Consider the following 109,218-nt stretch of genomic DNA (forward strand, 5'->3'; position numbering starts at 1 on the left):
AAATCCCAGAAAAACACAGACAGCAAACTCCCTCAGCTCTGCAGCACTAAGCACACTTTTTAAAGTTCTTTGAAATTTTATTATTCCAGGTGCACTGCTACCATAAGAGTTCTTTGCGAACCCATGCTATAAATGTCACCTGTTTCCATTAAGCAAATGTATTATACATGATTGTCTAAATTTATGTTGACTCTTCTCGAGTGTGTTCAATATAGTAATATATCAAAATATCTAGTCTCAAAATGTAGAAATCAACTTTTATTTTGCAACTTAAGGACTTTTTACCATTATCCAAATAATTCAAGCAAAATTCATAGCTGCCTCAGTTACTTGGGTATTATTAGCGAAACTATGGGAGCTGGGGTGTTGAGGAAATTAGGGAAAGGGATTCTTTTGGTTCTGATTGAGCAAGTAATTCAGTTTTCTTTGAAATCTATGGATGATTTTAAATAAGGCAGTTAATTTCAAATATTGTATTCCTTAGACATTTTTTTCTTTCTAAAGTGATATGCATCTTGCTATGTCACACTAGTGTCATCAAACTCCTGAGGTAAAGTGATGCTCCTGCCTCAGCCTCCTAAATGGCAAAGACTACAGGAGTGTACCACCATACTTTGGCTAGACCAATCTTCCTTTAAAAATTAAAACAGTTATAAAACCTGGGATATTAAATCATTAAAGAGGTATATTAACATAAATAGGCATAGTTTTATATTCTATCAAACTCTATTATTTATCATACTTCTACAAAGAAATCTTTAAAAAGCACATCTTTTTTGTCTTCTCAGGGAAAATACATACTTGTATATATTAGTTATGGAGTTTGGAAATTACTAATAACTTATTCAATCATTGCTTCTCATTTCTTTCATCCCTGTAAACCTCTTCAAGTAGCAAAGGTGCTCATATGTACAAAAAATAGGCCCAAATCATTACTCTCTAGAAAATATTTATTGACGGTTGTTTTAATTTTCTTTCCATAATCTGAAATAAACATAACATAATACACAAAATACAGTAAAATGCACTTTTCCCATTTCAAATAAATATATTTTGCCTTTGTAAAAAATTAATAATCTGTGTAATTCACCACAGTATATTAATCAGTGAAATAAAGCAAAGATAATCTCTTGTTAAATTGTCACTTATTTTAATGTTTCTTACAGGCATTTTTCTGGGGACAAAGAAAACTACTTTCTGTAAAATTATATTGACTTGAAGACTGTTACTTCTTTTTGGAAAAGGCAAATATAAGCTCTTTTAAAGCATGTTCATTGTCAAAAAGAATCTTTGCTTCAAAGAAAATGGCATCCAAGTCTTTACTAAATCAACTAAATTATGCGTGAATTTTCTTGTTAATACTTCCTAGAGACCAGATTGTATTCAGAATTAAAATGATTCCTATGTATCACACTGGTAATTTTCAAAATTAGTGGTTAAGTACTTAAATTAACAGTTATAATGTAGACTCAAGACAGAACTTTTTAAAAGCTCTATGAACAGGAAAGACTAAAAAATAATGGTGCTATACAAGACAAATTTATCCTTTTCACAATTGTTAATCTTAACATTATAAGAACTGAAATCTACTGAATTATACAAACTTAGAACAGACTTATATACACATATTTCCCTGATCAGTTAAAGACAACGTGTTTGCTCTTATAGATGTTAAGAACATTTCAATAACCAGCAAAAAAATCACAATTAGGTTGACACCAATTTGAAATGTTCATATGTATAATCCAGTCACCCTCAAAAGAATACATTACCAAGTAATACAAGTCATTAGTACTGTTTAACTTCCTATGTTAGCAGTTAATTGATACATTATATACTAGCCAGTGAAAGAAAATCAACCTTTATGTAGCTCTAATCTGAATATATGTGTCTCATTTACATGGATGCAGAAATGCCAACCAAACCATACTACCTCAGAACATAACTGTATTCAGTAAAAATCTTGTAAGAGCTATAAAGTGGCTACTAGATCTGTCCTTAGCATCATAAAGGGCATCAGTTATTGTCCAGGTGGTGACATAAGAAACTTTTTCTCTCAGTTTTAAAGAGTAGAAAATCATATACTTAGACATTTTTTACATCTGCAAATTTCTGAAACAGAAAACTATAATCAAAAATTCACAAGTCCCATAAAACAAGCTTGATTCCTTCTTTGACATTTTTTATAATTCTTCCATCTCAAAGTGTGTATTAAAGCTGTTTGCCATGGATGTGTGTTCAAAAATCCTTGAAAGACTTGGTTTCAACAGTTCTACTGAGTGACATGACAGGTGCTGAGAGTTGTCATTCTTTAGGGACATCATTTGGTCTGTCCCTGGCTCCCTTCTGTCATAATACAGAGCCCAGAGCAGAGTAATGGTGAGAATCATAGCCAGGATTTGTGTCACTCCAATAGAGATCCCTAGAAATCTTAGTACTTGCAGTTGTTTGGTTCCTCTCAGAAAAGAATACATTTTCTTCCCACAACCCTGTAAAAGAAATAACATGATCAATATTACTGTAGATATGTTACAGAGGGTCAAAAGTAATGAAAACAAAGAATGTGTCAGTTAACTAGAATCATAAAGTTAAAACAATAAGTCTCAACAGGAAAGGCTTCTGAGAAGATGGAGGAGAGAAGGAGGAATGCACCTTTTAAAAAGCCTGCTTAGCTGATTCTGATGAGCCTGTCCCTTCTTTCATTGTCTACACAACCAGAAATTAAGACTCACTGGTATGATGTCTTACGTCTAGTACAGAGATTGGCAATCATTTTTTTTAATTTAATTTTTTTTTTTTTTTTTTTGCAAAGGACTCAATAGTAAATATTTCAGGGTTTTTTTTTTTTTCCAGGCTGTACGACCTCTATTGCAACTACTTGTTTCATCCACTGTAATATGAATTCAGCCATGTGTAAATAAATGAAAGTGAGTATGTTCCCAAAAAACCTCATGTGCACCAGAAGGCACTGGGCCAGATTTGGCTGCTCATAGGCAATAGATTGTTGACCCTGGATTCAGACTGATCTAAATTTTTCTAAAACAATATTATTATTGTTGTTGTTTTTATTGTGTTCATTGTTGAATTATAGCTAATTTGAGCAGACTTTTCCCCAGTGATCAGAAGCATTTCCACAATTGGCTGCTGGAATGTGATGACAGATAGAAATCACCCTACACATCCCACCTCATCCTCTTTCCTGGCCTACGGCAGAAATACACATGAAATTATTATCATGAACCAACTTCTAGTTCTACCAGGCAAGGATCCAAAACACATCTTTAGCTCCTGTACAAGTCAGAAACACTTAAGAAAGAATGAGAAAGGTTTTTGTTTGCATTTTAAATATAAAAGCCTAAGAGTTCCCATGGCTGATATCAAAACCAATTCTGAAGGGAGAGGAGAGGAGGAAAAGTGTAGGAGAAGGAAAAATCATGACAAAAGAAAAATAGGTGAGGGGGAACAAAGGAGGTAAACTGTCACTCGCAACTGTTGTGTCCCTCTTGAGGGATCAAAGCATACTCGCCTTATCTCTAGTAACCAGTGTCTCAAGTGACCAAGCAGCAACGCCTTGTGTCTAGTATCCACAGTAAAGAAATAATTCACTCTCTTAAAGGGAAATTAATTGTAAATTAAAGTGAAAAGCTGAGAAAGCTCTTTATAACAAATTTTAAGAACCTTGAAAATTCTGAGATTTTACGATACTTGGAAGCTAACAAATTAGGCTGCCATTCAATGGCTGCTGGCAGAAGACAGAGACATTGGATTGTATTACTGTTAGCAATGGCAAACGCCCGAGAAAATGTCAGTTCCTCAAGTTCCAAGGACAACATGTAGAAGGTCAGATGATGTCTGCACACACAGAAGGCTGTGTTATGGAAGAAGAATCTAAATCTAAGCTAAGGGAACCCTCATCTTTGGTAATGGGCAATAAGCATATCTGCCTTTTACCTTAGAGAGGATTACCTTTACTGTACTAGACAGTATACAAACCTGCCATTTTCTAGGATGGGAGAAAATATATCTATTTTCTAGGCTGTTTTCTTTGTATACATCCCAGACAGTTCAGATCAATGGCATCCACAGTCTTTGTCACTAGAAATGCAGAAAGTGAGCAGTCTTAAAAAATTATCTCCTAGCAAGAACTTGACTTTGAAAGTTCTTATTTATTCGGTGTAGTAAGAATGACTCAGTGCTTATCCAATAGCAGTAGTTATTTGAATGAGAAGAAATTCATAATTATTTAAATTATTTTGTTCCAAAAGAACTCACTAAGCCAACTAAAGCAAGACTATTTAGTCAGTTGTTAATTTCTACATTATTTTGGTGGTGAGAAAGGAATAAATATAATTCTTCCATTTCAAAGATACTTATTGCTACCTTCCCCAATAAGGAATTACTCTAGAGAAATTAAAAAATCAAGTAAAATTAGTTATGGACACTTCTAAATAACTCCATTTCTCTGGTATGACCTGCAATAAAAATTAACAGCAAATGATAAGCAAATGTTTATCTATTTTACCAAAAGTGAAATTAAAATATTTATGATTTTATAGTACCTAAGTGGATATTATAATGTCACTTCTGACTATTATACATACAAGAAATATATTCACATAGACATACATATATTCTGAGTGAAATCAAAATATATGTCACAAAACAATTTAACAAATTTTAAGTACTTTTCAAACAGTTCCACTTGGGTATTCTATCAGAGCCCGTTCACTTTTATGTTTATGTATAATTTAACAAGCATTTTAATGTGAAACAATAGAGTATAACAGTTAAGATGTGAACTGCAGAGACAATGGTCTGAATTGAAATCCCTATTCTGTTACTTATAAGCCTTGTGACTTTGGGCAAGTTACTTAATCCCTCTGTGCTTCTGTTTTCTCATCAGAAAACCCGGATGGTAAGGGCACCTACCTGTTTGGGATATTGGGAGGATTAAATGAACAAATACTTAGAATGATGTCTTGTGCATGGCAAGAGGCCAGTGGGGTACCAGATATTACTTGGTGTGTCAGGTCACAGATTAGAACACTCAAATTAAAAACAGGTGAAAAATCTGTGACCAACAAATATCTATGGGAAAGTATGAGGCACAACAATTTGTAAGATGCTACAAAAACACCAAAAGCAGAGCATGTGTCACCAGTAAATACTGATGTCACATTCCCAGTGGCTGTCACTGTTTTTTGGAACAGTAAAGTCATTCATGCAAAATGATTATCTTCCACTGAGACATTAGATCACTAGCATCCTGATTAAGCAGAGAAATATCTAACAAAATCTGGAAACATACGCCCCCAAAATAGTTAAATTAAAAAAGGTTCACAGGAGACAAAAGGCCTAGGTTGTTGGCTCTGAACAAGTTTTAACTTCTGCTTGCTTATGTGTAAATTAGAATTATATCCAACATACCTGACAGATTGTCAAAAGTCTTCTATGAGCAGATAATTATGAAATAATTAAATTAATTAAATATTTAGAAAAAAAAGGTTTGATCTCAAAATGGAAAATTGAGATATGAATACTTCATATAACATTATTGACAAGCAATGTGGTACTATAGTCTCACACCTGATTTTCAAGGAATTAATAAAAAATGGCTTGGATCATGTGGCTGACCCCTACCTGTGTTCTCAGTATTTAATATAAAGATTGATGGTCAGAAAATTAGTATGGAAGATCAATATTTTGGGTTATGATAATTACAAGGAATATCAGAATTAAAAATAAGCCACTCAAGGATATAAAATTTAAGTTATATAAAAATAGTTCAAGAAATCTATTGTTAAACCTGATGATCATAATTAATAATTAATATGTTTAAAAAAGCAAATCATTCAAGAAATACATATGCTGATGATTCAAACCTATGAAATTCTATCAGTCAATTATCACTTAATTTTTACCTTGTTAATAATCTCTGGGCTTAAATTTTATCCATAAATTTCTCTCTCTCTCTCTCTTTCTTTTCTTTATTGGTAAAGTTCTCCTATCCCTTTGGACTAATTCATTTTAAGCTAAGAAATTACACAGAAGAGGTGATTTTTAAAGCTACGAGTAAAACAAAGTAGAAATTAGTAACTAAGTACAGTCTATTGTGCTTCCTATTTTCACATTGTGGAAATTTCATTTCAATATTTTTAGAGTAATCATATTTATTTTTTAAAAAGTCACAGTAGATCATATTTCAAAGGATGGTTTGGGAATTAGATGTATTAGTTAACAACTTTCCATTTTTAAAAATTTATTTATTGTTCTAATTTGTTATACATAAAAGCAGAATGAATGCATTTCAATTCATAGTACACATATAGAGCACAATTTTTCATTTCTCTGGTTGTACACAAAGTAGAGACACACCATTAGTCTCTTCATACATGTACTTAGGGTAATGATGTCCATCTCATTCCACCCTCTTTCCCATTCCCTCCCTCCTCCCTTCCCCTCCCTCCCCTTTGCCCTGTCCAATTTCCATTTTTTTTTTTAAGCACAGCTAAAAGCACTTCTGGATTGACATCAGCTAAATGCACACAGTTAGGACTTCTGAATAGTCTCTCTTCCATATAAGCAGTGAAAGCAGTAGCCAAAAATGGAGAATCAACTTTTTCAGAACTCTGGAAATGGGCCAAAGGCTTACAGCAATCTGAGCATAAATGCAAGTAAAGCATCTAAATTTCAGTAAGAATTATAAGCTTTGTGACATTTTTATTTGCCCTCTTCCTAGTCTTCCTCCTCAGCTCATTGGGAGTACTGAAAATCATGGTGAAAACTGGCAGACTCATGCCTACCAGAGGGGCAAAATGAGGTTGGAGCTTCTGTAAAAAGCCTCATTCTCAATGAGAACTGTCATTATTTATTAGGTCCGGTGATCCCCTAGAAGACCTCACTTACAAGGCTGTCTTTATTTGACCTGAGCTCAACTGGGGGAATAACCTTTTCTCCTGAGAAGGTTTACCAAAGACAATCAGAGGCTGCTGCTGATCACTGAGGCTGTAAAGCATTTCATAAAAGTTGCACACTGTGAAGCTGACCAAAAAGCTTAAAAGAAAAAGGTAGGCATTGGTAAGTCCATAGTGGGCTTGGCAAGGTTCAGACATGGGGATCTAGAAAGTTATATACATGTCCAGAGCTACACATATGCTCTGGAAAGAACCAAAAAGAGCCTAAGATCTCACCTCTGGGTAGCCTTGAGGTTCTGTGAGATTTTGGCAAAGCCTGTGAGAATTATTGGTTTCACATATCTAAAGAAATCTGTTCACTCATTTATTGACCACTCAGCTATCTGAGCAGTGACTTCAGTGACCACACATGACAAAGAATACAGGCTTTACAGAATTAGTTTAGAAAAGTCCTTAATTAACAAATAATAACAATAAACGTTGGAGGGAGTGGAGAGAATCTCATATCCAAAATTGTTGCATTAAATTATTTAAAATGTCTAGTTTTCTACTAAGGAAAAAAAATCATAAGACTTGAAAAGAAAGAAGAAAGCATGGCTCATACATAGTGGGGGAAAAGCAACCAATTAAATTATACTCATAATGGGAGGATCTCCTTGTCTCACTAGACAGTCCATTCACACTTGAACAATTCTTTTTTGTTGTTTGTTTGTTTGTTTGTTTGTTTGTTTTGGTGCTGGGGATTGATCCCAGGGTCTTGTGCATGTGAGGTAAGCACTCTTCCAACTGAGCTATATCTCCCGAACAACTTTAATTCTTAAGAGTCATTTCCTTCTTGGAGCCTGGATATACTGGTTCTAGTTCTACTCTTAGCCCACTCCCTTTTCATAAAATTGAGACATAACTGAAGATTTATCACTTTCCCTATAACCTATCTCTTCTCCAGGTTAAATATTTCTGGTTCCTTCAAGTTTTCCAAATATATATACTTCATTGTCTTGATGATCTTTTTCTGGATTATGCTGATTTTGTCAGTTATTTGACAATGACATCAATTTTTAACTTTATAAACATAAAAATAAGCAATAATTAAAAAAAAAAAAACAATCAAGGCTATTGTGAAAAAGTTTAGATCCAATGAAAAAATAAGCTTTGTCAGTTTCCCAAAGGAGTCAAAAGAGGATTGTATTGTTTAGCCACACAGTTGGGAGTTGGCTTTCTTCCTTATCACTAGAGCCTGAGATGTATCTCCATGTGGATGTGGGCAGATGTGGCTTATTCAAAGCAAAGGTCTTATGGTTCAAGTATGAAGTGTTCTCCAAAAGCTTATGTGTCAGGCAATGCAAGAAAGTTTAGAGGTAAAATTATTGGGTTTTGAGGACCTTAACCTAACTAACACATTAATCTACTGATAGGGATTAACTGGGTGGTAACTATAGGCAGGTAGGGTGTGGCTGGGGGAAGTGGGTCACTGGGGGCAAGCCTCTGAGGTATATTTTAGCCATGGTGAGGGGAGCCATCTCTCTCTCCCTCCCTCCCTCTCTCTCTCTCTCTCTCTCTGTCTGTCTCTCTGTCTCTCTTCCTTTCTCTCTCCTTCCTGGTGAAATGACCTGAACCACTCTCCTCCACCATACTCTTCTGCCATAATGTTTGCAACACCTTGGGCCCTGAGCAATGGAGTCAGATATCTACAGACTGAGACCTCTAAAACCATAAACCCCCAATTAAACTTTTCAACTTTTGCTCTTTTAATTGTTTTTATTAGATCTTTTGATCACAGAAGCAAAAAAAAGCTGACTAAAGCAGAAATTGGTACCAAGAAGTGAGGTTGCTGCTGTGACTAACCTGACAATGTGGTTTAGAAGCTTTTGGAATTTGTGAAAGTAATTTTGAAAATTTTCAAAATATAAGCTGGAAAAAGTTTTAGATTGTTGTAAGCAGAGTTTAATGGGCAATTCTGGTGGGAGCTCAGAAGACCAGAATGCAGATAGGACTGTGGACAGTAAGGAGTGGGCTCAGATTTTAGAGGAGAAAGACTGTATTGGAAATTGGACTAGAGGCCATTCATTCCGGCTAAGAAGTTGCCCACATTTTGCCTGAGTTCTGACACTTTCTGTGAGGCTGAATTTAAAGGTGATGAATTTCTTAATCTGGTGAAAGAAATTTCTAGGTGGCATAGCATTGAGACAGCTTTTAGCCAGGTTAATTGTGATAATTAGGAGCAGAAAGATTTGAAAAACTTGCAGTTTGATCAGAAAACTGTGAGTAAAACTGGGGCTTGCTAAGGAATGTGTGGTTGCTAAAGACATTACGGATACTAAAGAAATTCTAAAGACTGCCCAGAGACAATAAGAAAGATGGCTTGAGGGCATCTCAGGAATTGGCAAGACCACACCCTTTGAGAAGAGACCATGGGAGCACCTGGCTTGCATAAAGGGTCTGGAACTTTAACCATGTTTAGCCAGATAGGTCCCTGGAGGCTGCTACAGCCAAGGTTCCAGGAATCTTGGCTGATGTTCTAGATGGCAGCCAACCTTGGTGTCATCCACATGGAGTTTCTTCTGCAGGAATGCAGGATTCTGGAGTTAGGAAGTCATGGAGGTTTCTACCAAGATTCCAAAGGAAGGCTTAGGAAGCTGGACAAGTTGCAACAGGGTAAGAGTGCCTGTGAAAAGTCTCTGAAAAGGTGATGCATGGGGATGTGAGAAGAAAAACAAAACTGCAGTGGAGACCCCAAGATTAAGATGAGCTTGTACCATGAAACATCTGCAAAGGATAGTTATGGGAACTGAGCAGAGATAAACCAACAGAGAGGTCATATGGGCTGTAACCGGCAGAGCTACAGGGGTGGAGTTACATAAGGCCTTTGGAGAAAACATCATGAAATCATCTACCCCAGATTCTGGACATGAAGCTACATAATTTGTTTGCTCAGCTGGATTCCAGTTTTGCTTTGGTCCCATTCATTTTTTTTTCCTATGCACCTGTTTTCTCCATTTTGTTTGGAATGGAAATGTTTACTATGTACCTTTATACAGAGAATATATGTAACTTGCTTTTAATGTTTATAGGAGCTCACACTAAGAGTTTGTTTGGGTTTCAGAGGAGACTTTGGAATTGGACATTAGGACAATGCTAAAACTGTTGAGACTATGGGGATTCTTGGAAATGAACTAAATGTATTTTGTATTGTGAGATGGACATGAGCTTTTGGGGGCCAGGGGCAGAATATTATGGTTTAGATATGAGGTGTCCCTCAAAATCTCATGTGTGAGGAAATGCAATAAAGTTTAGAGATGAAATAATTGGATTATGAGAACTTTAACCAAATCAGTGCATTAATTCACAAGTAGGGATTAATTGGGTGGTAATTGTAGGCAGATAGGGTATGGCTGGAAGAGATGGGTCACTGGACGTATGCCTTTGGTACATATTTTGTTCATGGTGAGGAAAGCTGACTCCCTCTCTCTCTGCTTCCTAGTTCCATGAACTAAGCCACTTTCCTCATATATATATATATATATATATATATATATATATATATATATATATATATATTATATTTTAGTTGTTGATGGACCTTTATTTTATTTATTTGTATGTGGTGCTGAGAATTAAACCCAATGCTTCACACATGCTAAGCAAACGCTCTACCATTGAGCCCCTTCCACCATATTCTTCTGCCATGAATTTTGCCATGCCTGGGCTTAGAGCAATGGAGTTGGCCATCTATGGACTGACACCTCTGAAACTATGAGCCCCCAAATAAACTTTTCCTCCTCTAATTGTTCTTATCAGATCTTTTAGTCACAGAGATGAAAAAGAAACTAAGACACTATTAGACTTCATTTTTATAATAACATGTTAACCTTATCACTTTCTCATTTAGTTAATAAAGCACATGGATAATCCTTTAAACAAGACACAATTTTCATCCTTAAATTCATCATGAGAATTTAAGAACCTCTCAGAAAGAAGTATTATGTACAGATTATTTAAAACAACACTGTAAAAAAAAATAAAAATGGTCCAATATTGAAGATATTTTCCTAGATAATTTAAGAGTAGCAGATATAAAGCCCCAGTTGAAAAAAAAGTTAAAATTGTGCTCCCTTTGGAAAATTAGAATATTTTCTCTTCTAACATTAGAATATGCAGATAAGCGTGTCTCCTGTTCAGCTGAGCTGTCAGAAAGCTGAGACAAACAGGAAAGTCAACTTTTGTAACCCCATTTGCCTTCACAGTATACGTGTCTGCTTACTCTTTCTCTGAACTTTGATTTTCCAATTGTGTTTAGACCTTATTATTAAGTCATTATACTTTTGTTATGTGCTGAACTCAATCCCTTACAACTCAGTTGTAAATATAAATAGTAGCACAGTGTCTCTAAAATGCACACCATTTAGAAATTTTTGATGACTCAGAGAGCACTGCAAAAACTTGCAACAGAAGTACTGAGCTGAGTATCAGGGAATCATTTACACAAGTACTTTTCAAAGGATATTCATCTATACTTCCTTCTTCAGTCATTATCTAAATTCTTCATAGAAATAGCTCCAGGTTTTATTGTTCATCCTGCATCATTCTTATTGAAGTAATTCAGTCTAAACATAACCTTCAGCTTAGTTTGAGACAAATAATTATGTATGTGATTTACATTTTATCCCTGGAAACTTGGATGCTTTTGTTGAAAAGTGGAATACTAGTCTAGAGAAAAAAATATAAATGTTTCTACAGAATATGCTATACTGTTGAATTTAGTTGCAAAACACAAATTTCAGTTGAGTAAGTCAAAAAGGGAACAGAAATGTTAGAAACCCAAAACTGCATTCTATTTTGCAAATGCTATCTTATTCAGCTTGAGAAAGAACTGAATTGCACTTATTTGCTTTTCTCAAAGTAAAATATTCTGGTTGATTTTGCCTGAATGTGTTTTATTCCTAAATAGAGCTATATTAGTCCTACGTTAATAACTTCAGATAATTCAGAGGTATGAGTAAGACTTGGCTAACCTACTTTGCTGGCTGCAGTATTAAAATTCTAGTCAAGTATTAACTGTAAATAATAACACTACCTTTATCAGAGAAAAAGCATGAATCCCTACATTTTCTGGAATCTATTTGAAGGCATGTCAGGATGCCTCATTTCACTTGAGGAAATTATACACTTGAAATTATTCTCTGATCTATCTCTAAAATGAGTTTCTAAAATTGGAAGAACACCCACAGCTTTTCAGTACTCAATATTCACAGGCCACATCAAAAGTCAGGCAGCTTTTTAATGTTTATGAAGATAAAGTATAAATAAAATCTAGGTGCCAACACACGTCAGTATTGATATTTTTGTAATTGATTTTTGATAGCTCTCAAGTTTGAAATGACTGTGCTAATTATCACATACAAATATACAATATTTAACCTTATTTCTTCTAGACTTGAAGAACTGAATGACAATAGTTCATGACCTCATGAGCTCATGGGCATTAAAAGTTGGATCAAAAAGTCTGTATTGATACCATAAAGCTCTCATAACAAAAAAAAATTAAAAAGAAGAATACTGCACTGACATTCTTTAAGCTCTGAATGGAAACAGATACTTCCTTAAAGAAAAAATAAATAAATAAACAGCAATCAATAAAATTCATAAATGGGACTTTCCTCTAAAGAGTAAAGTTAACTGATGCATAGGAAATGCAGTAGAAAAAGTCTTATTCGTCTTTACTATATGACAGACCCTTATATCTCATTTAACCCTCACAATAGCCCCATCAGGTCAGCAGAACTATTAAATTGAAAAGATTGTATTTACTGAACAGTTTTCAGTTTTACCAAAAGATGGGGTTATAAAGAGACTAGAGTGAGAAAACCCAGTTAGGTCCCATTCTCACTAGTGAAGCTGGTTCCCGCAGCAAGAGGCTCCCCTTGCCTGGCTGAGCCCACAAGTTTATTCAGAGACTCCTCCTATGAACTGTCCACCCTAAGTATCCATCTGCAAGAAGTTAGAGTGAAAAGGGAAACCACCGAGTCCCAAACACCTTGGAAATCTACCTTTGGGACGCACAAACTTATAAAACCTGAAAATGTACACTCTCGTGTCATGACAGGCAAAACTAGGGTCAATTTAGCTAGGTTGAACTCTAATTGTAAACCAGTCATTTCTCTGTTTACTTCAATAAATCATGAGCCACTGGTATTGTTGTCATTAGCCACCCTTGTCAATTGAAAATGTGTGCTTACTGTGCGCCAAGTGGTGTGCTAAAGAGTTCTCATGCAGAACCTCAGTTCCTTTGCCATATTACAATGAAGTAAGTACCTTTTATATCGTATCTGATAAGGGCACTGAAGTTTAGAAGGGAAAAATTCTACAAACACTCTTGCTCTTGATCACTCAACATCTGAAAATGTTAGTACCTCTAAGCCTGGGCTTTGGAATCAGAAAGATCCAGACTTAGTCACTGACTTATTCTACAAGTAGGCTAAGTTGTTCAGCCTCTTTGTGCCTCACTTTTCTCATCTATAAAAAGGATATGATACTACTGTAGCTTCTTCAAAGAATTACTTTGTATCTTAATGAGGGAATGCACTTAAAATAGTTACTCATAGAACTATATAAATAAATATCCTATTTGAAAAGTCCAATGTGTAAGTCAGAGCTTGAACGCAACTCCCCAAAATATGGCATGCTGAGTATTTCTGAGCTGAAGGAGACAGGAAGGCTGCAGAGGCGAGAAGGTCTCTCTTGCCTTCCACCATTCTTCTCTTCCCCTATTTGTCCCCAAGGCACGTATAGAAACCAGAACTCCTTCCCCTGAAGAAAGCCATAAAACCTACGAAGGTCATTTTCTGACCTCTTCCCTTCTCCCCTGCAGATCCTCATTTGAGAAGGAAGAATCTGAAACAAGTAGAAGTCCCAATTTACTACCAAGAGTTCATAGCCCTTTTTGTCTGATCAAGTTTCTCCAAAACTATCCACTTCTTTCACGTCTCTAAATACAGGTTTCCCTGGGTCTCTGGGTCTTCATTTTTGAAGACTTTCTCGTTAAGTAAAACTTTCATTAGCTGTAAGTGCTCTGTTATAGGAAGTGTCAGCCATGAACTTTGGGAGAGGTGAGATAAAGATAGGATTTTTTTTTCTCCTATATATGTACTTTTTCAATCTTGTACTTACTTCAAGTCACCACTGTAAATGGTAGTACACACTGTAAACAGGCACTGTTCTAGGCTTTCAAAATGCTAATTTATTTAACTCTCAAAAACCAAACAACAACAATAAAAAATCCTAAGAGGTAAGTAATCTGGCCATCCCTACTTTTCAGATACAAAAAAAACTGAAGCATAGAGAGGTCAAAAATTTCCCCGAGGTCATATAGCTAGTTAAGAAGGAAAAAATCAAATATTTAACTCAAAGAGTCTGACTTCAGATCCTTGTCAAACCATGCTTCCTCACTAAGGAAAACTTATTCCTAAGAACCTCTCTTTCTTTCACTTCTTTCCTGCTTTTCCATCTGTCTCTATTTTGGGTATCTCCACTTTTACCCTTAAGTGTTGGCATTCTCAGAATTCTGTCCTTGGATGAGTACATTATACCACCTCCTTATGTGGTCTCCTCTCCTCCCATGTCTCTTATACACAGATGAGAACTGTGTACTGTTTGTGCCCCACCCCACCCCGACCCAGTCTGCTCACTTCTTCCACAGTAATTAATATCCCTTGGGAACACAGCCTTATCCCAGCCCATAGACCACAGTTCCCAGCCTCTCTTGAAGTTAAGCAAAGCCCTACGAGTCCCTGCCAGTGGGATGTGATTAGGGGTGATCAATATAGGCCTTTGGGCAATTGGATGTGCTCCTTCCCACTCACTGCCTCAGTTTGCCTCATGCCTGGAAATGGAGAAAATCAGAACAAACTCTGGAAGACAGGTATTTAAAAATGAAAAGTTGTCTCACCATCCTGGTCCCTGGATGAACAGGCAGCAGAGCTGACCAGCAGCATGGACAAACTGAAGGATCTTTCAGAGAAAAATAAACCTCCCCTTTATTTAAGATACTGTATTAGCCCTTTCCCTATTTAGCACACTGTTATAGTTTGGATGTGAGGTATCCCCCCAAAAGCTCATGTGTGAGACAATGCAAGAAGGTTTAAAGGAGAAATGTTTAGGTTATGAGAGACTTAACCCAATCAGTGAATTAATCCCCCAGGGGGATTAACTGAGTGGCCTCTGAAGCCCAGGTAGGGTGTGGCTGGAGGAGGTGGGTTATTGGAGGCATAGCTTTGGGGTAATATTTTGTATCTGGCAAGTGGACCTCTCACTGCTTTCTGATCATAATATGAGCTACTTCCCTCTGCCATACTCTTCTGCCATGATGTACTGCCTGACCTCAAGCTCCTAGAAATGGAGCCAGCCTTCTATGGACTGAGACATCTGAAACCATGAGCCAGAGCCTAACTGAACTTTTCCTTCCCTAAAGTTGTTCTTGTCAGATCTTTTAGTCTTAACAGCAAAAAAGCTGACTAAAACACACACACACACACACACACACACACACACACACAATCTACATGCCTCACTGAGTTTTGTCTCCAGAGCTCCACATTTCCTACTGAGTTTATGCATGCAGAGTACCTGACAAGAACTTTAAACAAAGCACTTCCAAAATGGAACTAAGAGACTCCAACCCTCCCCTTCAATAAGTGGCTTCTTCATCTATTCAGGGTCCACATCAAAGCCAGGTGTATTTGTAGGTTCCCTGTCACCCACTCCCCACAGCCAATTCATCACCTAATCCTATTCATTTTACTTTTTAAGTATCTTTCACATTCATTTGCTCCCCTCCATCCTCAAAGCCACTACCTGAATCCCAGCCCTCATAATCACATGAATTATTCACCACCGTCACCTACCTAATTTCCCTGCTTCAGGGACCCAATCCTCACTTCAACCCCACCTCACCTCATTCTCTACAATGCCAGCGTCGTGACTTTTAAGCACAAATCTAAGATTGTTATTATGTAAGATACTTTTTCAGGTCAAAACATTGTAAAGGCTTTCATATCCATGCAACCTGAGGGCAAAAATTGCAAGTCTCTACTAATAAAGTACAGGAGGAAAAGTTGATTGAACAGTGAACAAGGAACAGGAAACTCACAATTGAACTGTGTCAAGAAAAAGGCTGAAAGAAAAGAAGAATGCATTTGTATACCTGAGGCAAAACTGGAAGAATAGTTCCAGGCCTTATTAGGTCAAGTAAAGCCCGAAGATAAAAAGAACAGCCCCCAGCCCAAACCTATCCTGCAGGGCTTCGAATGATAAAACAGATACCACCCCAAGCCAGACCCTAACCTGATCCTGCTGGCAGTCTGGGAAGACATAATGAAGTCAGCCAAGAGACACGTGGGAACATCTTTGACTTTATATAAAAGAACCCTGAGAATGAAACTTCTTGGGAGTATTCTTTCCAAATAATCACTGAACCTGAGAAGCTGCCTACTGTTTACTCTCTGAGCAGGAGGATCTACGTGTGTTTATCTAAAAGAGTTTCATTATTAATAAACTAGAATCCCATGACTACTATTTCCTAAGCCTTTCTTTCCTAATAATGCCTCAAATTTGTGATCAGGCTTGTCTTTTCATTTGGCAGCTAAGCACACACTTCAGTATAAAGCTGATGTATGAGCAGATACACAAGGTTCTTCATCACCCAATCCCTGTCCCTTATATCACTGTGACCTAGCCCTTCTCATGCCCTGGGCTGAGCTCACCTGCTTTCAGCTCTAACTTTGCACCACTGCTTCTTGGCTTGTAGGTCCTTCTCAGCCTCATGCCTTTCAAATATTTTCCACATCTGAATGACACCTATTTATCCTTTACAATTGGAAGACCAAAGATATATTGCTACCTCTATGTGCTCTGGTTGAATATATCAATCATAAAAAAAAGCAATTCAGGATTGACTACTGTATGCCAGCTCCTTCATATGCCCCCCTTCAAGATTATCTAAGTCCCACCTTATATTCTAGCTACTGATGTGGCCTTCCATTCTATGCATATTTGACCAACATCATGTTAGTGTAACTAGCCAGGACCTGGCTGGAGGTCTAAGTTATTACCTGCCTTGAACTTCTCTTTTAATTCTTCTTCCTAACTTTGTTTTGCGTCAGATGTGGAATCGTATTGGGTGTGGAAGAATCCCAGCAACAAAGAGCAAGGTTGGCTGGGTGAAAAACCACTGAGCCCATAATTAGGTAGAGCTTGCTCCATACAGCCTTTTTTTATTTTTTCCCTGTACTCACAACACTTTGTCATATCTCAGACAAAGATGCACTGAGGAAGAGTTTATAATAATAAGATGTTGTGTGTGAAAATTTAAAGTAAAAATTGTTTCCATTAGTCAAATACACAAAGAGGATTGGCTAATCTTAAAAATTGGTCAAAAAAATGTTAACAGAAGGAATGTTAATGAGAAGTACTGAAGACTGACATGCTGTTGAGAAAAATGAATATATACTGAGTATAAAACAAATACCATTTCCCAAATACAAAGAACACAAAGGAGATGGGCAATAAAAAGAATGAGCATTGACCAAGTTTTTCTCTCTGACCAAACTCTACTCAGGTTCTCCTCAGCTCTTTGTCAACTAGGCCTTGATCTTTGGATCTTCATGTTCACATTTGGGTTGTTCAGTCTTAGTAAGAATGCTGCTAAGTTCACTTAGCTAGAATTCCCCATTCTTCTATTGATCACATTTGATGTCTAATCACCTTTCTCATGCCTCCCATCCACGTGATTGATGTCGATTCCCACTGGCCTGTCTTGGGAGTTAGGTTAGCCAGAATACATCCTTATGCCAAATACTTCCTCTTAGTAATTTTCTGTGCACTGACCCTCACCGTCCTCCTTGACTATAAATTCTTACCAGTCCATGCTGTATTCAGAGCTGATCCCAATCTACCCACCCCCAAAGCCCCATTGCAGTGGTCCTGTGTCTACTACAGTAGTTCTACCTCGAATAAAGTATCCTTTATTGTCTTTAACAAGTACTATTATAAGCTTTCCTCATCTTTAACCTGGAGGAGCACCCATCTGTGTTCTGTGAACACTAGAGATCTACAAGTACTCTTCTCCACTCAGATTCTTTGCCGTGGAAGCCAAGACTCAGAGAAGGTCATATTCCTTCACTTCCATTCATCTTGCCCTTTCCCATCTCCTTTATTTGTTTTCTTTTATTGGAAGAAGAAATAAATGACCAACCAAAGAGTCATAAGTAATTTGGGGTAAACTTATTTGTCAAAGACATACACACACAAAAAAATTACTAAAAGTCTTTGAAATTTGAACTTGAAACATAAAATGTACCAAGTTTAGAAGTCTAAAGGAAAAGTGTTTCAAAGCAACACAGCTGTGTGGAGAGTATCTCTCTGTTCAACCCTCCATGATCCTCTGTGAATACTCTTCTGAAGTAGCAGTGTATTAATAAGTTTTTTTTTTCTTTGTCACTGTGGCAAATATCTGAGAACAACAACTTAAAGGAAGAAAGATTTGTTTTGACTCCAGGTTTCAGTTCACAACTGGCTGACTCCAAGGTTGAGAAACAACATGCTGGAAGGGTATAGTGGAGGGAAGCTGCTCAACTCTTTGTAGTCAAGAAGAAGCAGAAAGAGGAAGAGAAAAAGAGAGAGGAAAGTGCAGGGCTGTACGTCTTCCCACACCTTCCAATAAAATCTAATTCCCAATAATCCAAATTATTAATCCATCAAATGGATTAATCCACCTATAAGGCTAGACTCCTCATGATCCAATCATATTGTAAAAGCCTAATCTTTGGAAATTGCTGCATTGGGGAACAAACCTTTTAGTCTGAGCCTGTGGGGAACATTCTAGATCTAAACCACAATAAGCAGTCAATATATTAGCAGCAGTCTTATTTCTAACTACAAAACAAAGAAATGTGTCTCTGGAGATGCATTTGCTTGACTGTCTGTTCCTCTTTGCCTTTTATTGTGAGTGGGTCCATTGGAAGCAGGGCTGTTTTGAGCCTGTTTACTTCCATTTATTTTTCTTGAAGTGACACAGAGAGGAGGAGAATGTCATTTCAGTCCTTTGAGGAGCTGTTTATGCTTCTTTTCCCATCTGAGATTAAAAACTGCAACTATTCCTAAAAGAAGTTGGTGAAAGTAATGGCTGTGACAAAACACATATAAAATATTAAAAACTAAAATGGGCTATATCACCTGTCCCTTGAAGTTCACCCAAGAATAGCTCATGGGCAAGAGTCTTGGAATTCCTGCCATACAAACACCTGTTTTCTGTCTGGCTCCTTTGTTTTCCTTTCTCTCTCTCCACTTTTCTTCTCCAGATCAAGGTGGATGCAATATTTAGTAATAGGTATGCTGGAAACTCATGTAGATCCCTTATTTACCAACTTAAACTCTGAGTCTGACATTGTTCTGAGGCCAAATCTGACACTTGGCATTTAGAGAGTATGGTTATACAGATAATTCCAAAGAACAGGGTTATAGATAGTCAATGCTCATGGGCCCTGAGGGTGAGCCTTTGTACCTGCAGTTCCCTAGGCCAAAAATACTCTTCCTCAAATCTCTTCATGGCTGGCTCCTTCTCACAAATTGGTCACAGGTCAAATACTATCTTCTAAGACAGTCTATTCCTGTCTATTCCAAATAGCTCCCTTGCCAACAAAGTCCTGCCCACTGCCCTGCTGAGAGTCTTCAATTTTGTACTACCACATGTAATTATTTTCTATTACATTTTTCCCATGTTAAATGTCTCTATGGCAAACTGGAACATAAATTATAACAAGAGATTTCTGTCAGCAATATTTTTCATGGTTTTCCCAGCATTTAGAAAGGCATGTGGAACTCAGGAGACAATCACAAGACATTTTGGATGAATGAACGACTGGGACCAAACTGAGGGTCAGCAATAGTTTCATCTGTGATTTTTAAGCTGATAGTTTTATACAAGTGTGTAGCGTATGATGGCTATTTGAGGAGTGAGGAGTTCTGTGGCAAACCTAACAATACCTATGATGGGAATCTTCCTAAAATGTGCAATTGTTGCTATATTTCTGCTCTATCATTTTTCACAGGTTTCAAAATGTGTCACATAATATTGGGTCAGGGACCAGGCAGGCCACCAGATGATTGAAGATGATTTATTTCCTTGATTTTAGACTATTGAAGAAAGATTATAGAAAGAGAGCCAGTTCTTGTCTGAGTTTACAGAATATGAAAGATAAAAGGGGCCTTGAAGTTCATCTAGTCTGGATTCATTCTTAATTTAAAAACGCTTTCTATACCACCAATGACACGGTTGCCTGACCTTGACATTAATATTTTTAGTGATGAGACACTCACTGTTTCACAAGATAACCTGTCTCACAATTGGACAGATTTTGATGAGCAAGGTCTTCCTTCTATTGATTCAAAATTTCCTTCCTGTAACTTCTGGCCCCTGGAGAAACAACACATAAGTCTAGTTCCTGTTCTGAATTATGAACTTTGAAATATTTGAAGACATCTGAAATATCTCCCCTGAGTATTCTCAACTTCAGAATAAACATCCCAAATACCTCCAGTTATTATTCACTTGTTTCTTCTTTTAGACACACACACACACACACACACACTCATCTTCCTACTGGATGATCTCTGGACACATTGCAATTAGGAAACATATGTTCTCCAGGGCAAAGTGGAATTAAGTTTTATTTTTAATTATGGATTTAATTGTACTTGTGCCATAAAGTTATTAAATGATCCACTTTTGTAAGTCAACTATGCATATAATTATGTACTATATCATTGCCAATGTAAGTGTCTGCTATTAATTGTGAGATGCAAAATAAGATTACTATGATATAATGAACCTTCTCTTTGGCCAGAAATCTGTGTCTAAAGAACATCTTATAACATACAATGTAAGCTAGCTGGTGAAATCTTTTGCTAAAAATACAAAAATATTCAAAATAATCTGAGTTTTCAATTCACATATGCACAAGCGTGGCTTCTTTCCATCTTTCCATTATAGACATTCTAAAATTAAAGTGTTCCATTATAAAGTACTATTAGTGAAAATACGCTAAGCCAAATGTAAAAATGAACTTTTTTTTACAACAAGAATAGTATATTAAATGCTAATTTAAACATTTTTCAGCTAATAAGGTAAAAATAAAGATAATTTATCCACATTCAGACTTTTCAGGTAGATTCAGTAAACTGGTTCATGTTTTGCCTTTCTCATGAGCTCAGTGTTGGCTATAATCACATCATCATTATTAATCACTAAAGTAGAAGTTATACTATAGTGTTATAACCCAATAATTTTCAATATTGACCTAATACTTCTAAAAAGCAGAAAAAATGTATTAAATTCACACTAAGGAAATTGATGGGTTTCAATTCACATGTCCTACACATATCTATTCTGTAATTACCTGTTTTAAATGCCTAATAGTAAGTTATAATGTATATGAATATCTACAGTTATGTTTGCACTTACTACTATCTTGTAAAAATTAAGTACTATTTTGTTTTATGGACCAATCATGACTTTGTTGTATTTGTTAATTGACTGTACCATGACAGACACTAACCAACATCAACACGGTATTCAGTTCACATCTAGAACAAAAGATGTGGCATAATCAGAGGGACCTAGAAATTATGACCCAATAATGCTTTGTTCAATTACCTACACCTCTTGTGTTCCTTTTCACAGAAGCTGAATGTTGCCAAACATAACACATTCAAAATCACAGCATCCAAATACAATGCTTCTTAGTTGTGTGTGGAATGACAAAAAAGTATTTTGATTATTCTTTTAAAATAAACAATTTATTTCCATAATTCTTGTCATGGGTTACATTGCATCCTCCCAAAATTCATGTTTAAGTCCTAATCTCCAAACCAAAGAATGTGAAATGGAAATAGGGTTGTTGCAGATATGATAAAGTTAGGAAGTCAAACTGGAGAAAAGTGGGCTCCCAGGGGAAGTTTGAAGACACACACACACACACACACACACACACACAAGAAGATTACCATATGAAGATGAAGGCACAGTTGGGGCATGCTTCTACCAGATGGGAAGGATGCCAGCAAGCCACCAGCCCTGGGGGAAAGGCCTACACCAGGTTCTCCCTCCCAACGCTCAGAAGAAATCAACCCTGCTGACACACTGACCTGGAACTCTTAACCTCCAGAACTACAAGGCAGTAAACTTCAGTTGCTGAAGCCCCTCAGCTTGTGATACCCTAGCAAGCTCATGAAATTATGAAACTCCTAAATATTTGGCATTCTTCAGGTTATGCCTTCAAGAGGACAGGGCACTCTTTTTTAAAAACAAAATATTCTTGAATGTAGCATATTCTCATTCTCTGAGATAAAACAGCCAAGAGTTACTCATATCTATGATATGAGTACAGTAGATCACATGTGCAGGTAATCCAGCATTCTTTTCATTAATTCATTATAGCATTCAAATTGATATATAGTAAAAATGGACTGTTTATCTCTGCAACTGACTTTGGCAGACAGTCTAAAAAATGTTATAAGATGTTTTAAATGACAGCATTTCTTGGGGAAAATGTATAATTTCCTAAAGTAAGCCATTTTGAAATAAACAAAAATGCATGTTTTGCTGACAGTTGTGCATGCCTATGATCCCAGTGACTCAGGAGGCTGAGGCAGGAGTATTCCAAGTTTGAAACTAGCCTCAGCCATTTAGCAAGACCCTGTATTAAAATAAAAAATCAAATAGTCGGGTCTGGGGATGTAGCTTCAGTGGTAAAGCATCCATGGGTTAAATCCCCAGTATCTCTGGGTTAAATCTCCAGTACTCCTCCCACAAACAAAAAACATGTTTTATAAATCTTGATGTATTTCATTTTAAAGTTTCATTCTTAGCCATACTGAATGTTTATATACACACTCACACACAGACATACACACACACGTGTGTGTGTGTGTATTATGAATAGCGTAAGTAGTTAATCTGTGTTAATCCAGAAGTTTGTGGGGGTATTTTTGGTTTGGTTTTATTTATTTATTTTTGTACTGGGGATTGAACCCAGGCATGTTTAACTACTGAGCCAATCCCCAGCCCTTTTTGTGTTTTTATTTTGAGACAGAATCTCGCGAAATTGCTTAGGACTTGCTAAGTTTCTGAGGCTGTCTTTGAACTTGCAATCCTCCTGCCTCAGCATCCCAAGACATAAGCCAGAGTTTTTTAAGAGTGCTTTGTTAGTTTGGTACTTGAATGGAGATACACACACACACACACACACATACACACACACGTATATACATATATGTATATTTATATATGTATGTATAGATAGATAAAGATAGATGACAGAAATAGATTCCTGGGGACTGAACCTAGCCTCTCAGCCTGAGCAGCTTCCCTTCTATCTGAGTCACACTTTGAGTTTCCATTCAAGATCTGAAATGCTCAATAACTTCCTGTAATGATGGAATATCCTATATCTGCATCACCCAGTACAAGAGTCACTAGTCACCAAGAGGCTGTTCAGCATGGGAAATGGATGGTGCAAATAAGACACTGAGATTTTAATCTATGTTAATTTAATTGTAACAGAAATAACTACGTGGAGCCAGCAGTTATTGTACTGGACAACACAGTTCTAGACTTTAATTTGAAATTGGGATTCTATTCCTAACAGTGTGAAAATCACCACTGAAAATGAAGGAATAGGGAAAGTAATAAGAAGTAACTGATGATTTGGATCAACTATCCCAGAACGCACAACTGTGTAAGTTTCTTAGCACATAAGGTTGACTTTAATCCAAGTGATTATAAAATTCCATCAGCAAACTAAAACTGGCATCACTACTGGCACTAGCCAGCAGGGGGAACTGAAGAGTAGCAAGAAGTGTTTTCCTTTAGAATGTTTCTTCCCCCCAAATCCCTGGAGGCCTGAACACACATATTCTGCCCAGGAACTCCAAACTCTGTGTTTTCCAAATATTCAGAATTAGCTATATCATCTACATATGCTTGTTTTCAAAGGTTCTCTAGGAGTTGGCAACTGAACTTGGCTCTAAACAATACAGTTGAAAATTAGTAGTTGTAAAACTGGGTCTTCTCACTTAAAAATGTCTTTAGTGTTCAGGTTTTTATGTTGGATTTTTAGCTTCATCCTGTGTCTCCACATGTCAGAGACAAGTTTTAAGGCCTTTCAGATTTACACAGGAAAATTTCATAGGCATATTTTCAATTCTTCAAAGTTATTTTTAAAAGGTTTGTCCATGATAAGTGTGGCCTTACCTCTTGATAAAGGTCACTGAGATCTTCCTGGTGGGCCTGTTTGGAGCATCCTGGGAATTCCCTGACACAGCAGGAATCTGGAGGCCAGTCCATCTCAGTCATTTCTAACCAGTCAGTGAAATACACCACTCCACAGCACTTAAACTGCAAAAGAATTACTGGTCAGGCTCAGAAACTACAAAAATATTGTTTTAACTTATGGAAGATTGAATGTTAGATTTCTTAAATTTTTGTACTCAGAGCTAAACTCATTTCTGTCATCACCTAATGATATGTGCATATTCTAGTTGATGATAGAAATGCTGTAAAGGAACACCAGGGCTACCTACCCTATAATGGAACAATTCTGAACCATAATGCCCCAAATACATAAAAACAAATTAGGTCTGACCGAGTCTCCTTCCCCAACTCCAACACCCTCCACAGGTCGTCATACAATGGCAGATTTGACGTACAAAATAACAAATCCGATAGCTGAAATCTTACCTTTACCATTTCCTTCTAGCCATTAGAGAGTAGTTAATCGACTGTATATCATCTAGCTATTTAATTGTTCAACATGTTTAAATATTGTATTAAAAGTTCCATAATCTCTGTGAAAAGATTTATTAACCAATCCATCATAAAGATTGAAGACTTGGAATCCATAACCAATAAAAGTTCCAAAAACTTCAAGAAATGAACAGGTTGGGCCAACAAATTTTCATTCAACAGAAAGAGATTCTTGAAATAAACCATCATAGTCTTATTATCATAATTTCAGAAAAAAAATATGTGCCTTTAAGCTTGAATAAAGTTGGACTTACAACTTATATTGCCTTTCTTAAATCATATTTAAGAAAACTATATTTTCTTCATTGTTTTGTTGCACCAAAGATTAGCAAAAAACTCTGATGAAGGTTTAGAAACACAGTTTAAAGACATACACAGATTAGATTCAGAGAATTATCTATGCTGAATAATTTTCTGCTCCTGGGTAAAGGAGGAACAAGTACTCTTCCATAGAGTCAGAAGCAAGGAATATGGGTAGTCACAGAGAAAAACTCTGCCAAGAGTGACTGGTTATGCAAATGATGTAGCCCAAGAGATCAATCTGTGCTCAAGATTAATAGTGCATCATCAATTCAATGTTTAACTAAAGTTAACTTTGAAGAATTCTGAACTTCTCATGAAAAAGCAAATAAGGAAAACACTAAAATTTATTTTGGATTTTTCCACTTGCCTAAATATCTGATGTTTAAAAAGAACAACAGTTATCTTGGGAGGGTTATAAATGATGATTACTAAAAGCTATAGTTAATACTAAAGTTTTGAGAAATGCTACAAATGTTTTTAATATTTTCCTGGTATCAACTCATTCTAAAAGTCATGAATATATTATAATCATCACAAAGTTAAACTCTAAAACCAGACATAACAGAAACATCACCAATTTAAGTCAAATATAATTTGACATCAGATATTTTACATAACTCATTGAGTAGTCTTTAAAACTAACTTGCAGTAAAAGGACTTCACTTTCTAAAAATTATCAACTACTACAATTCTAAGTCAGTCTTTTTGTTTTTGTTTTTTTTTTTCCAAAGTCAGTCTTTTAAAATCCTTACGTTCAGAGAAAACTCATTTCTCTCATTTTCTAATGGCATGAGTCCTTCCAAATTTGATGACTTCCAAGGGCAGTCCTTGGAACACCCTAACTCAATCACAGTGGTACAGCCCATTTATCTGACTTTGTCAGGAAATGAGGTGATCCACTGACCTAGCTTTTCCAAATAACTTAAACATACTATGTTCAGGGCCAAACTTTTTTTTTTTTTTCATAAGTCTCTGAATTTTTTTTTCTTTTACATAGTTATCTTTCTTCTTCAATGGAGGATAGTGAATTTGTACCGAATCATTTTCTGAACATGTCTTTCAGTAAATTCATTATTATACAAACACATCACCATGGTTCTTGTCATTTTCCTGCCTCCTTTAACATTGCATAGTAGTTTAGCTTTACTGTTGCTAACACTTCCAGTTCTAGAAAATACCATACAGTCACCATTTTATACATAAATAAACTGAGATCCCTTGATGGGTCAAGTCATTTCCCAAGGTCATATGCCAATATGTAGCAGAGCCTGCTTATACCAAAGCCTGTACTCTAACCACTATGTTAAAGGTAATAGTTTCTTTAAAAGGTACTAAATAAATGCCACTAGGACTTAAGCAAGATTCCATTAAATTGAGGCACATGCTTAGGGTAACAGTGAACAAGAGATCAAGAAAACAGAAACCTGAAAGGTGAATTTTAGCTCTGATTTATTTTGAAGAGGAGTATTAGAGTCTGAAATGTGTCACCCACCCAACCAAATTCATGGTTTGAAATTCCAGTTACTGGTATCTCAGAATGTGACCCTATTTGGACATACAGTCTTTATAGAAACAATTAGTCCATTGGGTGAGTATTTATCCAATGACTGACATCCTCATAAGAAGAGGAAATTTAAACAGATGTGTATAGAGAAGACAACTGTGAAGACACAAGGAGAAGATGGTCAGCTATAAGTATTATAGTTTAGATCTGCAATGTCTCCAAAAGCTCATGTGTTGAAAGCATAGTCTTGGTGTGGCAAAGTTCAGAGGTAGAGGTTTAATGAAATGATTGCATTATGAGGGTCACGGCCTCATTGTGGATGAATCTATTTAAAGGGTTAATAACTTAATGGACTACTGAGTGGTGATTGTAGGCAGGTGGGCTGTAGCTAGAGGAAATAGGTCACAGGGTGTCATCTTGGGAACTATTTCTGTCTCTGGCTCCTTCCTGTCTCTCTTTCTCTGCTTCCTGTCTGTCATGAGCCCAGCAACTCTTCTCTGCAATGCCCTTCCACCATGATGTTCTGCCTCACCTCAGGCTGAGAAGTTGTCTGGATTTTGCCCATGTCCTGAGACTTTATAAGAAGTTGATTTTAAAAGCAATAGACTTTTTAATCTGGTAGAAGAAATGTCTAGGCAGCATAGCATTCAGGCAGTGGCATGGATGTTGCTGGCAGCCTTTAGCCACTTTTTTTGTGATAATCAGGAGAAGAAAGCAGAGCAGAAAGATTGGAAAAACTTGGACTTCAAAGGTGGAAGTAATACTGGGGCTAAGGAAGTTGCAGTTGTTAAAGACATTATTGCCACTAAAGACATGCTAAAGACTTTTGCCTTGACAGTAAGAAAGATGGCTTGGATACATCTCAGGAGCTGGCAAGATCAAACCCATCTCAGGCTCAAGGGAGTAAAAGTGAAAATTTTCTTAAGAGACCAGTGGGGAATCCTTCTTGCACAAGGAGGCCTAGGAAGTTTATTCAACATGCTCAGCCACCCAGACACTCAGAGGCAGCTGCAGCCAGGGTCCCTGAAGGCTTGGCTACTGCTCAAGATGGCGGCAGACTTTAGCATCCATCACATGGGGGTACTGGTTCTGCAGGAATGCAGGATGCTGGACTTAGTGGGTCATGGAGGCTTACACCAAGATTTCAAAGGGAAGACCTTGGAAGCCAGGCAAAGTGCAGCAGGGTCAGAGTCCCTGTGGGCACTCCATGGGAAGGCAAGGTATGGAGATTTGAGGAGGAAGCCAAACCTGCAACGGTGACCCCCAAGATTAAGAAATACCAGTAATGTTAGACATTGTCCTAGGAAATCTGCAGGAATCAAGCAGAGACAAGCCAAAAGAAAGGCCCCTTGAGCTGCAACAAACAAGGCCACAGGGGCGGAGCTACACAAGCCCTTTGGAGGGAATTTATGATGCCATGTGCCCCAGATGCCAGACATGGATCTACAGGACTTGTTTGACCAGTTGAATTTCAGTCTTGCTTTGGTCCTATCCCTTCTTTTTATGTCCCTACTTTTGTGAATGGAAATGTTTACTCTGTACCATTATATATTGGATACTTTTAAATTGCTTTTAATTTTACAGGAGCTCACAATGAGAGATTGCCTTGAGCCTCAGAGAAGACTCTAGACTTGAACTTTGAGCAATCTCAGAACTGTGGAGACTATGGGGACTCTTGGGATGGACTAAATATATTTTGCATTGTCAGACTGAGAAACTAATGTGACTCCATTTTTAAAAATAAACAAATAACAGCAGCTTCTACCTCAAGGCCTATCCTAAGGAAGGGGGCGTGACCCTTGTCCTTGGAAAAACCCACAGAGCACTCCTCAGCACATACCCACCCTGCTGAGTTGTTTGTCTGTAAATAACAGGAGAGCTCTCCGTGCTAGGTGTCCCTGACTCAGTTAGGCTAGGTAAGGACCCATAGCAACCCCCCTAGCAACCTCCAATCAGCATAAGACAGAGAAAATACCTGGGTTGCCAGATGACCCCCAAATAGTTTATGGTGGTTGATAACATGTTGGGAAACCATGTAGTTTAGCACGTACACCTCTCGTGGCCTAAACCAATCAGTTCAAACAAATCCCCCTCTTATAGTAACCAATCACCCCTACCCAAATTGTTCCCGCCATTGAATGTGCTAATCAATGTTAAGAGTTGTTGTTTGACTTTCCCGCGGTATGGAATGATTTGCTATGTGATGTTGTGACGCATAGAGTATCCCCCCAAAACCTATAAAATCTCACTGAACAAAGGACCAGGACTCACTCTCTGGGACCTCTGCGTCGGGAAGGTTGTGAGTCCAGGCTTGAGCTTCCAATAAAGACTGTGTGTGCCTGCATCAGATTCAGCTCCTAGAGGTCTATTGGGGTCCCACAAATCTGGCATAACAAGATGAGTGTGAGCTTTTGGGGGCCAGGGGCAGAATGTTATGGTTTGGATATGAGGTATCCCCCCAAAGCTGTAAGACGATACAGGAAGTTTCAGAGGAGAAATGATTGGATTGTGAGAGTTAACAGATTGGTGGGTTAATCCCTGAGCGGTGACTAGAATCAGATGGGGTGTGGCTGGAGGAAGTGGTTAATTGGGGGTGTGGCTATGGGGTATATATTTGTATCTGGAGAGTAGAGTTTCTCTGTCTGCTTCTTGACCACCATGATGTGAGCTGCTTCCCTCTGGATTAAGACATCTGAAACTGTGAACCCTCCAATAAACTTTTGCTCCCCTACAGTTGTATTGGTCATATCCTTTAGTCACAGCAGTGAAAAAGCTGACTGAAACAATGGACTACTTACTGGGGGGTGACTGTAGGCAGGTGGGCTATAGCTAGAGGAAATAGGTCACATGGTATCATTTTGGGAACTATTTCTGTCTCTGGCTCCTTCCTGTCTCTCTTTCCCTTTCTGTTTCCTGGCTGTCATGAGCCCTGCAACTCTTCTCTGCCATGCCCTTCCACCGTGATGTTCTGCCTCACCTCAAGCCCAAAGCAACTTAGCCAGCCAGCCATAGACTGAATCCTCTGAAACCACAAGCCAAAATAAATCTTCCCTCTTCTAAACTATTTATGTAATGTATTTTTGTCATAAAGTAAAAAAGGTGGCTAACACAATAAACCACGGAGAGAGAGGCCTAAGAAGACACAGGCCCTGCCAGCACCTTGATCTTGGACTTACAACCTCCAGAACCATGTAAAAATAAATTTGTATTAAAAGCCACCACATCTGTGGTACTTGGTTATGGCAGTCCTAGCAGACTAACATAAGAGCCTTAGAAAAATTATTTCAGGGTGCTCAGAGATCATTCCCACTCCTTTTAGTGGAATAGCCTTATGACATGAAGGAGGGAGCTTACCATATGACAATTCTAAAAATAGCACATTGTCAAGTGCAGTGCTTATACATTGTCTATCCAATGTATATTAGCTGAAGTCATCAGAAAAAAAAAAACACAACAACAAAAAACACCTCACTTTTTTTTTTAACCTGGATTATTGGATTATCATGGTCTACATCATAAATTCCAGAAAACAAATAGCTCTGGGGTGCTCCTCCCCAGGACAGTAGCTGAACATTGCTTATTATAAATTCCCTAATGCTTCACATATTTCCCCTTTGTGTTGTTTTTAGTACCAATGTGCAGTAAACAAACAAAGTCAGGAAGCATTTAAATAAACAGAAAATCTGTGTTACAATGATAATTTTACCATCTCAACAATTGTAAGACAAAGAGCCAGATTTGGAGATTGTCCTGAATTTGAACCTCTGTCCCTCTCCAAGACATAATAATTAAGCAGAGAGCTGGCTACTGGGTAAGATATTCATTCTCAAATGATTCACAGTCCATCACAAAGATGAATTAAAGGAATCTGAGGTTCTGGATCATCTGGGAATGTTAAACACAAGGAAATTGCTTGGGAGAAGAGCTTAGTCTGAAGCAAGAACAGTGGTCAACTTTAAGTCACCAGATTTTCAACATTTAAATATAGACTGAATTTGAAATGGTTATATACACACATACACTGCCACATAAAGTGCTACATGGGCAGTTATTCAAGAAAAGCTAAAAGCCTCTATACTTCCTGGTGTTATTAATAACCATAAACTAAATGAGATCAAATTTATTGATATCATTTAAACTTTTCAGCACTCCCAGGATGTAGGTACTTTTATTACACCTATTTTACAGGCAAGGAAACTGAGGCTCAAGGAGGTTAAGAAAATTACAAAATCTCACAGAATATTTTAAGCAGCGGAGCTAGGATTTGAATTAAGAACTTTCTGACTATAAATTTCATGCCCTTAATGATATATGTACTGACTCCAAACTCCTAAATGAGAACAATCTTCTTTATTTTTGGTACCAGGAATTGAACCCAGGGCTGCTTAACCACTAGGCCACATACCCAGCCCCCAAATGAGAACAATCTTTAAAAAAAAAAAATTAAAGAGATGTTTAAAATACAGATAGCTCTAAAATTCGTGAGGAAAAAAATATCTATTTAAGAAAAACTTGGATAATTGCAAAATAACTCATGAAGAAGAAACTTCAGATTAGTTTAGAAAAATGACTTCCAAATAAATGTATATGAACTAGGTGAAATAAAAGGGAAATAGTATTCATGGGAGAAAAAAAACAGAGTATAGAGTTAACTTAAGGTATTTCTCCATAAAAAATTACACCAGTGACAATTAAATGATAGGTTTAATTTTCCACACAAAAAAAATTTACCAAAGCCAAAGCTTTGAATACTTGTTTTGAAAATGTGATACTTATACTATACTCTTCACCCCAAAACTATAGCACTTACCTCTCTCTGAAAAAAATTCCAAGCATGAGTAAGCCACCGATATCTAGGTAAGCCGTAGTTTGTCATTCTGGCTTTCAAAGTGACCATATCTGACCACTGTACTGGTACCTGGGGGGAAAAATTATATTAACATACAAGCACATTTTTTCAAACACTAATATTCTCACCTACTTAAAAACGCTGTCACTCATTAAACAGATACATGAGGTGGGAGGGAAAGGGAGAGAAAAGGGAAATTGCATGGTAATGGAGGGAGATCCTCATTGTTATACAAAATTACATATAAGAGGTTGTGAGGGGAAGGGGAAAATAAACAAGGAGAAAAATGAATTACAGTAGATGGGGTAGAGAGAGAAGATGGGAGGGGAGGGGAGGGGAGATAGTAGAGAATAGGAAAGGTAGCAGAATACAACAGTTACTAATAGGGCATTATGTAAAAATGTAGATGTGTAACCGAAGTGATTCTGCAATCTGTATTTGGGGTAAAATTGGGAGTTCAAAACCCACCTGAATCAAATGTATGAAACATGATACGTCAAGAGCTTTGTAATGTTTTGAACAACCAATAAAAAAAAGAGAGAGAGAGATTGTCATTCTAAGGAATATTCATTTATCTTATTTCCACATGCAGTCTAAAAACAAACAAATGTCTTAAATCAGAATCTCTTTCATTTCCAACAGCATCCCCCTCACTTGGGACTTCATCACTTTAAATTCAGGATTGCTGCAATAGCAATTTAAACAAACAAACAAACAACAAACAAAAAAAACGCTGTCAGTCACATATTGACACATACATTCAGAACATATTAGAATTTGCAAATCCTATTTTAAATTTCTATTTGTTTGTGGACTAAATAAAGCTCAGGGCACAAGCCTGACATTTTAAAAAATGACACAAAAATCAAGAACCTGAAAATAAAAATTACTAGGATAATTTTTGAAATGTTATTAAAAATAGCAATGTTGATAGAAATAGTTTAAAAATTCTTGATCAAAGATATTCTTCAATTTTCCCTTTCAAAAAAAAATTGGAAATTAGGCTTCGCAGAAGAAAACATACAAACACTTGGGAACATAATGTTGTTCCCCAAATACTGGGCTGACTGTGTTCAGATGGATTCAACAAAGTTCAGGGAACTAACCAAAGTTCAAGCTATCCACTATGAGTTATTATTATCTCATAGCTTTTGAGGCGTAAAATAAATGGAAGTAACATAAATTCTCAAGAGATGTGTCATCTGAAAGAATGTTATTGACAGATTTTATCTAAAGGAATGATAACTAAAAGGTAAACACGTATAAGCAACAAAAATGACAGGGAACTAGATTGATGTCGAGTCTCTTGATTTAGCTAATAGAACATTCTTTTACTTTTTTTTTTTTTTTTAACTTTCCAAAATAAATATTGGTTGTTTCTTCATGGTGACCACAATCACTCTGAAACCAAATGTGGTAAGAAAACAGAGGAGACCATTGAGGTTCTGGCACAAAATACTGGGATCTGGCCATAAAGTAACAGGCAGGGAACTGCTAGAAGCACAAAGCTCATTCTATGTAAAGGCTGGGTTCTGCAAAATTTGGCAGATAATAAACTTTAATGGCACTTTTCATTCTCACTGTTATTAGTGCAGAAGCAATAAAAAATGTGAAGAACTTTTTTTCTTTTAAAGACTGCTTTCCACATTTTACTTTTAAACAGCCCTTGCTCTATCCTGGTGAGGTAATGGGGAAGATTTATGCAAGCAAAACAATGATGTATGCCCTCAACTGAAATGGCAGTGTGCACTCATTTAGTACTAGGACTCAGAAGCCTTTTGCAGATTGTCCCTTAATAGAATGGGGTATTTAAACAAATACAAATTCTTTTGAGTTTCCTTGTGTTTCTTAGAAGTATGTTGGAATTAAAACAATCCCTTTTCAAATACCTTAAATGAATTCATTTTAAACTTGCTATTACTTAGGAGACTGATCATATATCAGTATTCCATATGTACAATAAAATCCATTTTAAAAATCCACAGAAAGTAAACTCATTTCTAAAACAATCTGATACTTATCAAACAGAACACAATCCAAAGCTGAGGTAAAGGGATCAAGAATTAGTTGTAAAATTTACTCTCTAATGATTGACTGTAAGGGACAGAAATTTATTATTTGAAAACAGAGAAACTTAACAATCTCTTTACCACAAAGACCCAAAAACTAATTCCCCCAACTACTTTTTCACTTTCCTAAATATACTAAATTTCTAGGGATGGAGTGAACATGTGAACTCAAAGACCAAAAGAGAATTTATATTTTCTTGGTAGATTTCATTTTGAAGAAAGTTCTTCACTTTATATTATAATGCAGCTAAGAGAACAGGGCGTGACTTTTCAACTTCTCATAAATCCACTCCTCTTCCTCAGAGTATCTACACTCTGGTAGGAGTGCCTTCATGGGGCTCATTTGAGTGGCAGCACCAAGGCATCATCTACATGTAAATTGCAGTATGCAGAGTACCCACCAGTCTGTAGTAGACTGCTACTTAATATTCACAACAGCCTCACAGAAGTAGCAAGTTCACCATTCAATCTTTAATAACTGCATCAGTTGCCAGAAATGAGTTCAATTATTAGCACAACTGTCTAATGCACTCTTCTCTCTCAAACAAATACAAACTAATCACCCTCTTTTCTTCAGAGCTATTGAATTTAAAAATGTTTAAAACTATCACAAATGCAGGGTCCCTGGCCCTGCCCTCTACCCTGCTGTCTCTTTCTGACTTAGCACATCTGGGCTGGAGCCCAGTTATGTGCACCACTAAGAATCACCCTGGGTAAGTCCTACTACAGATGGTCCAAGGATTACATGTTGAAAGCACCATTTTGCTGAAACAGAATTATTCTACGATGCTTAAGGTGGAAAAAATCTGGCCTGCCTCCATGAAAACAGCCAGCATTCACAGACATGCAAAGGCGCAACACCCCACGGATAATAAATGAACAAATTTCCATCACTGAAGTGAGCAGACTAAATAAGTAACACTCATTGTGAGCAAAAGTAGAGTGTGAGAGACAAACCAAACTTGACCAGTAGAATCTTAAGACTGAGAAGCTCCTAGCCTCATTCATGCTAATACAGCTATAAAATTTGTTACAGCCAGTTCAATGGCTGAAGTAAGAGAAAAAGTGCTGAAGAGCACTTTTCAAGTAGCCAACCCTCAAACTGTGAGAGTGTTTCTAGATGGCAGTCAACATATAGCAAGTGTCCCCAAGCACACTTCCTTTAGTGGAAGATGATTCAGCCTCTAGCAAGCAGGAGATGCAAGCTTCCTGGTCCCAGGGTTGTTCTGTGTGATGGGTATCTTGGAAGGCTTTAAGGAGGTATGTTCAAGCATTCTCAAACAAATCCTGTTATACATGCAGATTTTTCCTATGATTAACTCAGAAGTTGGAAAATTATTTAACAATATATGCTAGCTTTATCTCTAACATCCACATCTAAGCAATCTGTGAAATTACAGACATGTCCCATAGTATACCAAATAAAGTATTATAAATTAAGGTTTGAAAATATACTTTAGACACAAAAAAGAAAAGTTTATTTTTTCAGAAGTATTGGGACTTCATTGTTACGAAGCATGTTATGTAGTAGGAACATTCAAATTAACAATCATGGACTGAAATTAATCTAAAATATTTGATTTACTACATTGAACTAGATATTTTTTATATTGTGATTATAGATTTCTTTGAACTCACCACAAGTTCCTGCTCATATGTCCAAACACCACAAGCCAGTTCTACGCAGAAAATGACAAGGAGACTTCCAAAGTACTGTTGAAAAACAAAAGTTAATATACTTTGTATACAACCAGAAATAGGAAAAATTGTGGTCTATATGTGTAATATGAACTGCAATGCATTCTGCTGTCATATATAACAAATTAGAATAAAAAATAAAATAAATATTTTATTAAGAAAAGAAAAACAAAAGTTTGCTATTAGTACAGAACCATGTGAAGTATGGCTATCAAAGACAAATCAGATATTATATAGTGTTATATTTATCTAATGGACAAGGAAACTAAGCAGACGAGGAAAATTTCAGCAAGCTTAGAAACCCTACAGATAACATGCAATACTCATCTAAGTGGGCGTTTTTATTTGCTCCTAGGACAAATCTTTTATAAATGCCAGTATTTGTCATAGGCCAAAGAAGAATTTACACTTTAAAGCTTAATAAACCGTAATCAAGTTCTCTGAGAAATTAAACCTCATTTTTTTCAAAATGAATGAAGTATGATCAAAAAGTTCAATGTGCTGCCTGTAAGCATATTATAACTCACTCTTGTAGGCAACGGAGACCTCTTTTGCATTCTTCGAAAAGCATAGTATAAAGCAAAATATCAACTACCAATGACAATGCAAAAAAAGTAATAGTAAGCTGCTATCATGGGAAGGCACTTAGATTTATAAAAGAATTTCAGAAAGTCTGACAAGGTACGCATGGGTAAATAGATAGCACAAACTTGAGTACAGTTTAAAATTAAATAAAAATGAAGGCCGGGCATGGTGACACACAACTGTGTAATTCCATCAGCTCTGGAGGCTGAGGCAGAGTTCAAAGCCAGCCTCAGCAACTTAGCAAGGCCCTAAACAACTTAGCAAGACCCTGTCTCAAGTAAAAAAACGGACTGAGGATGTGGCTCAGTGGCTCAGTGGTTAAGCACCCCTGGGTTCAATGCCTGGTACCAAAAAAAGAAAGAAAGAAAAAATGAGGATAACAATTCAGGATTCCTATAATGGAGAACACACATGAACACAAACTGAGGGGAGCTGGAACAAAAAGAGGAAATTTTTAGGCAAGTAAAACACATGAACAAGTGTGCAGAGGCAGCCAAAAGGCTCAATGAAGGGTCAAGGAAGCAGAATAAGATTCATCTATCAGAGAAATGTTAGGAGATTGAACGTGAAAGGCAGACGAAATGTCGATTTAAGACAGATCATGGTGAGCTTTAAATAATACACTACTGGGTTTAAAATCTATCACCATGGTAACAAGGTAGCATCTCTCAAAGTTTCTGAAAAAGAAAGACATGAGAAATAGATCAATGGTAGGATTCTAATTGGTTTGGGAGGGAAGCGCCAATTAGGTAGGTTGATGATTCCTTAGAAGGGAACAAAGAGCAGACAGGAGGTGGGGACCCGAATCAAGATGGTGGCCTTGCAAATAGGCAGGAAAGACCACCTCCAAGTAATATAATAAAAGAAAAATAAAACAAAAGAAATTTGACTGACTGGATTTAGACACTGAAGGGGAAAGATACATCAACCCTAGGTAGAGAAATGGGGAAGGGTAACTAGTTCTGCGAAAACACTGACTTTGAGCAACACAGAAATGTATATCCAACTATTAGAAATGCCAGTTCAGTGCTCAGATACCCAAGGATAGAAATTAGGATGATTAGAAATAAAAATTTAGCAACTTTTGGATAGTACTCTATATATCAGGCACTTTCATAATTAATCCAGCCAAGAACTTTGCGAAATGAATGAGACTACCCCATTTACAAATGAGAAAATGAATGCCCAAAGTAGATAATGTTCAAGAATGTGCACATTACATTTTGGAGGGCTGGATAATCGTATCCCTGTTATGTATGTTCTTTTTTGCCCACCTCCCCCACTGTCGATATAAATTTACATAAGGAAATGGCAAAAGTGTGAGAAAAAATGGGCTCTCTAAAAGTTCTCTCAATGCCTCCATCAGGAATAAAATAGCCCTGAGCTCATGAATCTTCTGCCTCACAGTGCAGGGCTGTGCAGCAATCATTATCAACTGTTCCCTTCACTGAAGTGAAAGCTTCACCAAGGGCAGGTACATTTTTGTGTCTCTCATCACATAAGGTATGTGTTACATGATAATAATAAGTATGTGTTACATAAAAGGGTAAATGAAAAAGTGAGATTTGCTAGGAAGTGACTGGAAGCTCCTTATACCAGGTGATCCAGAAAGGCTTCTTTATAAAGGTGATATTTAAGATGATCCAGAGGGCTGGGGTTGTGGCTCAGTGGTAGAGCGCTCGCCTAGCATGTGCAAGGGCCTGATTTCGTTCCCCAGCACCACATAAAAATAAACAAATAAAATAAAGGTATTACAACTAAGAAATAAATATTTGTTAAAAAAAAAAAGAAAGATAAATCAGAGACTTATATTCTTTCCCCTCTATCCTTGTCTTGTGTGTTAGCATCCACATATCGAAGAGAAGATTTGGCTTTTAGTTTTGTGGGACTGGCTTATTTCACTTAGCATGATATTTTCCAGCTCCATCCATTTACCAGCAAATGCCATAATTTCATTCTTCCTTATGACTCAATAATATTACATCGTGTATATATACCACAGTTTCTTTGTCCATTCATCTGTTGAAGGACACCTAGTTTGGTTCCATAACTTGGCTATTGTTAATTGAGCTGATAAACACTGATGTGGCCATGTCATTACAGTATCCTGATTTTAAGTCCTTTGGGTATAGGCCTAGGAGTGGGATAACTGGATCAAATGGTGGTTCCATTCCAAGTTTTCTAAGGTCTCTCCATACTGCTTTCCATAAACCAATTTGCGGTCCCACCAGCAATGTATGAGTGTGCCTTTTCCCCCACATATTTCCCAACATTTATTGTTACTTGTATTCATTATAATTACCATTCTGACTGGAGTGTGCTGAGGTCACTTACATAAGTAGCTTCTGAACAAGGAGTAGCAGGGAAAGGAAGAGAGTGGGCTGATACAGGATTGTGAGCTGACAGAACTTACACTTTTGAGTTTCAACACTTACAATTTTTGCCCAAAGAAGGGAAAACATTAAACAATACAGAAAATTAACCTGATTTTTCTGCTATGTCCACGATATAATCTTTATACTATAAAAATGTAAAGCACTAAAATTCATTTTGCTTCTGTCATAGTCCCTTTATTTAAAAAATAAAGAATATAGAATGGCATAATTTCTTAGACAACAGCATGGCTTAAAAATGATAATTGCTCAAGACATAAAGTAGTACTTTGCTTTGGGGATCCATTTTACAAGCTACACTTATTCTCAGTATATGTAGGACTCATAGTCAGCTTCAATCTCCTCACTTCTCATTTCCAAGTGTTTTTTTTTTTTTTTTTGGACTTCATTTAAAGATTTCAGTCTTGAAATGCTGATTAAAGAAATCTGGTGAGCAACAGTACTCCAACTCAGTCTCTGCATTCTCTTTAATATTTAATTAAGAGATCTTTAGACACAAAAAATTATATTTGCTCCTATGGTACAGTGGACAAATGATCAGTAGTTACATGCTAGATCATTTTTCCTATCTTAGAGAAAAATGATACGGCAGGATACCTTTGCTCTCTCAGATCCTTAACCTAAATTCTTTTCAAAACTGATTTCTTGCTACATTGACAACCAAAGCAGTTCTCAAAAGGCCAGATGTCTCCAAGGATAAAACATGGACATGGATATAATTCTATATGCTGAAGGAGAACAGGAGATACAGATATGCTCACTTTGTCTTGGGGTTAACCATGCAGATTTCTGGACTGATTTTATATCCTTTGAAATCCCACTTGACATGATTCATTTCTTGCCTCCTGGAGTCACTGATGAGTTTGCAAAAGCCCAAGCTGTACCTGTTGAAAGAACCCAGCACAGGGTCCTGGGCAAGTACCCGGATGTATGCAACATGTGTAATACCTGAGTAATTGCCAGGCCTATGGATTCATGATATCACGTTTGATTTCTTAGAATGAGTATTGCAGTGGGTTAGCAATACCATGACCTAGGCATCCACAGGAATGAATACATCAAGCATATATACCTAAACCAAATTCTCATTCCAAACTCAAAATTGAGATTACTGATGATGGGAGAAAGAGGGTAAATTCTGTTTCACTTGGCCACTGTTATAACTCTAGGAAAATTCCAAAATGATCATGTATTTCAGATTTCCAATGTTTTCATCTGATGCAAGCTCTCCCATACAAAACAATTACCGTGCATTTTATTTTATTTCACTAATACTCAGGAGCCCTATTTGACCTTGAGGTTAAAAGCACAAGTTTCATTAACATTATAAAACTTTCTTGTAATGAATTAAATCTATACTTTAATTGAAATATTGTGTTTTTACAAATGAAACTGCAACTTCACTGTTAGCTGTCTTCGCTTTGTTGTTATTACATTGGCCTGAAATATTCAGTCTTGTATTTCCATTCTTAAATATGAATGTCAAATCTACCCTTTGTGCAACACACTAGATGAACTGCATTTACTCCTAAATTTTCTTTTTCCATGAGATCTGAGTTGTTGGTAAAGTCATCCTCATGTTGATTATTGCATAGAGAATCACTCAGTCACCATTTACTTTAAGGACTGGATTTGAAGCATCTCTAAAGTATAATGTTAGCCATAGTTTCAACACAACATAACTAGCAAAGAATAAAGTACCAGCTTCCACTGAGCTTTGCTATGGTCTGAAGTGGACAGTCACATCACATTTCATTACACAACCATCTGCTGTCCTCAGCTTTATTTGGGAGCATGTATATGTTGCCCTACTGGTGTTACCATGTGCCTCTCATGCTAACTTTCCCAGTGCATATGGTTTGATGAGATGGTCTGTACCAATTTAGCTTGCAGAGCAATTAGCCCTCTCTTCTTTGGGTGCTTTCTCTCTAGCATGGTGGAAAAGCTTCTGAATGTTGAGTTAGAAAATTCCCAGCTTGAAAATACACTTGTGTGATCTTTGGCAAATCCTTTAACTGCCCCCATGTCAGTTTGCTCATCTGCACAGTGAAAATAAAAATAAAGCCTTTTGCAGTTGTAAAGGTGGAATGGATATATGTGAAAGGGCTTCAGAAAATGTGAGGTATGATACAGATATGCTGACTTATAAATGCCATTCTGTGCTAGTTTATGAAACACAATCCAATATTGATTTGTTCTTTCTTCCTATACATAGTTGCCATAGCCTGCAATGTGCCACGGTTTTTTCCAGTACTTTAACACTTGTTCTTCACTAGCTTACTTTTTCTCCTTCCCTCTGCACTTCAGGATCCCCTGTCTACTGTATTTCAGGTATCAAACATGTATGCTTTCAACTCCATGGCTGCATTACCTCCAAGTCACAGTGCTCACCCAGTAGCCAGACCATGAATGTCAGCTGGCAAGATCTTATTCCTAAGCATTATTTTATTCCTTATGCCTAAATAGCACCTGTCACAGAGCAGGTAGGTATTCAATAAATATCAGTGGAAATCATGATCAGGTTACCAACTCAGAATACCAATTTCAGCTTTTTCTTGGGTTTCCTTTACCTAATTTGAACCTTGAATTTCTTGTTAACATATGACTCCCCTTGATTTCCACGTACACATTTCTATTTTAAATATTGCCTCTGTTTTATGTGTATCTGTAGATTATACTATGACAATCCAGTGTGCCTTGAAACATTTAAAGCCATTTGCATAATTCAAGAAAAGCAGCAATATGCACAGTCTCCCCATCTTTCTGTGATACTATCAACTAAGCATTTTACAAACAAATGAAGAATGAGAAAATAGGTGTCTATACAAGGAAATTAGAATATAATTGTTTGCATCACTATTATATTTACTTTGAGAAATTATTCACTACAAGGTTCCTTAAAATAGAAGTGCCTCTATTATAACTAAGCTAAATTTTGAGTCATATTAATTTTATCCCAAAGCATACATTCACACAAAAAGTATATCTAGAAGGCACTCTGATAATAGGACATGCCCCTGAAATAATACAATTGATAATTGATTTTTTTTCATCAAACTGCTAGAGCTGAAAATAAATAACTTCAGTTCAAATGTATGTGCCCTGATGGGGTCAACTGGTAGAAAATTAGATAGAACAACATATGTGAAGTTGCCTTGATGATTTTTTTTAAGCTACACAAGTAGAAGATTGAAAAAAAAAAAAAAAAACAGACCTGGCTTCAGATTTTAGCTATTTTACCTACTAACTGAGTGACCTTGGGCAAACCAGTAGGCCTGAATTTCCTCATTTATAAATGAGTATGTTAAAACCACTTTGCAGTGCTGTGCTAAGGATTCAATGAGGTAAAGTGCTATTGCATGGTAACCACTCCCTAAATGGTAGCCATTAATAATAGTATAACAGCGTCTACCAGAACATACATGCCTACAAGGACAAGAAAGATCATTGTGTTTAAAATACCTAATGCACTTTCTGGCACATAGCAAGCACTCAAGTCACACTTCTTGAACAGAAGTAATTATTATAGGATGAAGATGTGTAAAACTGTTCATCCTCTGGAGATTATCAGTGTCACCCCCACAAAAGAGCATCCAATCCCAGAAGCTAGTGGGCAAAATCTTAAATCCCTGTCCAGTCAGAATATAGCTGGTATTTTCCAAAAAATGTCTTCATTCAGAAAACTGAAGCAGAATGAGTGTGAAGGGTGGGGATCCAATTTATTTTTCTAAAGGACTGAAATAAATTTGTTATTTTACTTACTTTTAAAATTTATTTTAACTAGGTATATATGAAAGCAGAATGCATTTTGATTAATTGTACACAACTGCAGCACAACTTTACATTTCTATGGTTGTAATGAATAGCGTCACACCATACATGTACACAGGGTAATAATGTCCATCTCATTCCACCAAATTACCTGCCTTTATCAACTTATTATTTTAAACTAACTAGAGTTGGCCACAGAATTGCAAGAGTAGCATCAATTACCAACCTGTGCGCACTGGAAGAGGGGAAGGGCATAGCATCCCACCTTCCTGTTTAAGTCCTAGATGACTATAAATGTATCTCCCAACAGAAACAAAGGGGACATATCCCCCCAAGTTTAAATGTCATTTCATTTCTTTATATGTGTAAAGACAAAATGGTAGAATCACAAGAATATTCTTAAAAGAAATTTATTTATAAAAATGATCTGATTCCCTGTTACCACCACCCCTAGGATTTTACACCAGAGAAAGCCAATTACCCTATCCTGTCTCCCTCTTGAAACTTTACTAGAATGAAAACAAAGGGGTATTTAAAAAGGTATAATCCCAGAGAAATTAAAAATAAAATGACACAACAGCAAGCATATTTTGGAAAGTGCAAAGCAGATAGAAGAATAGTAAATTTCTCAGCTATTCATGAAAATTGAGTGGTAGGTCTATAGAGGGGAAAGCTGGGAACAACTTGACTTACACCGCAGAGCCTGGGGTACTTCAGTGTTCGAAGCTCTAGATATTTCTAGAAGTGGATGAGGACAAGACTTGCCGAAAACCCTTTAGGAAGAGGTTGGACCTTGTAGTTTCCCTCCCTCACAGCATGCATCTAGCTGGCTGCCACACCTCTACCAATAAAGAAGTCTGAGGAAGAGGGCACACTAGGACAGTCTTGGACCTGGGCACAGCATGTACCATAAGAGAGAAAGTACAGTACTACAGAGGATTGATGTCAAATTCATCTAGCTTTCCTACAAAAGTTCAAAACTCACACCAAACCAAAATAGCATTGGATTTCTCCATAGAATATTTGAAGCTAAAGAAAAGCAGATTAGGCTCTTCCAAATTCTGAGGAAAAAAAAAAAAATGCATGACTTTCAACCTCTTTCCGTAGCCATCAAAATTAATATATGAGGGTTAATCAAGAAATTTTCAGCCAGGCTTCATAGCACATGCCTTCAATCTCAGCAACTCCAGAGGCTGAGGCAGGAGGACAGCAAGTTTCAAGTCAGCCTTGGCAACTTGAGAAACCCTTTGTGAAAGTAAAAAATTAACATAAAATAAAAAGGGCTGGGGATGTAGCTCAGTGGTAGAATGCCCTGGGTTCTATTCCCAGTACCATCAAAACAAAGCCATTTTAAGGCACACAGGCTTCTAAAAATCACCTGTGTTTGCTTTGTCAGGAAACTACTAGAAGATGAGCTCCCTAAAATGAAAGAATAAACAGAAAAAGACAATGACTTGACATCCAGGAAACAGTATCTAAAATAAATGGAGGCAAAGGAAATGCCAGTGAGGTGAGAAAACATTCTATGATAGCGACAATGTCGACAGGCCAAGACTAGAGCAAGTCTAGAATGTTCTGAGAGATGTTTGGGGAAAAAAAAATTGGTGAAATGTCCAACATATCTGAATACATAAAGAGAAAAATTATACCAGGGGATGTGAAGTTAAATTAGACATTAATACATAGGAAACTAAACAAAGTTCTTAATTCCAAGAAAAACAACATATTATTCCAGAAAGAAAACATAAACCCAGTATTTTATCTGGCCCAGCTCTGAGTAGATTTTCCATAGTCATAATCATGTAAACACTGATCTAACCAAAATTATGATACCTCCGGGTAGAGGTGGAGGGGGTCAGGCACGAAAGGACGCCAATTCTTCATCTTCATGGGGGAAGTCAATGGATAGTGCTTAAAACTAAAACTAAAGGAATGAGAAGAATTACATAAATATGTGATTTAGAGATGTGAAAGTAAATACAAAGGAATCTGCTAAAGCAAAAATTGATAGCAGTTGCCTTTTGGGAGTAAGAGATGGCAGGGGTGAAGGATGCTATATTTCATTAAAAAAAAGTTTTAGCACTAAATTAACTCTTCAAATTATGTGCATGAAACACTCTGAAAAGTAAAAACAAAATTAGGGCAAACAATAACTCAACCTCAACACCAAAGAGAAAAGACTCGATACTGAAGGACCTTAAATGTATTTTACATAGAAAAAGTAATTCTAAAATGCCAAAAATTATAAGTAGCTCAAATAAACCTAAGGGTTATTGGGATTAAAGGAGGTGAGTAGCAACTGAAAACTTTCTGTATGTTCAGGCCCTGCCTTTCTTTTGCTAAATATACCTTCAATCCTTTAAAATAGAAGTGGTATAACAAAACACAAAAGTGCATACTTAAATGTGGTTTATAGACCACATTTAAAGGTCTCTTAATACATATCACCTGGAAATTTGGGTCTCTTCTGCAATATTACTCATTAAAACCACACATACATTCTACCCAAATTAGTATGAAATGGATTATTTTCCACAATAGTTCATTTCACTCAAAGAAAAAGTCCTTTATTGTGCTAGATATTTACATATCTTAATATAAATTACTCATCAAAAATTATAAAACTATCATCATCTCCATTTTTCCAAAAGGAGAAAATGGAGCTAGACACAATTCATTTATGATCGAGAGGAAAAAGGACACTAAGTTTTTCAGAGCACAAGCTCTGGAACCAGACATTCTGGACTTAGATTCTAGTGCTACAATTTAATTGGGCAAATCACTTAACCTCTCCATCCCTCACTGTTCCCATCTGTAAAATAGGATAACAAAAGTGCCAAGCTCAGAGTATAGTGGAAGAATTTGATAAGCCAAGGTAGGCAAAGTACATGAACAGTGGCTGGCACAAAACATATTTTATATTAGGAACATTGTTGTTAGCAATACCTCATAATCCATCATCTACAGATTCTAACTTCCAAACACACAAGCATATCAGTACACATTCATACATGTATATACAAAACCTCATCTTTAAACTAGAGAAGAGTGTCACAAAAATACGGTGTATCCATCTTTGATCAATCCTAGGTGGGGAAAAATAAAAGATCACCAATATATAAAAATTTTTAAAATGGCAAAAAATTCCTTTTTTCCTACTACCTTCTATGTCTAGTTAAAGGCCCAATACAGTTTTAACTATGTGAAAAAGTTATAACAGATAACAATTCCATCTTATTTGCCTTTTCAACTTATAACTTCTAACAGTAAAATTAATTTTATTCTTATTCACATTTTATAATTTTTATAATGAAGTAAGGGACATGTAGCCAATGAGTGCTTAATAGTTCATTAAATCCAACTTTTCAAAAAGCACTAAAAATGACAGAAATGTTTTTCTTTTTACATCTTTACTTCTTAACTATTAATGATTTATATTAACAAATTCTAAGAAGGTACTATTTGCTTTTGTGTAAAATATTTCAAAGAACTTTTTCTCATTGGGAGAAATTGATTTGTCTTCAATATTCATTTATAACTTTTGTTAATCTAATGTAAACAAAAAAGCAATCTTCCCTAACAAAGTTAATCAATTTATTGAGTGTATTTAACCCAGTAAACAGTTAAAAAACATAGGGAAATAGACTTTCAATTAAAAAGACATTTTTAGAAAAAAATACATTGTGTCAGTGTAAAACTGAACATCTTTATTTCATCTAATTTTATGAAGAGAGTATTCTATAACACAGACTATCTAAAGAAAACAAAAAACTCCATATCCTACTCATCATAAATAGGTAATTGTTTTCTAAACTGTTTTTCTATATTAATACCGACTATAATAGAATTCTTATAATAAAACAAAACTACTGTTTTCTTGAACACTTTTGCATATGTCCTTGTGCAAGTAAATAATCAAATAAGAATCATAGAACTCCATCAAGAACATGTTTCACTGAGAGAAAAGTAAAAATTATAAACACTGTACAAGTATTTTAACCTGCTACTCTCTTAATTTATGACTAAAAACTCAGATTTTTTTTCTATAAGTAATAGTCAACATAATTTAAAACCACAAAAGTCAGATTTGGAAAAATAATACAACCTGAGATGCAACTTCCCACAATAAAAAACTATTTAAAAATATAGCATACTTTGCTGAACATTTTGGTATTTTGAAAACAAAGACCCTTTTGACTCCTTCTACATGTTATATAACCAACCCTTTTAATAAACAAAAAGTTTGATTAAAGGTCTGTGTTCACTAAATGATAAATGATAAACTCCAGTCTCTGCGCTGTCAAATACTAAACTCTGCAAGCTTTCAGTGCTAAGTATCTTTATGTCAGTTGTTTATTTTTCCTTTCCCAGTGATTGGAGGTTTAAAAATATTGTATTACTTATAGTTAGTAAATAAGGGAATTCCAGTGCCAAATATTTGTACAAGATAATGGAACAGCCGCCCTTCTGTTAAGAATTCACAGGGACTAAAATACTAACAGCTCAAGAATACTTGCTGCTTAAAACATATATACACACAGTCTCTGTTTAGTCAATTCTCAAAACAATGTCATAGCAGACACAGGGTTGGTACTTTTTGCAGGCTTACAGTTAACCTTGTCTGATGTCTCTACAATTTTTTCAAAAGAAAAGCAACACAATTCTTCCTTTAAAGAATCAGAAGTAGAATGAGGTCAGTCTAATTTAGGAAAAGCTAGAACTGCAGGCCAATTGTTAAAGAAATAGTTTTATAACTACTCAGTACAGGTAGAAAGTCAAGCTCAGGTAAGTAAGTATTGGTAAGTTGTGGTCCCCTGTGGCTTAGACTTTATACTTGAATAAGTACAGAATACTACTATTTCTACAAATGTATCCTAATTTACTGTTCTTTTCAAGTTTACTTAAACTGGTCATTGCTGAGTCTTTTTTTTTTTTTTTTTTTTATCAAAGGTGTTGCTGAAGTCCAAATTAGTGTTTGCACCATGTGCTGTTTCAACTACTAGACAGAGAAATGTGTTGTGGCAGGAACCCAGGTCTAGCTGAGTTCTCAAGGTCAACGACTTACACCATGGCAGGTAACACATTAAGTCCTGCAATAAAACGGCTGGACTCGCTGGAGAGGTCACCAAGTGAATGGCTTCTGTTGCCTTGTAAGCTAGGTCAGCTGAAATCTGAAAGCTCAGCCTCACCTTCAAAGATTTACAGGGTGTTACAGGTCTCTGAAGAAGCTATCTCTACAGATTATTGGGCCATTCTTCAGAACTTGAGACAGAGGTTCCCATGTCCAGAATCTGCCCGCAAAAAGGCAAATAGGAAGCAGCCTTAGAAATAACTAAGCAAAATAGACTCAATTCTGACCTTGATCCCACCTCTAAGACCCACCCGGATGTGTCAGGCTCTTCCCCAGCACAAGAGGGGCAGGAGTTCATGATGGCAGACATTCTTACAACATTTACAGAACAACAAATAATATGGAAAACGTGAAAAGATGATGCTTGACTAGACAGAGGGAAAACTCATACTTTAATATCTGCCAATACTTCTAAACATATCCATAACTCTGTGGATGTTTCTTCTTAATCACACTATTTTCATTGTTTTACCTTGGTTTTTGGACAAAATATGCCTTATAACTTATTTTTGTATATTTTCTAGAATAACCAACATCCCTATTTGCTAAAAAGAGTATTAAAGGAAATAGTTTCTTTTAAATATTCTAAATCCACATGTACAAATATTTATTACAAGGAGACAGGCTTATTCTATAATTTTTATATAGATATATATTTTATATGTTTATATTTTTTACATATGTAGATAACATCTTTTGAAGTAAATATATACTTTCTTGCTGAACCAAAAAACATGGGTTTTTGTTTTCCTTAAGAAAAGAAAAAAAAAAACATAAGAACACAATTTTGGGGGATTGTTACAACTAATTCACAGGTTCAATGTTCAGAGAAGGAAAACCATGAGTGAATAATGATATAATCATTAAATCACGAATGCTGCCAAAATATCAGTGAGTATAATTGATAGAAGGATCGCTGTGAATTGAGCAGCATGAATTACAGAACAATTTTAAAGAAACACACTTTTGTTACAACAAATATTTGAATAGAACAATGCTGAAAAGCAAAGGCCTTTGGAGACAAGTTTTTATAAACAAATCAATGATGACTTGAACAAAGCATATCCATTATCTTTAAGAAGTAAATGGTTCTAACATGAATTAGCTTGTTCTCAAACAAGTTAAGCAGTGGTCCCACAGTCCTGACCCATTTCATTGTTTGTGGAATCTTCCTCTCCCCCACTACTGCTGAGGCTGGAAAATTTCTGCAGCTCCCTAAGAACTATGATTTCACCAGTCCAACAAAGGTGCTGGGTGGTTGCTTATCTCTCAAAGGGTGCCTTACTTATCCCCAGCACCCAGTTTCTAGATGTCTTATTTAGTTTCCTAACTACATTTTTACTATCAGATCTGAACTAAAGATATTCAGACTATAGAATTTTACTTATAATAGACATGCAGGAAAAAAAATCTAAAACACTGAGCTAGCCTTCCCCACATGAATATCTTTATTTGTCAGTAAAGGTATATTGTGAGAATCCTAGTATCTCTTCTATCATTAAAAAAAAAAAAAATCCCTAAACAGGAAGTCCTCTTAGTCCCGAGTGCCACAATCAGGTAGTCATATCTTCCAGGTAATTGAGCAAAAGGCCCAGAAGCAACTAGGAACAGACACTGCTACCAGGGACATGAGCAAAACCCAGGTCAGAATGCATCACTTTTCTGTTCATAAAACATCAAAATGCAGTATGCACAGGTACTGGACATGGTCCATACATTGGCCCCAACTCCTATGGCCAGCTTTCATCATTGCTGGTTTACATCTTACCCCATGATGCCTATGTGCCCTTCTCCAAGTCCACTTTGAGCTTCTCAGCATTATCACAGTGGCTCCGGCCACTAGCCTTCTAGATCTTCAAACCTACCCTGCACTCAGCAATGGCATCCCATAAACCATAGTACACCCAATGTTTTTAAAACATCTTCATAGTTGTTAATTATTTTCAGGAAATTTGCAGTCTCCAAACTTGAGAGTTATTAAAAAAAGAAGTGAAAAAATTGCAATCAAAAGAAAATTCAGATTATCTTTTTTTATACATGTATGCATCTACATATATATTCTTTATATAGATACAACCATTTATTTTTAAAAACTTCAAATATATTGCTTAATAGGAATACATCATGAGATAACTATATTATTTATATTTTTAAAATAAAATTTAAATTTATCATTTCTTTCATTTGAGCTTAGATCCATCTTAACCTGAACATGCAACCAGGGACTGTTATCACCTTTTATGTGAAAAGGGAAAGGCATTTGGATCAATCTTTAAAAAGTAAACTTTTAAAAATATATGCAATATCATAAAAAAGTATTTTTTTTCAATTCATAATCTTATTATTCAGTCACCAGCTTCTTAAACTTCACACATAAAGTAAATATTAAACATAATTTTCCTAAACAGTTTATCTAGAAGTTGCTTTCCTTTCTGCCTTACATGACAAGATTCTCTTTTATATTTGTGATTTGCCCTCTTGTTTTAATTCTCTGTACATTTAGCACAGTGCATCCTGAGTCATCTAGACAGCTACATGATTTTTAAATGAATGTCTACTGTTTTATGTCTGCCAAAGAGACAACGTGGAAGCAGATGAGAAAGCAAAAACACTGCACAGTTGCTACATTCACCTTGAGAAGCACTTGAGCTTGCTGAGCTAGTGACCAGCATGCACAGGGGAACTGTCACTTCAACAGTACATGCTGCTAGAGGGACGCCTGGCTTTGTGGCTTTGAACTTCTCACAGTCTAAGAACAGTCTCTCAATCAATGGATATAGACTTATTTGTCTTATATTTAACTAAAAGTATTTCAAATGTGTCTATGAAAAAAACAGTACATCAGAAGGCTTCAAATGCTTCCCATGACAGAATACACATAAATAGTGCAAAGGTCAGAAATACCAAAACTAGAATCATTCAAGTCTCAAACCCAGAAGTAAGCCAAAGGTCCAATGAGCATCCAAAATCCTGTCAAAAAGACATGCAGTTATCCTGGCCCCAGTCTCTGATACATCATTTTCTTTTAAAGACATCTATTTCCATGCTTTTTGGGGACATAGTTAGAGGCAGTCACACCAGCATCACTTAAGAATCAGAAGTGATCACAGAACTCTGTCATGGACTCTTGTATGTACAAAAGCCACAGTTCAACTGTGAACAGGGTTTTCTATTGCCTCCAGTCCCAAATGTGAAATATTTCTATCCCATAGTAGAAATACCCATTGGCTTTCTATAGAGCAAGGTACCATTAGGCTCTCCTCCAAAGGCCTTAATAACGGAACTTTCTTTACATTGTTCTCACTGTGCACTGATACCACAACCAAACTGAATCTCTAAGTTTTGCCAAAACTTGCCATGCCCTTTGTTTTAGTCAGCTTTTTTGCTGCTGTGACTAAAAGATCTGACCAGAACAATTAGTGGGGAAAAAGTTTATTTGGGGACTCATGGTTTCAGAGGTCTCAGTTCAGGGCTTGAGGTGAGGCTGAACATCATGGTGGAAGAGTGTGGCAGAGGAAAATGGCTCACATGGTGATCCGGAAGCAGAGAGAAAGACTCCACTCATAAGATACAAAATATATACCCCACTGACCTACCTCCTCCAGCCACACCTACCCACCTTCAGTTTCTATTCAGTTAATCCCATTGGGGATTAATTCACTTTGGGTCAAGGCTCTCATAAACTAATCACTCTACCTAGAAACCTCTGACATAATCTCATCATGAGCTTTGGGGGGACACCACACATCCAAACCATAACACTCCTTTACTCCTCCATTTTTGCATACATTCCCCACATTGCTGTAAATCCCCTTCCTTCCTCTCTCCACCCAATACATTTTCAATATCCACCTCAGATAAACATGCTCCTGTGAAAACTTCTGAAAGTCTCCATCGTCCCTGACTCTAGGTTACCAAGGACACTTATTTGTAAATTTAATATATCTCACTTTTTAATTTTCTTTCTTTTCTCCCCTTTCTTCTTATCTTTTACATGCCTGTTACAGGCTAGGTACATAATACATATCTAGGGAGGGAAAAGGAAAGGAATGGAGAATGGGAACAGAGGAAAGGTGAAAGGCAAAGAGAACCTGCTTGATTCTTGGGCAGGATTAGAGAGAATGATCACTATGGTAAAATTTTCAGAGTTCCTTTTATAGTAACTACACTAAAAGATTACAGTTTTGAAAATTAAATGACTACTGAATGCTTCAGAGTAATAATTGAAGCATAGTTAAGTCTGTGAAAATAGTGCCAGTAATTAATTAAACGTATTATAACAGTGGTGTGTAGTGAAACATGAATGGGCTTGGAGCATAGATTGCATTTGAATGCTAATGACAGCAGCAAAGGGGGGCACCTTATGAGTCTTTGGGGAGGCTACTTTTCCTCCTTTGTAAAATAGGTCTAACCATATCTAGTTGCTTTAAGTATTTTCTGAGTAAACAAAGGTAAAACAATAGATAGATGCTGAACATATGGTGAATGACATAATGGACCTTGATTTAGAAATAAAGTTGTTAGGCTTTCAGCCAACAATATGAACAAAATAATGAAGATATTCAACTTAACACTTTAATTTTAATTTAGCAACCTATCACCAATTACATAATTGTAACATTTATAATCACATGAAAGACATCCTTAAACAAAGAGTCTGTAGAAAGTTAATTACTATTTAAGAATACCCTAGTTTTACCTTAGGATTTTAAACAACAAAACAACCGTGGAGAGGAAATTTTTCCATGGCATTAAAAATTTACTTGATTTCCATGAAGGAAATCATTCAGGTCTGTTTCAATCACTCCATATTTTTAAGAAAGCTTTAAAAATGCTTCTGCACAATCAATAACTATATGCAAGTTCTCTGGAATAATAAAACTGAAAAAAAGAATTGTCCCCCTTAAAACACAATCCACAGGTCTTAAACTTGCAAGGTACATCCAACATCATTTCTGAGCAAAGCTTGACTGTTTTGCTGCAGGTGAGTGTATATTAGCACTGCATCTAACAAATGATGAACTCCTGACAGTGACATTCAGCTGATGCCGACATTGTAAACCTGTCTGTTCAATCTGTTTACATTTCCCCTGAGCTACCACCGCTTTTCTAAGGCCTGTGTTAATAGCAAGGTAGAACTGCAATAACAAATGAATTTCATTTACTCTGCAGCTGAAGCCTGGGAAGCATCCTTTGAAGGCTTAAAACCAATTTCAAGTTAGCTTCAATTTCTCTTTAAAAGAGAGAAAAAATTCTCCTTCTGAAATTACATTGAAAGTCACAGCATAGTCAAGTTTCTTTTCCTAATTATTTCTGGCCTGTTATTTTCCCAATATAATTAGACTTTAATTATTCCTCATATAAATACATAAATGTTTCTATTCCATGACAGTTTCATACGATGAAAAACAAATCTAGCTAGAGTAGGGTAGCTAAATGCAAAAAAGTAAGGATGCCCATTTAAATTTTAATTTTAGATAAACAACAAATAATGTTTCAATACATGTTTATTCTAAGTCTTGCGTGGAGCACACTCATACTGTTATGGCTTGGATCTGAAGTGTCCCCCAAAAGCTCACCTCTGAGACAATGCAAGAAGGTTTGGAGGAGAAATGATTGGGTTGTAAGAATCTTAACCCAATGAGTGATTTAATCCCCTAATAGAGATTAACTGAGTGATAACTTAAGTGGTAGGGCATGGCTCGAGAAGGTAGGAATTAGGGGCATGGCTTTGGGTATATATTTGTGTTTGGAGAGTGGAATCTCTCTCTGTTTCCTGATCACTGTGATGTGAGCTGCTTCCCTCTGCCACTCTTCTGCCATGATGTTCAGCCTCACCTCGAGCCCCAAGGAATGGAGCCAGCTTTCTATGGACTAAGACCTCTGAAACCATAAGCCCTCAAATAAACTTTTCCTCATTTAAAATTGTTTTGGTCAGATCTTTTAGTCACAGCAGGGAAAAAGCTGACTAAAACACATACTAAAACACTATTCATATTTTATCTGAAATACAATTTAGACATCCTTTATTTTATTTAAAAATTAGGGTGTTTGAACAACTTTCATCTAAAAATCTATAATTCAACAAAAGGGTTAAATTCAAGGTTTTCTAATAGGTGACCTCTCAGCTTTTCATTGCTGCTGTTTGGAGGAGAAGGGGTGATGGAAACAGGTTGGTTATAAAGATCTGTGGTGAAGGACGATCCCTTACTTCTTTTGACCAGGTGGATGAATAATGGCATTTTTACTTTTGCCTGAACAGTAGTACACCTCCATGCCAGGTTCTTAATCATTCAATAGGTATGGAAATCTCAGAGATACCAACTGTCTTTAAAAAAGAAAAAAAAAAAAGTAACTCTTGGATTGGGGTTGTGGCTCAGTGGTAGACCACTTGCCCCTCATGTGTGAGGCACTGGGTTCAATTCTCAGCATCACATAAAAATAAATAAAATAAAGGTATTGTGACCATCTACAACTAAAAATAAAAATAAAATAAAGGTCCACTGACATCTAAAAATATATTTAAAATTTAAAAAGTAACTCACTCAGATGAATCTGATTTATTGGCCTTAAATGTGAAACAAGACTAAACACAGAGAAATGGACAGGTTAGACGAATGCATTCTGCATGTTTAAATATCTACATCCAAAATAAAAGTCAGGAACTTTCTATATTTTTAAAAAACAATAGGATGAAGGATAAAGGGTATGTGTGTGAGCGCACACACACACACACACACACACACAACCATGAGAGTTGCCTTGCAAATATTTACCCAAGTCTTAATATTATGTCCCATTTTTTATTCACATCTTCCTTTAACAAGCCATTCCCTTGTAATCTAACCTTCATAACAGCCAGGCTCCTCCTTTACAAGCTTTCTCATTCCTGTCTTCCAGGCCCCATCCTCAGTCTGATATGCTGGTCACCCCCACTCTCACTATCCTAATTTCCTGCTCATTATTGAATTTACTAGATATTTGTTAAAGCAATGGGGAAGGAGAATGGCTCACATTACCAAGCTGTTTGTAGTCTGGTAGTTTAGACCAGTTATCAACAAAGAAAATATATAGTAAAAGTAATACACAGAACTTCAAAAGTGGAGAAGAGCCTATTGGAGACATTAGCAAAGGCCCAAGGAAAACTGGACTTGGCAATCAGATCTGAACCCACTCCACCCCTACTGCCCAGTGATCTTGGACATATTACTTAACTCGGAGCTTCATTTAATATTTATTTATCTCAGATGATTATTTCCAGGTTTAAAATGAACAATAATATAGAAATGTTTTGTACACTGCAAGACACATTAGTAATAAGTGTACAGTAAAATAACAAAATTATTACAGATGTGTTGTTGGAACTGGGCTGCCATAGTCTGAATAGTAGATCCTCCATTTACTAAGTCAGGCAAACTCAAGTCAATCACTTAACCTCTCTGTGCCTCATTTCCTCACCTTCATGTTATCTGAAAATAATAGTACCTGTCTTATTAGAAGTGTAGAGAGATAAAAGTGATTAATTCATGTCAAAATCTTTATGTGAAAAAAATCATGTAAAACTCCACAGTGTCTGTCGTAGTAAACTCCATAGAAATGTTACCTACTTTAATTATCATGGTCATCATTGTTGTTGTTGTTTTGGGAGATAGTATTTCACAGAAATCTTAATGGACTGGTGATATTTAAACAAGAATAAAGAGACCAGAGAATAGGGAATTAGGAAAGAAAGCTGAAAAATAGCTCATGAAGGCTTGATTAAAGGGCTTGGTGTAAGTCTGAGATACCTATAAATATTGCATTAGAAAGACTATCAAAGTCTTGGGACAGGAAATCCGTGATTATGGTTATATTAGAGTAACCTTGGCAACACTGGTTTGGGGTAGAACAGAAGACCACAGAGGCTGAAAGATTAGTTAGGGAGCTCTGCACCATGTGAGTGAGAAGTCCTGAGAGCCTGAACTGGAACATTGTATACGTCAACAGAAAAGAGAAGACAAGTTACCAAGATTATGGAATCAGAACCTAAAGGACATGGCCACTTTGTAGAAGAGGGGACTATGAAGAGGAAGCTAGAGAAGAAACTGCCTCAGAAACAAACTAGATACAGATTGGTTGTAATGAACAACGGGGAGGTGAGACCACAGTTCTTTCTTTAACAAGGGAAACACTGTGCTGGACCTAGACTTTACTCTGCCTAGATGAATACAGAGACAGCATATGGAGAATGAACCGACAAAGACAGAGAAGGAATCAAGAAGTGGCACCCATGGACACAGAAGCAGCAAAACACAAAAAGTTGTCTCATTAAAAAAAGAGAACATCCACCCAGCAAAGTAGGGGATGGGGAAAAGTAAGCATCAATCTATGCTCATCATCTTCCCAGAAGCCAGCACTCACCCCTTCCGGCTGAGACTGTAACTCTTCCTCTCTGGTCTCAGCACTGCTGTTATAAAGCCCATTAGAGATCTTATCAGAGAGTAGTGAAATTGTCTATCCACTGGCTGGTCTGATGGCAAAAACTGGTAGTAAATGTGTTCAGTAAGTGATCAGGGATTGAACAAATGCACAAGTTCATGGCCCTTAGGATCTTGGTCCTCCATGTCACTTATGCATTATAAAACTTTCATTCACTGGTCCAGGATTTGTCCTATCTTCAGTGGCAGGCCTGATTACTTTGTAATTTGTCCACTTGATTGGCTACCAAGTAAATGGAATGAACGAACGGTTCTCAAAAGGTGTTTCCAAAAGCGCTTGTGGTTCCTTGAAACACCTGACCCCCACCTGGCCTCATCCCACTGCCTAGAGACCATCCAGAGTAACAGCTGGGAAGAGCAAGGACAAGAACCATTGTTCTGAGAGACTGGATAGAAGAAGCGCTTGAATACTTGCCGCAGTCTGGCTGGGCACAAATAACTGGGGTCATGAGCCACTTGTAGGTTCAAACAGGAACTACTTTATTTCCCAAACCCCACGGGAACTCTCCAGAACTCCCCGGAAACTCTGCGAGAATCAACGGAAACTCAAAAGTATCGGGCACCCGAGGCAGCAGGAGCCGCCCCATTGCCGGACAGCAGAGGTCCACATACACAACCGAATACACATTTTTAAAGTTTGAAATATATTTACATTCTTCAAATTACAGAAGATTCATATAAAGTCCTGTCTTTTATTTTTAAATTATTGTCCAAATATCTTAACATGATATGATTCCAAACTTTCCCACCATTTTCCTTTTCACTATACACCCACGTGATAGAAGTTAGGCATAGGCGTGCTTCCGCTTTCCTGAATGTGGCTTATTTTCTAAAGTCCCTCAGTTTTCCAATGTTACACCTCAAGAGTTATTCTCCAAGATGCCCAAGAATAATCAATACAGGTTATTCTTGGAAATTTGAAGCTTTATTCAGCTTCCCACTAAATTTCTCTTTTAATTGTGTGGGAGGAGAGCCTGGGAGACCTGGGTGTGTGCATGCTGGCTACCAAGAGCCAATTTGTGCTCTTCTCTCCCCAACTCCACATTCAGGGACATCATGTTGGTAACCTGAAATCAACCATGCTGGGAGGATTTGCCCTATGGAAATCCTCACATGCTACAAATCAGGGCTTTTATCTCTCCAGAGATGCAGTTTATCAGCACACCCTCAATTTTTTTAGGTTCCTTACATGAAATTAATGCATAGCCAGGGTTGAGGCCTTCCACAAAGAAAGGAATAGCTAAAGAGTTAATTATTCAGGAGTTTTACAATTACATGTTAGCAGTCCTGTTACCTGTGCCACTAGGTGTCCAATATTTTATATTTCAACATTCTTCTAAAAATCTATGTGTAGACTTTTTGGTTGACTCTAATTATTATTATTATTATTATTATTATTGTTATTTGTATCAGGAATTGAATCCAGGGGTGCTTTACCATTGAGATACATCCCCAGTTCTTTTTATATTTTTATTCTGAGACAAGGTCTCATTACATTGATGAAGCTGGCCTCCAACCTGCAATCCTCCTGCCTCAGCTTCCCAAATCACTGAACTATAGGTGTGTACTTTTGGTAGAGATGATGTGATGTGTCCTCCTTAGTGCATCTAAATTAACTAAATTAACTCTAATTTTTAATGTTTGCAAAGTTTTGATTTAAAAGATTAGCCATAGAATTTGATGATAAAATAAATATAATCTTGTCCAACTCTTTGAGAGTTAAAAAAAAAAAATAAATTAACAATAACTAAGATTAGAGAAACCGAGGCTCACTTATGTCCACTAAACTATGTAAAGGCAGCACCAACATTAAAATCTGTACCTGCTATTTCAACACCTGGATTTTCACATGAGTTAACAGGGTGGGTTGTTCAAAAAAAGAAGAGTAGGAAACAGAGTTCCATTATGACTCTCAAGTCTCATTTAGCGGGGCCTTTCCGAGTGGTGATCCTGTCTATGACACTAAAAAAAAAAACTTATGCTGTCAAATTAAAATGTCTAGGATAGCACTGGAGTGAAATAATTAAGTAATGAACATATTTCCCTACTCATTGTCTCAGTACAGCAAGTACTTGAAATCATCTCTCGTAGAAAGAAGGGTTCTATCCTCCCAGGATGATCAATTACAGCAGATTAGTTCCTGCTATTGCAATTCTCTCTCATAATCTTGTGGACTGATAAAATGTGATACATTACCAGTTATTCCTTTTAACTATAATTTAAAAAAAAAGATATAAACACTGTACCCATGCAAGAAGCAACAGATTTCTCTTCACTGTTCCACAATATCCCAACATCCCCACAATGATAAGGAAACAGCACACAGCAATCATGACCGGATGAACCACAGGAAAGTAAGTCAAGATGACTGCCTCCTCCACCCTGAAAGAAAAAAACCATAGCATGTTATAAGTAAAATGGACTCAAAACACACCCAAGACATTGTGCCAAATGCAACTGTGAACCATGATTCTTTGAAACATCACCCTTAAAGCTAATGGTGATATTGCCTCTTTCAAAACCTTGGTGCTATTTTTGTGTTTATTTGTTTGCTTCCTCTTTCATTGCTTTTGTTTCGTTTTGTTGTTGTGCAAATGGAAGAAGTCTTATCCAACTCATTTAAAATATAATAAAACACAATACTATAAAATATAATATAAGCTCTGAAGCCTTAGCCTACTCAAACTGCATGGGATCCTTGGCAATTTCCCAGCTAGGGGGGAGGATCACCTTCGCTCCTCTGATCTTTCACTCCATGTGCATAACATCTCTCCTCCCTGACAACTGTGAGAAAGACTTTCCCCTCCTCTAAAGTGGGAAAGAATGCCATGCAGAGGGAATTGATTTATATTCACAGAAGAAAAGAGATGATTTTTGCTAGAATAGTACAAAAATGCATTAATTGGAATTAACGATGATAATAATAATAACAAAAGTCAACCATTATTAAGAGTGTAAAAGCTTTGTTGTGTTTAGGACTTTAAAGAAAGGTATCTAATTTAATCCTTACCACAGTTCTAAGGGTTATATACTACAATTTACACTCTGAGATGAGGAAAAGTAATTTGTCCCTTGTGATATTAGTGGATCATCCCTTGAAACTTGAGAAAAAAAAACGTCAATGCAAGGTTTTCATTAGCCCAGGAATATGAAGGTATGAAGTTGGCAATGGTTTCCTTGGGGGACAGTAGCCAAGCTTTCCTTTATACACAAATATAACATGGCTGGCACACCGTCAGGAGGACAAGTGACTGGGGTTACCATACTCAGAAAGTCCCACACAAACATAAGCCACTGGATCCCCTTGGGGACCAGCAGCACACCTCAGGGAGAATGCTAAAAGTACAGCCTTTGCAACAAGGTGCCATGGGCAGGTGCCATGGGCAGGACTACAAGGTTCTGGAGGAGCCCCACACCTATCAGGTATATAAACATGAGGATTGGAGGAAACCCGATGGAAGAATTCAATAGGTAATCACAAAGCCTACCTTGTTTCTGCAGTTAAAGTGAGAACATTATTCAGGTAGTCCCTCATCCAAGCAGAAACTGCCAACACACTGATGGACATTAACTAAGGAGAAAAAATGTGAAATGGTTACCGGGATTTATGCAAAACTCACTATAGGATTAATAACTGAAAAATTAAGAATTGTTGTTACATAATCCTTACAGTCTAATTACTATTTGTAACCTATTTACGATTACTATAAATATAGGCCATTTTGTTTAGTAAATCGTACCATAACCACTAAATAGAATACCACCAAATAGGATACAGAAAACTCAAGAATTAAATGGCTGACTTCAGGTTCAGGAGAGAAATTACCTCAGCTGGGATCACAGAACTAAATTATCAGACATAAGATGAGCCTAAAACACACTCTCATACTTAAAAGCAAAGAAAAAATTAAATGTGACTACTGGGCAATTAAACAGAATTAAAAAAAAAGTCACGGATCTAATTTAAATGGGCTTCTCTTGGCTACAATTCAGACAAAATGTAAGCATTAAAATAATAGCACTACTACTAATAAATGCAATGGTTGGAACATAACAAATGTTCTAAAAATCTATAAACTCAAAATATTTAAGAAAATTCATTATTCACCTATATAGGACATTGGATACTTGACTCATTATAGGACTCCACTATTTATATTTATCCTACTTTTCCTATAAACAATTTTAAGGGAAACCAAAGACTGAAAGTTTTAATAGAAAACTTTCTGCTACTATATGCAGAAATTACACCATAGCACCCCAGTTAGGGAAAGTTCCGCCATGGCTACCAAATTTATCAGGTCAGGAATTTTCAATCCTGTCTGTACATTAGAATCACTACAGTCTGAATAAATTACTGGGTCCAGTCACCCTGGACTAATTCTGAAGAGGAAATCGTGCATCTGAAATGTGTCACAGCTCCACAGATGTTCCCATGTGCAGGGCTGAGAACCACTGAATAGTTTTCATGTGTAAAGTTCATGGGGACTTTTAGAATGGAGAGATCAGATTGAGGAGACCAGACCCATCGATCAATCTTAGTCACAAAAAAAGACCACCAGTCACAATGTGTATCCCAATGTGATGTGATCAGAAATAGCTCCTAAATATTTTTACCCAAAAGTCAAACTAGAATCTAGGCCTCCAATTCTAATTACTGGTGTATAGGAAGTACAGAGAATAAATTTAAACTTGTTAAATGTCACCATCGGGATGTAATCAGTAAAATCAGAACGTGAGAGGAATGATATGGTTTCTTTGACTTAAAAAACTGGCAAATGAAAAAATGAAGGGAGGAAAAACTATTATAGATTAAAAGAGATTGAAGATATTACCCAGTATAATATATTTATTTGGTTTGTATCCTGATTTAAACAATTCAACTGCAAGAAACATTTATGTGACAACTGGGGAAAATTTAACACTGATTGGTTGTCTGAAAATATTAAAAATTATCTTCATTATTTTAGGTATAAAAATGGGTTAGGTTTATGTTTATTTTCAAAGGGACCTTATGATCTAGACAAATATTCTGAAGTAATTATAACTGAAATATCATGATGACTGGGATATGGTGTCATAAATAATCATGATATATAAAGTTTAGGCAAAAAGTAGAAGAGGGTATCTTGATAATTATAGACAGTGGGTAATGGGTAACTTGGGATTAATTATGCTATGCTTCCTACTTTAGCATGTTTTAAATTTTCCATAACTCAAAACTTTTTTTGATATTATTTTAGTTGTAGATGAACACAATATCTTTATTTTATTATTACTATTTGTGTGTATGTGTGTGTGTGTGTGTGTTGCTGAGGATTGAACTCAGTGCCTCACTCATGCTAGGCAAGTAAGTGCTTTACTACGAGCTTCTACTCCAGCCCCCCATAACTCAAAACTTTAAAAAAATCCTATCTAAAATATGTTGAGAATGAGTCTTCCTGGAAAACTTCTAAAAACTGCATGTCAACTGCTATATTCTAAAGGGTTTTCCTATTTGGGTGGAAATCTTTCTAAAATGTGCCTTGCACTTACCATCTTAAGTGAAGTATAGTAAAATTCAATTTCCTGACTTTGAGCAATTTCTAGCATCTTAATGAACAACAGTTACAGTTCTGTCACAGATTTAGCTTTAAACACTGATATAATGAATACCTAAAGTACAAATGATTCTGTACTGATGCAAAGGATGGCCATGAAATATGTTTTCCAGATAAAAGTTCTAAGAAGAGCCTGTGGCCTCTTGAACAGTGAAGAATGGTTATCTGCTTTGGAAACCAGCTAATGAATTCACTCTTACACCATTGATTTACAAATATTTACTCAACACCTCCTATCTCCCTTGCACCAGGCTAGATCAGAGATTCACAATGAATAAAAGAAACAAGATCCTGGCCATTTTGAAGCTCCGAGGAGGACACAGATAATAAACATTTACATGAAATAATTAAAAATTGTAAAAAGTGCCATGAAGCCCAGATAAGTGACCTGTTGAAGTTCTCACAGACCTTGAGTAGCATATCTGAGTAGCAGACCTTGAGTACCAAATCCAAGCCCTTGGGCTTTGAAGTACCGGGCTAAGTCCCTAACTATCACCCAAGTTTAGAAATCAGCGTGCCATGTTTCACAAAGAGTGAGGAGACCAGCCTAGAGAGTGAAGGATTCCTTTTTTAAAAAGGAAGGCTGTGAGTATTCTGTAGCAGTCAGGATGGATCTAAATATCCGAACGGCATTCTCTGGTGAATGGAGGCTCAATGGTTCTTATGTATTCCATCATAACTAATTTACTCTGTATGCCAATACAGTTTACATGCATATTAAAATACAATTATTCAGAAAATGATCTACAGGCTTTATAAAACTTCCAAAGGAGTTGACAGTCTAAGGCAGGTTTAAGAACCCTGGGACCACAGTTCAAGGAGAATGATGCCAGTTATTATTAATTTTCAGTTCTTTTGGGAATGAAGAACAAATTGCAAACTTAATAAAATCTACCAAGTGGGTCAGCCACAGTGTATTAGCCACCCTTTCTAGCTTCTGCAAACTTGATGCTTTAACATTTGTTCTGCATGCAGATACTGGACAGACCCTGTTCCAGAAAAGATGATAATATGTGAGTCACCTTGCCTTGACCTTCTTCCACCCTTAATCTACCCTCTCCTTAGGAGAGTCTTCCTCCCAGGTGCACTTTTCAAATATAAACCAACAGTTCCAGAATCCATACCCTCAAGGACTTCCCTTATCAGGCTCTCACACTCAGGGCCACCACACCTGTCCTAATCACCCCAGAGCCAATTTTCAAACTAGCCAGTTCTAAAGCTGCTTACCCTGCCTCACCCATTCCTTTTGATGGAAACCACAATTTTAAAGCACTCACCCACAGTTCCAATCTCTCCCTCTGCTCTGCCTGCCACCAAACCTATTGCTTCCCCTGTTAGCCCCCCACCCCATAGGGAGACATATACTCTTTTTCTTGGGATCTTCAAGCAAAATAAACCATCTTTTCAATGGCATTTATCTACTGATCCATTGGCCTTAGGATACCTAATTAATAATAGAATCTATTAAAACACAAAGGACTGGCAGAGAACCATGAACTCCTTAAATCTGAGATTATGTGTTGTTCTTCTGCATGGCTACATGTGGGTCTTTAAATACCTTGTAAGTGTCACAGGGACAGGCTAGCTTATTAACGTGCTATTTTATTTCATAGTCTTGAATTATTTTGCAGTTAAAACAACTGTCCTTTCTTTATCACACTTCAAAGTAATGACTGATGTCTATTTCCACAGCCTTGAATTTCTTACAGGCTGTGTAGTCAATTTTCAACATCATAAATAGCTCTGAGTCAGGTGTCAATAAGTTATCTGATCCTTCAATGTGTATAATCTGTTAACACTGCCTGGCTATCCACTGTTCTTCCACTTATAACAAAAATATGTATTTGTTTTGGGGAGTATAATTCAAGATGTTTCTTATTTGGTAGGATAATTGAAATCTGGGCTTTGATGTCGTTCTTCCTTTCAAAAAAAAAAAAGATGTATTGGTCATCTCTCATTGCCTGTGTGCTATGCTATGTGCTAGAGAGACATGGATGTGCAGAAACAGGGACTCCATGGTGCAATTAACTAAGTGAAAAGGACACACATTAATCAACTCATCCGAGATATAAATATGCAACTGCAAACTGTACTTAGTGTTGGGAAGAAATAGCACAAGTTGATTTAAGAAATCATTTTTGGAGTTTCTGACCTGTTCTGGAGGGTCAGAGGAACTTCTCTAAGAGAGCTAAGATCTGAAGAATATTGTCAAGCTAATTAGGAAGAGAGGGGTTGAAAAGAGCAATCCAGTCAGAAAGAAGAGCAAAGGTCTCAGAGCGAAGACAGCATGACATGTTCAAGGAAGGGCAACTGGCACATGGAGGGGATGCTCAAACAGGCAAGGGGCAGACCAGAGTCTCAGAAGCCACTTCAAGGTGTGTGGCCTTGACCAGGATGACAATAGGAGTCAAAGAATTCTGAATTCCAGTTAAAAAATCTCAACTCCTTTTCACTTCTATGACTTTGGGCATACCATTTAATCTTTCTTTAACCTCAGGGTTTTTGGGTTTTTTGTTTGTTTGTTTGTTTGTTTTTTCAAATAGCAAGTGTGATAAAAAATAAATCCTACCAGAGAAAATTCATATGATGAAAAAAGCCAGAATAATAAGATCCATATATGTTACCTCTTATTATCACAAGTCGTTTTTGACCTAAGGGCTTTCCTTTAATCTTTTCAGTCAGTTTAAGAGATTCAACTACTCCTAAATCAGTTCAAGAATAGAATCCTCAGATATTTGAAGGTCTACCAAATGGAAGTGGAAGGAAGCCCCCTGATACTGGACTGGGGGATGACCACGGTCATTCTCAATTTCAACATCTCTAAAACTTAACTCCTCTCTGTTCCTCTCAAAGCTTGTGTGTCCCTCCCACTGTTTTTTCTGTCTTAGTAAATGGTATAATCAACCTTTCAATCACATAAACTGGCAACTTGGCAGACAGCCTGAACCTCTCCCTTTTCCTCCATTCAACATTTAATTAGTTTCAAGTCCTTTGTATGGTTCCTGCAAGACAGTGGGTAAATTCCTCCCCCTTTCCTGCTGCTTCTGGCTAGTTCAGGCCCTCATCCTCTCTTACCAGGCAATTACAATCACCTTAATAATAGAACTCTCCAGCTCACAGATTCCACCTGAATTCAACCTTCAGCTACCTTGATAGAACAAAGATTCAGCATTTTAGCCTATAGCTCTCTTTCCTGGCTTCTTCCCAACCCTTATTTCCTCTTTTCCCAACTTCATTCTAGAGAATAAAGTTTGTACTCTTGACCAGGTTACACAAAAATTCTTCAGACACCCATTAACTGATCTTTTCAACCCTGTTTCTTGCTATATCCTTTCCATGCTTGGACAATGACAAAACTGCAAGAGGCATCATTCATAGTTCCCAATTCTTTGGCATCTTTGCTCATGCAGTTCCCTGTTCCTGGAATGTCATCTTGCCCAGCCTTCCTATCCTCATGGGTGAGCCACCACTACTTCTTCAAAACCAGCCCAAACATTAGCCATTGTTAAGACTATCTACCAACTCCCTCCTCACTCACCCACAGACCTCCCTCTCCATTCAGTCTTGAGTACTTATCTTGTTATTTCCTGTTTTTACCTTCCATGGCCACCCAAGTAGAAGGCAGATCATGGCTCAACTCCCCATCAGTCACTAGCAGAGCACTCAGTTGCAGAACCTAACACACATTAGGTGACTGGATCAGAAAGTAATTAGAAGAGATGCTATATAAGCCAACTATTAGAGATCTTTAACAAAATCAAAAGGTACTTTAACAAGAACTCAGCTTCATACAGCTGCAAGTTTTCCAGCAGAGAAATGCTGAATGGCAATCAAAGATTTACAATGCAGGTTAGTGGCTGACTAGATGCTCTCAAAAGCCCTTTAAATTATAGACTTTACATTCTATTCTGTCCCACTATTTCCCCCCATAGGAGTACACCCAAATATTACAGTTCTACATAGAACATGAGTCAAAATAAATAATATCAATGCAAAACCTTATCCTACAGTGAAGGACAAAGTAAAAGGCTTTTTTTTTTTTTTCTTTAGATGTTAATTCCAGCCTCATTAAATATCTGAAAACAGTTTCATCCTCATAGCGTGATTTTACTCACTTGGGTTGAGGAATTGATAACAGTAAACAAAATAGTGCATGCCTATAGCAAGAAACTAAATAAGTAAGATAGTCACCCCAATAACTAATCCTGATATTACTAAATCTAGAAGCACAACTTATGTAAGCAATCCAGATTCTTTACCGATGATGACATTTTCTGCTCATTAACCAAATTAGCACTCTCCCCTTTTAAAATTGATATTTTCTCTTTTTAATTAACACATAATAATTACATATAATTATGGAGTACATCATGGTATTCAATTGTGTACTGATCAAATCAAATCATTCCTGATGACTAAATTGTTAGGAACACTATAGTTATAACTAAGCAATGTAACCAGGCTTATAATTCCTTACATAGTCTCAACTACTGCAACATACTATTTGAAGCTCAAGAAAATGTTTAGAAAATAACACAAGTATTACTTTGTAGAAATATATTTAGTGTATTACTTAGCAGAACATTTGCCACATTCTGCCTTGCAAAACTGCTTAGAAAATGCTCTCAACAAATATTTAGAAACGTTAAATTTGCTTATGTTTGGGACACTCTGGTTTCACTTGTAAAAACAAGCTACGAATCAAGTTGTTTTCTAAATCAGAACTGTATGTGTATCTGCATTCTCTGGAGGTTATCAGAAAATGTATAACTATAGTTTCCATAAAATGGCAGGTCACAGTCAAAAACACCTTTTAAAACCTTCAGTTTTCTATTTGTATCTTATATAGTCTCATGTAAGATGACAGTGACACAAATGGTTTCTCTTCAAGGATGAAAGATGTCTAAAGTCACCCCCCTGAACTTTATTTTTATATCAGATCTATTAGTAAGGTGCAGAATGTCAGAGATTTGGATCTTAGTTACACTCTCTCTACAAAGAGAACTTGGACAAAGAATTCAAACTTTCAGGACCTCTAGTTGCTCATCTTGAAACTGCAAATACTAGAGTAGGAATATGCCAGGTACAGTATCATATGCCTATAAACCCAGCTAGATGGAAGAATCACAAGTTCCAGGCCAGCCTGTCTCAGAATAAAAAATAAAAGGGCTGGGGATGTAGATCAGGTGGTGAGTGCTTGCCTAGCTCTTGCAAGGTCACGGGTTTAATCTCAAACACCATAAAAAAAAAAAAAAATATATATATATATATATATATATATATATATATATATATATACACACACATATAATTTTTTTTAGTAATTGGAGTAGGAGCTTTCCTTCTTAAAATATTATTTAAGCTGTTATTTATTGAAATGTAAATGTAAAATAAAATCCGGATTGTTTGGAGGCTGCAGCACAACCTAAGTGCCGCCAGTAACAAATCTGGGTCAAACTCTCCTGCCTTCTCCCCTCTCCCCTTTGTGTCAGCTCTGCTTCCCAGATTCCCTTCTAGCAGGAAATGGAGAAAAAAAGAGAGCAAACAGATAACATTGTTTAAAAATGCTGTGAAAGATTAGACAACACTAATGATGGTTGAAATAAGGTCTGGAGATTACCTGTGAGTATCATTTAAGCATGAACACCTATTAATTAGAGCTGACTAAATCGATAGCACCCTGGAGTTCTGCATGGTAGTTTTTACAGATCATTGTGTCTCTGTACATAGGGTGATTCTCCTTCCTGCTGTGATTGAAAGAGACTCACTTTAAGCCTCTGGAATTCTGGCATATAAGTAGATATCCACTCTACTCTCAAAATCATCCAGGTTTCCATGTCTTTGGTCACTCTATAAGCACTGCAGATAAAATAAGATCAAATATCTCACTTTACACAACAGTTTCTGTGAAGCCAACTTCAGTGAGCTCCACTCAATCCAGCTCAGGAGCATCTGAGTGGATTCAGATGAGTGAGGGGCCCATTGCTCCAGTCAACAGTAGCACAGCAGACTCCAAAGAACCTACCATATACCTGTCCTTGAAATGCATTTCCTAAGAAGCATGCATGGCTCAAATCTTCACTCAGCTAATCACAAGGTATTAAAAAAAAAAATTAAAAAGTCATGTTTGCACTAAGACTAAAGGGATTTTTCGTGATTAAAGTTTATTTTACAAGATGAAAAATATTTATTGGAGAGTACTCCACCAATCTTAAGAAAGAGTAAAAAGAAAAAAAGAAAGAAACTTGAATGCCAGTCATAGTGTAAAGTTAGGGTTATCAATTTGTGTGTGTGTTTTGTACCAAGGATTGAACCCATGTACAACTTATGCTTAACCTAAAGCTTAACCACTGAGCCACATCCCCAGCACATTTTTTATATTTTATTTAGCAACAGGGTCTTGTTGAGTTGTTTAGGGCCTCTCTAAGTTACTGAGGCTGGCTTTGAACTCTCAATCCTCCTGTGTCAGCCTCCCAAGCAGCTGGGATGTCAAACACGGGCCACTGCGCCTGGCTTAAAAAGCTGTATTTTAATATGAATACATAAATGTCCTTTGAATGCAAACTTCCACTTTCCAAGAATCTAACTCTTTAGGGGTTGCATGGAACAAAATCCTACGGTTCATTACACATGGCCAGAGGAAAAGGACCAGAATGCCTGAGTCTTCTGTAGTTTGGTCTACCTCACAAGTCCCAACAGCATGAACTAGGTTCCTGTCCATCTTTTTTAGGCTTTCTTTTATGAGTTTCTTTTCATATTTAATCAGGGTAGTTTCACTGCATTGCAACTATTACTAATAATGATACTAACAAAACAGTGGCTCTTCTAAGATGGTGAGAAGTAGGAATTAAATGCTACAGGCAGGACATCACACTTTTATAAAATTATCAACACACATATTTGATGAATGTTAAGTGTTCCCCAATTTCAGGAATTTTCAGAGAGAATCATATTTATCCCGATTTCTAATAGCAAAAAATAATTATCATCTAACAATGGAAAACACTCATATCATAAAGTCGTCTTTAAAATAGAGGAAAGTGTCATTTCTTTAATATGCCATTTACATAGTAAAAGTGTGATAAATTTCAAGTAAAGATAGGCTACATCATGGATACAAAGTGAATCAGTCTCTAAGGAGCTCCCAGGATGTACCCTACATGCATCATCTCCATGTGTCCCTTTGCATTATAAACCCACAACACTCATGACAAAGTAGAGGGCCCAGCATCTGTCTGTTGCCCCAGTACAATTATACCAGGCTCATGTTTCATCATAATGTAGAAAAGACATTCAGCAGATGGCAAATCAAGGCAACGAAACCATAGCAATAAAGAAAATGCAGAGCACTTGTTATCTTGAATACACTATGGGTTGCTCTCACTTAAGCATATCTGCATCTCACACTTTAAAAAGTTAAACAATCAAGATGTATTTTTATACGTAAAAGATTTATAATTTGATTTTCAACTCCAAGAACAACAAAAGAAAATTGCAAGAGTTCTCCATGTTTTCCTGATTAACATTCATTCTTGTCTTCCCTAAACACCCAGTGGAATAGAAAAGGTGAATGGATGCCAATATAGAAGAAACAGAAGGATAAGTCTGTTTAAAATGTTCTGCAGCTCTTGGCCCCCTAGGTAATGAGGGCAAGTTTATCAATTTTACAACCCAGTGGGAAGACAGTGAGTGTCTGTTTCTCTCCCCCTACCCTGCCATAGTCAGGATGTGAAAACTGGTTTAAGAAGTGGGGTTCAGAGGCCACACTAGCTTTTCTACTTATAATTTCAATGAGAACTTAAAACCTTGCTCCTCAGAGGGTGGATCCCACCACCAGCAGCAAAGATTGTTAAAAATGCTGACACTCAGGAAAGACTGCAACACATTAAATCCAAAAGTGCATTTTTAACAGGATGCGTAGGTGATTCTCATGCACACTGAGGACTAAGAAGTCCTGCTCCAGAGGACTTGGAATGAGCAGGTGGACAGCTAATCCCTTCCTACTGAGAATGTTTACTTGGCTTCTTCACTGCAAATAAATTTGCCACTGTTCCCAGCAATGTAGCTTCTACTACACTTAGGTGAAAACAAAGCTGAACTTTGAATTTCTGTTCTTCCACTTACTAGCAAGTTACTGAACTTCTCTGAATACCAGTTTCTTTACCTTACAAAAAAAGGAATAAGAAAAAAAATATATTTTACAGGGCTACTATAAAAATTAAATAAGAGAGTAATGTAAGGATGCTCAGGAATGTGCCCAGCACAAAGATGAAAATTGCTTCCTACCTGGTAATATACTATGAGATCTCAAAACATTGCTTTAGCACTGAAAGATTAATGCCAGTTTTTCCAAAGTTATAATGTATATTTCGTTCAATTCTAACTCTCTTATTTAAATTATCATTTATATTACCCATTTAAAAATCTCAACAGATTTTTTAAATGGATAATATAAACTCAAAGTTAGAAAAAGAAATCTGTTTTTTGTTGGGGAGGAGGGGGTACCAGGGATTGAACTCAGGGGAATTTGACCCCTGAGTCACATGCCCAGCCCTATTTTGTAATTTATTCAGAGGCAGAGTCTCACTGAGTTGCTTAGTTCCTCACTTTTACTGATGCTGGCTTTGAACTTGTGATTTTCCTGCCTCAGCCTTCTGAGCTGTTGAGATTATAGGTATGTACCACCTCATCCAGAAGAAATCTTCTTTTTTTAATTTTTTTTTTTGTACCAGATATTGAACACAGGGGCACTTAATCACTGAGCCACTGAACCACATCTCCAGACCTTTTTATTAAATTTGAGACAGGATCTTGCTAAGTTTTGTAGGGCCTCACTAAGTTGCTGAAGCTGGCTTTGAACTCATGATCCTCCTGCCTCAGCCTCAGCTGTTGGGATTACAGGCATGTGCCACTGTACCTGGCAGAAGAAGAAATATTAACCAACACAAAAAATGCAGATGCTAAAAAAAGAAAAGAGAAATAGAAAAGGAATATAAAAGGATATATAAAAGGACATATACAGATCTATGGAAAAATTATATTAAAAGGAATAAAAATTTGGTTAACTATTTTGAGTACTATATAGCAGCAGATAACATAAAATCAGAAATAAACAAACATCAAAACTAAATAATAAATATAAAATGGTTAATGAAAATGAAATGAAATCATATACACAAAGAGTATGCCTATATAAAATGATGCTCATGCAAACTGGTAGCGGAAGAGGTACAAAATAAAGTAATAATGAGATATCACTTTAAACTTTTCAAATTGTCAAAAATTAAAAATTATTACATTGATAAGATAGCAAAATACACAGGGTGTGGTGGCACACTCCTATAATCCCAGCAGCTCAGGAGGCTGAGGCAGGAGGTTTGCGAGTTCAAAGCCAGCCTCAGGAACAACAAGGCAGGCACTGAGCAACTCAGCAAGATTCTATTGTAATGCAAAAAAATAAAAAGAGTACATGTATAATGGCATAAGTTGGTGTGAACATACTGTATGTACAGAGATACGAAAAATAGTGCTCTATGTGTGTAATAAGGATTATAATGCAAAAATTAAAATAAAAAATAAAATAAAATACAAAAAAGGGCAAAGGATGTGGCTCAGTGAAGATGTTGCTCAGTGGTTGAGTGCTACTGAGTTCAATCCCCATACTTCCATCTCTTGCCAAGGGAAAAAAAAAAAAAAAGTTTTGTACATGTACTAAAGTATACTGATGCTTTTACTCCTAAGGTATAGATTCCCAGGATAAGGTTGCTAGATCAAAGGAATTGTAGTAGTGATAGAAGTAGCAGCAATATTAATCATAATAATAACAAATACTATTATTAGTACCAAAAAGATAGTAGTAATCCATTCCTGTAATCTACTTGAGCATCATCAATACTGTAGTAATTACAACTGTGCCTACTGCTATCATATAGACAGCACCTAGTGCCACTGTTCTAAGTGCTACATATGTTAGCTCTAATCCTCACAACAATTTCAAAAAATATGGACTATTACATGTATTTTGAATAGATTAGATGCTAAATATTCCTTGTAAACATAATAAAAGTATGTAAGATTTTTTTATATGTTAGCTATGTTTTGTTTGTTATATATGTTAGCTATTTATCTTGTTTTGTTTTGTTGCTATTATTATTACATAGCTTTTGACATAAGAATCCCACTCCTATGACACAAAACCAATTGAAAAAATAATTTGACAAAAAAAATCATGAATGTACATGAATGAGGATGGATATGCAGGCAGATATTTGTCAATCTCTTTGTATGAAACAAATGGAAATACAGAGATTTGTCTATAGCCACCCCATGCTGCACATGCCTAATCTCATCTGAAATAAGGGATTCATTTGCTGGAATGGAGAAGATACTAGGAGAAGAGAAGGGATGAAGAAAGAGGAAAGTGATCCAAACAAATCAACAAATCAGAATGCACACACACACAGAGTTAGGAAATTAAAGGACAAGGTAACAATAAAGAAATAGCATTTGACATCCTCTGGAGGCAACCAAGATGCCCCAAGAAGCTTAAGGAAGAGATGTTTTTAAAACAAATTTCATTTTTCTGAAGAGCAATACTTTTGTCAAATGATTTGAGTTTTTCCTCCTCTATACAAGACAGAGTAACAGATTTCCCCAAACCTTATTTTGTTATTGAACAGCAGCAAAAAATCTCAGTAATATCAAAGTTCAAAACTGAGTAAGGTTACATTTTCTAGGTGCAAGAAACGCAACTTCTGTTCCTGGCATCAATATCATTAGAATATTTGACCTTTGGCAAGTCATTTAACTTGCTCTTAATTTCCTTGCTCACAAAGAAAGGAAGTTCAGCCAGGCCATCTTTAAAGTTCCATTTAGTGATAGGATGTGATGACTCTATAATTAAAAAGCATAATGTAGACAAGTTAGAAGCTGGTAGATAGGAGTAATAATTACATATTTTAGAAGAAATACTTCAAAATTTTAATCCCTTTTAGTTTAGCAGGTGATTTAATGATCCACTTAAAAATATACCTTTTTAGAATTAAAAACTACAACAAAATCATAGTGATTTACATTTCCAATGGTAAAATTAACTACCATATGTTTTAATATTCACATTGAGAAAAAACATACTATTTAAATACCTTTCAGATTATTTACTAAAGGAAAACTTAATTTGCCACCTTAAAATTATGCCAATCCATAAGGATCAGTTTAACCAAAAATGTCATTCTCTAGAGACCTTGTATAACGAACCTCTAAAAAAAAAAAAAAAAAGGCTGGTCAATGCCAGACAGCCAACCAAATAAATAAATGCACTTTAAAACTTGTAATAGGAAATTCTGAATATAAATCATTGATATAACACACACACACACAAGATGAAAAGGAAAAAACTGCCTGCTTGAGCATGACCTGAAGGAACATTCTAAGCTTGAATTTTCATATTTTCCTAAACTTTATAAATAATGTGATTATTAATAACACTTTATGAAAATTAATGGATGGGTATAAAGCATAAAAAGTCATTCACTCATTGGGCATAAAGATTTCCATGAGCTTGTTAAATTTTATATATTTTATTTCCTTAAATGGTTATGGGATTTTCCAAAAGCATACACAAAATTCCTTAAACTTTGCCAATTTAGAAATAGTTACATGAAAACCACCTTTCAGACTCTATGGAATCCCCTAGAAAAATCTACCCAGTCTTTTTGATAGCATACCAAGGTAGAATTCCTACAAAAACACTAGGACTGCTTGCCCCAACCAATTTTTATAGGCTAGAATGACGTAAAGAAAAAATTTATGGCTTGCAGTTATCTAAAATTCCTGCAAACAAGCAGTTGCCCAAGCAGTGTGTCATAATTTTCTTATCTAACAGTACAAGCACGTGCATTTATTTATATCCCTAGATTAACTTCATGTCTAATTCCACTGACACTAGTTTCCAAGACTGGATTTCTTTTTTCTAATTACAAATGGAACTTGAGCTAGATCAAAGACATTTTAAGAAGGTCAAATTTTACTTCTCTGAAAAATAGAGGGTGTGATCCCATGTAATTAATTAATGCTGAACCATGCCCTTTGGCGTATTATCTGGTGGCTGCAGAAAACCCGGTCCAGCCGTCCCCACCTGTTGGAGCAATGGAACTATTTGACTTACCCAAAAGAGCAAATTGAGGGCGTACAGCAAGCAGCGCAAGCACTTCACGGAATCTTCTCTGGCCATTGTGAGCCTCAGGAGGGAGAAGCCCCATCCTTTCACCACATTCTACTCCCACAGGCAAAGTAGCAGCGGTCTGCAGGGGGCGGAGGACAACAGAGGACTTCTCTATACTGCGTTCCCCATCGTCAGCCCATTCGTCCTCCGCCAGCCCTCCGCAGGGTCCTGAGGGTCCCTAAGCCTAGCTCATCTGGGACATCAATTCATCAAACATCATTTGCTTAAGTCTTAGTGGGAACTAAACTCCCCAAGTTCCACTCTGGCGTCAGATAACACCTGCTGGGAAGGGAAAGATTGACTCTCAGGATGAATGAAAGTGCACAGTCAACTCTGGTTCTCTGGGGACACGCGGCGGGGCCCTCTGCATTCTGATAAGACGCCCTTCAAAACCTCCCTCAACCCACGCCTCTCCTTGGGGACAGCTCAGCTCAGCACTGTCCCGAAGGTTAGAAACTATACTGCCCACCCCCGGAGACGTCACAGGCGCCACCCGCGAGTCCGATGGCGCGAGTGCCCTTCTCCTTAGGACAGATCCTGGACGCCCCCAACTCCGCACTCCCTCTCGGGGTCCCGAAGGGCAGCGCGGAGCTGGGATTCCGTTCGACGACTAGAGTTTCTCTGGGAGAACGTGAGAAATGATGTTTTCCGTCCCAGAATGATGGATTAGCCTGGGGCTGGGGGCGAGGAGGGGGCGTCGGGGAATTAGGGTCGGTGCAGCTGTGCAGACGCCGGATAGTCATTCATACCCCCTCCCCCGACCCCGGACACGGCCGCGACCCGGCGCTCCCAGCCGCCCTCAGAGCACAAAGCCAGCGCGGTCACCGGCCCCGCCACCGCGTCCGCGCGCCCCCGGCAGGGCGCGGGGGGAATCGCCGGCGGCGCGGTGCTGCAAAACCAGCCTTTAAGTAGTTTAGCACACAGCGCGAGGGCAGCCGCCAGCAGGCTGGTGGGACAGCGGGCAGGAAAGACGAGAGACGTGCGGCCACTCACCGTCGGCGCTGGGCTCCGTGCCCCACTCCCTCCCGGGGATAGTTGGGGACGCACGGAGGGGACTCATCGGGGTTGGAACGCTCTTCCCGGAGAGCCGAAGGGCTGCATTGACTCAAGCTGCAGACGCTTCCTTCTCTTCCTCTCCCCCCGCCGCCGTCGCCGCCTCCTGGGAAAAAGGAAAAAAAAAAAAAAAAGAGTCCTGGGCAGCAGTTGCTGGAAAGTCTCTGCTAAGCCACCTCCCAGCGCCGCTGTCCCTCCCAAGTCCTCGCCAAGTCCGGACAAGGCAGCAGTGGCGGCCAGGGCCAGCTGCACAAACTCTCAGCGCATGCTCGGCCGCTGGCTGCCTGGGTTGGGTCCTAGTGGGTGTTTCTTGTCCCTCTCACCCGGAGCGATCCCCCACAGGGACCCGTCACCTCTACTCAACGCGGTGCAGAAAGAGATAAAATCTACAAACTTTGGAGAAGTCCGCGGGGTAAACCCCTTAAAAATGGTGGTGTAGGAGCACTGGAGGCTGGGTTATAAGTATAGGGAAGCAGGCTTTTATTATATGAAAATATTTGTGTTTGAGAAGGGGGGCAAAGGGGTGGCCCAACCCAATTCCTGCAATGAGAAACTAGTTTTCACAACCTTTATGGAGCCACCTCCTGTGATTTGTCATTAACATGGTGCCCTATGATCCCTCTTATTGATTTGTTGTACTCCTTGATTTTTTAAAAAAGGAGTTCTTCCCCCATTGATCTAAACATAAATATCAGAGTAATTCTGTCCAGTTTAACATCTAGAAAGAACATTTTCCAACTCTTTTGCAAATAATTCAGTTTCCAATATTTCTACTGATTAGGGTTTTTGTTGATGTTTGTTTGTTTGTTTGGAGTTTTAACTGAATTTATTTTGAAATGTATGCATAAAACGGGTTTTTGGCAATCTGCATTTTTTTAAACTGGAAATTCATGAAGTATCAAAACAACAAAAGGAGATTATCCTTCTAAACATCTTCTCTTTTAGAAGTAAGAAATTTCACACTTAAAGTTAAAATGACTGGATCATATTTTCCATAATTTAAAAAATTGATGGTTTTAGTCTCACAATAGTGTGCATTTCTGCCTGACATGGTGGTATCTGCCTATAATCGCAGAAGGCTGAGGCAGGAGAATCTCAAATTTGAGACCAGTTTTAGCAACTTTTTGAGCCCTAAGCAACTTAGTGAGACCCTGTCTCAAAATAAAAATTAAAAAAAAAAAAAAGAAGATCTGGGATGTAGCTCAGGGGTAAAATGTCTGTGACTTCAGTTCCCATTACTAAAAAATGAAAAACAAACAAATAACCAGTATGCATTTCTGATTGTTTTGCGCACATTATGTGGCAAATAAAACTTTACCAACAATATGATTATCTGAAATACAAGCAACATCTATGGGAAAACCTAATAACTGGAGTCCTCTTTAAATTTTCTTTCAGGAGAAAAGGATATTGTAGTTCTGTCCATCATCACCTGTCTAGAGTCAGTTACTGCATGACCAGAGTGACAATGAGACATAGTCTTATTTGGATAGAACTAAAATTGAGACCACGGTTAAGCTAGGAACATTCTTGGTAAACAAATTACTAAGCAGTGTGTAAGATAGCAAGCCCAAAAGAGCACAAAGAAGTATAAGGCATCCACACAAAACAAAAAGGAAAATGTCTGTCTAGTCATCCAACAGACAACTCCCTCCTTGGTAAAAAAAAAAAAAAAAAAAAAAAAAAAAGCAACTTTGGGAATCATGGAGAAGAGCAAAGAAAGCCATTTTTATCCTCTACCAGTTAGATGTATGCCCATTGGAGTTTTGACTATTGAAACAAAAGAACCATCCAAATGCTGTTGATGCCATCCACTCTTCTGAGAGATAAAAATCCCCTCACTGAGGGAAGTCTGTGACTTCCATTGAAACAGAGAAAAAGAGTGCCAGTAAACACTAAGTCTCGGAATAGAAACCTCTTCTATTTCTAGAAGACCATCAAGTGCCTTTTCTTTAAAGGTCAGCTGCCCTAGAATGATAAAATTTTCTAGTCCAAACTGCACTCATGATTTTTCTCCAACCAGTACACTAGTTTGGTGGTTCTCAAAATTACCGTGTATTAGAATTACATAAAGAGCTTTGAAAAAAAAAAAAGGCTAATGCTCTAGTTTACACCACACACTTAAATCAGCATCTCTGCAGGTATGACCTGCGCACATAGATTTTTCAAAGCTCCCAAGATAATTCTAGTCTTCAGCAAAGTTTGAACCACAATAACTAGGGCTTTATAGAGGCCTAAAAACTAGAAAGAGTCTCCTTGTGTTTAGCTAGATCAAATCCCTCATCTGTGAGTTGATAAATTGGGACTATTATCCCCACTTTGCAAGTTAGGAAGAAAAACAGTGCTGCAGTTATTCCTCATATACTCCTGATAAATGGTCATCGGAGTCTGCGAATCAACATTTCAGTAGAAGAGACATCACCACACCACGTTTGAGGCATTGCAATATGGGGCAGATTTGATGGTTTAAACTTGACCATGCCTTCCTTTCACTTGTAGCCCTGCACCCTAATTTTCCCTTTGGAGTCCATAGCCCTGAGCAAGTCTTTCTCTCATAGGACAGTTCTTCAAGTTCTATAGGGCAGCTGTCATTCCCTCCCTCCCTAATCCTCCTCTTGTTCAGCTATCAATGTGCAGGCTCTATATTTGTCTCTGTAAGAACTGCTTTTTTAATTTTTTTTTCCACAAAAGGAGGATAGAAAACTCACAATGTGGGAGGCGTAACAATCTGCATGTGGAAGAGCACATTAGGAAAAAAATGTCTACACTATTCATTGTCTGCGTTGCAGGAACTCATCCTAAGGCAACATGTGTTTCATTAAGTGGGTGACATCTAATATACCTCATGTCAAAGAACATGCTAAGTCCTTGCCTTACAAGAAAAAACAAAACCGTTCTTTTCTGTTTATATAATGGCAATGATATTAACAAAATAGAACAAGTATTTAAAAGCAGTCCCTTTGGTGTCAGTCATAAAATTCAGTTGTGCAGTAAGGTAATACCAGTTCCTCACTCTACAAGTCACCTCATTTGTATACCTGTTATTCCACTCATTCTGCCCAAGTGTGGAGAGCAAAGGAGCAGCGTAGGTGTGTGGTTATGTGGATGAGTCCCTGTTGCTCCTTAGTATAAGACCTCATAAATATACCTGGGACAAAGTCTTTACAATCTTTACAGGAAAGAGAACTAATAAGTTGAGAAAAAGCTGTCTGTGCCTAACATGACAGCTGATTCTCACAAAGAAAGTTGTTAATTCCCCATAACCACCTGGTGAGAAACTGAGACTTGGTTGATTTCTCCAAGGCCACACAGATAAGTTTCTAACTCAGGTCTGTTGGGTTTTTTCACCCGTTAATCTGAATTTCAAAAAAATTTCAAATCTCAGTTGGAGATTTATTGACAAGCACCAAGGAGAAAAGTATTCCAGGCAGATAAAATTGATTTTTGAGTAGAGGAAGCTGTATTTCAAAACACATAAACTATGATTGGCAAATTTACTTTCACCTTTCACTTCTGAAAGAGTATACCCAATAAAATCTGAGAAAATCCTTTCATTACTGAATTAAGGAGACTTCACTATATGGCAAGGTTAGGATTATCAGATAAAATACTAAATATCTAGTGGGATTTAAATTTCAAGCAAACAAGAAATAATATTTTGGGGACAGCACCCCAAAATTGCATGAAACAAAAATCATATTAGACATAAATACACTAAAATTTATTCATTGTCTTATTGAAATTTATATTGAACTGTAATCTGCATTTCATGTGATGATACATTACATATATCTGAAAAGTCAAGAGAGAAAATAAATGAGTAGATGAATTGCATCATTTCATTAATGAGTAGATGAATTGCTATTTCTAGTTTTACTGTTATATGTACAAGTATATTTGCTTGGTGTTGTGGTGCTTTCAGTGGAACTTTGTAGTTTGCATGGGAGAATGGGTGTGCATGCTCATGTACAAGTGTGTGTATTAGTCACAATCATGTATGGAAAGCTAGAAATGTGATGAATTTTGATTTCATATTTCAGGGAATGGATGCATGAATGATTAACTTATGAATACAAAAAAAAAGTTGTCAATCATCATTCAACAATTGCCATTAAGTTCTACTATCTCTGGTCCGTTTTCTTTCTTAGAAAGCACTATGAACCGTCCACAATTCACAGTAGTAAGGGAAGAGATATCATGAAGGAGACTTAAGACATCTATAGAGAGCTCCTATGGTTAGTTTTAATAACTTAAAAGCATTTCCAATATTTGAATACATTTTTTAGCTTTATCAATAACATTATCCTGACTAGAGAAAAATACTTGGGATGTAATAGAATTAATTTAGAAAACATATATGTATTTGCATTAAAAAACCTGCTGAGAATTGAATTATGCATATTTTGGTGTGAGTTTTCTCTTAGTGGTGTTTTATGAGTCACTATTACCTTAGCACAGGGTCACAGAGGGAAGGAACCTTCCAAGCCTGCCAATGGGGGATGAACTAGTTCTCACTTCAGGGAAGGTGGCCTAAAAAAGTGGCAGCAGACAGCATGGACTGGAAAGTGGACTGTATGTTGACTTAGTGAACTAGGTGGCAATAGCCACTCCTCGGATCAGACATAGAGACTGACAATACAGCCACTATAAACTTGGGGTTCTTAAATCCCTTTCTTTCTCCACCCCTTCTCCTTCTAGTGTCACCAACTTGCATATACAACAATTCATTCAGGCCAATGTTCCCACATGAACTTACCGTGTTTGTTAAACATCCAAGCTTTCACAAAATTGCCTCATCCAGTTATGAGAACAGGCATGGATGGCCAGAACCTAAAAACTAGACCAATCAATTAGAGTGTGACTGGAACTCAGTGGAGACTCATCAAAAGGCAATGTAAATGCAGACAGTCAAGCGGAACCAAGTATGAGGGGAATGTGTTGGCAAGGAGTAGGTGGAAATCCCGGCAGGAAGACAGATGGCAGTGTCAGAGAGACCCAGCAAATGGTCACAGGCAGGTGCCCTGGCAGAGGGACAGAACTCAGTGTCAAAGGGGTTGGGTAGAATAAAAGATGTGAAAAGTTTCTCACAAACAAGGAAAGACCCCACTTCACACCAAGGGAATTTAACCACTCTCTGCCAAGACCCAGTCCACAAGGCTAATCCAGGGAACTGAACTCAGGGTCCTAGAAAAAGCAAGATTTAAAACCAAGAAATTCAATCCCAGAGAAACTCCTCTAGACCCTAGTTTTAAGAGTTACAGATTAGGAAAGTAGTTTCCAGACTAAGGAAGATCCTAGAGGCTGGGCTAAGGAGTTTATGCTTCATTCAGAGTCAATGACAGCCTTGGAAACATTTTGATAGGAAAAAATGAATAACGTAACAAAGAACAGGAGTTTGAAGTTGGCCTAAATTTGGATGCTGGCTTTATGTTTTGCTAGTGATGTGATCAAGGGCTCATGATCTCACCTCCTTAAGCCTCGGTTTCCTTGTCTGTCCACCTGCCTCCTAAAGTGGTCATGAGCATTATGTAATGTGTGAGTGGCCTACATTTAGCTGGGGTCACACTGTCCTTAGAGGTTTAAATAGAATAGCTTAAGCCTCTTTCCCGCAAGCAGTGGGTAAAAATGTTTTCTCCCTGCAATGTCCCTGGGGATTCTGGAATAGGGAAAGAAGAAGGGAATGCTTCTAGAATTATAAGCAAGTTTATGGGTCCTCTTGCCAGCCCACATATACTAACATTCCTAAAGGGCAGTAGCCTTTAGGAAAAGATTCCTTCCCTCTCAACATACAGCTAGCACAAATCTGTGTTCCTTGCTGCCTTTGACTAAAGACTCAAAGAATCTGGAGGAATTTCTGTAGCAGCACCATCTACAACTCAAAACAAATACTAGATATCCTCTTGTTGCTCTGGGCCTTACTTCTTCCCAAGAGCCTTTTCCACAAAGCTTCCATGTTGAGTGGCCCCCTGTTGTTGGATCTTCTCTCTCACTACTTACACCTCATCTCCAAATTCCTGTTAACTTTTCATGAAGAAGACATAACTGTCTTTTTGTTTCGTAGTCTTCTTTCTTCCTAGGCCCTAGAAGTCTGTTTTCACACTCTCCTCTCCCTAAGAGAAATTTCAGCAAAAAACTTTTATAGTGCTTTCTATATGCTAGAAAGTGTTGTTTCTGAATGCTACAAAAATAATAATCTAATCTTCAAAACAATTCTTCTTATGTATAAGGAAGCTAAGACAGGTCATGTATTTAGTAAGCAAGAGCCAAAATGCGATATTGGGTTGTCTGGTTGCAGAGTCTTATAATAGCTGACACAGCACACAGAAATTGCCCAGAAATAAGTGGCTGTGTGATCATTAGGAAGATTATTCTGATAGCAGTATATATAGGATGCAGTGGAGACAAGGACACAGTGGACAGACAATTGTTAGCAGTATTTAACAAAGAATATTCTGTGAACCACTATCTTTTAAGCATTCTAAGGGCAAATGCATATAGGAAGTGTTAACTATTAGATTTGCCTCCTAGGGCACTGGCAAACTTTTCAACATATTAGAGGTCCTGAGAACTCCTAGAAGAAAGAAAACTCTTACTTTATATAAGTAATCCAGAATTCCCTAAATATTCTTGATCAAGGAGTAGTTGTATGTATGTGTGTGTATGTGTTGTACACGCATGTGTTGGAGGTGCTAGAGAAAGAAAAAGAAATTCTTACTAATATTGGACATACCTTGAAAAATACTAATACTCTATTGGACAAACTTTGAGAAATACCAATACTGAATCATTTCAAAAAACTTGACAACTAAGAAGATGTGAAACAAAAAGAGGTAGAAATACATGGGAGAAATAAGGAACTTGTATTTGGCCATGACCATTAAATTCTCCTCATGTCTAGAGTGCCTTAACCTAGGGATCAGGTCATTCATCTGGAGGAGTCAATGATCATTAGCCACGCTGTATAACCACATCTACTTGAAGTCATAGCCTCATGTCTACATCCCATTACAAATCTGGAGAAAACAGATGGGTGCTCCATGACAGTTTTCCATTTGTTTTGAAGCACTTTTGCAATCAACTCCTCATAATCTGATGTTGTTCCAATTCCATTTTCTCTGCCTCTGTCTTTATTATTTATCTTTCTTTCCTATTTTCATTTGCTCTTTGGACTTGACACTAGCCATAAACCTAACAAGTTCAACAAAAGTTCTTCAGTGATTGTGTTTATTGACCCCCTCCATCCATCACAAGAGGCCCCTTTTCCCCAAAGGCCCCCAGCTCAGCAGTTCCCAGCACTTATCCACTGGAGTCCCCCACCAGACACCCAGAGCTCATGTGACACTAACACAGAACAAAGCTTCACACCCAGGAAATGATACTCTATTTTCAAGAGTAAAGTAGGAAGTTATAAACATAAATGTAAGTGAGAAATATGTACAGCAAACATTACATCTACTTTTGCAAGGCTAAAGTAAAAAGTTCCATCCTTACTGGGTTTAGAAGTAGTTCCACAAATGTCAGACACTTTAAAAAAGAAGATATTAGGGAAGGGAGGAGGATTTCTGGGGTTATCTGTAGTTAAATTGCTGCCTTTTCCCAACAGATTCCTTGTTTTAAAATCAGTCTTTTCCCCAGTGTCTTGGCTGCCTAAAGAAAATAGAAGTGATTTTAAAAATAAATTAAAATTTGTTCCTTTTTCTCAGGATTCCCCTCTCTTACTTCATATCAACAAAATATTATCAATTTTCTCTTCCTCCTTCAGACTCAAGTCCTTACCCATGGCACACTGTAAATATTGGGGCTCCAGTCAACCTCATTCCAGCTCATGACTTGGTGGTTCCATGCTAAGAGAGGCAAGCCAGAAAGACTACAGACTGCTGCTACCCTACCCATCAATCAGCTAATTGGGGATGTCACTTGAAGCTTGCCATGGCCCCCATCTCCAACTCTGAAACTCTCAGAGATTTTAATCCTGGAGGTAGCAGCAAGGCATAAACATTCAGCCTTCCCAAAGGAAATGACTTCATTTGCAATAGAACATGGAGAAACAGAAGCCCAACAGTGCTCTCAGGAACAGTGGAGCTTGTGATAAAAGGCAATTTGGTGGATCTAATGAAGATTCAGCCTAGAGGTAGACAACTAGTTTGCAGGAGAGAACTTGTGTTTCAGACAGCTGGGAGGAGTCATTCTGGAGTCAGAACAAATACCAAACGCTGGCCTCAGAAGCCAGTGTTCTTCTTTTGTAGAAGCTATATTTTGATTGGATTGGTTACGGAAGGAACTTATGCCCAGGGCATTGTTGAAACAATACAGTTAGCAGTAGACATTTAATGGAGTTTAACACCTGATTGTGGTCAAGGGAAGAGTAGAGAGTTCTACCAGTACCACTGGCATCCCAGGGAAACTGTGGGGAAAAAGCCAAGTTGTGCCTCCCTGAGGAGCAATCTCAGATTGTCACCATCATGGGAGTATAGACCTCCCTCCAGAAATGCAGCTGGTCACTTAAAACCACACAAGTGGCAATAAAGAGTCCCAAAGTGGGAAAGGGGACCAGGGCCTAGAGTTGCTACAATGTATTACCTATAATGTCCAATTTCCTATACATAAATATGAGCCCTGATAAAAACAGGAAGGTATGATTTATGTATGGAGTGGGAGCAAGAGGGCAAATAACTGCCTGTGACATGCTGACCTGAATTTGTTCTGAACAGAAAAAGAAGTCGAAGTAGTCATTTTAAATGCATCAAAGTATAACAAGCACGGCTAAAGTGGAGAACAAGGTATGACGACAATGTTACCTCAAATGAAGCATAACTACAATGAGACTTAAAATCTTCAAAGTCTGTATGTGTTCAGTATATACACAAAGTTCTTTTCTTCTTTAAGAATTTAACCTTCATTTTATTTATTTGCTTTTATGTGGTGCTGAGGATCGAACTCAGGGACTCACCCATGCTGGGCAAGCACTTTACCACTGAGCTACAACCCTATCCCTACATGAAGTTATTTTCAATCTTCAGTTGATTGAATCTGCAAATGCAGAACCCTTGAGTTAGGAGGGAAGACTGCATACATACACACACACACAGTGTTTCTGGCTTATAAGTAATATGTGTGTAATATATTTGTGAAACAAAAGATGTGGATAGAATCAAAGCTGTAAAGAAATGACTGGAGATAATAAACTAATAAGAAAGAGAGAAAGGAAAGAACAGAGAGAAGAGAGAAAACGGAGAGTGGGAGGGAAGGAAGAACAAAGAAAGAAGGAAGGAGGGAGAAAAAAGGGAAGGAAGGAAGGGAACAGGAAAGAGAGAAGGGAAGGAAGAGAAGAAGGAAGGGAGGAAGATGGGAATGAAGAAGGGAAGGAGGGAGCACCCCTGGTATTGCACATAGTACAACAGCAAGGACAACCCTAAATTGTTCCAGGGCTCTCTAGAATGCCTGTCTCTCAGCAGTAGCCTATTCCTCCTGGCCCTACTCTCTTGACCAAATTCTATTTAGGGGCTCTTATCTTTTGTTTCTGCCTTTCCTACCTGACATTCCGATTTAGAACCCTATTTAAATCAGAAATCCTTCTTCAAATCCTGTCTGTTTGACTATTCTGTTCTCGATATTCTCTCCCTCCCCCAAAGAAGCTAGATCTTCTTCACTCTTTCAATTGCTTTCTTGCTTGTGGGGATCTGTTGAGAATGGATCATTAAGCCACTATAATGTTACAACTTGCTTAATGTCTGTTTCTTAATACGATGTACAATCAGTGCCCCCCGACTATGACCACCCTTCAACACACACACACACACACACACACACACACACACACACACGTTGGACTTCCTTGGATACTGAAATCTGTAAGCAGTAAGCCTGAGTCTGCCTTGAGCCTTCAGACATGAACCTCAAGCCCTACAGCTGGAACTGCTTGCATGTGTAAACATGCAGAGATTGCTGAAACATGCTTGAGATTTAGCAGTGAACGCATTAGAGTCTCTTCACCGTGTTGATCTCACAGTTTGTGGATGTAAGCAGGTTGTTAGCTTCTCTACTTAGTGCATTTATAACATAATTTTCTGTATCCTCAGGCTGGTATTTGCAGGTTTGTTTACTATTTTACTGGTTATTATGTGCTTGCTCCAAGCTCTGAGGCAAGCTCTCTTCCTTATCAAGAGCAAATGATAGATCTTCAATTTTACTTTGGGCAGAAAATCTGGAGAACTTAGATAATAGAATAGGAAGCAGGATGAGACAAAATAGACTCTAATGAGAGTCTAGAAAAATTAATGAGCTTTAGTGAGGATTTTGTGATGTCTTTTTTTTTGCATAAGGATTTAAATGTGTGTGTGCTTGTGGGGTGTGTGTGTGTGTGTTTACTTCTTAATTTTCTATGTAGTTAAGGTTCTAAGATAAGTGGCCTCTGGTCATAGAAGTATTACTGAACTAATCTTTTGGAAAAAGACTCTGAGAAAATACTTGGAGGAAATTCTACTTTTAGCAGATCTCCCCCACCCCCAGTCTAATTTTGTATCTGAGATACTCCAAGTCTATACAGTGAGTGAAATGACCAGTGGACTGGCAAGCAGAAGAATGAAGTTCACAGCTGTCTTTTTCATGAGGCAGGACAAGTTCCTTAACAGCTCTCTATCCTGAGGGAAAAGTAAAAGCTTCTCATCATTAATATTCTAGTAACTTTTTTAAGTTTAATAATATAGTTACAAATTTAAGAAATTAGATCACATACTTAAAATTTTGTTATCTCTAGTTAGAAAAGATAATTTTTAGGATAATGTAATAACATTTTAGAGGCAAAATATTCATATTCTAACATTATTTTTAAAATTCCTAAATACTAATTACTGATCTGATATGGGAAATGTCCTTCAATTTTATTTATGAAAATAGTTCAGTGTTTCGAAAAGACAATTGCATGTCAATTTTTAAGGATTTCCAAGTTAGATATATGGTATATATATATATTTTTGGTTAAAAATATATTTTTTTCTTTGGTTAAAAAGCAATAAACAAAACCAAATTCCTGTTTCTAAGAGAGCTTCAGAAATGGCCTCTGTGTTACATAAATCAAATACTCATGGTGCTTCTGGATATATCTAGGAATTTTAACTGTTAAATTTGCTTTCCTTATTATTCTTAGTCAATTTTTCAACTTCAAAGATGGCTGTGATTAAAATAAACAGTTGTATCAAGTGCCCACATTCAGTTCTAGTTTTTATACATTGGATATTCATTTAGGTACAATTTTGTGTTAAAAAAGTAGTGTCCATGTTTCTTTAGTTAATTCAATCAAATACATCAATCATTATGCATTTAACCTGTCATTCTTTCATTTACTGGGCAAAATGACAATATTTTGTGATTTTTATGACAACAGTTATCACAAAATAGTAGATGCATTAATAATCAATAATAACCCAGAATGAGTGCTCTTAGGAATCTCAATTTAATAGACCCAGAGAAAGGTGTGATTTTCAAAAGATATGTTTTCTGCTCAAACTAACAGCAGTGCCAAACGTCTTAGAAATTTTTGCGACATAGATAATAAAACTGTGATGAATTTGACTAGAAATATCAAACTCATCTCAAAACAGCCACTCCTCCTCAAGGGTTGCCCTCCCCACTTTGCACTATGCAATTGTACTTTATTGCAAAAGAAACATTTAACTTGTCCTGAGGAGTACAACAATTATAACACAAAAGAAATCATTAATGTATCAGAACAGAAAGAGTATGGCCTGTTAGCATCTAATTAGGTTTCTTCTGTAATTATCCTCCATTTGAGAAATTTTCTTAATGTAAAAATGATAAAGCAAATCATGAGTCTTCACTTAGTTTAATTAGTTAGCAATACTAAGGCAGATTTAGTTTAATCTGTATCATATATATATATATATATATATATATATATATATATATATATATATATATATATATATATTAGCCATCTTATTTATACAAAAGCTGCATATTTTAACATATTGAATCTTTGAGAATACCACATCATAAAATCTGTCCTAGGCACCCCCAAAACTTCTACCTTCCAAAACTCTACCACATTTCCATCACTGTGCTTGTTTATATGTGCTGCAGCATTGGAAGAAAGGAGGATGGAAGCACTAGGTGAGTGGAGTTACAGCAGAAAGGTAGGGAGAGATGGAGGAGGGGGCAGAGGAAGAGGGGAAGGAAGAGAAGGAGAGGAGAGGGCACCAAAGTAAAGAAGAAAGACGGAATCAGAAAAGGCAGAATTGACAGGATGGCCGTCCTATTCACTAGCTAACTGGCTGTCTCCATGCTAATCTACCTAAATACCTGATAGCGGAAGCTGAATATTGTTTTGTTTTGGGGTTTTTGTTGTTGTTGTTGTTTTAAATCCTTCTTCTAACTCTGGGAAAAAGCACATGGAAGAAGATTAAATTCTGCCTATAATTTTCCAAAAGAGAAAATTCCTCCGGTTTTCCTAATAGCTGATTTTCCTTCTTTTTGAAACCAAGGGAGCTCTGAGCTGTTCCATTGGTTTGAGTCAGTTGTGTCTGCCAGGATCACAGTACTTTGCTGTCCCCTCAGAAAGGTGGTACTTGATCACTAGCTACTGGAGGAGGGTAGAAAACTTCACTCAGGTGCTTGAAAGCGACTCAATCTGTAGGCTCTGCTTTGCTTGGTCAGGACGCTCACTCCATGTGGGCATTCTGGCCAGAACCACAAACGAACTCCATTTAGGAGCCAGTGCATTCAACTAGAGTTCTTGCAACTTGATTGCTATGAGCAATGGCAAAGGGAAAACAAAAAATCTTTCCTATTAGTAATCTTTGTAATTTTTGAGCAGCAAAATTTATTTGCCAGTTTGATTGCCTTTTTTAGAAACCATGCTTGGAAAGATATGCTAAACGAGTTCCTCCCAAATATTTATTTAAAGAGCCCTGTGATATTTCAAATGCACGTAGAACATTAAAATTTTGTTTCCATACATAAATGGAATCTTCATCTGTACCAATAAAAGCCACTGGATAATAATTCAATTTTGATTATAGATCTGAGGTATAATGAAAGTTTCAAAATAAGTTCTGAAATATTTCTACTATAAAAATTAATGTTTCGTAACATAAATACATGATGAATGACCAAGGATGCATGCCAAGGTACGTTGATTGAACAAAAACATAAAAAATATGCTACACACCATTGATTTGAGTTTTAAAGAAGTAGGGAACATTTGGATATTGCAATCTAATTTTTTCAGAGCTCATATTCTTCTGGCAAACTTTGATAAGGCCATCCTAGTCATAAAATACTGAATTCTTCTGAACTACTTGGTTATTAGTTGCTGCTCTGAGCCTTTTGAGTCTCTCTCTCTAGTCAATCTGTCTACTCTCAACATTTTGTACTAACAAGAAAATAGAGCAATAATCTTGAGAGTACACATATCTTCCAGGATCTCTTTCAGGGCTTCAGAGCATTCATTCCAACTTGTTAGTGCCTGGACCATAATGTCATTAAAAATTTTAGTACAAGCCCTAAATGGAATATGTGTGGCCTGTTTCATCAATGTAATAGAATATGTTTGCAGAGGCAAGAGAGTGTGATAACAACCACAAGTTCTTCCTTGTTCATGTTTAAACTGCAAGATAGTATACCTTCTTTCTTTCTACAAGATCTAGTTTATCCCATCCAGCCCGCATGCCTCCTTACAGATTTGTTCCATATTCACAGGTGCCGAGATGGTGACTCAGTTTTCATTGCCATGGTTGACCTCATGTCAGTGCCTCCGTGATCTTGTGATGTAGGCCAACTTGTGACATTGTGCTTCTTTTTTCCCCCTGGTCATTCTTACTCCTTCCTCAGTAGAGGAGGAAGAAGGGTGTGTATGTATAAGGGTCACATGATCCTCCTCTAACTAATATTGCACTTCTTTTAATAGGTTCATGATCAGAGAGGCTCAGGATCCCAGTGTTTTCCTGTACAAAGTTTGGGTATGAATTCTTCATTTAGTTTCTCAGGGCAACATTCATTTGGAGCTGATTTGAAAGAACCACAAGGAGCAGAAATCAACCTTATTCACGAATAGTCACTTTCGCAGTTCTAAAATTTAACACTTTTACTCTCCTCTTTTCAAATAGAGTTCCCCGCAACCAGAGTTACTGTTGAGATAAATCCCTCTCAGCTCCAGAGTTCATTCCCAAAGCCTTGTTTCAGTTCCAACATGTCCACACTTCACTGTCTTCCAGGGGATAAGTAAAGCCTTTGGGATGTTACCTCTGAGTGAGGTGCTGTTCAGGAGAGGAAAAGCAGAGATCATCTCTGTCATTTGTATGCAATGGGGCCAACTCAAGAATGTACTTCCTTTTCCAATTTTCCTTACCTCATTTAGCAGTGTCATTTCAGCTGCTATCCTTACTTGCTCCATCCCAGTCAAAAACACATCCAAAATTATCATGAGTTTATGTTTTATAGGAAAAAATACAGAGAAGCTGAATTAAATAGCATCGTCACATTTTTGCATTTTATGAGAGAAAATATTTCATTAATATAAGTTCTCCTTGTTTCACTCATGTTGTTTTGTTGTTTCTCTCTCCTCTGAGATAAAAGGGCTTAAGGTGAGAATTGATAGAACATCGATGTGTCACATGAGACTTTCCCCTTTCCCCTCAGCACTAAAGAAAATATTTGCCTTCTACTTAACTAACAGGTCTTTTCTTTAAAACTTGCTGAACTTGTTTTTTAACTTAGTAACATCAGTGCAGGGCGTAACAGGGATGCTTTAGATTTTCGCCTCTTTCATGCCTTGGAAAAAAGAGAGAAAACAAAAGTTCCCAAGCCAACAGGTTAAATAAGGAGAATGAAGAAAAGTTTCTTAGTTTGTAAAATAATGATTGCTTTCCAGTGAATACCAACCCAAAATCACTTACTAGACACTATGGATGTAGTATATATATATATATATATATATATATATATATATATATATATATATATGCTACAGATATAATTTTTCTTTCTTTTATAACAATGTGAAAAGCACAAGTAGAAATGATTGCTTATCATTAACAGATACATAGTACTTTAGAATTTTATCAGGAATATTTGCTCATTAAGTTAACTCAAACCTGGGCATATGGCATATCCAAGTTTTCTATATCCAAAAAACATTTCAGTTCCACTTGAAAATATCCTCTGTGAATATACCCATAAAGTTTTAAAAATGGTAATATGTAAAGGTATACACAGTTCAGCTTAAGCATATTTTAAACTGTTTCATCTACTCAACAAAATTATTCCACTGAAGCTAAAGAGTCATCAAATTACTACCCAGAAGAGTTAGCAGCTGCTTCTATTTAAGACTTTCATATATGTCTCTACTGTCCCCTCCCTACTCCACCAAATTAACCCAGGATTAATTTCAAGAGCTCATTCTCCCTGCAGGGCACTGGGCGGTGATGGAATGGGGAGCAGCTGCATTTTCTGAGACATTTTTGTCCTTTCCAGTTATTTTCCTTCCTTTTCTTTTGGCCCACAGTCTCTCCCTTCCCTTATATAATCTCAATTAGTTCTCAAGCTTTAAGTTACGTATATATCTCAATGACTCCTAAACATACAACTCTAGCCCAGACCTCCAGACGCTGGTACCTAAACTGTCACAGGATATCTCAGACATAATGTGCACAAAATGAAATGCTCTTGGGTGGAACATCATCTCACTTCTCAACAAGTAATGAAAGGCGTCGCCATTGATACAAACCACTTTTTAGCCAGAAATCATGATTTATTCTTGATTCTTTCTTTTCTCTTATACTGTGTTCACTGTAGTGGAAAGTTCTATCAATTCTATAAAATAGTCCTCAAATCTGTCTTATTCTCTGTCTGTTGTCACCAACCCAGTCCAGGAAAACTACCCTCTTTCCACTGGACTACTTCCGTAGCCTTTACCACATCTGTCTTTGATCCCCTCAATCCATTTTCTGTAAAAAAAGTAGAGTGATGTCCATAAAATAAAAATACAATCAGGTAATTCATACGCTTAAGTACTGAAATACCTTTCCATCACATTTAGAGTGAATTGAAAACTCCTTTCATGGTTATTAGGTCTTGCCTGATATTTGTCCCTGTGTATATCTCTGGACTCTTCCCTTAATTACTGTGCATGAGCTCCACTGCTCTATAAATGGTTTCTCAAACACTTCAACCTCCTTCTTGCCCTGGACCTTTATATATGCTCTGCCTTTTGCCTAGAATACTTTAGCTTCTACCCTTCCTATGATCAGCGCCTTCTAAGACGTCTTCCTCTGAGATGTCATCCATGCTGACCCTTCATAAGTAGTTTCCATCCCAACCTACTTCTACAGCTACTCTTTATCTCAGCTCTTATTTGCTTTTTCCTAGTAAAGAAGCTTTATTTACACATACTATCTCATCTAATCCCTCCCAGCTGCCATGCATACTAGGTATCATTGTCCCCATTTCACAAATAAAGAAACTAAAATTCCTGATGATGAGTGAATTTGCCTAAGGTTGCATGCTTTTAAATGCAAGAGCTGGAAATTTAAACCAGGTGAACCTACTCAGAAATTTAACAATTTACCCCATTTCAAATGGATCTGGATACTTTTAATTGTTACTTCTTTTTACTGACCCATGCTACTACCAGTATTTAAAGGGATAGTGGCAAGAGAAATGATTTATTCTTGATTCTTTCTTGATAGTGGGATAGTGGCAAGAGAAATTATTTCATGTCCCCCATATTAAAATGGAACAGAAAATATACACACTTATGTACCTTCACAAAAATATATATATTGTAGAAAATACCAAAATATTAAGAGATTATAAGAGGGGGGAAGAAAAGAGGTAAAATTATGAGTGATTTTGTATTTTCCATATAATTCTGAAAAATTTTTTGAATTCATTACCAAAAACATCTGTGCCATAATCAGGAAATCACAAGAACCCCTTAGACCTAAATAACCCACAAATAAACTAAGGTAAACTGGAACATTTGACCCTTTTATATCAATTTATGATTAATTTTTATTACTTTCATAATTTTATTTGATTTCTTTGATTTTTCATTATTTTCATAGATTGTATAGTAGGATTTAGTCAAAAGGCTCTATATAGTTGATATTAGAAACTGTGATCTTCTCAAGAGTTTGCTTCCTTTTTACGTTTTCCTGATGAATATCCTCATCAAATCTTTTTTCTATTAGTTTCAAAGCGACCCTTAGTAATATTTATATTTAAACGGCATTTAAAAAATTAATCATAAGGAAAAATCCAGCATCTCCACATGAGTGCCTAATGCTTCTCAGAGGCACTTGATTTTTCTGTAGTTGTGAATATTCCCTAGAGCTCCATCTGCAGCTTTTACTCCAAAATTGTTGCAAGGTAAATCCAGCATCCCACAGACAGCTTGCTGGCATTTTCAACACGGTAGGCCTAAAACCAACTCTTTGACAGCCCCAGGTTTAACTCCATGCCCTTCATTGCTGTTTCTGTAACACACTGTATAAACCTCTTTCAGCAGGTAAAGTGTTCATCGTAATTACACATTTGTCTATATTCCTCACCAGACTGTAAGCTCCTTAAAGAGAACACCTATCGTTTATCTCCCCAGTTGTAGCAACTCCTACGAGCACTCTGTAAACATTATTCCAACCTGAAAATTAACTTCTCTGAAATAATTTTTAAAATAGTTTTTTAAAAATAGTTTTCCCCTATCAAAACCTACAACATGATAAGACGAATAATTAACCCTTGAAGGCAATGCAAAATAAACCAATCGATATATATTTTATGCCTTAAAAATTCAGTTTTCTTTAGACCAAATTGGGAAAAATTCAATGAAAATGTTTATTGGAAAGTTTGACTTTTGGCACATCAAAAAGAAGACATCAACAAAGTGTGTTTGGGATGATGGTCAAGTGATTTATTTCGGTGTCCTTTGCTTCATGGAATTGGTGTCAGTTTTCCTCTGGTATTCATTAGATTCTATCTCTGTTGTTCCATTTAAAAGGTGTCTTTAGATGTACAAAGGCTTCATTGAAAAATACTGAATTTCAATGAGGCTGTCAAGGCAGGAGCTATCCTTTCCCTCTTTATATCATCTCTAAAAAAGCTTCACTATTTTTGCATCCAAATCTTGCCAGCATCTTCTACCCTCTCCAACCCCACCCTCACCCCGTCCTCTCAATTCGAAATTGTTCTATTTGATTCTCAGAATACTGTTTAGAGTTGGGGCTTGATACAAATTGCCACTATCAGAATTTTTCATCAGCCACAACAATATGGAAAAGAGGAAAAAGATAGTCTCTTATAGTTTTCACAGAAGAGATTTGCAATCTGATACTTTGCTTCAAATAACCATGGGGGTCTGAGGTGTGGAGACACTCATTCACTGACTATACGGACAACAGCAACACCTGGACATATGCTGGTAAATGAAAGAAACCCTAAAGAATTAAGTAAGCAACTCAAAACCTGTGTGGACAATTGTTGGGCCTAAAGGTTATTCTCACAGCATGTGATCTCTGAGGGATTGCATGAGGCTTTAACTCTATGAAGTCTGAAGTCCAGTCCTGGCTGGGTGTCATTCACTCTATATAGATTGAAGCATGATGGCAAAAGGGTCTTTGCAGCCTCTGTTTGGCAGCCAGCCATGATTCACTGCAGCATGTTGACAAGGCAGCTGGTCCTTCACACACACACACACACACACACACACACACACACACACACTGAACCCTCTGTAAGGATAAATTAACCCTTTCTCATCTAATTTCACATAGGCCCTTGTTTACAGATTACCCACAAGAATCATATCTATGATCCATTGAGGGCCAGTGAAACAACTATATCTATACAATACTTCCCAACTTCACCACAACCCAATTATGTCATTATTATCATCCAAATAGAAAGGTAAGAGTTTAAATATCTTCTCAAATTCTCAAAACAAGTACAAGTCTGACCTGGAATTCAAAACAAGGTCTGCCTGGCTTTTAAACTCTCTTGCCATTGCTAGCCAGTAACCTAGTCACATACCACAATAGGACCTAGGGAAGGAACAATAGCTCTTTTGAGATGCAAAGTCATATGAAGTTAGGTGCATTATATTATTAAAGTTACAAACCTGTCTTCATTAGTACCAAAGATGAGGTGCATTAGAACTATAAAAATCAAATTGTATGTTTTTGTTTTTTTGTGGTAATGAGGATTGAACCCAGGGCCTCATGCTAGGCAAGTGTGCAACTTCTGAACTGTGTCCACAGCCCATGTAATTTAGTATTGTTTTGTTTTGTTTTTGGTATGGGGGATTGAACCTCGAGTACTCTACCACTGTGAGCCACATCCTCAGTCCTTTATATTTTTTATTCTGAGATAGGGTCTCCCTAAGTTGCTGAGGCTGGCTTCAAACTGGTGATCCTCCTGTCTTAGTCTCCTGAGATACTGGAATTACAGGTGTGCACCATCACACCTGGTTTCAAAGTATATGTTTTAATCTTAATGATATGATGCATTTTAAAATATTCAGTTCTTTAAGGAAGTAATTTATTTTAATAAAACACTAAAACTGCTGACACAATTTCAGAAAGGAAAAGAATTGCTAATAATGTGGTCAGTACAATGAAGTATGTTAAAAGTCAGTTCCTTATCTCCCAAGAATCATCTTGAGTTGGCATTATCTTAGTAAATTCCCATGGCCAAATCTACACAATGACCTCAACTTTTTGATATCAGAAACTTGATTCATCTGTATACTAAAGTTGCTTCCTATTAAATGAGAATCTTCATTCTTCCAGGTTGGTTTTTATATGGGAAAAAAATCATTAGTAGATTATGTAAAAACTATTCAATTTATTATTAAAGCTGTAAGTAAAAAGAATTAGTTCTTCTTTACAGTTTCACTTCACTTTACAAACCTTATTATTCTATTTACAAAAATAGAAAATTTTCAGTCACTTTAAACAAGGCCTTTAATTATTGTCTGGAACCAGTCTTAATCCTTGTTAATTAAATTTCATTTAATAGTTTAAAATGCATTAATACCTTTAATCACTCATTTTTTTTCTATATATACATAAATTATCTAATAAGCTTTCTTAAGTATACTTATAAATTTGATAAAAGAAACTTTTAGAATGATTTCAAGTTTTCTTAAATATTCAAATTCTCAAATACACTTAATTATAGTCAGTCTAGACCCATAATTCTAAATATTTAATTTCCAATTAAACATTTTTAAATGGTGTTAAAAGTTTGACCTATTATTGTAACAGATTAAAGTTTTATATAATCCAACACTAAATATAGTGACTTTGTACAGATTAATTAATGTAAAAATATGAATACTATGTTTTGGTTCCCTTAAACATTTCTGTGATTGGATCTAAATCTTCTGAAATATGAAAAATGCTTTTCTGCAAAGAAAATATATCATCCTGGAAAATTTTAGAGGTTATATCTCAACTTAGTTTTTAGAGCTACTTTCTCAGCCTCTTAATAATTTGAAGATTGTCCTAGGACAAAATTGTATCTTGCCTGTGTTGCGGATGAAACATAATGAGCTCTGTACATTCTAGCACACTATAATAAGAACTACAAAAGTAAAGAGGAAAACTTCATATGGCTCATATGAATCATTATCATCATTATCTAATTTTCAAGTCAGTTTAGAGTCTATAACTTCCACTCACATGGCCATACCTCTGATTTCAATCTTATTTTTCCTAGTTCTTAAGATAAATAAATGTACTCACACCTAAAGGAGAGCACATTTGCATATAAAGCAATCCTGCATTTTCTCACTTTAATCAGACCACACAGCTCTTGCTGATTAAAAGCAGATTGGATTGCCAGGCTCCATACACACAACTGTAATCTCAGTGACTTGGGAGGCTAAGGCAGGAGAATCACAACTTCTAGGCCAGCTTCAGCAACTTAGTGAGTCCCTGTCTCCAAATAAAAAATAAAAAGTGCTGTCAATGTGGCTCAGTGGTAAAACTCCTCTGAACCAAAAAAAAAAAAAAAAAGGCCCGGGATGTGTTCAGGGGTAAAGTGCCCCTGGGTTCAATCTCCAGTGGCCCCTCTTCCCCTCCCCAAAAACGATTAGATTGAATTATGAAAGCTCTTAGAACTTTAGTTATTCTTCTCAAAATTTTAAAGATCATTCTGTTGACATAACTATCTCTTATTGGGCAGACACAATTTACTAGGGCTCACAAAAGTGAAATATATATGCCAACATATGAATTTACCAGAAGGAATATATCTACTAAGGAGGTCAGGCACTTAATATCTTTTGGTGCACATCCTAATTTTCCTTTTAACCAGCCTCATAAAAAGGCAAGTAATTATCCAAAGGCTGTTGATAAGTATGGAGTCAGAACAAAAGGAGTTAGGTGTGTGATTTGGGTATTTAATGACAAGAGTATTAAATAATCTGGTTTATCCAGTAGGGTATAAAGGGACCTGGTAGACAGCATCCCTTCCTTCCCGACCCAATTTGATACCAAATAAAAGTCAAATATGGAGTCAATCAGATAGAGCTTAAGATGCCAACTTTATAACTGATGAAGACTAGATGAGAGCCATAGCTTTAGTTATGTAACTAAGTGAACTTGATAATATTTCTCCAATGAATTAGACATCTAACCTTGCCACTGGTAAGGTTATTCTCACTGCCATAGCCAGGCCCTGATGACAGGGCAGTAGAGAAGGCCAAAATGTAGGCATCCATCCTATGGTGAGGCTAGTTTCCAAAAAGAAGACTGGGGAGGAGGGCGGGGGAGAACACCATCTTTTTCTAACATGTTTTAGTGGTTAGATAAGACATTTCTCCTACTGTGGGAAGGAGTAATATGGGAAAGAGAAGAAAGGGATGTTTCTTGTAGAGATTATTTCCACAAAAGGAATAGGGAGTAATATTGCCCCCAAGTCCCAAAAATATCCATTTCCACATGAAGAGTTTATCTGCCAAGGATCCACCAAGGACCTGTGCACTGGATCAGGACTGCTCTACCCAGGAATCAGGCAGTATGGGCACTGCCTGTGTATGCCTCTGTGGTTCTGTTCTTTGCATGCCTTGATTGCAGCCCAATCCCCTTTCTCATTTGCAGTTCTCTTAAGTTCTGTTAGTGAATTAAATCAGATCAATGCCAAGTTTTGTGGGCCTAGAGAATATTCAGCTTCTCTAAGCATGCATTGCTTGTGTGCACTGATCAATTATCTCTATCTCAATCTAAACTCCCTCAATTCCAAAGGCAGAAAGGATGACTCTATCACCAGGTAGCCAGGCTGGTGACCTGAGCTGCGTTCACAAGAGCTGGCTACATCAATAACCAAGAAAACTCTGAAGGAAGCCCGTAACACACAGAGATACCTTTTGCTTGCAGGAATCAGGGATGGCTCTTGACCTTAAGGATCCTTTGGAAAGAGAGAGAGAGCATGCCTAAAACCATCCTATTTATGGTTAGGAAGACATTCAATAAAGTTCAACCCAAATGAGGCAACTGATTGGGTTTCAGGGGGTGTAACCCAGTCTCATTGGGTGATGCCCACTCCTAGAGCTTCATTCCCCTGCTGAGCAGAGGTGAGGTCCACCTGCTTTTGCGCAAAGTGGAAGACAGTTCCACACCTCCATCGCTCAAGTCTAAGGATATGTGCTCATTTCCTATGCAGTAGCACCCGACATGACTCCACTCAAGACCCCCTGCCAAAACTCAGAAGTACTTTGAGATTTAAAATAGAAAATAATACATCTGAGGAGAGTGAAAATATGGTCAACTGCTCTTCATCCCAAAGAGCTCATTACCTAACTTGTGGTTCAAGGATCCATCTCCCTTCTTTCCTACCTCCTTCTTCTGTGTCCATCTTAGTTATTACTGTTAGACTACTGCTACTATGAAGGAGGATTGGATACAAGAACTAAATCCACATGTTTCTTTCTAAAATTATTTTGTTTAAAATCATCTTTGATGATATAATTTACCCATACTATTTCTGATGCTAATAACAGAAACTCCAAATGCTGTACTTCTTTTGAAACATAGAACTCCATGGCCTGGATTTAATTCCTGGATACTTTCTACCCACAGCTGTACCAGCAGTTCCTGGATAAAGGAAATAAGCAAATTAGCTAAATAAGTGGATGATGAAGAAAAGGGAGTTCACTAGTCTCATTCTCATTCAACACCAATTACCATGTGACACTGACCCTAATATGAGATATAATAATAGCAAAATTTAGCATATATGACATTGTTTCCAATATGGAGTCTCACTGAATACTTCTAAGGATTAAAATGTGTTATATAAAACACAATTCCATGATGAAATAGGCTTTGAAAGGTCGTAACTAGACAAATTAATGTATTTTTACAGGACTTAATAGCACTTTCAACATACCATTAACAAATACTGTATTTTATCTACTCCAACTTTCTATTGATTGTTAGATAAAACACTAATCTGTGTCCTTGGAATAAGCAGAAAATGTTACCAATTAATGACACTGTTATGTGATAGCATTCTTAAAGATGAGGGTATTAATATTTTTATTTTATACTTACTAAAAGCTCCTTCTAGATTTATTTAGACAAAGATTTTTATCACATATCTTTCTTGTTCTTAACATTCAAAGGAAAATAAACCATAAAATATATTCCTAATACTAATTCACAATCAGAGTATAAATTTACTCGGTCACTTTTTTGGCCTGGAGTCATTGGTGTCAAGCTTACTCCACAAATCATGTCCACTATACCCCAACAGCATCAAGGCTGCAGCATTTCTAAGGAATGATCCAGGATTTTTTTCCAAGCCACTGACACTTATTCTCCAACTTCATATGATAGTACCTTCCAGACATTAATACAGCGTGGCAAAGCCATGTTTTCAGACAACAATCAGAAGTCTATTCCTTTCTCTAAATGGTACTTGAATGATGTGTTGACTGACACATTTATGGGTTTGAGCTCTCACCAATTCAAGCAGGAATAACAAGCTTGTGCAGGCAATAAAAGGTAAGACCACCAGCTGCCCAGCCAGTATTAGAAGATGCCATCAATTATAATTTAATGGTGTTAAAATATGAAAAAAACATGTCCCAGAATTGGTGAAATATGATGTATACAATACACTTGCTCTTCCCCAGACATTGTCCTGGGAGATAGAGGAGCACAGAAATGAGCAAAAGAAAGTCCTTGTAAAGAGTTTTCCCAAATATGTCACATGGAATCTTTGTATTTCACAGAAGATACTTTGAGAAATGTGGGTAGAATGTTCTAGAACTTACAAAACTCTTTCTTAAATGTATTCTCATCTATAAATATTCAAATAAAACATTTGGAAAGTATAAAAAAACTAACAAGTAAAAAAAGAAAATTTCATTCATATTCTAAACCCTTGAGATAATTACTAATAAGATTTGGAATATTTCTTTCTGGTCTTCCCTTCTATGTATTTATCTGTAGCTAGACTAGTATATTATTTAAATTGTTAAAAACTGATATTGATTTTTTTAAAAAATATTTTTTAGTTGTTGATGGACTTTTATTTTATTTGCTTATTTATATGTGGTGCTAGGAATTGAACCCAGTGCCTCACATGTATAAGGCAAGTACTCTACTGCTGAGCTACAACTCCAGCCCTGATATTGAATTTTTATATAGAAAATAGTTTAGGATTTCTGATATATTCCTGAAGGTTTATGGGAGGAACCTAATGATAACCTATAGATTACTTCTCAAACCTCATAAATGAAGTCAATATTTAGAAGACCACTGGGTTTTACAATTTAAACATGAGAATAAACAGGTATTTCCTTTTGCTGTCTTTCTACAGTTCATCAAGACTAAAGAAAGGAGATTTGCAAAAATGTAAAGCTACAAGAATTGAAAGAACAGGAAAACACACACATACAAAAAGAAAAAAAAAAAGAAAAGCAAATGCATGAATAGGGATTGATTTACTATCTGTGATTGAATAAATCTCAAGCAACGAGAAAAGCTAGAAACATCCTGATTGCAGAGTAGTTTAAATTTGTAGGACCCAGAGGTAAAATAAGCAAAAACATCTAAAACAAGGATTAATGTATAAAAGATATTCAAGATGCCTTCTCCTTGGTTCAATCCCTGGTCCCTTCCTCATACCTCAACAGTAGGATACTTTCTGACATCTTGGCTGAAGGCTTTTTCACTAAGAGGCTGGGTTGACAGAGTGAGTCCTTATCTAAAACAGGATGATTAGAAGACTATAATGCAACCAAGTGTTGGATTTAGAGGTCCCTGCTGTTTCTTCCAGCATCCTTCCCTCACTGGGCTCCTAGGATACTGACTGACAGGAAGACCTTTGGGGGATTCTCTGTCCAGCCCAAGGGAAAAGGCTACAAGTACTGTCATGAGGATTTTTCAGCAAGAAGTCCATCTGACCTTACAGTAGAGCCTAATATCATCAAATCTAAATGTGAGCAGAACTTCCGACCATATCTTTAGTCTTCTGATCTTAATAAAGATAGGTAAGTCATATCGGTAGGAATGCCAGATTTAGCAAATAAAAATATAGGATGCACAGTTAAATTTGAATTCTGGATAAACAATAAATTTTGCTTTTTCAGCACATGTGTATCTCAGGCAATATTTGGGACCTACTTAGACAAAAAAGAAAGTATTCACTGTTTATCCAAAATTCAAGTTTAATTTGACATACTCTATTTTAACTAACAAAATTTAAAATAGGACAGTGCAATCAGAAACCTGATGAAAAATCATGACCAACCTACCATTCTACATTCAACTGAAAAGTCAGTTGTATATAAGTATAGAATATTTTCATTTCCCATCAAATCATATTAGTGGTAGCTGAGCATAGTGATACATGCCTGTAATCCCAGTGACTTGGGAGGCTGAGGCAGGAGGATTGCAAGTTCCAGGTCAGCTTTAGCAATTTAGTGAGGCCCTAATCAACTTATCAAGACTCTACCTCAAAATAAAAAATAAAAAGGGTTGGGGATTTAGCTCAGTGGCTAAGCACTGCTGGGTTTAATTCCCAGTACTAAAAAAAAAAAAAAAAAAAAAAAGTTAATGGCTAATGGCGGATCTCTTAAGATTGTGAGATTTCAAATGGGTAAAATATCTTTTTGGTTAATTTGTGTTGGTTTGTTTGTTTATATTTGTTTTAATATTTCTATCAGTATAATGAGAAAAATCAAAAAGCTATTTTTATTAAAAAAGAGACAAGATTCTCATACACAAAGAGTTTGTTATAGTTTAGATGTGGTGTTCCCCCCAAAAGCTCATATGTGAGATAATACAAGAAAGTTTGAAGGAGAAATGGTTGGGTTATAGTCTTAACCTAATCACTGAATTAATCTCTGATGGGATTAATTGAGTGGTAGCTGTCTCTAAATAAAATACAAAATCGGCTGGGGATGTGGGTAAGGGATCTAGTGCCCCCGAGTTCAATCCCTGGTACCCAAGGTGATTAATCACCTGGTAATCAGGTGAATAGGTCGAACCTACCTGGATAATCCAGGAGAATCGCTCCAGCTCTAGTTTCTTAAAACTACTCATATCTTCTGTCTCTTGCCCATTAACCATATTCACAGTCTCCAAGAATTAGAGCAGGGACATCTTTGGGTATTTATCATTATTCCAATGACATGTAGCTACAATAGTATAAGTCAGCATTTTTTTAATAATTTTCCACTAATTCTTAAGAAATATAAAAATTTATTTTAAACTTCAGGAAACATCTTTTGAAGCAAGTGAAATGCAGGCCAACTGGAACCAGTGGCTGCATACCATTTAGGCCTCTTTTTCCACCCCTTGTACTACTTGTTGAGAATTCTACCAGTAGGGATCCATTCCTTTGGATTCAAATCATCAATTAAAATGAAAGTTCCTAGAATATAAGCTAAATATCAGCCAAAATCCAAAGCCTAGATGTGTTAAACAGTAGGAGAAATCTTGACTTTTGAGAAGTGCACCAGAAGAAAGGTACTGGAAGCCAATAGTGGGTCATTGAACTACAAAATAGAGTAATATAATTTTCTCTTATTTTTCTGTTTTGTAATGTAGCACTCTCCCAATAAGAAGGCAATATATCAGCCAGCTAGGGAAAGATTAAATGTATGGTATAAAGATATTTTTATTAAATTAAAAATTTAATGTCCTGGCTAGAGAAGAGATTGACAAAGGATTCTTCATAAAATAATGTGAAAGCCAGATGTAATTTTAAAGAAATAGAAGTAGATGCATGCAGCTACTATAAATCACTGATCATATTTGTGCCTCGTGTTTTATAATATTTCCCTGCAGTGCCCATTGTTTGTTTATATTAATAAAAATAACCTGAAATTAATGCCGAATGCCTTATGAAAATATTACAAAGCGAGGTCATTACTTACAAGATTCCTTCTGCTTCTGCTTAGAGGAGTTTGAAAGCTTTATATCACTAGGTGGAATATTTCATTTTAAGCCGCCTTATCTACTTCCATCTCTGTGCTATGTATAGCATGCTGAACTATCTTCATAAGATCAAAGGGAAACTCACTCTACTTTATTTACAAAGGAAAATTTAATGGGTAACCAAGGTACTCATTTCACTAAACTGACTAGTCCCTTTGAACTACCATCTTCACTGATCCATGGACCATGCTCTAAATGCAGAGGCTCTCTTCAATATGGAAAATATTCTTAGCCTAATTGGTCTACTGTCTTTGAACTGCTTGCCATGGATTTTACTCTGATGTAAGTGCACAACAGAGGTTCCTTCAGGACTCATGAGTGCTAAAGTCCTTTAGGAAGCAAAAAGCAAAACAAGTAAAAATAAAACCAGCACTACAAAATTGAAAATATTTTACCACAATATTTATAATAAAAGTCCGTGATTACAGTATTAGTAGTTCCTCAAAATGATGCATTTACTTTTGTTTATCTGTCCATGAAACAAGTTATAATGCTCACTTCTGTACTGATTTAAATGGGAAATGTGTTTGTTTCTTGTGTTGCATTAATACAAATATGAAAATAAATACAAATGAAGAAATATAACACTTTGGAAAGAATATAGACTCCAGGGCTTTGAATTACAATATACCACAAATCGGCAGTGTGATTTTGCTTAAGTTGTTAATGTCTCTCTGAATATCAGGCTCCTCTCATCTTTAAAATAAGAAATTATCTTTTGTGATTAGATATCAGTGCTGCTCATTAATATTTCTCCCTCTCATACCAGAGAGAATTGCATTCTCTTCCTCGTTGAGGTTATGCATGGTATTATAACTTGCTTTGGCCAGTAAGGTGTGAGTGGAAGTAACAGGCTATTTCTGGAAAAAAAACTTTCATTGGCATTATGAAAGTTTACAAAAATATCTTTCTTTTTAGGGACAATCTTGGAAGCATGTGTTAATGTGATGTGGAGTTCCAAAGCTATACCAACACAGAGGACAAGGGCCTATGAGAACCTTCTAGTCTGCAAGTCTGTCTATTTTAAGCCACTAAACTTTGTTACCACAGTGTTACTCAACTGAACACCCTTATGCAATCAATGCAAAGAGGAAGTGAAATAATGTAAATAAAGCACTTAGCTGAGTGCTCAGTACCTGGTAATTGAATAATAAATGCTACTTCTTTGCATTCTGTATTTCTCTTTGATCTTTTGCATTTAAAGAAAAAAAGTGAATCTGTTGTTATAAATTTACGATAAAAAATTAATGAGGTTTTCTCCTTCACCCCTTCCTTCTTTCCTACTACCTTTGTATCACTTCTACCTTTTCTCTTGGGTCACAGAACCAGCTATTACAGCCAGAGATTCTTTTAAAAAGATACTACATATCTTTTGCTAATTCCTTATAGAGGCAGGCTCAAGGAATTAAAACTTGGTTAAAATCATCTGGAATTGCTATTTTCCTTGCTTAGAAGCTACAAAGGTAGTCTTCTCTGGATTATCTCCTTTGATTTATGAATTTTGACAACTTTGCAAGCATCATAGCAGTTTCAAGAGTATTTTCTATTGTGTCTACCTCAGGGTCATGATTTCCTTTGGCCTAACTGATCTGAGAGTTAGCTCTATATCTTTTAAATTTACCTTAATCTCAAATGAGTTTTTGTATTTACTTGCAGCATCTAAGATATGGAAGCAAATGAAAACAGTAAAACATGAATTTTGTCAATTTAATATATGCAAGATGTGTGAACATGAACATATTTAAAATAATTAATGGACAGTATATAGACACCATGATCATGTACCAGGCACTGTGCTAGAGTACTCTGAAAACCACTGTTCATGCAGTCATCTTTAAAATCTTGTTAAGTAAGCACTGAATTAAAGAATGATGAAGCTGAGTTTAGAGAAACTAACTCATCAACATCCCTGGTTAGTAATGTGTGAAGCAGAGATGAGTATCTAAGAGTTTGACTGCAGAGCCCATATTCTACCAATTCCTGGGACTTTTACCATATGCTTACAGTCTTTCGGACTGGGGGATATAGTTCAGTTGGGAGAGTGCTTGCCTCGCATGTAGAAGGCCCTGGGTTCAATCCCCAGCACCACCACCAAAAAAAAAAAAAAAAAAAAAAAAAAAAAAAAAATATATATATATATATATATTGAAAAAACTTATGATTACAGTCTCTCCTCAAGCCATCCTGTAAGTTATCAAAAGTCCTATGGTGATGGCATTATATAAGCCAATCATTTTAAGTTGGTTTCTTATATACTAAGCTGCATTATTCAATCCCACTGGAAAAGGTGACTGTATCTGACATTCTTTCACGGTTAATGGAGAGCCTGCATCTATACAGGAAAGAATATTTGTATCTGAAATTTACAAGAAATCAGAAGGAGTTCCTGAAAATCCAAAGGACTAAGAGGAGCATACTTTTATTTTCTATTTGTCATCCAGGAATCAAGTGGCAATTATCTGTTGATTATACTCTTGGGTTATATACAGAAAATATTACAAGGAGTTTTTAACCATATTTACTGCAATACTGAATACAGTTTTATGAAAGACACTATAGGGCTGGTGATGTAGCTCAGTGGTAGGCAGAGTGCTTGCTTACCATGCACAAGGCTCTGGGTTCAATTCTAAGCACCAGAAAGAATTAAAATTAAATGACCCTATACATGGAATATTTATAACACGGAGAGATCTGATCCTTGTCTCTGAAAAACTCAGCCTCAGAACTAAAAATGATTGAACTGTTTACTACATTTCTGTTTTTTTTTTTTTTCCTGTGTGTGTGTGTTGTGTAGAGTAGCCGTCTGTATGATGGGGAAAGGACTGATACAACTATAGTTTTACTTATAGAATAATTTCATTTTGAAACCAAAATTTTGAGATGAAACTCCATTCACCACTTCTACTGGCAGGTGAGATCTGCACATGCTGCCTCTGCAGCCAAGAAGTGTTGCAGCCCTTAATGGTGGGCTGTGCCCCCCAGTGTTGCAGCAGATCCCAGCAGCTCAACATCAATTTCTTCTTTTTGGGTTCTTTCTCCTGAATTCAAAGAATGAAATCCACAGACCAGGGTGAATGAGTATAAGAGTAGGATTTATTGAAGAATAGAAACAGGGAAATAATTCTTGCCATGCAAAAGGGCACCAGATAGCAGGTTTTCTTCTACCAACTGTGCTACTCTAGGGATTTATATAGCACTTGGGTCACTGCTATTGTTCCAAACTTATGCTAATTAGAGTTTGAAAAAGGTACTAATGCTATTGGGCCTAGAGTGGCAGGTCTGCATGCCTCTGGTCTTGCACTGCCTTCCTCCTGCCTCCTGCATAGTGGGTTCCACACAGCCAGCTACAAGGCAGACTTGCTGCCAGAGATCCTTGGCATACAGGCTGCCACTCCACTGCTTTACCACTCCACAGCCGCTACTTAATACTCTGGACCAGCAGGCTGGGTGGGTGGCTTGGAAGCCAGGGAGCCATGTCAGTTTCACAAAAGTTAATTTAATTTTTTTTATGAAAAACTGTATTTGATATCTCCAGTTCTTATTCTTCTGAAGAGAAAAGGAAAAAAGAAAATATTCATTACTTTACCTGCTAATTTTTGTGTACGAAGGGTTGCTTAGAGTAGTTCAGAGGTTCTGAGGCAGAAAGTAATTTTTACATATAATGAGCTGAGAAAGCAGAAGAGTAAGCTCAAGGAGCAAATAAATAGTTATCAAAAGAGATTTCCAGGTTAACAATAATAATATTGTTTTAAAATGGCAACTAGCTCCATTTGAACATAGTTGTTTCCAGTATATATATATATATATCTATATATATATATATATATCTATATATATATATATATATATATATTTGTGTGTGTGTGTGTGTGTGTATACACACAGGCTGTGAAGGATTCTCAAGTTATACATATACTCATTCATGGGAATTTTTTAGGTTAAATTTTGTGAATATTTGTCATCTACTCCAGTCTTCATTCTAAAATACTCCCAATTCTACTACTACAGTGTTATGTGGAAGAAAAATTCTTTGGGATAAAATGTGCTGTATAGCTTCACATGATTTAGAATGGATGAATTAATATTTATATGAATATAAGTTCATAGGGAGAATCAAAAGAACTTACAAGAACATCCAGTTCCTACTATGCCTTCCAGGTAGGGGAGTCCTTAAATTATCAAAGGCAGGTGGAAAGACGTTTTGCTTGATTGACCATGAATTTGCTGCAGGGAGAAGAGCTAGAGATGAAGTGATAAGTAAGCTGACATCTCCTCATACAGTAACTTAAAATTATAATTTTGTTAAATTTGTGTAAGTTAAAAGAGTAACATGCTAGTTGTAAAAGCTGAACCAAGCAAAAGTCAAACAAAAACAACGATAAACACCTTCATGCTTTCAATACTTTTCCTTCCATTCAGTAGAGATAACTTGCATTACTTCTTCCTCCTTCTTGTCTTTTCCTCTCTCTCTTCATGCATACACATGGCTTTTGTTTGTTGTTTTACGAAAGTGGATTCACATATATTAATATATAATGGCTTTTTTTCCTGCAACAACACATTGCATGCATTCTACTGTGTCAATAGGAATAAATAGGATTCATATTTTTAAATAGTCACTTTGTGTGCATGTACTAAAATCTATTTATCACTTCCTCTATTGACAATATTCAAAAGTTTAGAGGTTTTTACCAGTAATAAGGTTCAATAAATATTATTATGTGCAAATATTTATGATTTGTTCTTATATTTACTTAGTTCTATATACAGTAAATTATTTCAGGCCAATAACTCTTTATATAATAAATACTCTTAATATTAATCTCAGTGGAACCATAGCTCTAGATCAATTCACCTATAGAATTTGCTCATAAGTAATTTGCCTTAATGATCAATTTGTCTAAAACAAGTCAGATTGAGACATATGGTATACAAAATAAGCTCATTATTTGGCCTCTCCTTTATAATATTTGTTCAATATTAATTTTGTGGGAGAAAATAATTTTCTGTTTATGATAACTAAGTACTAAGTTTAGGTTTAAAAGAAAGATTTATTGCATATCCTAAACATCACAAAGCCTCTTAATTTTTCATAATTGTTTTTCATTTCTTAATTACTTTTCCATCATTGTTTTAATTGTATTTTTTTCCACTGTGGAAGAATTTTCCCAACATTACCACCTTATTAGGAGGAATTTTGAAGATTTTTAAGTTTAGATAATAAAATAAATCACTTGTTTGTAGACATATTACATGCCTGAAGAACTAGGATATAAAAAATTCAAATGGAGATAATATAGAAAACTATTTGATAAGTCAAAATGTTCACTTGGTAATGTTGGAAATGAAGTATAACAGTGCACTAACGTTTCTTCTTTGGATACTTATCCCATATACATATCTACATAATTGACACACTGTTTAGAAAAAAATACTGAAACCATTATGCACAGACAGTATGCTAGATGATATAGAATATATATAATTAGAAGAAAGAGTTCCAATTCCTTTTTTATGTTACATACATACAAGTCACCTCTTTTCCATTGCCTCATGAGTTATTGATTTATTTTAGTGTTAGTCAGCTGCTCTTTGAAAAATAACACACTGTCCTTCTTTCTCCTGCTTCTTTGATCACCTTGCCATTCACATTCTATTTTTCCCTAGCTAAAGATCTTCTTCTGATTCCTTTCTGCAGTTTGATTGCCTTTTTGAGCAGCAAACATGGACTTATTCTAACAATTTATACACACACAATATGTTATATAATCTGAGGACCATTGAGTATAAGTAAATGTCAAATGATGCTCTCAGCTTAAGTCACAGTGGCAAAGAATTCCTAGATAATAAAGACATCAGAAAGAAATGCCTACTTTTATCCTCATCGTAGGTAGCACATTGCTTTGTCAGGGACATAGCTCCAAAAGACCTGTACTATAATGCATTGACTGGAGCTAATTATTCCATTTTCATTCTTGTGATTTCATCCTCACTGCAAATGGAAGTTCAAGAATAGTGGTAAGGATAAAGTAAGTCCTATTGTAAAGTGCTTTATACAACTTCATTTCCATAATGGGTGCATGAATTATGTACTCCTCCTAATTAAAGTATAATTAACCCCTCCTGATGAGAACTAACAACTCTGACAAAACACTACCTGAGGACTGTGTGAAGTTAGGAAAAGCAGGCAGACTGTGGAGAGGAGGCAAAGCCTGATGGTGCAATCCAAACTGGGTGGTGGGGGGTGAGTTTTCCCACCTTTATTTCTGCCTTCTTCATTCAGAGGAGTAATAATTAATTAATTTCTCAGCAGAAACTAAGGAAGCCAGAGAACAATGAAAAAAAAAATCTTTAAGGTCCCGAAAGGAAAGGATTGTCAGCTCCAAATTCTTAAGCCAGTAAAGTATCTTTCAGGAGGTACATACAGAAATATTCATATGCAAGGAAACAGAATTAGCTATAGCAAACCTGTACAGAAGGAATGCTAAATGAAGGTTTTTCTAGTTGAAGGGAAATTATACCAGAAGAAGCTTGGATATTTGGGAATTAAGGAAGAGTAAGAGAAATGCTAAACAAATAACAACAAAAAGCTTTTTTTCTCCACTTAATTAATTAATTAATTAATTTATGTATAAATTTTGAAAACAAAAAGCTACAACATGAAGGCCTGAAGTGGTTTAACAAGTCCTATACATTTGCAAAGTTTTTGCATTTATTTGAAGTAGGATTATATTGATCCCCAATTATATTGCTGAATGGAATAATGTACATTGTAATTCCTACAGCAATGAATAAATTATAAATAAATGCAAATAGGTATGTTTAAAATCCAATGTCTAAATTAAAGCAAACAACCAAATAATATTAAAATAATCCAACAGAAAGAAGGAAAAAAATGGACAAGAGGCTCTAAAACAGAGGAGACCAACAGAACAAATAACTATGGTAAATTTCAACTATCTTATTTACTTCCTAAATGGAATGTCATATGAACACAGTAAAAAGCAAATACTGACTATGGATTAGACAAAAATGGTATACATCTAAATGACTTTTAACAAAACCTACTTAATGGTTGAATATATAAATGAGATCATCATCAAAGACTGGGAAATATATGCTATGCAAACACTAAATAAAAGAAAGTTGAGGGGCTTTAATTAATTTCACATAAAGTAGTAGGTAGGAATAATGTGAAGGATGTTACATATTGATAATGGAGTCATTCATATGCACTGATATAGAAGTTAAATGGATGAATGTGTATGCACGTAGCAGCAGAATTTCAGATTACATGAAGCAAGAATGGGAAGAATTGAAAATAGAG

At 36.7% G+C, this 109,218-nt stretch overlaps 1 protein-coding gene across 1 annotated transcript; it reads right to left on the reverse strand.

Moving 5' to 3' along the window:
• Positions 1–932: 932 nt before the first annotated feature.
• On the reverse strand, positions 933–74,508 carry Tspan12 (tetraspanin 12). The gene is made up of 8 exons (XM_046422394.2): positions 74,368–74,508; positions 73,318–73,453; positions 59,040–59,122; positions 57,798–57,933; positions 35,135–35,209; positions 31,389–31,496; positions 24,220–24,363; positions 933–2,489 (listed from the first exon to the last, which is right to left on the reverse strand). The coding sequence occupies exons 2-8, from the start codon at positions 73,381–73,383 to the stop codon at positions 2,184–2,186; spliced, it is 918 nt and encodes a 305-aa protein (XP_046278350.1). The 5' UTR covers positions 73,384–73,453; positions 74,368–74,508; the 3' UTR covers positions 933–2,183.
• Between the last annotated feature and the right edge of the window lie 34,710 nt (positions 74,509–109,218).

This window comes from Marmota monax, unplaced genomic scaffold (genome assembly GCF_021218885.2).
Source record: "Marmota monax isolate L192 unplaced genomic scaffold, Marmota_monax_Labrador192_F-V1.1 WCK01_AAM20220418_F8-fsc00027, whole genome shotgun sequence".
Lineage (NCBI taxonomy): Eukaryota > Metazoa > Chordata > Mammalia > Rodentia > Sciuridae > Marmota > Marmota monax.

Excerpts from the sequence above, each read along its gene's own strand:
- Tspan12 (XM_046422394.2), bottom strand. The coding sequence starts at position 73,383 with ATGGCCAGAGAAGATTCCGTGAAGTGCTTGCGCTGCTTGCTGTACGCC. Across the intron at positions 24,364-31,388 it reads GGAATTTTTTTCAGAGAGAG|TTTAAGTGCTGTGGAGTGGT; the intron begins GTAAGTGCTATA and ends ATTCTTTTGCAG. Across the intron at positions 2,490-24,219 it reads TCAGTGACCTTTATCAAGAG|GGTTGTGGGAAGAAAATGTA; the intron begins GTAAGGCCACAC and ends TTTCTTTTACAG.